The 110845-nt window shown below is 44.7% G+C and overlaps 1 protein-coding gene across 1 annotated transcript; it reads left to right on the forward strand.

Annotated features, from left to right (window-relative positions):
• The first annotated feature begins 3000 nt into the window (after positions 1-3000).
• LOC136941832 (contactin-1a-like) lies at positions 3001-63816 on the forward strand. Its single transcript, XM_067234452.1, is given in 25 exon segments — positions 3001-3128; positions 31865-31981; positions 34664-34702; positions 40476-40590; positions 41055-41230; positions 41692-41748; positions 41751-41786; positions 43201-43407; positions 44437-44536; positions 44807-44988; positions 47318-47442; positions 48243-48360; positions 48897-49044; positions 49962-50089; positions 50842-51014; positions 52167-52290; positions 55276-55434; positions 55628-55777; positions 56393-56463; positions 57262-57496; positions 58780-58883; positions 59381-59564; positions 59768-59886; positions 60053-60209; positions 61311-63816. Coding segments are annotated over 24 exon segments (3045 nt in total). The 5' UTR covers positions 3001-3128; positions 31865-31920; the 3' UTR covers positions 61388-63816.
• The last annotated feature ends 47029 nt before the right edge of the window (positions 63817-110845 follow it).

A 110845-nucleotide genomic window follows, 5' to 3' on the forward strand; every position in this document is an offset into this window, starting at 1 on the left:
AGCCAGTCATTCAGTCAGCTAGCCAGTCATACAGTCAATCACCCAGTCAGTCAGGCAACCAGCCAGCCAGTCAAACAGTCAGTCAACCAGCCAACCAGTATTGTAGAATCTAAAGTGTGTTCAAAGTAAACGAGAAAGAAGGTCCTTATGTCACTTGGCAGTTCAGCTACAGTACATCTTTTGGCATTCACCCCTGCTGCTTTCTATTTCTATTATGGTCATATCGGGGTGTATGCCGGAAAACCCCCCCCAGCCATCTGGTAGAGAATCACACAGTGCTGGTCTCAGAAAGCAGAGATGACTGGTGGGTGTCTCTTGGACACGTCTCTCATTTTGGGAAGAACACTGCCTTCTGTTCACTCAGAGCCCTGTTCAGCAGGGGAGAAACCTTTGGGCTGATTTCACGGATGTGCTCTCTGTATTTTTAGTAGTCAGAAAAAGGGGAACTATATTCCAAGAAAATCACATTTACTGTAAATGAGCCGAGATATTCTCAGAGAAAGAGGCTTCCCCCTATTGAATTGGAATTTTGGAAATACAGTAAAATGTTTTGCCAATTGCAGCATTCTCAATCGGCGAGAATGCTTACAAATACAGCAAATGTTCCGTAAACTCCCAGTTCTGATTTTGTTTCCTTGTCCAATTGCCTTTGGAATCTACATGTCATTGTCATATGGTTGTTTTTGCATTTGCCTTGACTGTCCTCTAGTGGTTATACAATAATCTTACTGATGAGCAGAGGTAACCAGACTGAATCCCAAAACCCATACAGTGAAACTACAACCTGCAGAAATGTTCATCGGAAACTCTGATACTGTAAATCGCACAGCAAATTACGGTAATTTGATTATGACAGATGCATAATACCCACATGTATCATGACCAATAAATAATCTATTACGTAGGATAACCTTTATACTGTATGTCAAGTGAAATAGTCAAAACTGCATTACCCATCCATTTCCTGTGGCTACAAATCCCACCGACACTAGCAGATCAACCTCCCTGTCAGGAAACAGTACAGTCCCATAAAGACCATGTTGTTTTCTCCTTTGTTGACATCCCCTGTCCCCTACATCAGGCACTTCCTGTAAGTGCCTTAGCTATTCATTTTCATTGCAGCAGAATCACATTATCTGTGTGTTCATTGGTGATCATTACCACCAAACAAGCAGCTGTCCTTTTCCCCTCTGCTCCCCACCCCCACGCCCCTCGTCCTCCTTTCCTCTCTCTTCCTCCACTCCCCTCTCCCTCTCCTCCACCATCGCCCCCCTCCCTCTTCTCATCCCAATCCTCAGAGGATCCTCAGTGTCGACACTATGTCTGCCATGACATCCATTATCCCTGCCCGCCTCCTTTCAGTCCAGCTCCCTGATTTACTGTGGGGTGGAAAAGTCTCCGTGGAGTGATATGTGGGAGGTTGCACTCCCCATTAAGTCTCCTTTATATTCTTAAATTGTTAGGCCTGGTTTTTGACCACACAGAATGAGGTTAACGACTAAGTGAACAACTTAAGAATTATTCTCATGAGAGGAAGTTGATGTTTAGAGTCAACCATCTTGATAATTGGAAATGTTTAGCAAGAAACACAACAGGGTCGCTAGACATTGGTGTTTTAAGGGTGATCAGAGGTTTTGAGCATCTGAGATGTGAGAGACTGGTCTTTTGTGTCTCTATGTAAATGTGGCCTTTTGCACAGACCTGAAAGGTGGGGGCATAATTGTTTATGATTGCTCTGTGACATTTCCATATGGCTAGCAAATGATGTGCCTGCCAACCACACAAACACAACCACACAACCAGACGACCAAACAACAACACGCACACAATCAGACAACCACACACTGAGCCATCTGAGGGTAGCTGCCCTTCTCCCAAAATGGACATCCACATATTGTTTACAATCCTGAAACGATGCCCCCCATTCCTCTGAGCCTGTCATTCTCCTCAGCATGTTTGTCTAGAGAGGGGACCATCTCCCCCAACACATAGAGGGAAAGGCATTCTAATACAGGGCCTCTCCCCCTACTATCATATCACCACTGGGTGGGAGATACATAAAGTGAGAGCGCTTTGTTCTGTGGATCTGACACTAATGCCCACTCTCTCCCCCTCGCTAAACCATGCCGTATGCAGTTCGGGATTATACTTCCCCCCACCACCATCACCTGCCCCCCTCTACACACCCCGGGTCTCATGTGGATTTGGAACGGGGAGGGAGATACTTTGGGCTGTGTCCCAGTGGGGATCACTGGGGCTAAATCACAACATACCCCCCCCCCCAACACTTCACCCCTCCTTCCTCTGTATGAGACTTCCCCCTCTCCTTTTCCCAAACCACAATACACAGGACTCTTGATCATCATTCAGTGTGCATAAAAGCACAAACCACCCAAACATATTTATCTTGGATTATAATCCAACATTAGCAAGAGTAACATTTCACTACACTGCCCTCATTTTGTTCTGCACTATCAAAAACCGAAAAAAAAAAAAAAAGAAAAGAATCTTATGAAGTGGCTTGTAGTTTGTTTTACGCAAGGTAAAGACCTAGGCTGTCTTTCTTCTAGGTTGAGGATTAATGAGTGGTATCTAAGTCATCTTTCCGGGTGCCTCGTTTGCCTCTATTCATCGTGATTTGTTACAATGTGACAATCTGCGTCACAAAATCACTGTCACCAAGGCCACTTTACCTTAGGGCATGGCAAAACGTTAACTCCAATCACATACACTGCCTTGAGCAACGTCATTGTCAAATTTGAATACCCTAATATCTCTAAACATCACTGCTCTCCTCTTACTGTAGGCAAGTGCTGCTACAGTATCATGCAGCATGCTGTAGTACTGTAGATCGTAACAACCACCACGCAGATATTTTCAAATGTGAGCCGCCGGTACTGGTTGACGTGAACGCATATTTTTTCTTGCCTGGATGCATGCTCAGTTACCCAATGGAAGCCGCGTTAGCGCCCCCCTAAATTGACAGTCATAGCCTTCCATCCAATCCAAGGATACAAGACTCAAACATCTCTGTCAGTCTCTTCCCCGCTCTTGAGCGCCCGGTGATGCGTTGCAGATCCAGGTGTGTGTCGTAAAGGTTACACAGAAGGACTGATTGCCGATTGCAGGTAAGGACACGAACAGCATGACATATGAGATATTTTCTCTTTGAAAATATATGAGCAGCATCTTGCAAAGCGAGAAAATCAGTGTTGTTTACAATAACTGCAAAGCACTGTATGTAGCCTACCGCAATGCAGATCTGGGAATGATTTTTGACAAGTTAAATGATTCTAATCGTATTGCATAATCTCAGGCAGTGTCCTACCGAGGCGAATACATTCATGAGAGAATTACAATGTGAACACATGCAAAACATTTTTCTAGATTACATTCCGGGAGGCAGCGCAATGCATCCGCAGATCTCTGAAGCACCATGCTACGTTATAAGATATAATTTCGCACCTGCGGCTATTATACCATCACAAGTAAGGCCATCACTAAAAACATCTAGCAAATTCGGTAAAAGATGTAAGCCTTCCCTGTATGCTTCCGATCACGAACCACTAAATGATGATGTTCTCTCTCGTGCTCCATTGGTTGAACACACGGATTGGCTACTGTACACAGACCTATTTCCTGCAAAATCTGATTACATCTCAGTTTAATCCAACGCATGGTTGGACATGGTTTAACTGTGGGCTGTCCTGTATGATGGAACTATAATACGCTGTAATGGCAAATCACGGGAACCAGGGAAACACCTCGTTCTGCCAGGCTCTCAGCTGAAGCCAGGGGCGCGTCCTGTTTGTTTCGCAAAATTATAGGTTCGTATAGGTTACCACAGGTTACATGTGCTTAATGAAACCCATTAATAATTTAGGCGGACTCACTATGCAGTGGTCATTTTTATTATTTTGCAGCTGTTGTGTCTCCAGTTTGTGCTATAGTACGTGCATTTATCTCTGCACAGGTGTTGGTGCTTATCAAAATCTTAACGAAACTGTTGCACATTCGTGCTTTCTGCAATACACTAAAGTTCTATAAAAACATTCGCCATATAATTTGCTGTGCCTACAGAACACAACAACTTCTCTCTTCATCAGCTTTTTTTCATGTTCTTATTCATTTCACGATTCACTGAGAATTGACCAAGAGCAGAAAGCCTGGCAACTGAAAGACCTATTTGTCAACATTGTGTCCTATCTAGGGAGCCTAATGTAGCCAGTCATAAATAAAGTATGAAATGTCATAGGAATTTTATGGGATGCCTGTCAGTTTAGGACCCTCACAACCCTTCTAAAGCTTGACTGTCCTATGGCCAACCTTGAGCTGTGCTACATAAAGTATGTCACTGGGGTTTATTTAGGTTCCTATGGATGGTCCCACAGGGAATCACAATTTACAGCAGGCCACCAGCTACCATCTGGTAATCAAGAACTGGACTCAGTTTGCAGATATTTTAATGTAAGTTGATTCCTCTCAGTGGTAGGTGTCACAGGGTCAGTGACTCAGTGTAGACAGGGTGGATGTATAAGGAACGCATTATATAACACTGTCACTGACTGGGCCTCTAGGACACTATCTGTCCTGGCCTGTATGTAGCATTACCATGATTCTGACTCTGAACATGGATTTCTGCTGCCTCACTGAGGTTGGAGTTCTCATGAAACAATGAAAAGACTCAATGGCAATTTTCACAAAATAAAAAACCTTTTTTGTTGCTTTGAATTTTCGTTGCTTTTATTTTTCAATCAAAGCTATTTATATGGTACAAATATAACTTTCCTCTCCCTGAATCTAGAGGTATTTACAGAAGCAGCCTTGTGATGATAAGCCATTGAACAGGACTGTTTTCTTAATTTGTCAGAATCGACAGTACAAAATAGACATTTTGTCCAGTGCAGCCAATCGATTTAGACATTGTGGCTTGATCCTGACAAAATATTACACATTACATTTTCTGTGATTAAATGGCTTAGTCCTAAAGCAGTGGTTTAGGAGAAATTGTAAAATTGTAGTCAGTGCCATTTAAGATTAAAGTTAATTTTCTTAGTCTTTTCCTTCAGAGATAAGATTTTGTCCCAAGATGTCCCTCCAAATCCAAGGCCTCCAGAGACCTGTTCCAGAGGGGGGCAAAGCATTAGCCGAAAGATAAGATATTTGTTGTTGATAATCAAGGTACCCTGTCTGGAGTGACTGTCAGCCATGGCATTTGGCAGCTGCAGGGGGTAGATTGTTAGGCAATGATTGTCTGGTCACGTGGAAAATACTTTCTATGGTATCCTCCTCCCCCTTCCCCCACATCCTAGACACACAAACACTTACGTATCTAATTTTACTGTAAGCGGAAGAACAAACAGCCTTTCCCCGCTGCCCCATCCTGTACTGCTGACAAACATGGGATCTCCTTGTCTTGATGGTGTCTTTAGATTGCTCAGCATTTTCAGAGACTGTGATCAATAGTGAGATCCACTAATGGTACGGAAACAGGAGACATTACGTTTTCAGTGTTTGCCCGCAGACATATTTCAGTGTTCGCCCTCCTCTACCCAACCCCCCCAACCCCCCCCCCCCCCCATACCCCCTCCCCCCACCCCCTCCCCCTACCGAGAGGGAGAAAGGACCTCAGTCCCCCACTGCCCTGTCAGGATGGGCAGTGCTGCAGGCCTGCTGCTCTCCCTCTGTGGACGTCTCCACTCACAGGAGAAGCATGGGACGCACAGATCATTCATTTTCTGTCCTCCTGAGTTAGATCAAATAGAACTGTGGGGCTTGATTCTCACTTCTGTTCCTGGGGCCAGTGTTGCCTACCTAGGTCAACTAATTACAATTGAACACTGTGTGTTGGTTGCCCATGGAGATTTGAAGTTATTTTTACATGATGATCAATTATTTGGGAACTTAGCTCCAGTGGGTGCATGCTGTATATGTTTGAAAAGTGTGTGTGTGTCTCCCTATTCATGAGAGCGTACGATGTGAGGCATCTTACCAGCAGCCCAAAATGTGTGTCCACCATCTGTAATCTCACAGTTCTGCTGGGTAGAAGTGTTTACAGAGATACAGAACACAACACAGGGTATATTATATGTTTATGGATAAATACAGGATCTATTTTAGTCTAATAATACAAATGTAAATGAAAATACCCACTGTTACATCATAAAGCTGTCCAAAACACCACATGCAATGTACTATACAACTGATAATTGTATGGATAGCTTTTTTTTTGAAGAAAAATATTTGTGGAATACACATCACAAGTTTACCGTAAAGATATGGTGTACCATATCTTGTTGGCATTGAAACTTTAAACTCCTCATTTTTCTTTATCAATCAGATCATGTTATCCAATAAAAGTGCTGAGTTTTCTCAGTTATTGAGATAGTCTATCCAAGTTGTCTATCTGCCAAAATGATGTCTCATTCAAAATCTGATTACTCTCAATCCATTAAGATAATGTGCATTAGACGACTGCTAGACGAGGAAATGGCCCCTATCGTCTATATCCCCTCCTCATAGGGTGAATACGATGACATTGATGGAGGTCAGATATGTTGGTTGCAGCTCCTGAACGTATGAGAAAGGTTGAGGTATATAATGATGATTTGGAGGTCTGTTGGAACCAACAGTGTTTGTACTGCTGTGGCGAAATTCTTGATCTTCCTCATTTCAGATGATAATTATAAGAGTTTAAAACTGGGTTGAATCTGACAAACCTTTCTATGATTTGTCTCTTGACTTCCTTTGTTAGATATTTTTAGGTTTTGCTACACAAAGGAAATCTTTTGGGAGATGTGCGTCTAATTTAGAAGTAGATTACAAACTGGTGCCCTTCACATGCTTGCTTGCTAAATCTAGATGAATTTGTCTGTCTGTCTCTGTCTCTCTGTCTTCTCTGTCTTCTCTGTCCTCTGTCCTCTCTCTCTCTCTCTCTCTCTCTCTCTCTCTCTCTCTCTCTCTCTCTCTCTCTCTCTCTCTCTCTCTCTCTCTCTCTCTCTCTCTCTCTCTCTCTCTCTCTCTGTCTGTGAATCAGATAATATTAGACAGTGACCGTGCAGGGACAGTGAACAAACATCTTTTTGTGGATCTACACCCACCCATTTCAAGCAAGGCCTGGATACTTTAAATTTTCCAATAGCCAATAACATTTGATTGCTATTGTCCAGTACTAAAGAGGATACACTATAATGATGATAAGAATAATAAGTGACAGCATGGATAGTTAACAAGGTCGAGGGGGAGATTTTCTAATTAGTCGGTCAATTCTAAGTGTCCAAATGTGGATGTGACATCTTAATTAAGATACTGCTTCTAGTGTCGGTTGACTTTACAGAGTGTCTTTCACAGTGGGATGAATTCACACATAGGATACTGAAACCATATAGTCTAAGGTCTAGTATCTGTTCTTGCCAGGAGAATGTGATCCAGGAGAAGGAAATCACTATTCAACATTGTCTTATAAAGATGTTGATAAAACTGTTTCGGAATTGAGTTTGTTGCGAGCATTCTTCCCTTAGAGCAGTGGATGGATTCCAGCTGATATGTTAGCTTCATGGCAACATTTTTGAAAAAATACGTTTCTAGATTTAGATGAAGGTTGCTTGATTACCTCAAAACCCAAAACATGGACGACTACTTTTCCCATGCTTTAAATTAGATTATTTTGGTGGTGTGTGTGTGTGTGTGTGGGGGGGGGGGGATCACTCAAGATAATTGTCCTGTTTGGTAAGGCCTTTCCTATACAAACAGTGATATCCCTCTAGTTGAAATATGCTAATAGATACAGACACCCTGCACACCAGAGTCAATATTTAACAGTCTCTCTCATATAAGACTGGTCATGTGACTCAGTACATGCCATGAAGATATCACTATTACATAATCAATGTCACCAAGGGACAGCCCTATTCATTATAAATATACATCCTGACTTCATCATATTTCTGTCCACATCATGAATTTCTTGATGGGTCCCATATATACAGCAATGTACCCTTTTAGTAAGTAAAGGTAACAACAGCGCGGCTGTGCTGAGATTCGTCCAATTAGTGGGACACCAGTCTTCCTGGTTGGTGCTTAACCAATCATGGGGCCTCTCTGAAAGGAAGGCCTGTTGCTATGGTGCCCGGAGCAGGGCAGGAGCACAACTACATCCAAGACAGCCTGTGCCAAAACGCAACAAGTTCCTCTTGCCTGACTAGCCATATACCGTGTCCTCCATTTTCAAATGATCTTGTTATTTTTTCTAATCTAGTGTTTCATTTCAGTGCAGGAAACCTACTCTGCCTAGCCAAGTCAAGTCTAAGGCGCCTGGTGGTAATGAAACACTGCCTCACTGCCAGTGTGATAACGTCTGAGTAATGAAGTATTTGGTAGTCGTCGTTCAGTGGAGGGGTGAATGGCAGAGGGGGTAAAGGTTCTCTGCACACTGATTAGAAGTGCCCTTGGAGATGCACACTCGCTAGCTCTACAGCTAAGTGACCTCTCGCCTTTTGGGGGAGGGTCTGTGTGCGGGTGTATGAACTGAAGGCTGATAGCCGCTCTAGCAGGGGAGCTGGGTAGTCGAAGGACTCCTGGAACGTGGAGGGAATACTGAGCAAGGTCGGACAACCAGCAGCAGCGCTCAAGGGAAGGCTCATTATACATTTAGGCCGTCCTGTTTTCCCTTTTCTCCGGATGGACAGCTAAATTGTTTGTGGATCAATAGTTTACCTTCCACCCGCTCCACAGAGAGAGCAAAGTGCATTTAGGCCCCGAAATCCCATTACTCTTGGCAGAGATGGGAAGCATAGCACTAACACTACTCTGGGTGATGGGCCTCACAAACTACCTACGCTATCCCCATTATTCAGTGTGGACGTATGTTTTCTTTCCAATGACTATGCACACCTCTCGTCAATTTCACATTGTGATATTTGATTCCCACCTGCTTTCTAAAAGGATTCGCAGCAAACATATCCTGTGATATGGCAGGATACAGGATAGCTATAATAGCCAGAAGTAATGTACGGTCATGGCCCTTCACCTTCTAATACAATAGTTTTGAAAGCTTCCAGTATAATTGCCCATCCCTGATCGGTCTGTCTAAGGAGAATCAATAGAGTCAGGGGCAGTTTGCATACTTCTACAGGCAAAGCATGTTTATTAAACTCATCTTGAATGATGCCAGTCAGGACCTGTTTGCCTATATTGATCTAGTTCATTCAAAAAAAGAAAATTCCCCTGAAATGACCCCTAATGGTTTACGAGTTGGGCTGTGAGGAACAGGGAGATAGACATGTGGAGGGTGGAGGGTAGATGGGGTGGAGGGTAGGTGGGGGTAAGGGGTGGTTGGGGGCTGGGGGCCGGGGGCGGCGGAGACGTTGTGTGCTGGCTGCTGGGTGCTGCTGCTTGTGCGTTTGTGTTAGGCTTGTCTCACTGCTGGCTGTTCCTGGTGTCCCTGGCCCATGGCAGCATCTCTCTTTGAGGAGCCCATTGATGTGGGAGCATTAGCATTCAATGTAGGCGAGTGCGACAAACAGGTCGGTTTCCCGTTTCACGCTACCCAGTTCTCCCCTGGATTCTCTCTAAAGGTCTGAGATGCATGCTCTCCTTGCATAACCAATAAGGCAGGGTGAAAGGAGTGTAAAGAAGCCTTGTGAAGCACTATAACACTCTCCTTAACATCCTCAGCAGCTTTTCAGTGTGGTCCTGAGCAACCGGCCAGGTCAGGCCAACAACAACACATTAGCTGGAGGGATTCTGTCACATCTGGGCCAAAAAACCCTGTGATGTCATCAAAGTGCGTCATATTTTATCCTGACTACCTGTCCTGTCAAATCCCTTTCGAAAAGCTACCTGAATGCACACGCCACATCTTTAATATGCCTGTCCTTTGTCACGACTACACATATCAATGCCTAATTAATCTGTGCTACCTCTTTTAGGATGTTTGACGGAGGTTGGTACAATGCTGTTCTCAAGTATTCATTACCATTTAATCTCACAGTGGAGCTTTTGGTGAGATTATCATGAATCTAGCACATTTAGGCCTATTCAGCCACAGTAAATACCCCATTTGTCCCCGTTTTTTACCGTGCTATTCTTCATAGTGATGAGTCAGACTTTTGTAGCCTACACCATAATTACATTTCACAGCCTGTTGTTTATTGAGATGCACATGGCTATTGTGGTCCGCTTTTGATGAGAGGCGAGTGAGGAAGAGAAGAGAGAGGATGTGAGAAGTGCAGGTACTAAATGGAGGAGATAATCTTCCTATCTCTCCAAAGTACCGTGCTCAGGAAACGCATTTTCAGGAAATGAGACGATAACGTCAGTGGATACGGGACCCAGAGTTCGACCTCAAGTAGACACCTGTCACGCCCCCACCATGCCTGAACCATACCTCATATCATTCCATAGACAGGAAACCCGGTAAATAGGATACATTTAAGTTTCATTCCAATTTAGGGGGAGCTGGGCATTCTCCCAACTGGTCCTGAAGGGGTGAAACATGGCTTGAGTGAGCCAGCTCCATCACAGACGAGATGAGAGCTGTGTAATGACAGTGAATGGAGGAGAAGGTTCTGGGAGGTGAGGTAGGCGGGGAGGGAGACAAGTCAATCCACCTTCATGCCCTACCCCTCTAACCCTCTGCCCCCCACACCTCACTCTAGCTATACACTGACTCTTATCTCCCACACACAGCTCCACTCTAGATGCACACACAGGGTCACAGTGTGTGGAGGAGAGACGGAGCTCAGGGCACCGAGTCACACACACAATGGAGAGAAAGAGTTCATGAAGGGAGAAATTGAGACGAAGAGAGGGATGGAGAGGAGGGGATGGGAGGGGAGAACATACTGTTCTTACGTCCAATGTGTGGCATTTCAATAACGAATAGAAAAGGCACATTGTGTGCTTCTAGTTGTTAAAATGACTAGAGACAGTTGTCTGTTTCTCTCTTCCCACATGCCTGCACGCCACGTAGTTAACAACTTCACACCACGTTGATACTGTAGCTTAATACTGTTGTCGCGTGAACATAGGAACATGTCTCTGTCCTCTCTGGCCCTCTCAATAAAATGGACGCCCAATTGCATCCGGAAGTAGGTAAAATAACTCACAGCTCTCCTAGAGCACTCAACTCAAAACATCAGTTTGAAGCATTATGTATGAAGCATCCCTTAACCTAGTTTTGTTCTATTTAAGCTGCAGGATGATGAAGATTGAACACACTGTCCAGTGTGTGGCACTCCACTGAGCCTGCGTAGCTTCTTTTTGGAGACAGAGCTATCCCCCCTCTGTCTGCCCACATTGCTCGACTTGCACAAACTAGAAGATTAACTGGTTATATAAAATGCTAATCTGGTAATCGGAATGGTAACGTCATCCCCTTCTCCATTCAATATGTTTTTAAAGAGGTGTTCCTCTGCACCAACATGAACTCAATTCGCAGTCTGTACAGAGGGAGTCAAAATATATCCTCTATGTACTTTCTGCCTTTAGTCTGAAGTCATACAGAAAGTGATGCAAGGACTGTCGTGTTTGCACAGTGTTTATCTCCTTTGGGATATTAACATCACTACACCAGTTCAGCATGACCCACGGCCATCTCAGTTCTGCTGATGGATTGTCTCTCATCGTCAGTCTGAGACTTGTAGTGGCAAGTCTGTTATGTACTTAGCTGTAGAAAATACAGAAACTACAAACCCTAAAACCCCTGAGGGGGTTTATAGTCCAGAGAGACTGGATGAGAGAAAGGTGACTTCCTGACTGAGATACATGGATATGAATGTTTCTGATACTTTACTTAAAAAAGGTTTCTCACTCACTTAAATCTAATTTAATACCGGTCAAGTTCAAACATTTAAACTCACTACAGGCTTTGTCTTGAGTCTATTGAAATGATTGAGGAGGACCTTATCAAAAGCCAAAATGGGTTTCTAGAAATAAATAAAATAAACTAGGCCAAACATGAAGTAAAATTCACAAACCTCTGCAAACCTCTACGGTCCACAGAATTCCACAGAGATACTTTTTCTGTTGCAGTATATATATTTATTTATCTGATTTTACAGGGTTTCTCCTCACCCTGGTCAGAATAATGATTATCATCAAGGGACTTCACTGGATTGGAGTTGGTTTAATTAATCATTAAAGTGGTTCAGTTGTAGTTGTATTATATGTAAACAACTCAGTGTGAGTCTGGTGCCTATTTAGGAACTACCATTAGCATTCCTCTCGCGCTCCGGTTTGCAGTGAAGCAGTGTCCCAGACAACTCTCTCTGCCTGCTCCTTTGATCAAAGACAGACATTTCGATTATATTATCCCTTCTCATTGCTTCATATCTGTTAATAATCTCTTGGGGTCTAAGAAAACTCAGAAAAGCAGCTGACATTGCTGATGTTACGTCTGCTTTGGAAAGCAAGTTAATCCATTCTTCAGACACGTATGTAAACTCAGAGCCCAGGACTGTTTAGTTGTGCCAGCTACTGGAGAAGGAGACTGGAGACAAGCTTGGGGCTGAGTGTTACAACGTTAACCCTCCTACATTGATGGTGATGACCGAAAGACTGTGCTAATGGCCGCAGTAGCGACCACCAAATTGAATGATTGTCATCTGCTCAGCGGTTTCAGCCACTGGCTTCAATCTGCTACAGGCCTTCGCCCTGCTCTCTCTTCCACATGCCCTCTCTCCCCCCTGCTCTCTCTTCCCCCTGCTCTCTCTCCCCCCTGCTCTCTCTTCCCCCTGCCCTCTCTCCCTACTGCTTTCTCTCCTCCCTGCTCTCTCTCCCTCCAACCTCTCTCCTCCCTGCTTTCTCACTCTCTCCTGGTTTCTCTCCTCCCTGCTATCTCTCCCTCCTGTCCTCTCTCCTCCCTGCTCTCTCTCCCTCCTGTCCTCTCTCCCCCCCTACTCTCTCCTCCCTGCTTTCACTCCCTGCTCTTTCTCCTCCACAATCTCTCTCCTCCCCTTCTCTCATTTCTGTTCTCGCTCCTCCCTGTTCTCTCTCCCCCTGCTCTCTCTTCTCCCTGCCCTCTCTACCCTGCGCTCTCTCTCCTCCTTGCTCTCTCTTCCTGCTCTCTCTCCTCCATAATCTCTCTCCTCCCTGTTTTCGCTCTCTCCTCCCTGTTTTCTCTCTCTCCTCCCTGTTCTATGTATGTGTGCTTCTGTGTGTATGCGAGTGCTTGTGTCGTTCTGAATGCTTCCGTGTGTATGCGAGCGCTTGTGTCGTTCTGAATGCTTTTGTGTGTATGTCCCTGTGCTTCTGTATGCAGGTGCTTGTGTATGTCTGAGTGCTTTTGTGTGTTTGTGTGTGTGTGTGTGTGTGTGTGTACGTTCTCAGACAGAGGGAGGAGATCAGGACAACCGGTGTCCCTACAGGTCCCCCCCGGGACTCACAATCTGGGGCAGGAAATCAAAAGGCGGGGCCAGATCCGGTTTGATCTGGTAAACTGGACAATTACATATCTAGACAGACGTAACAGACCCCTGAATCTGTTTACAGAGCAATCAGAACCAGACTGGACTGTTGTCCCTTACAAAAACCCTACTGTAAACTGATCAGTGCACCAAAATGCTTCAAGATCAATAGCACAATTCCAGCCAGCCCACCCAGAGTCACATGTACAGTATGTAATATCTAATGGTAAACATGAGTTATTGATTGAGTGATTGATTCAAGCTACGAGGGACTTTTCAGCTTATTTTACTCTGACAAACGTGTCGGACTCTCAATGCTTCAAGGTTTTTCGATTGGTCGACTGTTATCAGTCATCACAGTTGTGTCCACAAAGACATGCCTGTCCTCCTCCAATGAAACGTGGTCTTGTTTGCACCTCGAACTGTGCCAGTCACAGTCTAGCGTCGGCTAGCCTGCTATTTCCAAGGGCTATTATGTGCTATTGTGAGCAGGCTACAGTATGTATCTACAATCACTCTCCCATTTGTCTTAGCCTGCGAAGAGGCCAGTTAAAATCTCCACTCTAGTGCGAGTGGGCAAGAGCAGTCTGTCTCTCCAGTTGACTACCACTTCTACCACACACTCTGCGGCCTCTCTGCCTGATAACAAAGGGAAATCAGTAGAATACTGCAGAGATAATAGCGTTAGACCTGGGCTTGAATGACTTGAATGAAATGTACAGACAGTCCTTTCTGTAGCCTGATGCTTCAAGTGTCTCCCCGAAGAGCTCAACTGTGGCCATCACAGAGCGATGCTTCGGGTGAGTTTCTGCTTCTGTTGTTGGGGTTGAGGAAAAATGTCCAGGCGGGGGTGAGAGAGACCCAATCAGATGTGTTGTTATGTAGAGCACTGGAAGACATCAACAGATGACCTGAGTCCGGGCTCTGTCCTTGTTTGCTAATTAAGTGTCAGACCTATTTCTTTCCACTTGAGAAAAAAGCTCATATCCGAAACAGCCAAAAGGCCCTCAGAATTGAAAGTGTTTAATCTTTTCTGTGTGTGTGTATGTATGCAAATACGTGTATGTGTGTTAAGTGCGTCGTGACAGTCTTACTGAAGCAATATTGTACACACAGATATTTTTGGGACACCAATCCTGTACTGGACCCAATAATTCATATAATTAATACCACTCTAGGCTACTCGCACCGACCTCCAGAATTGTGTTTTTGACATATTTCCAGTTGTCCCATTGCATTTAGTGGCCAGCTTTACATTGTATGTGTTTTGTTCACCGAGCATGAACATTGGCCTATTTAATGTCTGCCTCCCATGCTTCTCAAGACTGCGTGGCTAACCACACATAGCAAGGCCCTGTGACCCATACCATAGAGGTTACTAACCCCATGAAAGGTGTTGCTATGCTACAACTAGCACACAGACAATTTTTTCACTGATTGGCCAGAACGCTTACATAGAGTTATGTGCTTTGCTTGATTATGCCAGTTTCCTGCCTGGAAAATGCATGTCATTGAATGTGCTTGACACAGATCAGTCAGTTGAAATCCAACAGTGACCTAATTTGAAATAACTCTCAGTAAAAGAAGAAGTGGACAGACCACAACACACTGTAGATACTCGACCTAATGACCCCTACTGTACATAGAACAGACACGGTATGCCCTCAACCATGCTGAAGGCCGATAGGGGGAAGGGATCTTCTAAGGATGTTGTTAAATATGCTGTAGTGGATGTAACATGTTGAATTCAGACTGATGGCCCCAGGATATCTCTTTTGTTGAGTCTTCTTGGGTCAGACATCCATGATACAGCCTTCCTTTATGCTCTCGTTTAAGCCTGCAGGCTTCAAAAAGCACAACATAATGTAAGTGGAGAACACACACACACACATACACACATACACACACACACAGCCCCAATAACCCCAACTCACCCCACCACACACACACACACACAGCCCGATAACCCCCAACCCACACTCTCTGAGGCTCACTGATGTGTGTAAGAACCCCTTGCTCTTTCCCTGTCTGTGGGGTCTTAAGATCCTCGACAGGACACCCTCCCAGCAGCACAGGATCCATGTGACCCTCAGCCAATCATGTGACTCCTCATTACTCCTGTTAGAGAGGGATCAATATGCAGCCACTGGCAACAGCGGTGCAGGCGTGCAGAGCAGACGTCTTCAACGTATTCATTAAATATGAAGAGTGGAAGGAGAGGAGAAGAGGAGAGGAGGGCTGGAGGAACGGAGGGGTAGAGGAGAGGAAAGCTGGAGGAGAGATGTGAGAAGATGGGAAAGAGTTTAGATGGACGGGAGGAAGAGTGGATGGAAGGAGGTGTTCTGAGTTTTAGCCGGTGCAGCTGCTGGTTGATAACTGCTTGGTGCTTCTGAGACTGGATGGCTCCTTGGCTGGATGGCTGCTGGTGCTTCCAGGGCTGGCTGGCTGGCTGGATGGATGGATGGCTGGATGGATGGCTGGATGGCTGGCTACTTGGCTGGCTGGTTATGTCTTTTGAACGGTGGTCATGACATGGAGAGTCCCTCCAGCTGAGGGGGAGGGATTTGGGGGAGCAGACAACCATAAAGCTTGATCATTCTCTACCCAGCAACACCCCCATCTCTCTCTCTCTCTTTCTCTCTCCCTCTCTCTCTCTTCCTGCCTCTGTCTCTCACCCCATCTCTCTCTCTCTCTCCCTCTCTCTGCCTGTCCGTCTCTCACTCCACCTCTCGTTCTTTATTTCTCTGTTTGTCTCTCTCTATTTCTCTGTCTGCCCCTGTCTCTATATCTACATTACTCTCTCTATGTCTGCCTCTCTCTCCCTTTCTCGCTCTGTCTCTTTATGTCTTTATCTCTCTCGTTCTCTTTCTCTCTTTCCCTCTTTCTTAATCCTGTGGTCCATAGATTTAGTATTTTTTTCTCTCCATAACAGTATCTGGTCCATCTATGCCTTCCCTCCTCTCGTGCTCTTTGCTCTTTCTAAATAATATCTTTCTCTGTGTCACACTCTGACACCCCCACCCCCTCTCTCCTCCCCTCCCCATCCCCCTCTGCCCTCCCCACCCCCTTCCATGACACTGAACAGCCTTTACCCTCCCTCCCCCTGTGTGTGAGGTCACAGATGGGGAACCCTGTGATTTGATGGCTGTTTTGTGTGTGCATGTGTGTGTGCGTGTGTGTGTGTGTGTGAGTGTGTGAGAGGCAGAGAGGAGACAGTCTGAGTGAGAGAGTGAAAGACGACAGGACTGTTCTGGCTGCTCTCCACGGCTAAAAGGCTAACAGGGCATAGAGGAAAGAGATACCAAGCCTGGTCCTGCCAGCCTGCTGCCAACACAACCATCCTTCTCCCACTGTGATAGTAGGAGCTGCATCCCTCTGGGGTGTGTGTGGGGGGGGAAAGGTAGGTAGCGTGTGTGTGTGTGTGGGGGTGGGGGGGAAATGTAGGTGGTGTGTGTGTGTGGCGGGGGAGTGATGTCGGTGGTGTGTGTGGCAAGGGGGCGCAATGTAAGTGATCTGTGTGTGTGTGTGTGTGTGTGTGTGTAGGAGGCAAGGTAGGTGGTGTGTGAGGTCTGTGTGTGAGTGCGTGCGAGAGTGTGGGAGGCAAGGTAGGTAGTGTGTGTGTGTGTGTGTGTGTGTGTGTATGTGTGGGAGGCAAGTTGATTTATGAGTGTGGTGTCTGGTGAGGTAGGATGAGAGAAGGCTGGTGGAGTAGGGAGGACAGTTGTCTAGATCCCCATCCCTGTCTTTTTGGGGGAATGAGGTGATACGTGTGTGGGTGAGTGTGTGTATAAGAGTTTGTACCGTACAGTGTGTGTGTGTGTGTGTTTGTACTGTGTGTGTTTTTGTGTGGGTTTGCGGTGTGTGCTGCAGCTCTAGTCTGCAGCCTTCAGGGCTCTGTGCTCTGCAGAGGGGATGTCTCATTACCAGGCTTTTAGAATGGACCTGCCTGTCTCAACACTGCAGTGCTGTGCCATACGTGAGAATGGATGAGCCTGCTCTGGTATTGGATGTGTGTGTTTGCCCTATTCTACATGTGTTCTGTGCTTATGTCTGAGCATTTGTTTTTTCTTCCTCAGTGTGTGCGTGTGTGTGTGCTTGTGTGGGGACTAGTAATTCAGTGTCTCTGTGTTGGTTTCCACTCCTGTATGTTTATGTGTGAATCATTCTTGACATGTTTGCATTGTATGTTCATGAGGCACTGATTACATTCCTCTGAATATGAAAGGAATGCTTCATGAAAGATTCATACTTTACTGTTTTTTGGGGTACGAATTACTAAGTTACACATCAATATGTTTTATTAATGTAAAGTACCAGTCTGTAGGGTTCAAATTGTGGGGTGTGGGGGTGCCGGTTGTGGGGTGGGGGTGGGACGATGTGGGGGTGGGACGCTTCATCCCCCATAAAAACACATTTTAGTTAAGTGGTTCCCACAAAATTGCAGTTTTTCATATGTAACATGATTAGGGCATTTTCAAGAATGAATATCAAGTAGGCTAATCTTAATTTATTGTTCAAAATGTTAAATTCCCAAACATATCAATTCATACATTAAAGAGTGGAAAATAAACAAATAAGGCATTATAGGGGACCCCCCCCCCCCAAGAGTCATTTGTCATTTTGCACCCTGATACAGTACTGTGCTCTCACTCCAACTTGCCCAGTCTGCTTCAAGGGAGCCTGACCAAACATCATGCTATGTAGGATTCACTGTTCACCCATGTATAGAACTGCTATCATACAAAACCACAGAACACGCATGCTTGAAGCTCAAGGTTTGAAATGTCAGTTGCGGACAGTATTTTTCCAGCTCAGAGGAGGCTGTGCCAGAGTAGCACCACATGAAGTGTTTCTTTGACCTTTGCGTAATGACTTTGTATGCATGACTAAAGTCAAGTTCTTTGATTAGGCTTGTGTACGTACAGCAGCGTGCAATTTCTTTCCCATGGGATGCCAAGATTTTCTCTCCTCCTCGAGACACTTGGTAAACATTCAGCACACAACAACCGCCTTCGTCTGATTTCTAGGTCAGGTTACCGTTTCCTAGATGGCCGACTTTCACTCAAGTAAACAAGTAAACTGAATAAGAGAGTGTACAAGTCGTTCTCTGGCTTTAAATACTATTTTATGTTTGTTTTGTTGATGATAAATGAGCTTTAGCCTCCAGGGTAAAGAATGTCTCATTGTATTCTGGGTAAAAGGGTTTTTTCCTTGTATAGTCAGTTGTTTATTTGAGTGAGTGATATTACTCAGACTACTATGAATGTTTTTTTTTTGTCTGGTCTTTCAAGCAACTGCTAATCCAATTATAGTATAGTCGCTACTTCTGCCTTCAGCAGACTCATTCAATAATGCACCAACCCAGTCTCTGGCACAGGAGTCTGACTTTCTGCTTTCACCCTACCTTCATTCACTGAAACCTCTCACGTTAGCATGGAAACAATAAACAAAAGCTGGACCATATTTGGTGCCCTTCTTCTGTCGTTAGGCATGTGATTGGTTGTTGAAGGGTGTATTGGGATTGTGTGCTGGGACAGATTGTCCTCACAAAAAGAGGCTTTGAAACCCCTTTGGTCCCAATGGTCAAATGTTGGTAATCAAGGGTCTTTTCACGTGTTTTTTGGCAGAATCTCAAGCCTCTTGTCTCCCTTTTTTACGATCCATAACAGCTACACAATTATCCTGGCTTGGGTTTGGCAGCTGTTCGTACACACTCTAAGTGTGGTTGTGGTTCTTTGGTTTGAGAAGGGCTTTGGAGAGCTGAGGCCTGATGGCAAGTCCACTGGGGGTTTAGTTTGTAGAAATCCATGTGAATATTGTTGACTCGCATTCACACATGGGACAATTATGCATCTACGAACACACAGCTAACATCAAAAACCCCACACAAGAGCACACTGGGGAAGTCAAGTCAGTGCAATAAGGATGGATTTAGCCTACTTACAAGCTTAGAGAGAGAAATACAATCAAGAGTAAGTGCGCAGATGAAGAAACAGTTCACGCTGTGTGGACCTCTAACCTCCCTCCTCCTAATTCTTTGTGGAGACAGTAGTAGTTCTTACTTCATAAGACAGAGACCTTTCACAGCATCAACATCCCAGAGCACATGTGGAGCTCTTCCTGTTTTACTGCTCCTTGTCTTCAAATGGAACAGAACGTAGCACAATCTTACAGGATACAAGAGGGTAGCAGTTAATAGGATACAACACCTTGCATGCTCTGCCCACTTCCGTTACATGTTAGACGTTACAATCTAACCTGTGTTGAAACCACCGTGTAGGGATGTACTGGTCAGAATGACGGAGAGATCAGACCAACAGCTCATTTCCCTCCATTTAGAGTGTTGTGTGTCTCGCATACTGTGGAAAGGAAATGATCCGCTTGTTGTGTGTCTGTCAGCGGAGAATAGTGCTAAGTCAGACGTCTGCAGGAAAGCACATGAAGATGATCTGAGAGAGAAAGCCAGAGAGAGAGAGACAGTGAAAAAGAGAGAGAAACAAACAATGAAAAAGAGACAGTGAAACAGAGAGACTGAGAGAGACAGACAGACAGACAGAGAGACAGACAGACAGACAGACAGACAGACAGAGAGAGAGACAGAAATACAGAGTAAAAGAGAGAGAGAGTAGAGTTGTGTAGGCAGACACAGCTCCGGTGCTTGGGCAGTACAGCATGTGTTTTGTATAGAAAGCAACTTCTGAGAGATTTGTGACATCTGTGGTTACTAGCAGGCCTGCTTTATGAATGGAGGAGTCAAGAGTGCACACAGTAGAGGGCGGAAAATGTCCACTTTGCACTTTCGTTCATTTCAATTCATTATTCAGTGTCAACTGATGGAGACTCTATCGAATTAAAAAGCCATAGTGGAAATTCTCTGGCAACACTCTACCTTATCTGGCAGTAGCTTAGATCATAGTTCACCACAAATGAGGCAGCTTCAGCTTGTTAGTTAGTGGCTTTGACTCTTGCTTACGTAATTGAAAACCCTGCAATTGTTATATCCTTTTTAAATGAGGAAGTGACAAAGATACTAACTTTAAAATCTATTTGAATGAATGAATGAATAGCCAGCTACTCCTGGAGCATACTGACATTGCCCGAGTTATCCGACAACCGTTGCCTCCCTCACTGTGTCTCGGCAGCTCCACATTGTCAGTGCAAACCCAGGTCCTGACAGACATTTTTTAAGGTTTCTGGAATGGGTTTGGATCAATTAAACTCCATTTCCCTCCGCTGAAAGTGTCGGTGGTGCATAAACGGCCCAGTAAGATGGATGGTGATGGGGCTTTCAGATACACAACATGGTGGCTAGGAGCCTGGCCCTTCTGCATGATCACACCCCATGGAATCCAATAATTCAAATCAATTCCCGACACTTTTTTGTTTCTTTCTGTCTCTAGTCTCCCAACACAAGGCAAGCTCACTTTTCACACTGATTAAGTCATTTGTCATGGTACCAGACTATGGCCACAATAGACCAATTGAATTAGCATATAATCTGTAGCTTTTTAGTGCACTAGAAAGACTCCAATCACAACAAAATCAGTTTTTGAGCAAACGTCTGCCATTCCTGCTTCACATCACACTGTGTCACCAGGCTGAAGCAACACTATAGAAAACATATATACTGGTTACTGACGTAGTACCTTCGCCGCTTGGGGTCATTTGAGAATAAACTTTCCCTGCACCTCAAAATCTCATTGATATTGAAGACCAGCCTTGAGTCTCACTGAAGAGGATGATGATGATGATAAGGCCAAGGACTTACTGAGAAGGTGTGCCTGTCATTAAACTGCATCCTTTCAAGGTCTGGCCAACTGCCAGGGTAGTGACATGTGCCTGTTGGTCTGAAAGTGTGTGCTTTTGTATAGTGTATGTTTGTGCGTCCGCAAGTGTGTGCCTAGTTGTACAAGTCTGTATGTATGTACAGTATGTGTGTGTGCGTGAGTGTATGTGGTGTGTGTGTGTGTGTGTGTGTGTGTGAGAGAGAGATGGTAGGGCTTAAGAGATTAGACCCGCCCCTGGCCGCGGCAGAGACAGACGACCCCTGGGTGGAGCGCTCTCTCTGCGGGAAGGATTCGTCTTCAATGCCCCGCCATTTGCATGGCTCCCCGTCCTGCTCAGGGAATTAGGCTTTTGTGTGCGCAAATCGAGGTGAGCTGTTCCATCCAGCACTGCTCATTTTTGAGACAGACAATGGAGCTCAGGATTTAGGACAGTTGGCAGTAACGAAGGAGACACGGCTCTCTAAGTAGCTAATTTGCTCACACACAACCACATGACACCACTGCTTCGCAGCAAGGTAAGAGGAACCTAGGACAGGTGTCGCATAGTTTTCGGTATCCGTGAGCTTTTCTGTGTCACCACATGCTATTGTACTTCAGTGGAATTCAGTTGAGCAGCGTGTATAACCCTCTCAAGGCCTAAAATGGATACTCTTGTCTTATTTTATGACGTTAAAGTGTTCCATTTGGTTTAAATTAATCTGTCGCCTAATGTTGGATTCATTTATTTAATCCAATAATGTGATAAATAGAGAAGGTACTGTGATTAATATTTTTTTTGTGTGTGATATATTTACTCAACCACTTTCCATTTCATTGTACAGGTTTACAGTTTTATTTCCAGAAATGTATTTGTACACATGCTTATTGTATAAAAAAAAGAAGTTTACTTGCATTTTTGTCTGCGGGCATTTTTGTCTGCATTTGACACATGGTGTCAAGTGTTGGTCTGTCAGCCAATAATTACAGTTACTTGTACTGGAGAGATCCTTAGTTATTAATGGGGGGTTGGGATGTGTAAGTACCAATGCTTGTTATTGCTCTCCAATAGAGAACACTTAGCTTGATATCTTCACAGGACAGATGTGCCATAAAGTAATTGAAAAGAGAGCTCTGTCCTTTCAGAGTATAGGCCTTTTATGACCTTTGCCTGTTACTCAATGAATCATGCTTGTGCTTGAAATGACACTCATTCTTCCATACTTCAATAAACACACGCTTTTGTGTGGGGGTGTATAGCATGTTAGGCAACTTGAATGTGTGACTATTGGATTGAAAGGTCATCTTGGTGAAACGTTATCACAGATTAACTCAGTGGAAATATATTCCATAAAAAAAACAATTTACTCCATGGCTGAGATTTGATAAAGCTGGTTCTGCAGCACTGTGAGGTTTGACAGCGTCATCCAATGGTAGCTTTATCAGTTAGAGACATCTTAAGTGAGCAAAGCCCTTTAGCTCATCCATAGGGTAATGCACCATAACAGAAATGTCCACAGCAGATATCGGTTTAAATCATCAACTCAAATCAGTCAGATCTGGACCATGAAACAGGTCTATTAAAAATAATACCAGCACATTCTTGGTGATTCACATCCACATAACTATAGGTTAACTAAGTGTCACTTTACCTTCTTTCATTAGTGAAAATGTGCTTTAAGTACTTTTTCTAAAAGATATGTCTCCCACCTACAGCCAAACCACTCACTTGCTGTAAATGTTGTTATGGGGTGGTAGTGATTAGTGCCACCATATATTAGCAATGTAATGAAAACTGTGACAGGTATGCCACATTCTCTCATGGCTTTTAGTGTTGATTTATCGTCCATGTACGATATCCTTAAACAACATTCAAAGTGTCTGCTGAGTTTCTGTTTATGTGATTCATTTGTTGGCCTACGGCCCGAACGCATGCACTGAATCAATGGTGCTATTGATATTCAGGTCAGTCAGGGGGCATACACTGCGTGACCCTAAAGAATTGTGTTGACTGGTGGGCCTGGATAAATGGCTTACATTAGCATGACAAGTGGCTGGTGAGAGTGACACAAAGAGCAATGCATGACTGGACTCTCCGCAACAGGATTACATCATGGATCCAGTCTTTATCAGCTGCATGGGGCACTGTCTGCTGTTCCTGACAGAACACTGAACGCTCTGGGGCAAACCATGCCTTAAGACACACACTTTCAATCATGTCTGATGGACATTCCCTTCATTAACCTTATCGTTATGAAGGTGTCAGTAAAGTCAATCATGTTCTACCATCCATAGTTCATCATTTACATTTAGTCATTTAGCAGACGCTCTTATCCAGAGCGACTTACAGTAAGTACAGGGACATTCCCCCGAGGCAAGTAGGGTGAAGTGCCTGATTACTAGACCAATTCCCTAACCGCTCAGCCACCTGACTCCCATATGATTTAAAGCTGTTACTTTAACAGGTGTTTCTGTTCTCCTCCACTCTTTTCCCTTGGTTCATGTCAAGCTATAGCTTTTTGATATTGTTCTGCTGTTGGTTCAGCAGGAAGGTGAGATTGTGGTATTCTGAGATTGTACACTTCAGTCCTTGAAACCCAGCCACCAAGCCATTATTGACAGAAACATTCTCTGCGAGTGTTTTTGTCTCCGGTAGTGAGTGGCTCGCTGGGAGCCACAGGGAGTCTAATCAAAGCTGGAAGGTTCTTTCTGCGTCTGAAGGTGTGGCTTGGCTGTTTTGTTTCCTGTCTAAAACAGTTGGGTGGCCTAGGTCTAGTTCTCCTCTGTAAAATCATTTTGTCTGCCCTCTGGGACGCCCAACCTGATGGCTGTCGGCACAAAGGAACACCTACCCAGGGCTCATGGAGCCATAGTAGGTTGGAAATAGAGTAGTATACCATGTTTCAATTCTGAGCAGATGTGTGTGAAGTGGCTGACCATATATTCCTTGGCTCATATTAGATGCATATATCAATGATTTGGGGATAAATTATTCATGGGAAGACTGGCTATAGCACTGCTTGTTACTCGTGCTACAACAATGATTCAGCATGAAGCTACAATTGGTGACTTGCTATAGCAAAACACTGTGAGGGAATTCTATAAGCATGATCCACCAGATTGTGAGATGAATTGATGAGGAATGCTTTAAGGCCAGACTGGTAATAACACCACAGTCTCAGGCTGGCTTGGAGGTTTACCAATCAGCATTTTTTCTTATTTCAATTCAATCAATATTTAGTCCCATTTATTATCCCAAATCATAAATCTTCCGTTTATTAGTAAATTATTGGAAAAGACAGTATTAGTCCAATTAAATTCCTTTCTTGAAGAAAATAACATCTTGGAAGTCTCTCAGTCAGGTTTCAGAAAATATCACAGTACTGAAACTGCTCTCACCAAAATAATTAGCGACCTCAGACTAAACTCTGATGCAAATAAAGTCTCTATCCTTATCCTGTTAGATCTCAGTGCAGCATTTGATACCATTGATCACGGCATCCTAATCAATAGACTGGAAAAGCTTATTGGGTTCACGGGATAGTGTATTGAACTGGATGAAATCATATATCAGAGGAAGGAAGTTTTATGTTAGTTTCGGAGACAATATGTCTAAGAAACATGAGAACTGCTTTGGGGGTTGTTCAAGGAAGCTGCTTAGGTCCATTACTTTTTTCTGTTTATATGTTACCACTCGGCAACATAATCAGAGAACATAAGATTTCCATAGCGGATGACACACAATTGTATATATCCGCTGAACCCAACAATGCAACAGCCATAAATTCCAACTGCAGCAATAAACAAATGGATGAATGATAACTTTCTTAAATTAAATGAACACAAAACTGAAGTCCTACTATGTGGCCCCAAATCCAAAAGAGACATGCTAACTAAGAATCTAGGAGGTTTAACCCGCTGGTTTAAACCATGATGTCTTGGTGTAGTCCTGGACTCAGATTTGAATTTAAACTCTCACATTAATAAAGTAACCAAAACAGATTTCTTTTACCTCAGGAATATAGCGACCATTCATAAACCAAAATGATGCAGAGAAGCTAATTCATGCTTTTATATCCAGCCGGCTGGACAACTGTAACGCACTTTCCGCTGGTCTTCCCCCAAAAAACACTGAAAGACTAATGCTCATTCAAAACTCAGCTAGATTATTAACCAAAACTATCAGGAGAGAACACATTCGTCCTGTCCTAGCTACTTTACACTGGCTCCCTGTTACATTCAGAATTGACAAGGTCCTTTTCCTCACATACTTCTCTAAACGGACAAGGACCTAGTTACATTGCTAGATAGTCCAGGCAAATTAACGTTTTACGACAGACTAATTGTAAAAAAAATATTTTTTCAGCATAGATCATTTCTATGAGGTGTCCAGAACAACATACTAAAAGTCCAAAGAAATCCTAGTTGTGGAAATATGTTTAATTCTCATCAATCCGAAATGTGTGCCAATAAGGCCAGGCAACATTACACCCCAATGGGGCTATTGTTCTCCTTTACTCCTATCAAAATGAAACGTTACACAATGAAACTACCCATGAAAAGTAAACATTTTTGTATTACAAGTTTCTTTGAAAATGAATTTTAATATGCAAATGAGCTATACACTAATCGAATATTCCCCAAATACACCCAAATACGCTTAATTTTTTCCTTTACTCCTACCACAATAAAACTCAACAGAGTAAAAGTATACATGAAAAGTAACTTCTTTTGTATTACAAGTTTCTTTTGAAATTAGATTGAATATGCACATGAGCTCCACACTTATTGAATATGTCCTAATTTGCATAGGCAGAAACACCATTCATATGTATGACAAATACATCGGCCCAATCTTCATCCAATCATCCTACTGCCAATGGGTGATGGCAGTGCTGCTTTTAGACAGGATTAGACATGGACTGACTTCATGCAGCGCTGCAGCCGGCTGCAGGCGGCTGACTTGAAACAGTGAATTCTGGTTTGACTTTTTGTCCGACTTGAGATGGCGCCTAGGCTAGGTCACTGTGACGTAGCCATCAAAGTATCGATTCGAGAACTGCCAGCTGTGTAGCCGAGCGCATTTTCTCAAGAGCAACTGCACGGGTTCTAATGACGACACAGCTATTTCATGATTGGCCAGACTCACACACGACAACTTTGACGCGTGTTTTGTAATTATTCTGATACCTTCAGTTTCGCCAAATCCGGACCAAACAGTTTAATTGAATTAAAATTGTGTTGAAGAAAGGGTTTTAGTCCGCCTCTTCACTAACGGAAAGACGAAGTTTAATAAAAATAAAGTAAAGTAAGCAAACAGCGCTTGATCTGCCATGACTGACGTCAACGCAGAAAACCACGAGAAGCTGGAATGTCCGACTTCACAGAGCCGTTTTCAACTCCTCCCCGACTGCAAGTCCATGTCGAACGCACCTGTTGTCTCAAACAGGCTTCATTGAGAGGTGAGTATCACGTGTCATCATGTGTCAAGAGTATGGAACGCCAATTGTGCCAAAACGTCTGAATTCTCGAGACGCGCGTGATAGTTACCGCTCAATGAAGCCCACAAACTTGCTAAAAAATGAGTAAACAAACGTCTTTGCAGAGCTTTTTTTCTCAGGGGAAAAGGCCCGCATAGAAGGAGAGAATCCGGATATTTTTTCAGAATAAAACATCTTTCAGACTCTGATAATCAATTAAAAGGAAATAATGTTATTATTATTTTTTCTGTGCGGCCCGGTACCAAATGACCCACGGACCGGTACCGGTCTGCGGACCAGTGGTTGGGGAACGCTGAGCTAGAACAATGCGATCATCAGAAGCAGTCATAAGAAGATTGGCGATGCAGCCTTTGTCAATTACGCCCCAAAACTATGGAAAACATTACCATAAATATTAGGGAATCAAATCAAATCAAATTTATTTGTATAGCCCTTTTTACACGCAAGCATGAGGTCTGAGCTTGGGTTTTGTTTAGTTTTCTTATATTTTGACATTTTTATTTATATTGGGAAACCACAAAGACTGTGGCTCGAGATACCCCAAAGACTGTGGCTCGAGATACCGCAAAGACTGCGGCCTGTGTTCAGAAGGGTTTTATTATTGCTTGTAGGCCTATTACTTAGATATCAGTGTTGGGGGTAATCAAATCTGATTACAGTAACACAGTAATGTAACGCATTACTGTTGATAACTTCAGTAATCGCATTACAGTTAGTAATACAAAAATGTGTCTTGCGTTACTTGCGTTACTTGCATTACTGCGATCTGCATATCGGGAGGAGAAAAAAATAATATCAAACTTCCCTTTACAGTAGGCTACGTGTGTTTGCTTAACACTCGTCAGTTGACTTAGCCCCAGAGTTCAGGAGGCGAAAAAAGAACGGCAGATCTGCCCTTCTTGTTTCGCCTCCTGAACTCGAGCCGCTTAGGACATCTTTTGAGGGATGGATGTATGCACATTACTTCGTATTAGTTGCGCGAAAGGACAAAAATGTAACTGCACAATGTACATTGTGCCCACGCCAAAAACACCTTTTCACCGCCGCGAACACAACCTCTAATCTGTCAAAGCATCTTCAATGGCAACATGCTAACTCATGACTATAGCATAGGATCCCCGAACCCTGAGTGACACTGACGCCGATAAAAGGTTGCCGTTGCCATTGTTGCCGACACCAGCCAAGCAGCCACGACTTGACTTTCAACATCAGCAGGTTACCAAAGCAGAGATAAACAGGCTTGTAGCAGCATACATAGTAGAGGAAATGTTGCCATTTAAAGTTTTAAGCATTATTTTATTTGGAGACATTTTGCTTACTGCCAGTTCTGTAGCCTTGTTGTTATGCTTGACAACTTTTAGGTTGATTCTCACAACTTTTTTTGTCAGCTTTGTGGTATTAAAAAGCATAAAAGAGAGATCTGTTCTCATTATAATAAGTATGAGTTGATTTGTGCATATATATTGTTATTTGGCAAGTGCATCTCAGGTGATGTCACTGAGTAATCCAAAAGTAATGTAACTAGTAGTGTAGTGAGTTTCAGCAGTGAGTAATCTAGTAAAGTAAAGCATAACTTTTTTTTAAGTAACTAGTATGTATAATCTATTACTTTTTTTGAGTAACTACCCCAACACTGCTTATAATATTGTTTTTATTGATGTTATGTAAAGCACCTTGAGCTGCAATTCTTGTATGAAATGTGCTATATAAATAAAGTCTTATTATTATTATCCCCCGGCAGCGTTGACAGATGAGACAGCAGGTTCAGTAAGGTAGGATATGATATTTGGCCGTCTCAAGTCATCAGCTTTTCAGTTTAATTTCCTATAATTATTCTCATTAACGTGAGACACACATTAATTAACACTCAAAAAAACAAACAAATGCACAGATCTGTAGGGAGCCTCAAGTGATCAAATAGTTCCTCCTTTTGTTCTGGAAGTACACACTACATACGTCTTCCTATGAGAAGGCACCCCGGTGACCTGTAGTGATTCTCACAGTTTTCCTGATTAAAAACCAAGCCAGTGTTAACCTCATCTTGGCTTTGTCCATCTGGATTAAGTCCAATCTGCTCTTAATCATTGGTGCTGGCGGTGTGGGTGGGCGCTGAAGAGAGGACAAGGAGGAGGAAGGAGAGATCAACATCCCCTCCATCCTGTTTGTGAGGTTTACCACTACTCTCTCTCCTTTCTTCCCCCCACCCCCCCGTTCCTCCTTGGCTTTGACCCGGGTGATAAGACATTACGACTCCAACTCTATTATGCAGCTGGGATCAGACCAAGCGTAGAAAAGGGTTTGGTGGGGGCTTCTCTCCTTTACTCTCCCTATGTGCTAGAATCATGCCCTAGCCCCCCTAGGGGGCTACCGTTCAACCATGCTTGGAGATATTGGTCACACAATGCTCAATCACATTGCACTCTTCTTTATATCTTCTTTATATATTTATCGATATAATTGTTTTTACATTGTATAGTAGAGGTTAGAATTATTTAGATACTGTCGTAATTGTTCTACATTTAATATTTTCTATGTCTTATATTTAACTCTTATTTGTTTACCGTATGCACCTTCCTGCCATAGTGAATTCCTTGTTTATGCAAACTTATAAAGCTGATTCTGATTCTCAAGTGCAGAGGTGAAAATGTATGTGTGATTTTAGCATCTTCTGATTTCACACAGCAAAAGGAAAAATGTCTGTAGAATATTTCAATTCTATATTTTTTGTTGATGTCAGACCTCAAGCAATTAAAATGGCTGTCCTGTGTCAGACTGTGGTAATTGATAGTGCGTTAGCGAGGGACTTTTTTTGAAGTCTGCTCTGCTGGTGATTGAGTGTGCTAATTGAGCGAGGAGCTCTTGTCATCTCATTCTGACTGGAAAATAGGAGAATTAACTGTGACATGTTAATATTGATTATTTGTGGCAGGGCTCTGTCTTTGGCCAGTCTGTTTTTATGTAAGATTAATGTATTCATTTAGCAGATGCTTTTATCCAAAGGGTTATCCTGAGCTACATACATGAGCTTCATACATGAGCTACAAAAAAACTATATTTTATTTGTAATCTTACAGTTAGTTACTGTATATGCCATGGAGATCTGATGTCTAAACTCTTCTCTTGACTAATAGGTCAACCTCCATGTCCTTCCACTAATCTACTAAGTGCCCCTATTAAGTGCATTCATGATTCATAACTTACAGTCATAATTCCTTCATAATAAATAAACCAGTTTCCTATTGAAGAGCACAGAGGAGAGAGTTTTGTCCTTGGGAGCTGTGTTTCATAAGACCACATAATTTTGCTTTCTTTAGCTGACCACTGTTTACAGCAATAATGCCATTCCAGGTTACAATTTAATGTTTGCATAGTTTTTCTTCACATGCACAAAAGGCCCCTTAGCACAACTGTTCCCTTAGAAAGGTGTTGCTAGGATACGGACAGCGTGCAGATGAAATCCCCTCTGTTTTACTGCTACATTATGTCTGTGTAAGCTTATCTCTCTGTTTCATCTCTCTCTCTCTTTCTCTCTCTCTCTCTCTCTCTCTCTCTCTCTCTCTCTCTCTTTCTGTCGATTATCACATGCCCATCTTTTGTTACAGTCAGTTCACTGTAATGACTTTCTGGTGATTACTGAGATTTCAATCCCGATGTCACACCTCACTGTGTCCGCTAATACCCCAGACTCTTACAATCAATATCAAGATCACACTGTTGTACCATTAAACTCAAACTTGACACTACAGTTTATTACTAATCCAACCTAACTTGTGAAAATCAATATCAAATTTGTTGTTGTTGATTGTTGCTTGATTTTTGCATTAACAGATACAGAATTTCCCATCTTTAAATTGAACTTGTTATGACACAGATTTGGACATTATACTTGATGGAGTCAGTCCAGGACTTGGCAAATGTCAACGAATTTTGGATACCCTGATGCCAGTACTGTGCATCACAACAACGCCAGTTATTTTCCAGTTGTACTGTTGGTGTAATCCATTAGCTATCGGCTAGAAGCCCCGGAGAGTCTGTGTAAGCCTGGTGAGTGACTGGTGATCAACATCATTACCTCCTGCTTGTCTCTCCCTACGGCTCTCCTCCCGAGAGACACACGGAGCTCCCTCCGCCCCATATCCCCCACCTCCCCTCCTCCCTCTCCTCCCCCTTCTACTCTCCTCCTCCCCTCCCCCGCCCGCTCCTTCTACAGACAAGTGTGCTTCACAAACAGCTGTTGCGTGCCATTTCCTCTTTCTCATCCTGCATCTGAGATGTCATGTTCAAGCCTGGCCTGGTCAGGTCTGGAGGGCAAGCAGCATTCAGCCACAGCCAATTCACTTAAATCTATTATACACAAACAGTGCCCTGGGTTGCTCATGACAACCGTTGACTTGTCAATCATTATGTGTCAACCTGTTAGTGGGAGCCAGTCCCATGGTGAGGTGCCTGGGAGGCTGACATGAGCACAGCGTCTGTCACTGCCGTGCTGCCTGCTCATGGATGCTATACTGTGAGTTGTGTGGCCAGGCACTCTCTCATGCAGTCTCCACATATTGGGTTTGAGTCAAGTACAGTACAGCATGTTTGGTATGTACGCTCTGTGTGGGAGAGCAGCTATTCTTGGTGTTGTATTGCAAGCGTTCACAGTCGAACCTGATGAACTCGGATTCTGCTTCCTTGTTGTTCAAGAAAACTGTAGATATTGTGAGCGAGAGGAGGTGAAAGGATACGTCTTGATTTGATGATTCTCTGATTGTGTGGTTGCTTTGTCTGCTGTAAAACATGCAGATCAGCTGTTCCTTCATTTCTCCGCTCCCTGATTCTGTTGCGACTCATTTGATGAGTCACAGGAGGCGTTACTGTGGTTCATCAAGTAGCTCACACGTCACTGTCACAACACCAACAGAATAGTAATTCGGGTCAAAATATTGATAATGCTCAAGGTTTTCAACTTTAGCTTTAAAAAGGTTGTAGCGTCCGTACATCCTCTTCTCGTAAGTACATTACATGGATGTTAATGCTCTTAGCAACTTAGCTAAATGAATCCAAAGGGCTCTTTTAGGATACAAATGAGCTTATGGTTCCATGTCTGGCATTACTTTATTTGTACTCTCTCTTTCCCTCCCTCCCTCTCTCTCGTCATTCTCTTTCTCTCTCTCTATCCCTCTCTTTCCCTCTGTCTCTCTCTGTATAGGGTCTCCTGCTGATGTTCCACTAGCTGTGGTTCTAAGCACAAGTAGACAGAGCACAATGCTGAACATCCCTGTTCACCTTCTGGGTCTGGGTCTGGCTCTAGCGCTCTCCTCCACGGGTGAGTACTCGGGTTGCTCAATAACAAAGATGTTTGTCAAAATACTTTTAATATTAACTCATGTTGGGTCAAAATAATCTCTCTTTTCTGGGCATCCAGTTGTAATTTTGAAACCAAAACAAGTTCAAATCCATAGGGTGATTTTTTTTCTTCTTTCGATTTTCATAAAATTCAATTGCCATATCCAAACTAAGTTTTGAAGGCTTGCAAAATGTTTTGATAGACTGAAAAAAATGAACACGTTAACATCATTGCTAAACAAACAGTTAGCAAACATTATTGTGTATTTGAGGTTTAGTTCTTCACAACTGCAGCACAGCAACTGCAGCACTCTTTTTACACATTTACAGAGTTTCAAATGTGTCACTGTTCTCCCAGTTTGTTTGTTTTCCAGATTTAAAGTCTGGTAAATAGTGATCTGAAAACTGCTGCTCATACTGTATGTTTACCCCCCCCCCCCCCCCCCCCCCAATTTTAACTTTATTACATTACATTTGCACTTTGACACAGCTGCGTCACTGTTGTGACCTTGCCTACCTTTTTGGAGTCTTGCGCAACATTAATTTTCAGCAAATAAAAACATTACGCAAGCCTTCCAATCTTATTTTAGATCTTGCGGAAGAACATTTTTTTTTTGATGGAAACCTTTCAAACTCGGTCTTTCCACCTTCCAAAGCTGCTTTTTGTGTTGCAAATCATGAGATTATGATATTCATCCCATGAAAATCCTTTCCATTTATTTTCTGTTGTGCTAAATTATGCCTGACTGCCATTTCAATGTCATTATGATGTTACCCAGCCAGGGCATTATTTTGCATGTCAGTTTTATTTTTTATGGACGAAGGGTTCCTATTTTTTGTCTTTCATCATTCCGTTTACATAGAACCTTATCACAGGATACTGCAGCAGTTTATGGTGATAACACACAAACCACCACTTGTACAGTGCTAAAACAGACCTGGCTGGGAAAAAAAACTCAAAACATGTTTTTTTTTTTGTCTTATGTGATCACCTCTCTCAGATTTGATTTCAACTGAACCGTAAAATGTGTGTTTGGACGGAGGATGTTTCTCTGGTTCCCAACGCAGCTCCTTTACGGATGGTGGAGATATAGTTTTGACACGAGGAAGTGTGTGAGTCACGACTGCCTCAACTTCACTGTAGGCAATGTCAAAAGAACATGGCCTGCCCAAAACATATCACACCCTCCTCTCCCCCTCCACCCCCCCCCCCAACCCCTTCTAACTCGCCTCTCCCCCCCCCCCCACCCTTCCACTCATCCCCTCACCCATCCACTCATTCCTCCACTCCTCAACCCCCCCCCCAAACACACACACCTCCTAATGCAGGGCTATGTATGGCTGCTCTTTCCTCAACTCAGCTGCCATCCGACCAACTAAAATGGAAAATGGAAATGGGTCGACCCCATAGCCAGGGGACACTGGCATCACATTTATGTTGAGGGCGTCAACCAACAAGGAGAGAGTCACATGGTTAATGTACCATTGTTACATAAACAGCATATTCAAGTAGGGGCGTCGGGCCAACATTTGGCATGTCCTGTTTTTGTTTGGTAAGAAATGATGACGACAGCTGCAATGGGTTGAGATATTTTTGTTCCTATGAGTACTATGGCTGTTCAACGCAACAATATGTGTGACGCTATATACTGATGCATCAAGTGATGAATCTCAATTTAGGATCAAAACCCAGTATCTCAAATCAGCTCTCTGCCTGCAGTACTAGGCTGCTGCCAGTGCTGTCATCCTATGGACAAACACTGGCCAAACAAATGTATGGAAGCATTAACAAAACATGTCAAAACTTACTGAAAACCTGATTCCCTTAGCTGGCAGTGCACAGTTGCCTAAACTTGCAGAGCAGTGCTGTACGTACGACACAGAGACACACAGATGAATGAGGACAGCAAAGGCTGACACGCAGGACAACATTATTTATGGAAACCCTGTATACAGATATGAACTTTTTGTAGTATTGCTGTGTTCACTTGCTGGTAGACATTGTATCCAATCATAAGACTTGTTGTTCCAAAATGATGTACACAATTACAAATAGTATAGAAAGTGCAGCAGAAGATCAAGGAGCAGAAGTGCTAATTTCTATCAGTATCTTGGTGGTCAGAGTCCAGGGAAAGTCTGTATTTACCAGCCACATCCCAAAGTAACCACCTCTCAGCTACCAGGCACAGAAGAGAACAAAGATAAAGCATACAGCAGTGCAAACTATAACACCTCAGTGAAAGGTTGTGTACTCAAGTTGTGTGAAGCTAGCTATTTTAGCTTAAATTCCAAACAATTAAAACCATAGTATCCCACCCCCTCCCTTCAAAGCCACTCCCACAAAACGATAGTAACGCGCATTGAGTGCAGGGGCAGAGTGCGCGCTGGTAGGTAGGTCAACTGATAGCCCGTCCAATCATTAGTCGTTTATTACAGTCTTGCAACGCCCACAGATGTCGGATTAATTTCAAATTACCGTCAAACCTTTATATGTATTGGTTGCTATCAAGATGTGAAGTTTATTTCGGCAAATATGACAAAAAGTGCTTCTCAACAAATTTGCCTATGCTGCCTTTAACCACAGTGCAACAGTACGATCACAGTTACAGGAGCTAGGTTGACTGTGCTGACATGCCTGTCTTGTTTTCTGTTTGTCTCCCAGCTGCATCCCTGTGTGGGGAGGGACCTGGCTTCTATGGAGGTAAGACATGCAGTCTGAATAACAACAACGCATTCATTTAGCAGAAGGTTTCATTCAAATCCACATACAGGGGGGGATTAAACCTGAGATCTCATGATTTGAAGACATGTGCTCTAACCACTGAGGTATACCCGGAGTCAGAGTCTCAAACCAAGAAGTGGAGTATCTGTCTCCCTGAACAGAGAGAGTTTAACGGAGGAGCAGTCGAACACGGACACTCTCGCAGCTCATATAGCGCGTTGCGGCATGCCTTACTGAACAAGACCTGAACACCTCAGCAATGTCGCTGGGGCACAGGGGGTCACCTGGCACGCGGCTCTGCTCCTGCATGGCTGTCTCGCGTGTGGGAGGTCACAGCCTTGAGGTGGAGGGGAAGCCGTGCATGATTTATAGTTGAGCTTCACGTCGTATTGAAATTAAGAGCTGGAGAGGGGCGGGGAGTGTGTGTGTGTGTGCAGAGTTGGGGGGTGGGGATTGTGTGTGTGTGTGGAGGGGGGGGGGGGGGCGCAGCTTCTTGTGCCTCTTCCACATTTGAGTCATTCATGAAGAATGGAGGGAATTTCCTCAGCATCTGGAAGGGTGAGCCAGCAGAGCACACAGGCTTCGCTGAGCTGGTGAAGAGCTCTTTGTTAGCCGCTTGGCCCTAGTGTGAGAGCAGCGAGTGGGGTTGAAAGAGAGATCAAAACTGACCAAAGCCTGTTTCTCACTCTGGGTCATGTAATGGATGAACTGCATGTGGACTTTTTATAGTTATTTTCCATTTGAAGACTGCTTGCCTTTCTGTGTCACAAACACATGCTTACACGCCTGCACATACACAACACAGATGGGGAAGTTGTATTCCATTTTTTTCCTGTTTTCCTCCTCCATCCTTGCCACATCGGTCCAGAAGACTAGAGAGTGTGCCAGGTTGTTCTTTCGACACTGTATATATATATAATAACTCTATCTCTAGCTCTCTCTCTCTCCCCATCCACTGACCTGGAAGGGTTCCCTTGCTTTAATTTAGCTATCCTGTATCTCATGCTCTCTGATCTGGTACACATACAATGCTGTAGACAAACAATGAAAGTGTGTCATGGCCGACTGGCCCACAGTGCCCACCCACCCTGCCATGCCATCCCCCCTCAGGGTGGTTGAGCCACAGGGTTATCTGGCTGTCAGCATGGCTCAGGAGTCTAGCATGGCTAGACTGACAGGATGGTCTTCTTTCAAGGTGTCTAGAGGACAGTCTTAATGAACGTGTCAGTGTGGAGGACCTGGTTCGTGTTTGCTGTAGCTATTCCTGGTCCTCTCACAGCAAGAGGAGAACAGATATGATTCATAGTTACTGTGAGTAATGCATATATGCGGTCAATACTGCATATGAAACTTCAATGGTAATTGTGGTCATTGTTTTTTTCCGAATGGTAGTGATATTATTGTACATGTGTTTTGTGTAGACTAGAGGAAATATAATGTATACTATAGCTGGTGTATGTTGTGGATGTTTTGTTTTCTACTGAAGGAAAGGAAATATATTGGAGGTTCATTCATGGATATATATATAAGGATGTTTTCAAGGGGAAGCTTGACCAGACAGGAGACCCTCCTCTCTAATTTACATTTAGCTTTTTCTCCGTCACAATAATTACCAGCCAGATGACAAACTCAGGAATTAACCAGAGCCACTTGTCACAACCAGGATTATTATTACCAGGATTGCTGAATTAGCTGCTTTCAGATGGATAATGATAGAGACTGTTGTTGAAATAACATCTATTATCAGACATCAAGCTGTAAAGCGTATTGAGATTGAAGCCCCAGTCACGTCTGTTGCTGGAAAACACACGTGCATTCTATAAACACACATTAACACACTCACACACTCACACACGCACACACACACACACACACTGACACGGCTGCAGAAGACCGGTTATGAGAAAGGTTGTCATGATGTTTGGACCGTTCATGCAGGGCTTCTTGATTTAGTCGTTCCTTCTGGGTGTAGGTGTACTTCTATGACTAGGGATTGTGTGTGTGTTTGTGTGTGTGTGCGGGGGGGGGGGGGGGGCTGTGTGGAGGATAGGGTACCCAATCCCTTCAACCAAGCCCGCTCTGGGTAGTGTACATACAGCAGACTGAATCACCACCAGGACACTGCACTGGCCCCTCATCTACCCCAGTCTCCAGCCCTTCATTCAGACTAACACTGTCCATCCCCAGTCATAACAGCTAACATAATTACATCCTGAGGTCTGGTGTAATAAGGTTAAACCACCAATGATACAGACTAAGCACAAGTAGTATAGCCTAAAGATGTTTGTCTCCACCATAGACTAACAGAGTTATGTCCTGTCAGACAGGCCTTTCCTCTGGCTGCTGTTTCCTGTCTCTATATGACTCTTCTGTTGGAGCTGTCACTCTCACACACAGTTGTTCTGCATGTATAGCTGCTGTATGTCTGTGGATGTTTTGTTTTCTATGGAAGGAAGTCAATTGGAGGTATCATACAGTAGCTGTGGCTTTTGCTCGGTGGTAAAGCATTTGACTGCTGATCAAGAGGTCACAGGTTCGAATCCCCCCTCAATGAAATGAAATTCAATGAAATGAATGAACAGCCATCAGAAATGTAGATGTGGATAATACATGGGATATGAGTGTGCTATACAAGTCTTATTAACATACATCCTTCTCAAACCATGCCATCTGCTACAAACCAATACATGAAGATAATTTTGTTTTGTTTTGTTTTATTTCTATTTTCGTATTTTTGGAGCCCAAAGGGTCCTTTTGTTGACTGTCTATCCAGTTTTATTTGTGATTTAGTTTGATAATGCATGACACGTCTTTTGTTTTGTTTTTTTGCTAATCCAGCCAGGAAGTATTTTGGCTATCTGCTCCAGTGTCAGCCATGTTGTACCCAAAGGCTGTGGTAATTATCACTGCAGAAGCTGGAGAAGCCTCAAGGATAAATATGTTCACTGTCCCACTTGGACAGTCACCAATTTGTATGTGTAAACAAATGAACATAAACACATCTGTCTCTCATGCAGCCTTGCTGGGACCCTGCTTTATCATGTACTGGATCTATTATGCATTCCAGACATTTGCAAAGGGACAAAATACACATAAATCAGAATATGATGGTTATATTACCCCCCCCCCCCCCCTCTAGTTCATTTAATGGATTGCAGTTTTAGTTTTGTATCGGAAGGAATAAATAGCAAGAAAAGTCATAGGACAAAAAAATGGAAACTGGAGCATAAAAAGGGTTGTTTTATAGTTTGAATTAATTATCCATTATCACAAAAATACATATTCACATCCAGAAAAATTATACCTAATACCTAGCTACTGAATAATTAATATTTCATTAGATGTTGATGCCAGGAAAGAAAGCAGGCTACTGGAATAGACGCCTGAACATTTAAAATTCAGATGAGACCAAAAGGCTCCGATTTTGTGTTCCAGTGTGACAATGTTGAATAGGTCCTGTGTTTCCTAATGAAGTCAGCCCAGAAGATGGGCTCTGTCTGCACACCCCAGAAAGAAGACCTCTGATTGGGTGTTTGTCTGTCTATGGGATGTGTGTGTTAGTCTGTGTATGCATGTGCCTGCGTGTTTTTGTGTGCGTGCGCGTGAGTGTGCGTTTGTGTGTGTGACTGCTGTGGACATGATTACTTTCTCCAAATTGTTTACCCTGCTTGGCTCGAGTCCCACAGTGCAGTGAGAGACAGGGAGAGTGGCAGACAGACAGACAGACAGACAATAAGAGGAGAGAGCCAGAGACTGGCCCCAGTTTACAGACATGGGTAGAGAGTGGAGTGTGAAGGAGAGAGACCCACAGAGGAGGGAGAGGGATGGGCACAGAGGCGTTTGGGAGAGGGGGCACACTGTGACAACAGGCATCTGATGCTGAGAGAGAGAGGAAGGCTAAGAGAAGGAGACAGAATAACAGAAGGAGAGAGAGAGAGAAGCAGAGATTAGAAAAATGGTGCAACATGAGACAGGACAGAAATAGAGAGAGAGAGAGAGAGAGAGAGAGAGAGATGGGGGCAGAGAGAGGGATAGAGAGGAGTAAGGAGAGCAGAAAAAGAGAGACATGGAAGAGACAATAAGAAAGGTGAGAGAGAGAAAGGGATGGAGCGAGAGAAAGGCAGGGAGAGTAATAGAATGAGAGGAAAGAGAGAGGGAAAGAGGAGTGTATCTCCAGGCACTGGGCTTCTGTGGCCTGTTTAACACTCCCCTCCACCATCTGTCACATCCAATACCAAACTGTGTACAGTATAGGACCAGTACTCATTCCACTGGGCTAGGCATGGCCTCTTGTTCCAACAATGCTCCATACGGTCACTGCTCCTGCACTCTCTCTCTTTATCTCTTTCTCTCTTTCTCTCTCTCTCTCTCTCTCTCTCTCTCTCTCTCTCTGCCTCTCTCTCTCTCTCTCTCTCTCTCTCTCTCTCTCTCTCTCTCTCTCTCTCTCTCTCTCTCTCTATTTCTGTATTCCACTTCCCCCCCTCTCTCTCTCGTGAACACTGTTACCCACTTAACGTGGCTACCATGCCCCATATGTGTCTGAGCGTGGCGTAGCTCTCTCAGGCATCAGTAGTTCTCGGTATCGGCATCCATGTTAGGCACTTACATATCCAGGGAACAGCACAGTGCCAGCTTCCTGTCTCTCAACAACCCTGTTGTCTTACGGCCTCGTGAAGTATCTCCTGTGAGCATCTGAAGTAGTCTTTGTGATGATTTCTGATGCTCTGGGAGGGGATCTTGAAAGCAGTGTATGCTTCTTGCAGGCAGGATATTGCAGAGAGCAGGGCCTTTTGTTCCTCCTGGGTTTCTAATGGTGGCAGACGGCATATCAATTTGACATTTTTAGGGGGTGGGTGGATTTCGGCTCCTTAGACAGACAATATAAGAGCAGGATATTACCATCTGAGAGAGTGCACTCAGTGGCATTGAGGTGTCAGCTGTACTCTGAGAGAAGCCTGAAGCCAGAATCCCCTTGCATCTGGACCTCCCCCCACACACACACACACAGACACAAACACGCCGTCTTTCGCTTTCTTTCTCTCTCTCTCTCTCTCTCTCTCTCTCTCTCTCTCTCTCCTCTCTCTCTGTCTCTCTCTCTCTTCCTCTCTCTCTCTCTCTCTCTCTCTCTCTCTCTCTCTCTCTCTCTCTCTCTCTCTCTCTCTTACTCACACACACACATACACACACACACACACATACTCACACAGGATCTGAGAGAATATTCTGCTCTCAGAAGCTGAGGAACATTTTGCCTCATTGGTTATTCATTGCCAGGCATTGTGGGTATGTCTTATTCATTTCAGTCCTGTGATGCCTGTCTTTTTTAATGACTAATTGAGGCTAATTATGATGGTGTGTTGGCGGTGTAAAAGGCAGTTCGAATTCAGCACTGCATTTTCATCAAGGAGAGCTCTCCGTGGATGCTGCACATTCTGATTGCTAGGCAGCTTGAGGATGATCGCATCTGAAGGGGTTACGATTATGCGAGGCGTATTGTTCGGTTCCAATTTAGGATATATGCGTTGGATAGTCACCTGAGACAGACAAAGTTGAGAGAGACATCGTCTTTGTTATCTTAATTATGAAGGAAATACCAGTGCTACTACGATCCAATCAGATCTCACAATGTGATGGCGTCGCGAGGAGACTAAACACCGAAAAGCTCCGTGGTTCTGTGAATAATCACCACCAGACAAAGTTGTTTACGTTTTCTGGTCAAATTGTTTGCGTGTGTGTGTGTGTTGTGTCGCAGGTCAGGGGCCGGTGTTTGAGGAGCAGCCTGTTGATACCATCTACCCCGAAGAGTCTCCTGAGGCCAAGATCACCATGAGCTGCCGCGCGCGAGCCAACCCACCTGCCACATACAAGTAACATATGCTCCCCCCCCCCCCCCCCCCACACACACACACACACATCCCCTTCACCCCCTGCTGTGCAAAGCATGGCACGGCCCGTCCCTCCTCTCTCGCCGTCCGTCCTTGTGCAGGGAGAGGAGCCTCCTGCTTAGGGCCAGGTCTGAAGGCTTTCACCTGACTGACCTCTAGCTCCATGGGAGACCTGTGTCTGAGCTGGTAGTGTGTGTGGCTAGGAGAGGTGTGTGCGGGAAGAAGTGGTGTGTGTGGTGTGTCTGGGTAATAGGTTTGAGTGTGTGTGTGTGTGTGTGCGCTCGCGTGTGTGTAGGAAGGCTGAGTCGTTCTGCGTGTGTGTGTGTGCTTGCGTGTTGCTCTGCAGTACTGTCGATGTCTGTTCTGCGGCAGGTCCTCTCACATTTGTGTCATCCTGACCCACATTTTCCAGTGAACCCTAACGCTCCAGACCCTGTTCTCCCCAGGTGGAGGCTGGACAGCTCTGACATCGACCTGGCCGAGGACAGCCACTACATCCTGGTGGGGGGCAACCTGGTCATCAGCAACCCCATCAAGATCAAGCACATTGGGAAGTACTCCTGCATGGCCAGCAACCAGTACGGCTCCATCATCAGCCGGGAGGCCTTGGTGCAGTTTGGATGTGAGTGACAGGAACGGAATCCAATCATCCTTATGAGTCAGATTGTAGTCATGCCTTCTTTAAGGGAATGGGCAGCCTGGTTGCCTTGTGAGTATGAGGAATGTGTTTGTTTGTTTGTGTGTGTGGGAGTGGGGGATTTGAATGATTTGAGCTCCACCATGGCTCTGCTGAAGAAGTGGTCCGCTATGGGGGATGACGGTGCTGCTTGTGCAGGGACTGGGTTTGGGTGTGTTCTGAACGAGGCGAGGAGAGCTGAGGGGAAATCTGGTATAAGTGAATGAAATGAGCGTGGACAAGCATGACAGTGGATTCTCTAAGCTTGTTAATGACACACAGATTCTCTCTCTCTCTCTCTCTCTCTCTCTCTCTCTCTCTCTCTCTCTCTCTCTCTCTCTCTCTCTCTCTCTCTCTCTCTCTCTCTCTCTCTCCTCTCTCTCTCTCTGTGTCTGTCTGTCCCACAGACCTGGATTTCTTCTCCTCTGAGGAGAGAGAGGCGGTGTACGTGAAGGAGGGCCAGGGGCCGTGTTGCTCTGTGCCCCCCCACCACACTATCCAGGTCAGTGCTGCTCCCCCCCCCCCACCACACTACCCAGGTCAGTGCTGCTCCCCCCCCACCACACTATCCAGGTCAGTGCTGCTCCCCCCCTCCACCACACTACCCAGGTCAGTGCTCCCCCCCCCACCACACTACCCAGGTCAGTGCTGCTCCACCACACTACCCAGGTCAGTGCTGCTCCCCCCCACCACACTACCCAGGTCAGTGCTGCTCCCCCCACCACACTACCCAGGTCAGTGCTCCTCCCCCCACCACACTACCCAGGTCAGTGCTGCTCCCCCCCTCCACCACACTACCCAGGTCAGTGCTGCTCCCCCCCACCACATTTTCCAGGTCAGTGCTGCTCCCCCCCCCCCACCACACTACCCAGGTCAGTGCTCCCCCCCCCCCACCACACTACCCAGGTCAGTGCTGCTCCCCCCCACCACACTACCCAGGTCAGTGCTGGGCCGGCCCCAGCTGCACCACCGCCCACCCTAACCGAACCGCTGGGCTAACACGTCCAACATACACCTCTGAGTGTTCGATGTAATGCAATGTCACATGCAGTTATCTTGAGAGATTAAACCCTGCCCCCTGCTGGTTATAGTGTATAAGTACGTAGACTCTGACAGGATTTGAGAGTAGAATGTTCTCATGTCGTAGCTCTGGGCCTGACTCCTAGTATTAGTGCCTGGATGCGCTCTCTCTTCTGTTGTTTATTATTCATCAGAAATCTGTTTTGACTAATCCCTCCATGTGTGAGTGTGAGAGGGTGGGTATGAATTGGAGTGTGTATGGGTGTCTTTATACAACTTGTGTGTGTCGTTAAACAGAATGTGTGTGTGTGTGTATTGGCCTCATTTACTCAGTTTTTCACTCTCTAGCTCATGTTATTTTTTCATCCTTAAACAAACCTCTTTATTAAAGCAGAGCTCCAGAGTATTCTACAGCTCCATTTCATCTTCATGGTTATGCTAATCTGTCTACCCAAACCATTGTGAAACCATGGTAACCTCTCCCTGCTGGCTAGCATTGCTGCTAGCGAGCTTGTCCTTGTACAGCGTCACCAGCCTGCATGACCGTCAAAACACATTATCAGCCCTAATCGTAAAGGTCGATGCTCGCTTGGGTAATGAAGCCGCAACACCAAACAAAGAATTCTCTATTTCCATTTCCATTTCATTTAAACTGAGCAGTTCCCCCCCCCCCCCGTCCTTCAACCACTTATTTCCAGCCAATCGCTTGGCACGGCTCCAGGTGGCACTCCGCCTCCCTTTTCTTAATTGACAGGTCCAGAGTTGTGTCCTTCTCTAACTGTCTCACTTTATCGCTCTCTCCCTCTCTGAACGTCTCTATCTATATGTCTGTCTATCTGTCTAACTGTCTGTCTACCTGTCTGTCTGTCTAACTGTCTGTCTGTCTGTCTATGCAGCTGAGCTGTCGTTTCGCTGGATGCTGAATGAGTTCCCCATCTTCATCCCCCTGGACAAGCGTCGCTTCGTGTCCCAGAGCACTGGGAACCTCTACATCTCCAAGGTCGAGTCCTCTGACAGCGGCAACTACTCCTGCTTCGTCTCCAGCCCCTCCATCGCCAAGAGCGTCTTCTCCAAGTTCATACCCCTCGTCCCGCTGGCCGAACGTTAGTGACGCTCATCCGTTCTGTTTGGTGTCTGTGTTTGGTGGATGTGCTCAGTGTGTTGATGGTTGTCATGAGCACACTGGATGTTTTACACAAAGGGCATTCCTGTTCTCTGCCCTTATTAAGGGTTAACATCTGGCCTATGATTCTGTAATATCACTCTAATATTAACTCTGTGGGACAGTGAAAGCTTCTGACCAGATAGCTTTACCTCTCTCTCACACACACACACTCGCACATACACACATATTCACACACACTCACACACACACCAGTGAGGGAAATTGTCTCTGAGATTCTGAGAGCATAATATTCTCTTACATCCTGTGTGCTACAATATCGCATGATATTGATGTTGATTCTTTGTACACTTACTAATACAAATACAAGTGACTCATCGCAGATGTACAGAAGGAAGTGACCTTGCTGGGTAACCATTCTTGAACCAGCAGATGTGCGGCATGGGACTTCTCTGGAAATAGTGGCCCCTACACCAGCTGCTGTAATTGTCTGAGTGTGGACAACCTGAAGGGTAGAAAACCTGAATTTCGGCAGCTTCGGATGTTTCTCAGTGGAGAGAATGTCACAAGCTGCAGTAACATGTTAGCTCCAGAAGCATGTGCGACGTGTGTTTGCAGGGCCGGAAGGTCATAGCTGTAGACTAGCTGTGAACACCCCAGGGCTCTCCCACTCTACCATATGCTTTCCTATGACTACTTCACCAGCACTGCCCTTTAGCTGGGATGTGGCCCATTTCTTAAAGCGGTTTGTTTTGGTTTGGTGTGTGTGTGTGTATGTTGCCACAAGCTATTATTATGTATACGCGTGTAAACAAGGGTGTGATTCACCATAGTTAAATCGACCTACCTCAGAGTAGCTTTCCCATCAAAGCACCTCTAACTAAATACAGCATCAGTCATTGCACAGAACTAACATGTTGTTGCCAGCCTAAGTAGTTTTCCCTCCAATGCGGGGGAGTTTGTTAAACAGGTGACTCACGTCCAGCCTCTCATCCCTCTCCTCTGCCAGGCTCAACGAGGAAGTACCCCGCGGACATCAAAGTCAAGTTCCCAGACACCTACGCACTAGTGGGCCAGAACATTACTCTGGAATGCTTCGCACTGGGAAAGTAAGTCTGGGCACAGCCCGTACATGACTGAATTGAAGTGTGCAAACTGGATGTAGCTGTCAGGGTGTTTGAGAAAAGGGGACATTTCAAAACTCAATATTCACACCCACACTTACCAATAATTGTATTTGTAGACTGTAGCTCTTAAGCACACAATGGGCCTTGAATATGTACTGTAATGTAAATATTTTCTTTTACGATGTGCCATCGGTGGGTAGTCGTAAACTGGTCTTTGTTGTAACCCCCCCACCTCCCTCGCCCACTCTCCAGCCCCATTCCTCTGATTCACTGGTCGAGGCTGGAAGGAGATTTGCCCCTCGATGCCAAGATGAGCATGGCCGGTGCTCATCTCCACCTGTACAACGTGCAGTATGAAGACGAGGGAACTTACGAGTGTCAGGCAGTCAACTCTAAAGGGAAGGACTGGCACAGGGCTCGTGTCTCTGTAGAGGGTAGGTGCACTACTGTATCTCCTATGCCAAGGCACTGCACCAGCCTCTATGAGCCTAAACCTGCCACAGATGCACTTTTGTTCCTGACATCTATTTGTGTGTACATTTACATTTATTCATTTAGCAGACGCTTTTATCCAAAGCGACTTCCAAGAGAGAGCTTACAAAGTGCATAGGTCACTGATCATAACAACAAGATAGCCAAAAAACATCGCGAGTTGCCAAAACATGAAGCACACATTGTGAACAACCAAAGTAAGTGCCAAAGGGAAGAACCATAAGAGCATGTAGTTAAACAAGTTACAATTAAACAACATGAACCGCTATAAGTGCAAGTGTACCTGTGGAAAAAAGCAAGCAACAGTAATAAAAACAATATATCACAGCGAGAACAACAATTTAAAACAGTTACCACTAACCACAAGAGCAACAAGTCTCTAAGCAAGAATCATTGTGATCCTTGAGGAAACTAACATCGGGTCAAGCGAACCATTCCTAAGTACCGTTGTACTCCCGGAACAAGTGCGTCTTGAGCCTTTTCTTGAAGGTGGAGAGACAGTCAGTATCTCTGATGGAGGTGGGGAGTTGATTCCACCACTGGGGGGCCAGACAGGAGAAGAGCTTGTGTTGGGACCGGGCGGTCTTGAGCGGTGGGACCACGTGTAAGGCTGCAGGAGAGACTTGATGTAGACGGGTGCAGTCCCGTTCACTGCTCGGAAGGTCAATACCAGGGTCTTGAATCTGATACGGGCCATGATAGGTAGCCAGTGGAGAGAGATGAGGAGCGGGGTAACATGGGAGCGTCTGGGTAGATTGTAGACCAGGCGGGCCGCTGCGTTCTGAATCCTCTGAAGAGGGCGGGTTGCACATGCTGGGAGACCAGCGTGCAGCGAGTTGCAATAATCCAACTTGGAGAGGACAAGTGCTTGGACTAGCAGCTGGGTGGAGTGCTCAGACAAGTATCTCCTGATCTTCCGGATGTTGTAGAGGGTGAATCTACACGACCGGGAGACCGCAGCAATGTGGGCCGTGAGGGAGAGCTCGTCGTCCATGGTAACCCCAAGGTTCCTGGCAGAGGATGAAGGGGTCACCGTCGCAGATCCCAGGGTGATTGAGAGATCGTGGGAGATGGAGGGTTTAGCCGGGATGATGAGAAGTTCTGTTTTGGCGATGATGCCCATCTCAGAAAGTCTGGCGAGCAGGATCTGGTGGTTGACCGTATCAAACGCTGCAGAAAGGTCCAGCAGAATGATGACGGATGACCTGGAAGCCGCTCTGGCAGACTGGAGGGCAGTGGTGACTGAAAGGAGGGCAGTCTCTGTGGAGTGGCCAGTCTTGAAGCCTGATTGGTTGGGGTCAAGCAGGTTGTTCTGAGAGAGAAAGTTAGACAGTTGGTTAGATACAGCACGTTCAATTGTTTTTGAAAGGAAGGGTAACAGTGATACCGGTCTGTAGTTCTGGTTAAGGGAGGGTTTTTTGAGTAGAGGGGTAACTCTAGCCTGTTTGAAGGCAGAGGGGAAGGTGCCAGAGGTAAGAGAGGAGTTTAGGACATGGAGAAGAAAAGTTATGATGGAGGGGGAGATGGTTTGAAAGAGAGGGGAGGGGATAGGATCAAGGGGACAGGAGGTGGGGCGATGAGAGAGAATGAGGTCAGAGATCTCTGCCTCAGACAGGGGAGAAAAAGTGTGTAGCATCTATGTCTCTCACTATCTGGAAATGCATAGACGTACTGTAATACTCGGATACTATTGTGATCACGCACTTCTTGGTACACTGAATTAATTGAGAACACCCTTTAGCACTCACTTGAGGCCGAATCAATCGATGCACGTTATAGGTACTGGCTCTGTGAGTCAATACTGAGATAACACTTCAAAGCACCCGACGTCATTTACATTTACATTACATTTAGTCATTTAGCAGATGCTCTTATCCAGAGCGACTTACAGTAAGTACAGGGACATTCCCCCCGAGGCAAGTAGGGTGAAGTACCTTGCCCAAGGACACAACGTCATTCGACACGGCCAGGAATCGAACTGGCAACCTTCAGATTACGATCCCGATTCCCTAACCGCTCAGCCACCTGACTCCATTTAGGCGAGAAGATCCCAAATCCAAGGCATTTGATATATTTTTGATCTACTGTACACTGAGGTTCTCTAGCCTGGAGTATCATGGATACATATTCTCAAGTCAACTCTCAAGTCACGCTGTGAACACCAATCAGTCGACGCATGCGTGTTGTTGAATGTTGATAAATAGCTGATCATGTATTGACCACGCATTGGGAAACGATGAGTTCTTGTCCCTCTGCCCTCTCCTCCCCCAGCGTTCCCAGAGTGGGTAGAGAGCATCAACAGCACGGAGCAGGAGATCAGGGGAGACTACACCATGTCCTGCCTGGCCAGCGGCAAGCCCAAACCCCACGTCCGCTGGCTCAAGAACGGAGACGCTGTAAGGCCGCCTCACCGCTCACACTCCCAACCGCTCCCTCAGATCCCATAGTGAATTTGAAAAGATCATTGTAAAGTATATATGTAAATCATTGATTTTTCCTTATATTTTTCCTTTCAATTTTTCAATGCCTTCTTTATTCTTTCAAAAAGAATGCACATACTATCATCGCAAGAGTTTGCCTACCACCAAACGACGACCGCTTAACGCCCACACCCACATGTCATGTAGGTCGCTCTTCTCAACACGGCCTAGTCAGGGACGTCTTAGTGACATCCTCACAAAGCATATAGGGCACTGGAAAAATTTACATATTCAGCAACCACTTTTATCCGAAGCACCTTAGAGTAAAGGGGAGAACTGAAAGCGTGACCTCCTGATTGGCCGTCAAATTCTCGACCACTGCTAAACCCTCTGCCTTCAAAGAGGGGTGCGAGTGTTGCGTAACTGTCACTGAGCATCTGGCCTCTGAAAAGGACCCTGGGGAGGAGAGTGCAGTAGTAGCAGTTACTATGACAGCGCGGTGAGGGGCTGTCTGATCTGAGCGTGCTTTGGTGCATCGTTAAATATTAATGAAGTGTTTGTCATGTCTGTTGAAGTTGTCGCACTGCTGAGGGATGTCCCTGTTGTTGTCTCCTGAAAGCTCAGGTGTTGTTATTGAAACCCTAAAATGCTTTCTAAGGAGATATTTGATTGAACACCCCCAAAAATTAAAACAACGCTACTGAAAATGATTTCACACAATACATATTTGTAGAATATACTTGCTTAAATACAAATACTTGCTTAATTCCTTACAGTATGACAAACATGAACTCAAGTTCAGTGGACTGATGTTCGATGACTCTGGGATGTACCAGTGCATAGCAGAGAACCGCCATGGAGTCATCTACGCCAACGCAGAGATGCGTGTGATCAGTGAGTCAAAGCGCACACTTAACCTTGATTGGCTGAGTCATTGTAGTCTGTGTGAGATGACTGACTGGACTAATGAAAACAGGAACTTGTCTGTTTTAGTTAAAGCTGACAACTTGCTTTCATAATTTAAGAACAAAAATAGTATGACCTTAATAATGGATTGTGCCCCTGAAATTGAGAATAGGAGAGAATACAGTAGCACTTTAGTTACAGTAGCAGAAGTACCAATGTTCAGGAGGTCAGTGGGAAATAAATAAATAAATGCAAAATACTGAATTAAATGTACATTATACCTCTACAATGTATAGAACAAAGTAGTGAAAATGCAATAGTTCTGCTTAGTACAATAAGTGCATACAGTATATGGCAACACAATGTTGTCAGTCAAGTTTTTTCAGAAACTCCATAGTTTGAGTTGAGAGGATGCATGGATCAATCTAATAGCATTTGGTATGACCTCCAGGTATTGAAGCAATGCCAGAGCTTTGTCTGACCCCTCCTGTGTCGTCGTCCCTCCCCCCCCGCCCCCCCTACAGCCTGCGCGCCCACATTTGAACACAGTCCAGTCCGGGGGACCCTGGCAGCCAAGAACGGACGTGTGGTGATGGAGTGTCGACCCAAGGCTGCTCCCAAGCCCGACTTCTCCTGGAGTAAAGGCACCGAGCTGCTCTCCAACAATACCAGGTCAGTCGGTCAGTCAATCAGCCAGTCAGCCAGACAGGCTCTACATACATAGACAGGCAGACAGACAGACAGGCAGACAGACAGATAGAACAGTTGGCTTGGACTTGTTTTTCCTCTGAGCTCCACTATCTGACTTACTCTTGCTCGCCTGTAATCTCTTTGATCCCTCTTCATGCGGACCTCTGGTGTTCACGTAATCTCATTAGTCATTTAGGTGTGCGGGGGCACTTGTAGGATGGAAACGGCACAGCACGGTACAGCATGTTAGCATAGCGTGCGTTGTTTGTGTATGGGTTTACTTTGTCGTATTCGTGCGTGTGTAGCTGACCTCCTGACCCTACTGTACTCAAACTCTTTAGCGTCACAGCGGTGATCCGTTTTTTAGTGAGGGAGTACTGGGAGGTTGTCTGCTTCCTGTCTCATGCAGACACTAAGCCAGCGCTGAAGCTCATCAGACAGGACAGGCTCTGGCAGGGTAAGCCCTGCCCTCCGCTCCTCACTGACAACACAGGGCTAATCAGCTAGCGCTTAGACCTCCGGGCACCCCAGGGGGCCCGCCACAGAGCAGGAGCTCTAGCTCAGTCCCATCCATGTGTCGGACCGCTCCAAACTCCCCGGGGCTGGCTGTGAGTGCAGGGGAAGGACTGGGGTCTAATGTGACCCAGGGAATGTCCTTTTTTTGCTGGGTTGTAAAGTTATGTGAGAATTTCAGACATTGACTTGGTTAAAGAGCATCGGTGAAAGGGCATTAGCTGGTGGAGTAGTAGTGACCTTGTAAGAGCTAGACTGTGATGGGGTCATTTCATTTTTAGTGCTGTGAAGTAATGCAACTGCAGTTACTGCATTTGGCTCTGTGTGTGCGTTGTTGATCGGAGCTGTTGTTTCTAAGTTGCTCTGCATTCCTTGTCATCTCCCAGGATCTTCCTCTGGGAGGACGGCAGTCTGGAGATCTTGAACGTCACCCGCTCCGATGAGGGCCGCTACACCTGTTTCGCTGAGAATGACCAAGGGAAGGCCAACAGCACGGGCTCTCTAACTATCACAGGCAAGAGAAAGCCACTCCTGTCGCTCCAGCCTTATACCCCTACCACCCTGACCCCCAGCCCTGCCCTGGGGCCGTTACTGTCAACCCTACCTGCCCCCAACCTCATACCCCTGCCACCCTGATGGCCCTATCAGATGAAACGACTCTCCAACCTCAAGGCCCTACAAGCTGTAGTTGACTCTAGATGAGCTTCTGACAAGGCCTTTGTTGATACTCAACCTTGTGAAGGATGATTAGGTTGTGTGTGATACGGAGGTTGAGAAGCATGCAGCCAAACTAGAATGATTGATACATATTTAAATTAGATTTGGTATTTTGTAGCATTAAAGCTACCCTTTTCCATTAATATGTTAATTTAGCTTTTATGAACTGTGTGTTGTCATAGTACAAAATATTATGGTGGTTAATGTGTTTTTCTTTTGGTGCTCATTGACAAAGTGTTGGCATTGAAAGAACATTTTAGCATCTTAGCAGATACTTTAGCTTTTATTGCCCCCTGCCGGTTAAGCATGGCAAATGCACCTCAACTACACCCTCCGAACACACAAGTAGATCTCACAGTGTTATTTCAAGTTCTCAGGGCCTCACACTCAAACTAACAGCATATGATTTGCTTGTACATGAATTTCATGGACCCAAGTAGAGAATTAGGTCCAACATTCAAAGCTGCTGAGATGATATTTGTACATTTTCGCAGATCCTGTTCTGCATCTCTGAACAATGCCCCCACCGGGCCTTTTTCTTCTCCCCAGATGCCACCAAGATCACCTTGGCGCCGTCCAATGCCGACGTGAAGGTGGGCGAGAGCACCAGCATGCAGTGTGCCGCGTCGCATGACACCTTGCTCGACATCACCTTCATCTGGTCCCTGGATGGCCTCGTCATCGACATGGACCGCGAGAGCGAGCACTATGAGCACAACCCGGTAGGAGAGAGAGATTTGGAAGGAGAGAGACAGGGAAGGGGAGAGAGGAAGAGAGAGAAAGAGAGCGAGAGAGAGAGAGAGAGAGAGAGAGAGAGAGGGGGGGGGGTGCAGAAACAGGGAAGGGGAGAGGGAGAGAGAGCAAAAGAGAGAGTAAGAGAGAGACAGCGAGGAGGGGGCAGTAACAGGGAAGGGGAGTGATAGAAAAAGAGAGGACCCATGACCTTGCAACAGGGGAAAAACTGACAATGTTTCTTGGTCTGGTCTGGTACACAGTACATACTCAGGAAAAACTGACCACAGAGCCTTGGAATGTTAAGTATACAATTCATCCTTTTTAGCCCAGATGAGTATAACTCATCTAGGATAAGTATCCATTTCCTGTGGGTCCCAGACTGGTGACTCTGGTGTCTAGTATATTAGCTGCAATTTCTGCTCACACATATTATCAATGACATGACCTACACCCTGCTTGCTCAGCCCAGCTGTGAGCCGTGGCTGACTTCTCATCTGTCAATCCACCCTGTGGACGTACTCCATAAACAGATGTTGATTGACGACCCTGCAAAAATATAGATTTTCCCCCTCATAAAACAACGTTGTTGTAAATGCCAGTGGATGTTATAAATGTCATATCTGAATGACCATGATTACTCATATACTCACATGAAAAGGGGTTAACGCAGACATTATTCAATATGCTCACTGGGGAGAATTTCACCGATGGGTTTGACCTTGGGCTTTCCAGCGTGCTGGGAGCGTGCTGCTCCACTGACAAACAGACGAACTGTCGATCTAATTAGGGGAAGGTCTGCTCGCCTCCCAGCCAAACTCCCTGCAGCTTCCCTAATCAGCTGCTCAGGGCCGACACCTCTGTGTTTCCTCGGCCGTGGTTTGCTTCTTTGTGGCTCGAGTCACTATCATGTTAAGACTTAGCTGGGTAATGCGTTTATTTTATTATTTTTAGTCGTAGAACGTCCCGATAATACAACTGACATTAAGTGTATTTAGCTCCCTGGTTTATTCGAACGGAAGTCTCAGTACCTCTGAAGGATGCTAGGTGCGGTTAGGTCCCTGGAAGGAGGGCGTGTGTGTCCTAACCGGATTTATGGGACCGAGGAGTGAAGAGGCTGTGTGTTGTCTTCCTCCTGTCAGAACGGTAGTTCCAGCGGAGAGCTGCTGATTAAGAACAGCCAGCTGAAGCATGCGGGACGGTACACATGCACCGCCCAAACCCCTGTGGATAACGTCACCGCATCAGCTGACCTGGTCGTGAGGGGTGAGTCACACAACACACAAGCATGCCCAAACACACGCGACGCACACGTACACGTAAACACACACATACAGATGCACACGAACACACACACGCAGACCTACATGCACAGGCAGACCCAAACAGACAGACCCACACACACACTCACACACACACACACACACACAATGTAGATAATCATACTGTAGCATGAAAGGGTGGTGAGCTGTAGATACAAAGTGAGAGGTAATTGATGACATTTTCCAAGGCTGTAATTTGTCTTAAATCTTTTACTCCATGCACCTTTATTGAACAGAAACCACTCTTATCCATGTGAAAGAGTGCAGTTATAGGGAAGGCTTGTAAATGTACAGGAAAACCATGCATAAAAGAATGAATTTACAAACCAGTTCTGAAGTGCCTTTTATTACACATGGAAAAAAAAATCTTACAATTCTTACTGTGTGGGTGTGGGTGCGCACGCTCACGTGTGTGCGACCGTGTCCATGTGTGTGTGTGTGTGAGTGTGTGTTGGGAGGAATAAATCATGCCAGAGTTGCCAGACCGTGGCTTTTTCTGCTGGCTAATCTGTCAACCCGGTGACTCCATCTGAGTCCTGGAGAAAAACACTGTGGGAGGAAATACTGTCTGTCCTGGAGGCCTGCCAACCACACCACATGATACTGTGTCCCACAGCCTCTCACCGGGCTGGGCTCCTGCACAAAACACCAGAGACCCAGAGCTGATGTCCTGAGGAAAGTTTAGGATTCTAGCTGGCTGGAGTTAATAATAATGAAAACGATACAGAGGCCTGCAGACTTTACTTTAGTACCGTACATTGTCTTAGACCTGCGTGTCTGTTAAAACGTGTTCAGTATCTCATAATTGTCGCTGTTAGGTAACCAGGCATGTAACTATGGAAGTATTGCCACTCCTTACTGGAAAGGTTATCCTTGGCAGCGGAGTAGCTGAGATTGGTTGTACTGTAGTTGCTCTAGATTTGTATATGTGATAACATGGTTCTCTTTGACACTCAAGGAGTTACAATGCTTTGAAATGGGAGGAGAACTGTTTCAGCTATAGATCAAAATGGAGTTTTTAGTGCCAACCCTTCTGTCATGATGCTTCCGCCCTGAAAAGTCGTTATTTTTAAACAATATGGTGACTTGGACAATGATGAGTCACAGATGAGAGAAGCAAGTGTGTATTACTGTACTGTGTGATTATGTGCTGACACCTTATCTGACAGAGACCCGTTGACTGTGTGACTCAGCTGGACGGCTACACACAGCTCACTCTCTCCTCATTCGGCGTGCAACTTTCATCACAACACGTTTGATTGAATTGCTTGTTGTTCGCCACGTCCTGTAAAGCGGACGTGTATGAACCGAGCACCAGCATGCCTTCCGTGTCTCCCGGGCGTGCTGCTGAAGGGGTCTTGCTACACCTCCCAGGTGACTCATGTGTTTTCACCCTCCGCTTCCTGAGGAGTGAAAGGCTAGCCTTCCAGCTCCCCTCCAGGCCCTCAAACAAGCCCTCTGTTACCTGACAAAGAGGCTCTTCAAATGGGACTAAGAGCTCCAGCAGTGATCCGGTCGTCAGTGATCCTTGTTGTGCCCTGGGTGTGCTTTCAGAACAGGTGCTGACAGACGGCCAGGTGAATACGCTGAGGCCAACTGTGACGTTTCCCAGGGTGGTTTTCAAAACACCTGTGTGATATGTGTGTGGAGTTTCCTACTGCCCACTCTACCATGCTATATGGAGCTACTTCCTGTGGAACACTAAATGACTGTAGCTTGCTGAAGGACTGAAACCCTGCAGGTTTCTTAATGGAGGGCCAACTGCCAGCGCTCACAGGAACAAAGATGAAAGACTTCCATTCGTCAATGCTGTGAGAAAGGAAGCGGATCTATTATGAAATATCAGTTCAACCAAAACATTGGCACTGCACCTGTATCGTAGTAGTTGCACAGAAATGCTTTAATAGGCTGTGTTTAATACTTTACCTCAGGAGATTACAGTATCTTAGTACTTTGGGTTGACAGGTTCATTCTTTGATTTGTAGCGGCAAAATCTGCTAGAGAGAGTGAATATGTTGATTGTTTCTAACACCTTTTAGAAAATCAAGGCCAAACTGTTAATCTTACCGCATGGTACAGGCTTTCCATGGCATGAATACCGAACCAGATTCAAACGCTACTCTGTCCTACATCACACACGTTCTCACAGAACCAGCAATGCTACCACCCTGAAATGAACAGATAAATTGTCCAGAATGTGCCAGTCACACAAGATTCAGTGGAGGAAAGGGGTGGCATTAAGGGTCTATTGGCTGTCTAATCGCCTTAGTTTTCTGGTCTGGGTTCTATGATGGGCATGAAAGACTAAACCCTGCCTGGTTTCCAGGGCTGTGTAAGGCTTCAGTTCGGTTAGCTAACTCTTTCAGTCTGGGTTTTTCCTTAGAGCCTTTAGACTGCTCTACAGGAATCCGAGGGTCCCAGGAGAACAGAGTTTAAAGAGCTTGCCCCGTTAGCCTTTGAGTTCATGTATGTTACTGACCCCTGAACCTGAACACGTCTTAACATGTCAGTCTGTCTCTGAATGTCTGTAAATGTAGCAATGGGTTTGGATGTGTCAAGACAGTTGATGTTAAGAGGTTCGACATGCTTCAGACAGCGGATGTTGTGTAGAATTAGCGTTGATTTTGAAGTTAGATTTTGGCAGCCACGGAATGTTGCCTAGAAATACCCCCCCACCCCATGCAAGTAAAAGAAGGAACACTGTAACTGCACCAACAAGTCAATGCACACTCACATTAATGTTGTGCCCAACTGTAAGTGACAGTCTCTCAAAATAGTGGCACAATACACGACTGTAACATCATCATTACTGAGTGCAAGTAGCCAAGACTGTCTTCCCTCTTCTCATTAATGCCCCCCCTCCCGATTTCCATTCTGCCCTCAACCCCCCTCACCACCCTCCCCCCCCCCCCCCCACCCCTCTCCCTAGGTCCTCCTGGCTCCCCAGGGGGGGTGCGTGTGTCTGACATCAAGGACAAGAGCGTGAGGGTGACATGGAGCCGGGGCACAGACAACCACAGCCCCATCTCCAAGTACACCATCCAGTGCCGAGACTCCCTCTTCCAGGACTGGAGAGTAGCCACCACATGTGAGCCCATAAAAGCACACATGCGCGTGCACGAACACGCGCACACACACATGCATACACACATCTGACAGGACTGTAGCGACTGTGTGGATGAACACAAACCATGATAAAGGGGAGCATATTCGTAGCTTTCGGATCTCTCACCTGCAACAGGATGCATGTTTATCAGCTACTTTCCCTCCACGCCCTGTAGCTCCTGCAGATGTGGAGGGAAACTCTGAGGAGGCCACTGTAGTGGATCTGTTCCCCTGGACGGAGTACGAGTTCAGGGTGATAGCCACCAACACCTTGGGGATAGGAGACCCCAGCCTCCATTCACCCAAGATCACCACCAAGGACGCTGGTAAGAACATGGAGCCTGACTCCCTTCTTGCAGTACAGCCCTAGGTACAGACATATGAATGTATGCCACTTACAGTCATATATTACCAAATTAATATTTAGAAATATAAGTATCAAGATTTTGACGATTCAGCTCTACCAATGTATATTGTACATGAGCAGTGTGTCTCCCAGTTCACCGTAAAACGTCCCTCAAAATAGTACATGAGTGATTCAGTTGTACAGTGAGATTCACTTATACAATTGAAATCCCAGACTCAGGGTTACCCTTGATAAAACAACATTCGCAGCCAAAGCACACTTTAAACAGAGCCATGCCGAGACAGGTGAAGAGAGCTGAGCTTGCCTAGCAGCAGGGAAGTGCTCTTGCCTTTTTGACTCTCAGTAGAAATGATCCCACATAAACATTACGGTGTTTCTCTTGGTCCTGGGGTGAACATGAATATTGGACTAGGCTGCTGTGTGTCAGTAGTAGTGCCATTGTATAATATGTGGTTTGGCATTGTTTGTGTGCAGTAGGTGGGAGGCAGGGTACTGTATAATATTTGGCTGGCCGTTGTTTGGGTGGACACTGTACATGTGACCTGAGAGGTTGGCGTCGGCTGTCTTGTTACAGTTCCTGTGGTGGCGCCCTCGGACATTGGAGGGGGCGGGAAGAACAGCAGGGAGCTGATCATCACTTGGACGGTAGGTCTGGACGCTTTTAATTCTGTCTCTGGGAAAAGAGATGTACTGAAAGAAAGATTTTTTTTTTCAGCCGAGAAGGACAATTTAGAGTGAGGAACAGGAGGGTCAAATTCAAGAGGCCACTGCAAATTTTACCCTTCTGTTCCTCACTCAAAATTGTCCTTTCAGAGCAGTATACTAATTACTCTCTTTGACACTATGCTGATAATTGTTTTTTTGTCTTCCTCACAAATGGAGCACCACCTCAGTTTGCCAGTGTATGTAAGGGTGAAGTAGAAACTGAAAACACTGTCAACTGCAATTGCATTCTGAATCTGTAGGTAATCTTTCGCTTATGGCCCTCACAAGCAGAAATTAGCAATACATCACAAAGACTATCCTCCATTTTGGCGGTACCCCTCCAAATCCTGTTGGAGCTAAGTCCCTGGGCAGACTGCCTTGTTTTTGGCGGAGACTTGGCATCATCGGTCCCAGAGCAGCTGGTAAATGATGCTCATGTGTTTATGGGTTAGCGGTCCTTGACGCACGTCTGCCCGACCACACATATGGTGTCAATCCAAAGCCAAGCACAGCAGATGAAGCCTGGACGGATAGAACACCTCGCTACATTAAAATGATGTGTCATAACTTCTGAGAAACATTCAGAAGGAATATCATAGTCATCATACAGTGGGGATGAGTGTAGCTCCGTGATAGAGGGTTGCAGGTTAAAATCCCCCTCTGTACGTTGCTTTGGATAAGAGTGAACTGTCCTGTTTTGTCTTCTGTTGTTGCCGGGGTTGTTCTGTCCATCCCCAGCCGGTGCAGCCGCAATACTACTACGGTAGCAACTTTGGCTACCTCATCGCCTTCAAGCCCTTCAATGAGAAAGTGTGGCGGAAGGTGACGGTAGCGGAACCCGAGGCCAAGGAATACGTCCATAGGGACTCGTTCATCCCACCCTCCACAGAGATTGAGGTCAAAGTCAAGGCTTTCAACAGCAAAGGAGAGGGGCCCTACAGCCTGACGGCTGTCATCTACTCTGCCCAGGATGGTGAGCCCAACTCCCACCCAGCACCCCGCATCTCCACCCAGCACCCTGCATCTCCACCCCTCTCCACCCAGCTCCTCCCATCTCAACCCCCCATCTCCTCCATCTCCCCTATCTCCACCCAGCACCACCCACCTGGCCAAACTTTCATCATAAGGTCCACCACATGTAAACTGACCTCCGCTCATTTGGGCATCGTCATCTTAAGCAGTCACTGGCACAGATAGATCAAAACTGTTCCCCCCGTGCTGTTCAACCCCTACTATTTCAATCTTTCAGTGTCAGTGCGTACAGACCAGGATACACTTAATAACCAGTCCACACTATGAATGTGAGGAATTTTAATTCCCCTTTGAATGTGCACCCTGCCCCCCCCCTCCCCCTCCCCCTTCCTCTCCCCCCTCCTCCCCTCGTCTCTCCCTGCCTCCCTAAGCCTTCAGCAGTGGGATTATCATGATCTACGTAGCGTGAACCAGAAAGATGGTAATTCACCCAAGGATGCAAAGCATTTAGCCTACATATTAACTTCCACTGACAGACAATCAAGATAAGAATGATCGTGCAGTCAGACTGGGGGGGGGGGGGGGGGGGTACCTGAGATAGGTTGCCATGGCAATGTTCTTTGGGAGTGTACAAAGTGTGCGTGTGTTTGTGATTATATGTATGTGTGTGATTTTGTGTGTTTCTGTTTGAGGGAGTGTGCTTGCGAGGTGAGTGTGTCAGTCGGAATGTGTGTCACAGTGCTTGTGTGTGTCTCCAACTTGAGTCCCAATGACGTGTGTGAAAGGTTGTTGGAACCTCTCCCAGTGAGGGGATTTAACATCAGAGGACAGCTCCTTGGAAAGGATACTGTGCACTCGTAACCCAATGACAGCTTGTGATGGAGAGAGGAAGAATGTGGGTTGGGAGACAGCTCTGCCACTGGACCTGCTCCATCCAGTGATTAATGCATGCTAACAGATGCCTTAGCAGGAAGGACGCTGAATTACCAGAGCCAGCCTCCTCGTAAACACGGAGAGATGTCAAAGATCCTGTACATTCACATTAATAACTCCATGAGTGAGAGGTAGGCCTGTAGATCCTGAGCTTGTTAGTTAAAAATAATTTATGCAAACCTAGGGCTGTAATGGACGGCTACACATTCATTATTGTCAGGGCTGTGTGGTCGCGATAGAAGCGATCCTGACAAGCGACGCAAACAACACCTGGCAGATGTAGAGGTACCTTCAAAGGTTCTTTTTTAGAAGTGTGACGTAACGTTCTCCACTGTGCCTCTTCTCCTCTAGCTCCGTCCGAAGCCCCCGTCAGAGTCGAGGGGAGAGCCTTGTCAGCCACAGACGCCATCGTTTGGTGGCTCCCCATATCACAGCAGGGTGTGGAGGGATACCAGGTCTGTACACACCCATGTTGAAGTACCTCCATTTCCATTTGACATTTGAATTAACTAGTGCACAGTGCCCGTGATGCAGTTGGTGCTTAAGATGTCAGTGAAACACACAAATACAGATAACTTGAACTATAGATAGGGCAGAGTGCCCGCGATGATGTTGGCGACACACAGATGTCTGGAATTATGGATAGATAGTGCAGTGCCTGTGATGCAGCTGGTGATGACAGTTCTTCTCAGTGGCTCAGCTTTGGTTATTTATATTTCTCAGATCACAATTTAAATTCTCTGTCATCTCTGTATTTGTTCAACCTCATCTATTCTAGTCACTTATGCACATCATAAAAGCAATAGATTTTTTTATTGCCAATGCTGTAGTACATTCATGCAAATTATAATGTAGCTTTCATTTGTCTGCTGTTTCCTACGTTACCAATTGCTTATGTTATGTTGATCAAAATGTGTTATATTGGTTCTCTGTTAAATCCCCCCCCCCCCAGGTGAAGTACTGGAGGAAGGAGGACAGTGAGACAGCTGAGAAGGTCCAGGTGACCAGCAGGGAGAACCAGACCAGGCTGGAGGACCTGAAGCCAGACTCCCACTACCTCATCGAGGTCCGGGCCTTCAACGCCGCTGGATTTGGGCCTCCCAGCCAACGCTGCCAGATCCATACCAAGAAAGCCCGTACGTCTGTGTCATACCTACAGCTGTGTAATCTGGGAATGTGTTTGATCATTTCTGTGGTGGAAAATAACATCTCTCCAAACCCTCGTCCATTTTTTTGCTTGTCATATCCAAGTTTAAAAAATGTGTTCTATTCAGTGATTTGTATAAATACTGTATAAATCTTTACTTTCAATAATTGCTTCCCTCCTTTGTTCGTACAGCTCCTAGTCGGCCTCCCAAAATCCTGGGTAAGAAGTTAGGCAAGAAAGGCACATCAGTGAACATAGCCTGGGAGCATGTGGAGCCACTGGCCAATGAATCAACAATAGATGGTTACAAGGTAGGGAAGGGGATATTACAATACCAACACACTGGCCTTCTAGTCACTTGAACTCAGCATTGTCAGTCTCTAGGAATATAACATTTGTGTCTGTCTGTCTGTCTTTTTGTGTGGTTTTGTGTGTGTGTGTGCGTGTGGTTGTATGTGTGTGTGTGTGTCTGTGTAGGTCCTGTACAGACAGGCGGGCCTCTCTACAGGGACTTTGTACACCACCCTCAAGAAGTACATAGACCTCCCAATGTACAAAGATGGTGACTATGTGGTGGAGGTCCGCGCTCACACTGAGGGAGGGGACGGGGCAGTTGCACAGGTCCGCATCGCAGGTACTGTACCCCGCCAGCCCAACTACTGTTCGTCTAGATGAACCATTGGAAAAACTTCATAACAGAATATGTCTATTTTGGGTGCTGTGTGTTGATGTGTGAGATAAACAACCTACAGATGTGTGTGCTTTGAAGCAATATTCTAAGGTCATATGTACAGTTCCGAATCAGGAGTCACACAATTAAAAGTCTATAGACGGAAAAGGTCCCTTACAGGAAATGTATTTCCTGCAAAATAATATAGTCAAGCTTTATAAAACTCCCACACAGCACTGCTCAGTCCATGCTGCCTCCATGCGTCCGTATGTTCTGTCAATCCCACAACAAGAAACTCCCTCTTGAAAAGTCGCTAATCCAAACCTAGGGCCGACATTTTGTGATTGCTCATTCCTGGGCTGTCACTAGATAGTGGGATTTTACCAGCTGTAAAGATGGAGGCGGGGGGAGTCGTTTGTCACTGTCAGGGGGCCCTTGGGCAGGGCCTGTCACTGAGACTTTCATAGCTCATATCTGAGGTAAAAGAAGGTGGTTAGGGGGGGTTGTATCCCACCATCCATGACTAAAACCTGGTGATGGCCCACTGGGTTTATCCCCTGACTGACTGACTGACCGGCTGTCCGTCTGGCTGGCTAGCTGGCTGTGGAGCTGGCTCTTAAGTCTCTGTAATTGATCTTGATGAGTAGGGGAAGCCCCACTGGTATCCCTTATCTGGGACTCCAGGCCCCTCCTGAAGGCTTCATCTTCCAGCCCCTGGGAATATGAGCTGTGGGGGGATTAAAAAAGCTTTTTTTGTGACCAATGGGAGCATTTAAGGTGATCTCCACAAGGATGGGATATGATAGTGGTAAGGTGATCTCACAACATGCCACTCCTCTGGAATCCCCTCTGATGGATGATGGTGCTTCACTCTATGGATATTATTCTTTACTGGGGGTCAATTCATGTGTAGGATCAACTCTGAGAAGTAGCTGTCTTGACAGATGGATGAGTGAGTGGTGTTTCTTTTTCATTGAGATTGTGTATAGTGTCTGTTGAAATTGTATGCATTCAGTGGATGTCCAAATTCCAACACAGATGTCTTTGTTTGTGTCTGTGTACCAGGTGGAGGTGCCATGGCTGCCCAGGGTCTAAGCCTGGCCTCCCTGCTCTTGGTAGCTCTCATCTGCTTGGGCCTCTGAATGTAGCGACATCTTTATCTGTCTTCACACCAGTGAAGGAGACTCTGTAAGGTTGGCGCCTATGAGGACTACAACTCTTTCCACAATCTTTGGTTACAATCTGCAGCCAAATGCCATATTCCTTTCTCTCCAAGGAATATGCTTGTGGAAAGGACGGAAAGCATAATTTGGAAAAGGACAAAGACATCCTGGATATTCTTTATTTAATACTGATAAAAATATCTTTGGACGAACATAAAAAGAGTTATTCCAACTTTTTCAATATGCCTTATGTAAACAGTTACACTTATCCTTTACAACTATATGACTTGTTCTTAAATAGTTGACGTACAGTATAAGTGTCGTCACTACGTTGAGTATGTCAATCACATACCTAACTGTTTCTGAAGTATGGCAGATATTCTTTGACCCTGAAGATATGGCTTCTAAGTATGTATTTTCATACGATGTGTGGTTACAATGAGGTTCTGAATATCAACTCTACAACACTGCATTCCATAGTATAAGCTAAGTAGAATGGTTGCGAAGGATAAGTGTACAAGTTTATGAACTTGTGTTTACGTGTTTTTTGCATTACGGTGGCTTTTCCTTGTCTTTTTTTCTTTTCAAAATGAAGCACACACCCCTAACTGTGGAGATACAGTGAAAGCAAATCTGTACTAAAGGTTTCTGACATACTCTCAGTTTTAGTATTGACCATTGTAGACTAAAGAGCCATTTCTGTCCTGCTAATATAATACATATGCAATAATTGATATGGGTTTGCTTTCTAATATACTATTAATGCTGTAAAATTTTTGTTAAGATGAACATGTATTTGATCCCCAGACCTCTCCAACTCATAACATGCTCTGTGTTAGATAATACAACGGTTTACAAGTGTTTGCATGTTGACTTGTTGTTAATTGGAAGAATAATTTGAGTGACAAAAAGAGACCATCCTCTACCATGAGTGATGGCCGTGTTTCTATAGCACCCGTATCCGTGTTTGTAAAGATGAATCTATCAATTACTTTGGAAACAAGAAATGAGCCTGGTAACATATCAGACCTGCAGTTTCCGACTGAGAGAAAACGTAAACCATGTGATGGTGGTGTGTGTTTGGTTTGCCTGTCACTCTGGGTACATTACATCCATAGGCTTCATGGTCGTGTGCTGTGAACATGGCTTTGCTGCAACGTTCGTCCAATGCTGTAGGAGTGCTCTGTGCTCATAACTAAACTGAGATGTGGACTATTTTCAACATCAGAGATACAGTTTCATGCAAACAAATGTGTTTCTTTAGTTTTTTGGACTGTATGCTTCCGACCCCTGGGACGTGGTGGTGCTTTTCTAAAGAATGTTGGCATTTCATTTAATCTCATCATTTAATCTTTTATTGTATTTAGTGTCTCAGTCTTGAGTATCACTATTTACTGTTTTATTAATCGTGCAATGTCTGACATACTTCAATGGCTAAAGTATATTTTTAACACAACCTGCCTAGCTCCTACAACAATAACCTTCATATGGTGTATCATTATCCAAAAAGCTGTACAAAACAAGATCGACAAGCTATCCATCCAATATCAGTGAATTCATCCAAAGCTCATTTGTTTTGTCTTTATGAACACAAGTTAAATGTGATCAGAGATATATAAGCATTATTAATTGGTGTCGTCTTTTTTCTTTTTTGGGGGAATAATATATGTCATGATCCGCCACTGGTTGGACAGTTAGAGGTTTATAATTCCCCCAAAAGTGGAAGGAAATGCTGCATTTTTTGATTGCTCCACAAAATACATCTGTGTGTGACTGATGCTCCTACATAGTGACTATATTAACATCCACCACAAAGTGCTTTTCCCAGTTTCCCCTCATGCGACAAATCATCGAAAGAGTTGCCAAATGCATGAATGCCTTGAACTTTGATATATCGTTGGAGACGGTTGCTATACATCATAACATGCATGCCATTGGAAATGAATGGTTCGGTTACCACTCCATTACATTGCATTGAGTCGACTCAACTCAAAACAGGCAAACTTGTCAGCTTATGGACCGCCTTTGTGGTATCAGACATCCATCCATCTATCCATCCTGAGTGACATCCCTTTACGTCAGAAACTGTGTAGAATGAAAGCCTACAGGAACATGTCTAAGAGCTGCCTCGTTAAGCCAGTCATGTCATGTATGTAAGTCTAAGGACGGAGCTTGTAGAGAGGAAAGCTAAACAGACTGTGGTTATCTCACTTAGTGGAGAAATGATCGTGAGGTCTCATGCATTAATATGGTCGGGGTTTGATGACATCAGTGGTGTTTGTGCGTCTGTCTGCAGAAACTCGGCACTACTGGTACTGAACATGAATCATACATGTTGAGAGGGATGACACTGGACTCTCTCTCATTGGCTGGACTTAAAAGGAACAATAAAAGTGTAGTTAACTATTCATGCAGGTGACTGGTGTATTTTTTTTCATATTGCTATATACATCTAAACCTACTATTTTCCTAAAAATGAAAGACTGGGCCAAGCCAGCTATGTTCGCTACATTTGAATCACAAAGCCTTCGCTGTTTTAAAAGGACCAAGCTGTGCTCTTTAAACATGATACTGCTTAAGTGAGCCAGAAATTGTGAGAAGGGAAAAAATTGTGAAAAAAATCTAGTTTTTAAAAAAGCAATGTGATCCCCTAGTGTTGGCTCATTCTCCTCCATGGGCCATGGCTGAGAGCTGGGGGCTGGGGGGTCGGGGGAGAGGGGAAGGCATCTTGAGAACTGCTGACGAGGGGACCTTAGGTAGGATATTAGGATTTACCTCAATGGAAAAAGAGTATGACTTTTTGTCCAATGTAACACAGTACTGTTCAAAAACAAGTGTTCTGAAAGTTTTTTTTACTATGGATAAAACATCAGATTGTGAAAACATCTAACTCTGAAATATTCAGACGCAGTGCTTCATTGCTATCAGGTGACAGGAGGAACCCTACATTATTTATTAGCTATCCATTATCAACAGCAAGTTCCCTCAAATGAATGGAAGCTATTGTGGTGAATCTGTTTGTGAATTTTGTATCTGTGTTATAGAAAGCTATCTTTTTCCAAAACGAGTGAAGAACAGAATACCAAAGATAATGTTTCAGTCTATCGACCTGATAACACCGACTCCCACAGAATATTTTTTCTACAAGAAACAGCTGTTTGAGTCCTACAGTGTCATGTGTCCAATAATGATTTTGTGGGGTTTTGTTAAACGGATCTAAAGCTCTGAAAAAAATTATGAGACCACTGCACCTTTTTCTTTCATAAAATCTTTTTTGAGAAGGACAATTCTGAGTGAGGAACAGAAGGGAAAAGGGAAAAATTTGCAGTGGCCTCTTAAATTTTACCCTTCTGTTCCTCACTCAAAATTGTCCTTCTCAGCTTTTTTTAAATGAAAGAAAAAGGTGCAGAGGTCAATTTTTCCAGAGCTGTATATGATATTTGTTTTTGGCTGAGGATTAGGATCTACATGAGATTCACTATTGACCCTCTTTATGCCTAGAGTTTCTAGAAAACATGTAGAATGTTCACTCTGTATGTTAATATTGTATGGTGTGGAGACACTGACCATGAAACAAGACAGATGGGTCCTGGAGGGATTTTTGTTTTCTTATGCAGGGAGACAGACAACCCTGTTCTATATAACAGATCAGTGAATGTGTTTCTCCAGACAGGTGGAACATCCCAGAGCATATCACTAGTGTCTTTGTAAACCGACACCAGCAACGTTCGCTGACATGTCAAACAACACAAAACACAGCAAGACTGATGTCTGCTGCATCTCTAACCCAATGTCGGACACAGAGAGACTTAATGACAGCTCTGAAATGAGACTCTCTCTCTCTATCTTTCTCTCTCTCTCTGCACTCTATCAAGCTGTATCAGACCATCACATGGGACCAGGTCATAGAATCAGGCTTCTTAAGTAAGAATCCATATTCATTGCTTAGATTTAGAGAGTGAACCAGGTGATGTTCCTATTCCAAGCCATAAAAAATAACATTTTATGAACGGTAATAATACATAATCAAACCTAGATAGTGCTTTGTTTATCACGGTTATCACATTTCTACTTCATGTCAATCAAGTCAAAATCTTACTCAAAGTGGTACACTACACATTCAAAGTGTTAACTAAAGGTCAGAGTAAAACTGAATCTGAGGGCTTGAGCGACTTCTAGTGGTGTGTCGTGAGATGATTGCAAATCAATATACATCTACGTTGTGAATAAATATATGATACGATAAAGATCATCAACCTCCTTTGAACTCGCGAGTGTTGTAATGGTTGACGAAGGATAATTTTCTCAAATGTGGCCGTGACGAAACTTTGAATTCTACATATGTGCAGGTTGGGCTGACTGAGAACTTCGAGTGGGAGGAGGAGGTGTGTTTGACTAAGCGTTTGCCACAAGCCTCCTTTCGCGAGGGACCGGGTGTGATTGATTTAGACATCTTATTGCGACAAAGGTGGTTTACACATATTGGGCAAACAATAGTAACACTTTGACAGTTTAAATAACTTTTGGAAGTTATATAGTTTGCCTACAAGTCATGTGCGCAGACTGCCCAAATCTGTGCAAGGACGACGAATGTGACACGGTTTTTAACTCAGTCGAGATGGATTCACCAATGAATGAAGACCAAAACTTAATCAAAAGAAACGTGGGTATATGTCAAAGAGGATGTGGGCTTCCATTGCCCCATGAAGACATCGCACAAGAAAACCATAGCTGTTTGGATGCGCTTCGTACGCTGAACGACGCGCTCCAGGAGAGAAGCGCATCTACGGAGCATGAATCCCGGATGGAGAGGCTCAGGTGGGGCCGGAGGGAACACGCTCTCCTGGCCCAAGTTTCATTCCTCCAGAGCGAAGCGCAGCTCGCTGCGCTAAAGTACCAGCGAAAACTACATCAGTATATGCTGAATATTAACCACATAGCCGAACAGGTTACAAAATACTACAAGGTGAGGCAGTGGCAGCGAAACATAAGTTATTGGACTCAATATGATGTTTTTAACTGAATCTCTTAAGTGACTGTCATCGGGTTTGATTTGCTGATGAGATGTAGATAAAATGAACAGTTAATGCCCCATGTAATGTACCTTTATTGCACCTTTGAGTCACTTCATTGATTCATGACAATATTACCCTGATTATCCAGAATGACTGTAGGGCATCTGGAAGCTGCCAGTCCCAGGTAACTGAGGAGGGCACATCAGGTGTGGATGCAAAGCCCCAGGGAAATGACAAAGTGTTACAGGTGAGACTTACAGTATTACTTTCATAATAACACCTCTCCTCACATCAGGTATTGTAAGAAAGATGCTGATGAAGCACATTCATATCAACCTCCAGTAGACTTATTTATCTGTACACTGTACATTTATCACATGTACAGTAGTCTATTGTTACACAGCTCACATTTCCTTGCCTCTCTATAGTTTCTGGCAGTTGGAAAATACTTTGGGAACATTGATGAAGCTCTATCCTATCCTCTGTAAAGTTTTGGAAATACTTTATTATTGTACTATATACTGTGAAAAATTCCTCGCTCAGGAAGTAGTTTAGACATGAACACATTTTCTGTGCCACCTTCCACAAACTTTTAGTCAGTATGATAAAAACCATTTGAAACTAAAAGCCCTTCCAATCTTCTGACTTTGTATTTGAATGATGGCAAGCCTGTCCCGAGAGGCGTAACTCCATCTTGGTGTTCACACCTTAGACCTCTCTGACAATGGGCTGGTCAGCGTATGTTATTACAAAATCCCAGAACAGTGACAGTGCATGACAGATTGTGGATCTTGTTTTGTTCTCAGTCCAAGTGAAACATGGTCCGATGAAGTGGTCCCCATGAGGTGGGTCACGTTGGGATCCCGTGTCACCCCATGTCATGTCTTGACCTATCACAGTGACAGATTTTTAGGCGTTGCTCTCCCTGGAGAAGCCTGAGGGCCAGCAAACAACCTGTCAGAATAAATCATTTGACCACTGGGAAAATCATTTGGTGCATTTCAATGCCCTCTACCCCTGTGAAGTAGCCTAAGGCGTCCTCAATAGTTGTTTTAAAATTATATTTCAAGGAAACATTCTTAACTAAGTTGTACCAAGTCCAGTAACTAATAAGTAGTATTGAGTAAATGTAGTCTAAATAGAACCATCTTCAATGGGCTACTGTTCCTACCATGTTTTCTCAGTTTGAGTGAGGATTTATTCACTCTGTGACTGGGAAGACAATGTGTAGTTTGGACAGAGTGTGAGAGTGGGTGGTGTTTAATAGCCCTAATGGCCCTTTAAAATATATTTAATTTGCCTACAGCATGCTGTGAGAGCGCTTAACTCACTTTTGATTAATAGAGGAAATTGTTTAGTCCGAGGTGGCTGCCAAGACTGGGCACTGACACAACTTCTATTTTAAGACTTCTCGAGGCTAAAGACGTGACTTGTATTTATTACTAAGTGCTTTCTTTTCCTGTCTCCATTTCTTTCTTTTGTTTCCTGAAGGACTTTTGCCAAAACCTTTGCTGTGTTGCAAACGTTTGCCTTGGTGTAAGCCTAAGCCTATTGTGGAAATGCAATTTTCTTTAGAACATAGTCATTTGTATTCCCACTCTGACAAAAGTGGATTGAGAGGCCAATTATCACATTATGAGCCGTCATATTTCAACATGGTGTCCTTTATCACTATATGGGGAAACAGTGGGTCCAATTGTAATGTTTGTAAGCTTTAATCTAATGGACTGTGAAGTTACTTCCTGGTTCAAGATGTACCCCCACCATGTATGCATGCCACTTATTGTCACCAGCTGACTGTTTGAAATCAAGCAGACAAAAGAGAAGACATTTTGTGGTGTTTTAAGTACCCCAAACACACCTCTGTAGTGATCACTCAAACACAGATAATCCCTCTCTTTGCACTGCACTGAAGAGAAAAGAGTGTGTTATTTTAAGGCTTTCTAAGCGTAGGCCAGCCAATCTTGCCCATGTGTGTGTTTGTGGGTGTGTGTGTGCTTGTGTGCATGTTAGTGTGTGTGTTTTCCAAGCACCTTGAGGTTTAAGATTCAACTCATAGTCTGCTCTCTGAAGCTGTCAGAATGGACTCAATGAGCAATTTTAATGCTGTCATGCTAGGCTGTGCTTTGGCGTTTACTGCAAACAACCACCAGCTATAGTCTATTGGCAAGAACCTAGTATAACTTGATTGTAGTTGCATAGTTTGTGAAGTAGTGTCCTTAAATTGTTTTATGGTGAATCAAATTGTATTCAATAAATCTATTAAAAAGTAATTGTTCTGTTGTTCTTAGTTAAAGTTGTTTTAGATAGTTAAAGAAAAGTTTCTATTTAGTTTTTATTTATTTCAAGGCCGTAATAATAATATATATTGGGGGGGGACATCCCCCCCAATACCCTCCTACCACCCTACTCTACGACAGGCAACCACGCACGCTGTCCGAAATGATCATAAAACATTTAATTTGTCCCCCCCAATGTTAACTCCATGGCTACGGCCTTGATTTACTTAGTAGCTAAAGCCCAGCGTGTATGTATATAGAACTATAATCGCATTTTGGAAATGCCAAACTGACAAACACCAAAAGCAATGTGGTTTTTGTCACCTGTCAGAGAGTGATGAAATACTAGTTCTTGGCTGTGGCAAACCTCACTGATAACCTCAGACAAATCAATGGAGAGATGGAAGGAAGGAGAGGAGGACGAAGCGGAGAGGTGGAGAGTACAGTATGAGAGTGCAGCATGTCATCAGGATTCAATCAGGGGAGACAGCAGGGAAAGCAGGCTATTTGTTCTGGGCCCTGAACTCTGAGATGACAAGAACAGATTGCGCCGTGACTTGAGAAAATAGAGATTTATGACCCCCACGTCAGCATTGGCTGATTTGATTTCTTGCACAGGAGCGAGTCTCCCAACAAGGCGGACTGCTGATAAACAATAAGGTTTTTCCACTCTCGCAAACTTTAGTGACGGTGGTGGGAAATAATTGAAAAATCGAATCTAGCTCCTCAGCTGAAGGCATATGGTATCAGAGAATGGTAACCCATGTGTACTGTAGCACTAAAACAGTCTCAGCATCTCAGTACTATTGAGACAGTATTGGGATCTATTCTCAGCCAGAATATGACCTAGGAGCCATCTTCACTCCACAGCTACCTAGTACACATACATCACAAGCATGTACTCATGACAGTAGATTACTTTTGTCAACTCAAGTATTGTATATGTGATCATAAGCTGCATGTGATTCTACACTTCTTAATGCATCCTAACACTCCCATACTGTGTCCTGCCTCACTTTGGATCTGGGAGTCTCCTGGGTGGGTGGAGCAGACAGAACAGCCCTTGTCGACAGCTCCAGTGTTGTGTGGAGGTGTAAATATGAGGTACTGTACCATGGTCCCCTGGCGGCGGTTTCTGTCTCAGGTTCAGCTCAGTTAGCCTGGTCAACAGTCCAAAGTGAACATGGCTGCTGTTTACTCAAGCTGTAGGTCGTGGGAGTGTCCTACTTCCTCTCTCATTTTACAAAGACACATTACTGATTCCTACTGAAGCAGCTTAAACAAACGTAAGCCTAGTTGATTTATATCTCCGTAAGCTCCTAAGGTTTTCGGTCTCTCTCGTACAGTTCGTTCTTCTTCAAAAATAGAAATATCTAAAAACGAAATATCAGCCATTTTGGTAAAAGATAAGGTATAAATTGGAAGGTCCTGTGTTTTATATAAACCTCAATTATTCATTGAGTATTTCCTCCAGTGTGAGTTTGGCTGAGGGTCTGAACCCTAGGCTCGTGGCCTTGTCATTAGTTAAGGAAGCAATTGAGATTTTGTGGAGTAGTTTGCGAGTTTGGACCACAGTGAGAGTGTATGATGGAGCTGGCAAAGTCTTTGGAGTCTACATGCCCACGACAACTGTGTTGTTGTTCTTGGCTGTGTGTGTGTGGGCCTATGTGTATGTGCATGGATGTGTGTATGTACAGTATGTAAGGAGGTTTCTGTGTAAATACTGTTTGTTTTCGGGTGTGTTTGTGTGTGCAGACTCTCCTGTCTTTCCATGTGTCTGTCCCATGTTGTTTTAGGCAGGAGGTGTGACAAAGGAAGCTATCCCACTGTGGCCACCAAGGTCGTAAAGAACAAGACTGTTGAATTTGACTAAAAAATGAAAAGAGTTATTTCAAGGTGTTGGTCGATTATTTTGTTTTCTTTGAAGTATAGTGAATCAGTGAATCAGAATCAGAATCATAGTTTAGATAAACCTCACAGTTTAATTCATACCAAACTTTATTTTCAGTTAGTCAGGTAATATCTGTTACCTCCCTCGGAGATAGAATACACATTGCTGAACGCTATACTCCAGATCTATTGATTGTCTAAAACAATGTTGTTGCTTTTCTGTATGTATGTACGTGTGTGTGTGTGTGTGTGTAGGCTGGTGTGTGTGTGTGTGTGTGTGTACAATATATGTGTGTGTGTATGTAAGCTGGTGTGTAAGCTTGTCTGCATCCTACAGTGTACATGCGCGTGTGTACAGTATGGGTGTGTGTGTGCCTGGCTGCTCATCGCTGGCCTTGGTCTGAGGTTCTGAGTGTGGTGACAGGATGCATCCATCATCCCCTCTCATCCTGCAGGAGAGAGACCTGACCTTCTCTGTGTTCACACCTTGACAGCCGGAGCCTTGAGGCTCCCACAGCCTCCCATTGAACCTCCCAGCGCACGGCCGCCATCTGGCAAAGAGGCTAGGGCTTTAGGGGCTTGGACAGGGTAAACATGAGGTCAGAGAGGCTGTGATGAGGTTTCCAGCTTATGCTTCGGGGTCATGTTTGTTGGATTTTCATTGGAGGGCCATTGACACCCCTTTTAAACGCTTAGACGCGCACACACACATACTGTACACACGCACACCCACTGTACACACACACACACACTCACAGATGGTTCAGATGATATGCTTTCGCCCTGCTCGTAACTGGTAGCACGAAAGGTTCTCGTGCAAACAAACGTTCATCTCCTTGTATCTCTGTGATGAATAGATGGCTCAGAAGTGACGTGGTTCACCAACCAAATGGTTGCGGTTGACTGTAAAAATCACCCCCTTTTGTTCCCAGTACTGGTTTCTTGGTTAGTCAGTGAAACAGCAGTTTTAACCCCTAAATCCAACTGAATTCTTTTACGGTCGAAATACATCTGGCCGAACGGCCAGCTGTTCCAGACTGATTACCATGGAAAGTCCTTATTCAGCACACAGACACAGACACACAGACACACACACTTACACATCAAGGCTCTCCCTTGCAGCGTATAATGAGTGTGTAATCAGGGTCTAAGTTGGAGTGTGGTGCTGAGTGCTGTGGAGTGATGCTGTCCTCTCCTACAAACCTCCAGCCAACATGGAGGAATACACAAAGAGCTGCTCCTCCCTGAAGTCTTCTCCGACGTCACTGACAGTAAGGCATGGCCATGTTGAAGATACTGTTCAACGTCAGGTCCCTTTGAATTTGCTGTCGGCTTATTTAGTTTAGAAACCAATCTGTTTCGAAACATCCCTGAATCATCATAGAGATTCTCATAGATGATTCGACCTCTCACAGTACCTCATCACAATCGTAACCCCCCCCCCCCCCCTACTCCCTTTCCTCTCCCCCCTACTCTCTCAAAACTCCAACAGTCTCCAAAGGCCTCTGAGTCTTAATACAAGCAATATCTTCCATCCACTCCAAACACTCCCTGCTGCACATCAAGCTCTCCAAACAGCCCTGAGACTGCCTGTGCACTGTTCAGACATGGGTATTAGACCTTAATTACATAGAGGTAAAGACTGCTTTAGAAGCACACACACTCACACTCTCTCTCAAACACACACGCACGCACGCACACACTCTCTCACTGTTTGTAGGTGTTGAGGAGTGGGATAAGGCTGTGTAATGTGCCAGGTGTACTGAGGGTATTCGGAGACATTGGCACTGCCACTGTGCTTCTGCCAGGAGCAGGTGGGACGAGGAGCACAGAGCAAGCTTTGAAGAGCTCACTTTGTGTCAAGGAGGGGCAAGGCTAACCCCTCTCTCTCTCATGGCTTTGACTTCAGAAGAGGATAACAACTGCACACATTGTTTGCACAGCCCACATGCAGCTAATCACACACACACATGCACAGATGCACACACAAAAGTTAACTTTTTTGGGGTTGGCTTTGAATTACTTTCTGGCACCATTTCAGAGGCCAACAGGTTCTGTCACCTGTACACTGACAGGAAGGGAAACGCTTTATGTTTGAAGATGCTAGGAAGACCTCAAGAGTGACATTAATTACTTTACAATTGTCATATGGTCGTCGCCACTTTATTATTCTTATTCTGAATTTCCCATTCAGTATCCTGTCCTCAGGATATTTTGTTTACCTTTTGAAGAATGAGACAAAAACAACCCACATTTATATTCACAAATTCAATTTCCTTCATACAATAAAAAAACAAAACAAGCATTGCATTTTACTTGAGATGTGTAGGCCTTGAACAGTAACGGTGTAGAAAGCTGTGCTGTTCCAGACTGTATCCTGGTGAGTCTGAGAAGGATTTCTCCGGAAATATTAGTCGAAGGAACTGATATGCCTGTACTAACTGACCTCAGAGGAAATTAGTATCAGCAAGAGTGTGTGTTTTCATTAAAGCTTAATAGAGATGCCATCACTCCACTCCTCCACTCCTTATCCACCCCATTCCCCCCAGTCTCTCCCTTTTCTTATTATGCTCTCTCTCTCTCTCTCTCTCTCTCTCTCTCTCCCTTTCTCTCCTTCTCTCCATCATAATCCTCCTTGTCGCAATGAGAAAAAAGGGAACACTGATGGAGTTGTTTTTAATTAGCTTTACTGACTCAATTGCACAGTCTAAAGATGAATATTCATTAGGTGTGAGGTGGATGGTTTCAATTAGACTCTTGTAGTGTTGGTCACATGACTTTCCTGGCAGAGTGCTTACATTTGATAGGCTTTCACTTTGTTCCATTTGGATAATGGGGTATTTGGGACTCCTGCCCCCAACACAGTAATTTGCAGATGTCTATATCGTCCAATGGCTGTGGAGGGTATAGCTCAGTGGTTAGAGCACTTGACTGCAGATTTAGAAGAGACAGGTTCAAATCTCTCTCTGTACTGTACGTTGCACTGGGTGGAAGTGTCTGCAAAATGAGAACACCATTACTGCATTGGTCTAAACAGTGTGAGTTTGTTGTGTGCATTTCAGTTAGTGTGCTTAAGCATGTGTTCTTCTCACCTGGTGGCACCCTTACGTCAGCCTTTCTCTGCTTCATTTCTTGTTAATCGACCTGCGCTGTGCAGTCAGATACAGATCTCTGTGTGCAAGGTGGTGTGTGTTTGTATGTGTGGGCATGCATGGTTTCTTATGTGCTGGTGTGTGTGCAGTATTATTTTGTAAGTATGTGTGTGTGTGTGTGTGTGTGTGTAGTGGCCTTCAACCCACTGTGAGCCCTGTAACCATTGAGAAGAATCCTAGACTGTTGGATCTCGCCACTAGCTTCCTGCTGAGTCAGCATACTCAGGTCACAGCACTCCTGTTGGGATTAGATCACCATTTTACTGTTGGGACTAGATAACAACATTAATGTTGGGACTAGGTCACAGTTAAGTCCAGTTTCCTCCACAACCCTTGTTTAGTCTTGATTCTACCTCCGCCCCCTTCAACACTTCAGCTTCCCCATGGCGAGAGCCTGCTGTTTATGAAAGTGTGTGTAATATGTTTTTCTATTAAGTAGGCCAACTATTTGTTAGGCTAATTTGCTGCACACTGAGCCAGCCACCCTGTAGTTACCGGTTTGATTGCGTTGAGTATTTTATTTGAGTGAAAGTTTAATTCTCACCAGCAGGTGACAGTACACACCTTCCGTGAGTTTATGGATCAGAAGGTAAAGATTTTGGCGGTTTGTTGGTTTGCTTCTGAAGAGGTTTGGTCCACATCTAGCTGTCGAGAAGGAGATCACACATTAGAATACCTGCATTATTTTGTAGTATTCAGCCCCGCTCCACATGTACCAATGGTGTACATTTGTCTCAATTTACACTTCAATGCCCAACACTTAGATCAAAGCCACGGTAGATTGCCTCCTTTTAATGAAATAGCCCTGCTCTTCACAAAACAAAAAAAACATGATAATGAAAACAACAAAATGGATAGACTATCCAGGATAGCTATGGAAATAAAATTTGGCAAATTTTCCCTCCCCAGTTCTGCAAGTGGAGGATGCCTTCCAGACATCAAAGGAGTGTATGTCAGAGCCGTGCCTTCTCTCTCCTCTCATCATCTTACCATCATGACTCATCACGGGTTCTCTACTTCTAAAGACATTTTATTCTCACACAGAAACCTGCAGAGCACTTCATGATATTGCCCATAAAGCCTACTCTATGGTCTTCCTCTGAAAAGTCCAAGAATAGCTGTTGCACTGTTACATGAATGGTGAGATTGATTTTTTATGGAAAACTGTTGCAAATGTGTCGATGTCGATATACATACATTTAACAGGTACCTTAGAATAGGTTTCCCTTGGGGAAAACTTCCATTCTATTGGTCTTCCTATTAGTCTGCTTCAGTGGTTGATTAACTTTTAATTGACTCTGTGTGTGTTCTCCTGAGGTAAGGATTCTAATGAATGCCAGGGAAGATCTGGGTCTGATTGTCTTCCCTCATCACTGAAAATGACCACTGAGTGCTGTTGGTGAACTGCAATCAATAGTCTGAACTATTGCTGGCTGAACACACACAGACCGCTGATGAGAGTGATGAGTGAGTGAGAAAGAGAGAGGGAGAGAACAAAATGGGAGAAATTAAAGAAAGGTAAAGTGTTTTTGTGTGTGTGAGTGGGGGGGGAGGGAGGTGGGGGAGGAAGTGGGCTTCACTTATGTCTCCCCGTAATTTTGGTGCAAGGTAATGTGTTGGCTTTCCTTTGGAAGTTTTTTCTCTCAACAAATTACCGAAATTACCTCCGCCCTGAGGAGATAGTCCTAAAATCAATGGTTCTTACCGATCTGTAGCCAAAGTGAGGAAGGGTCTCCTGTTGCTGGAAGACGCTTAAGTCCATATTGTTTCGGGGCTTTGTCTGTAATTGACTTGGCATATAGACTCAGGAATAACAAGAAGAAACATTCTTTTGTGCATATTTGTTTTTTGTTGACTCCGTAACATCATTGCCTGCAGTTCAATGATGCAGTCTGGGTGTCTGAACTGAGATTTGGGCTTTCAGTGTTCCTCAGTCCGCTCACAGTACATTTCTGTGAATTGACAGGTCTATTTGATACTCTTATCCAAAGATATTTGTTTGAGAAACAAATAGCTTTTTTTGTTGGAAGACTACACGGATCATCACTTTTGCAAGATCGTTCAAAAAGGGTTTCATATTTGTATTTTATTCCACTCGCTTCTTGTGTTGTAAAGGCCTTTGCCGCATACAGTAGAGTCGGTCCATCATCGCTGCGTAAATTTGCACACACCCAATAACATAAATTCGAACTATGGTTGCTTTGCACTCTCCATAATGCTCTGTTGGAACAGAGAAATTGGTAATCTTATGAATAATACAAGAGCCTCAGTGCTGGATGCCAACGTGGATGATGATAATAAAGCCAGGTTCTCATAGTGGCCCCACCAGGAGAGACAGAGAGCCTGGTACATTAGCCTCCCGCGCAGGGTGATAAATCACCCGATTCTTCTCCCCGGGTGGGTTGGTGGTCTCTAGCTTCCTTTAGGGATCCTCCAGGAGCTGTGCCATATGGGACGGCTGGGCATCGAGAGTGCCCTCCATCCTGAACGATCTGCCCCGTCTCCTGGGTGGCTTTTAATCGCTGCAAATAGGCAGCGATAACAAGAGGCTAGGTTCCCCATGCTCTCCTGCCACCAGGGCCTCGCCTTTGTTTCAACAACAAGGAATACGTCCAATTCTTCTCATAATTAGAGCTTCTACAGGTTTTTTTTGGGGGGAGTGTGTTTATTTTGGGAGAGAATGGGAGCTGGTGACATGTCGTCCTGTAGGTCTGCCTGGCAGGCTGTTGGGAAATACTTTGGATGGGAGGGGTCTCTGGCTAGCCTGTTTCCCTGTTCTTGATTGATGTTGTTGGGGCCAAAGCTTGAGGCTTGAGACTGTTATCTGAGCCTATCTCTGACCATCTTCATTTTCTCCCTGTCTTTTTCGCTCTCACACACTTTGTCCTCACTCTCTCTTTTTTTCCACCTCATTCTCCCTCACTCTCTCTTACTCAAACCGGTACTCTATTTATCTGTCGTTCTTTCTCTCCCTCACTGGATGATAATAGAGTGGATCACTTGCTGGCCCCTGTCACCGTGGCTGTGATGGATGCTTACTGTCTCAGCCAATTGCGAGCAATTTTTCATGCATTTCCATGCGTTTTCCGCACAGCCTTGTGGGGCCCCAAGGGGCAGCTTGCATTGTTGCCTGCAGGCGTCTGGTTGAGGGAGTGAGGATAACCCATTTCAACCCCAACTGCATCTTATCTGGAAACAGGCCGCTGGCAGCCTGTCTCACCTCCATCCCTCCCTCAGCTTTCAAGTATTCGGGGAAATCCCCCTATCATGGAGGATATTTTCTACCTTTCGCATCAATAATTCATCGGCAGGCTATTGACCTGTTGTTCGAGGGAAATCCTTCACTTCAAAAATCATCTGAACCACATGTGAAAGCCTGAGGAGTAGCCCGGTCTGTTATGATATCTCACTTGGTGTTGCAGGCTGTGGAATTTAGAAAGGTTTCTGGTGTTTTTGTCAGATATTCTAATTGGAAATACAAACGTCTGTGAATCACATGGTCAGGAAACGTGTCCCCCTTATTACACATCATGCGTCAAGCGGGCAGACAGTGCTTGTTAAAGCCGTGACGGGTCAAGGACAGATCATGCGATGGACGCAGTGTCGAGAAGCTAATGGTTTCACCATCGGTTCACGCTCCGAATGCTCCCGATATGGACTGTCGAAGGAGATGTAGCACAGTCCACAGACAGAGCACGGTACCATCACACCTTCTCCTACCCCCGACAAGGAGAGGGTCTTCCTCCTTTGTCCTTCTCCCAGAGGAGAAGCTTCAAAGCTTCTGGCCCAGCATGGGGTCAGAAACAGAGGCCACACGGCCCACAGTATCAGACAAAGGATTTATAAGGAAAAACTTTCTTATGTGGATTTACAAACATATTCTCAAGGACTACATGGCTCATGGACACTATTTCAATGACAGTAGTTGATGTGTTATAATGTGTGTTTTTCTCATTTACTTAGAACGTTGTTTAATTGAGGTTTGATTATAACTTCCCTTCAAGTATAGTTAAGTCAGCCAATCTTGATATCAAAATGATTGTACCATACTAACAACCATTACAACCATTTATGAATGTTGTATTGTTATATTCTGAAGTTTAAGCATTCCATGGACAGTTGAAAAATAACGGAACTCAACGAACCCTTGCTCGTCCATTGTTACCCCAAAGGCCTACCTGTCCCTCTCTACCCCTCTCCCACTCCCTCTCTCCCTCCCCCCTTCACACGCGCTCTACACAGCCATTGTGTTGCTCGCCCTCATTTGCATACAGCCACTGTACTACTCTGACTAACCCATAACTTATCTGGTATTTGTTCATTATAATTACATTCTCCTAAATAAATCATTGTGTATAATACTTGCGTATCACTCACGTTATCTGATCTGCTCTACTTTCATAGAATTCACTACTTAAGATTAGACTGATTATTACGAAGGCTATTATTTCAATATTATTCAATAAGGTTTCCTCTATCCCTTTAACAATAAGAGGTGGTGCCCCCAAGAACTACATACTTTATTATAAATTAAGTATTGCTAATCTTAAACGAGCAAACCCCGCTACAGAGACAAAGCCGGAATTCTCTGATGTCTCCATCCTGCACTCTGACTGACAATAGGATGAAAGTGGGAGGACGCCAATTCATTCACTTTTTATTGTCCGCTTCCATTTGTTTATGTTTATCTCTCTTTTAGGTGTCTTTGCCTCGCCAAACATTTGGAATAAAACTTCAGCAGCGGACAAATATTCTTCTGTAGACCTGGTGTCATAAATCATTAATGATTCATGAGCTACATAACCATGAGGGAGTGGGAGGGTACTGTGTCTGTCTGTGTCTGTGTGTGTGTGTGTGTGTGTGTGTGTGTGTGTGTGTGTGTGTGGGTGTCATTTTGTGTTGGGAGGTGTCAAGAGGGGACGGTAACGGAGTGACAGCCCTTCTCTCCACAGGTCGGTGTCTGACACTGGAAGAGGGGAGGGGTGTCGGTGTGTGTGTCCATTTATTAGCTATAGTTTTTGGGGAAAGACAAATGTATAAATAAGTTAATTAATAAATTAATCTCTCAAAAGTAAAAGAAAATGTAATAAATACAAATATATAGAGAGATAATTTGTTGAAACTAACTACAGAAGAGCGTCTGCACTGGCCATCCCCACTCTAAAGCTTTCAATCTCCAAAGCTGGGGAGGGGGGGTTGTGGTCACAGCAGTCTGGATTTGTCATCTGTTTCATGTGTCAAATGTCTGTCTCCTGATCTCATCACAGAACCACACATGTCCCTGCTGACCCTCACACACACACACGCTTACGCACAAACACACCACTCTTGATGAATAATTAAGAACACAGTCATGTTGATAAGAGACCCCAGAATGGTAGGTTAAGAGCCCCATACAGACTCAGATGCACTTTTTCTGTCTGCCACACATTCAACTTCCTGAATTATCACTTCAGACATACAGGATATTCGAAACTGTGTCTACAAGCAGCAGGACAATACATGTGACACTCACATGGGACGGTTGTCTTCTGTGGGCCAATTTTGAAGACCTGAATGACAGACATTATGGAATATGAAATTAATTATTTTCAACTGAAGCAGTTTAAGTAATCCATCATGCATCTATAGAGCATTTTTGTCTTTGGATCAATTGTTATTGTCTCTGGAGCTTCTCATTTTTCCCATAAAGAAAAAAGCCAGCTTTCAGACCTGAAAACTTAAATTGGATCATTTTATTAGTGACGCATAGCTGTGGTGTTGATGTGAAAAGAAATTGATTAACTATCACAGAGGTTACCAGCCACCGTAGTTGTAACACGTGTGTGTGTGATCATGTCTATATGTGTGTAATCGAAGGAGTGTTATCACTCCACTCAATACACTGAGAGCCATTAGAAGGCAGTCTTTTATGGCATGCTGTATTATGAATGTCTTGTGTGCGCAGTTTCATCAAAGGGTCATAAATATTGGCCTAGTCAGCAAACTTGGGTCATTAAGAGACATTTAAATGTAATTATTTATTGATGGCGCTCATGATTTACACTCACAGTTGCACTTGCAAGAATTTTATTTCAAAGATATGATGTGTGTTATCGGAAATACAACTAAACTGACATGATGATAGCACAGAGTTGGAGAGACGGCTGGAAATAAGTATGGCCTTCTGGATAAGCTGGAGCGAGGGAAGGGAGGGAGGTAGAAAAAATATGATCAATTTCTGTGATTCATGTAACTTTGCTTTTTACTTGAAACTACTAAGAATAAGGGAGAGCTGGAGAAAGAGTGAGAGAAAAAGGAAAATAAAGCAATAAAGACAGATCCTCAGAGCGAGAGAAGCAGAAATAGAGGGGAGAACGAGGTTTCTTTTTCTCCTATCACCACTGACGATATCAGCATGCTTATGACACCTAAATGAAACACATTTTAGTTCTCAGTCCTTGAAGAACTAATGATGTGTAAGTTCTTGAAAACACGCCACATTAGTAGCAAAGTATCCCTGCAGTAACTGTGCTTACAATCAAATTATTTCATGGGGCAAGTAACGTTTTACTGACCATTTTCAATGAAAGTTTGACTAGGGGCCAGTGATATTGCCCCGCTTGACATTTGCTGTGGCCAGGATGATGAAGCTGTTAAACCGACACATTTTATGAAAGACATTTTTGCTCACTTAAGGTTTTATTAGTCTACACAAAACCACCCAGCAGCGTCAGATGAGCCTCCCAACGGCTGGACCTCCAGAAATCATTAAGAATAAGGAGCCACCTAGGGGATAAATTAGACCATTTGTGGACCCAGTCCCTTATAAGAACCTGGCTCCTGCTGCAGCCAAAGCTCTCCCCTGACATTTCAGTTGTCGATGTGACTGTATGAACAAAGAGACACACTCTAGTTGGAACTGGCATTTCTTTAAGCCTCTGACAATCTATTGGACATGCAGTACATCATGATGTGCATTTGGATAGGTCGTTTAGAAAGTATATGTGGGGGTTGGTGTGTGTGTGTTTGAGATTCAGTCCCCAAGCTGTCAAACTACTCTCCCCAAATCTCCCAGCAAAACAGGTGCAAGCACTTGCCACTGAATCAATGTTAAAAACTGTCACTGTTGACTAAATCATATATTTTAGCGTTTCTGCATGGACAAATCTGTACTAAACCTAACAAACATGGCCCTAAATTGACATATTTCGAAAATACAGTACTTTGTTGTTTGTTGTGTAGTTTTTTGTATCAAGGAAGTTCATCAGGTCCACTCCTAATTCATGGAGACAGCTTCAGAATCTCAGCCCACACAGTGGAGGTCACACCCCAGGCAGGGAGATGGAGGAGTGATGCCTGGAGGAGAGGAGGCAGGGGTCTTGGAGAGGACAGGAGGCAGGGGATGTGGAGAGGACAGGAGGCAGGGGCTGTGGAGAGGAGGCAGGGGCTGTGGAGAGGAGAGGAGGCAGGGGCTGTGGAGAGGAGGCAGGGGCTGTGGAGAGGAGAGGAGGCAGGGGCTGTGGAGAGGAGGCAGGGGCTGTGGAGAGGACAGGAGCCAGGGGCTGTGGAGAGGAGAGGAGGCAAAGGCTGTGGAGAGGAGGCAGGGGCTGTGGAGAGGAGGCAGGGGCTGTGGAGAGGAGGCAGGGGCTGTGGAAAGGAGAAGAGGCAGGGGCTGTGGAGAGGAGAAGAGGCAGGGGCTGTGGAGAGGAGAAGAGGCAGGGGCTGTGGAGAGGAGAAGAGGCAGGGGCTGTGGAGAGGAGAAGAGGCAGGGGCTGTGGAGAGGATAACTGCTGCTGGATTTGAGATGTGGAGTGAGTGAAACACACATACCCATTCCTCCCTGCATCTCTCCAACCTCCGACTTGGCCAATATTCTATTCTCTTTGAACAGTTGGACATGTCTATAAACACGCAACCACTCCACATTTAATAGTCAAATCAGAGGCAATCCCAAACAGTAAGAGCAGCCCCTTATGTAGAAATAAACATGTCAAAATCAATGGGTTTGGGTTGTAAATTCTGGGCCATCCAGGACTGTCTAAAAGCCCAGTAGGAGGCTGGATAATCCCCACTGCCCTGAAAGGAGAAACAGTGTTTTGGGTTTATATCATGTGCTGTACAGGGGCCTTAAAGCCTTGCTAATGATAAACACACACACTCTCCATCTCACACAAGACACTTTCCCTCCCAGCACTGCACTTGAGTCATGGTGGTCATCAACAGTAGCGAGGCTAAGTCGATTTTTCGTGTCACGTCATACTTTTGCCGGCAGTGTGCTGTCATTACCAAGGTTAAATAAGCAATCAAATCAATCAAAAAAACATTTCTCAGCTAAAAGAAAGAAAACCTCCCATTTATAGGCCAGCCGTTTGTCACTCCAACAGCTCCCCATACAGTATGGAGCCATATCTTACACAAACAATTTCTTATCTGACATTAAGAATAGATGTATCTGACAGAGGGGCAGAGGATCGAGGGGGGTTCTAGGCTGATTACAGTGGGACACAGTGGGCTTGGCGAGCCTTGGAAGATAGGACAGGACCAGGGTGGAGAGACAGGCCCTATTTATCAGACAACGGGCTGGCAAGTCAGCCTATCACACTGCAGTGCCGGGTGACTGATGGTTCTGTCATGGACATGAAGACGTCCGAGGGGCCTGTCATTGCCAGTGGGCCCCTGGGGTCTTCGATGAGGACAGGAACTGATCAAAATCAATGGGTTTGGGTCGGCAAGGCGTGTCTCACCTTGATGTGTATTCTCTTGAAATTTTTAGGCCGAAGTTTGTAACAAAACCATTCTTTGCGACTGTTCGAAACACGGGAATAATTTAGACTCCATTGGCCTTTCCCATAAACTCACTCTTAAAAAAAAGAGCATTAAGAGTATCTTGAGATGATACATAATTGTGTATATTTTTTTACAATGTCCTCTTTACTCAGTTGTCTGGAAATAAAAGAATGCAAAATAATGCCCATGCTGTTATTCTTCTTCTTAATGACACTATCGATGACAGTGCCTGCCCATTCACCATCTGTAGAATATGTGGATCATTAGGTTACTCTGCCAGGTTTCTCATGTCATAAGTCTGCATAGAGAAGGAGCTGGTCTAATGCCTCATGTGGGATAGTCTTAATGCACTGCCTAATTGAGACGGATCTGTTTTTAATGACTGGCATTGCAGAATAGTCCAGCTCCTGTAATGTAATGCAGAAAGAGAGGGAGAGTAAGCGAGAGAGCACATCACTAATAAGGGGACTGCGGCCGAAGGTTACAGTTAAAGCTCATATTTGTATTTGATTTGGTTTTTGCGGCTGAGTCAGGGACAATTTTCTCTCCCTCTTAATGGGACTGAAGGTAATTGTGAGCCCTAATGGTGGCTCGCTCTCCCAGCTGCTGCAGGAACCCAGGGCTCTACTAATTTACAGACCCAGAGAAGGATAAGGGGGTCTTTAGCAGAAGAGGCATAGTTTGTGTCACCACCATCCCTACAGACATCCCTGGCTTTTAAATATACTTTCTCATGTATTTTTTTGCCCCCAAAGTCGAACGCTGTCACACTGTTATTAAAGATAATGGAAAGTTAAATCCTAAGTTAAATACCTGTCATTTTTCAGACGTACAGGCTTTGTTTTTATGAGATTACCGTAATTAATCCAGTTTGGTTTGATAATTTGTAATATTTGGTTTGATGGTATCCTTACCCGCATACACGTACAACCTCATTTTATAACTGGTCAATACCTCCCTCAGATGGAGAACCGTGTGAAAATCACACCAAATGGGTTTGTCAGGCACATTATGGCCACCAGCAGAGAAATGGTGGTCTGAACACATAGCAATGGAGTGACAGATTGTCCAGAGCTTCAAGTATGTTATTTGGCCTCTTGTATCAGAAGAGATGACTGTGTCACTCCCTCAGACCGTTAGATCCCTTGGCCCGGGGAATAGCCTTCAGTCAAACATTTATCTCTGCGACTGAGTCTGAATGCCAGTGCTGTGAGTCTTTGTTCGCTCTTAGTAGCTCTGATGGAATCCATTCCTTTTTGTTGTCCCCTGAAATCAATGGGGAAAATAGTTTGGCCATCCCTCTCCACCCTCTGCTTCCTCCATTCTGGAATCAAAGAAAATAGAGGGAGAACACAGGGCTGGGATTCACCTAGTTATTTCATAGGAGACCTTTCACCGCCTCATTACTGTAGATGAATGTGAGCAAACACTTCATTTCCAAGCCACCCTATCCGGTCCCTCCACCAAATCCTCTCTTCAATTAGCTCTGTTATCAGTAGTCGGGGGCTTAACCTGAAGATCGGGACCAGTCTGAGCCCAACATCATTAATACAGCAGCCCCGTTGCATTCTGGGATGTGCTACCAGCTCGTCAACAGACAGAAGTGACATGAGAAAGTCTGAGGTTATGTTTAAGACCTGATGCTATTAGTTTGAGGTCCTCTGGGAAATAACACTCGTTGCAATGGAAATGTCATTGGCTCAAGCTCATGTTTATGGATGCAGAGGACATTGCTGTGAAGGTCTGACACTGATACTGTCATAGGGAGTTATTACATGGAAGAGATGGCCAACTAACAAGCGTAACGTCCTGAGGATGGGGCCCGGGCAATGGGAGGTTATTTGTTTTTAAGGGGCCCCTGTGAATTGATGTACTGTATGTGCTTACCTTGGTAGTCTTGTGAAAAGCAAAATTGTGCAAGTTACTGCACATCCTTCTAAAATGACAAATTGGCTCTTTTTGTGCAAATGGAGTCATAAAAATGCTTTCCTTGTCGGCTAATGAGAATTTAAATGTCCCATAAAACACAGAAAATAAGATACCAAGGCTTTGTTACAGTTAAAAATGACCAGCCACTAAAAGGCAAGCACCTCTGTTTTTGAAGTTTAACACTAAACAAGTAAAGAAGCTCTTCCATCTTGTTAAATCTCTTATCGACCCAACATGCTCTCTTAGCTCCTGAGTGCCCTGACCTGTACACTAAACCCATTTGAGGGAGGGCACCTTTTGACCTCAGGCTTTCCTTTACCTCTATTTAGCTTGAGGGAACCACCTCACTGCTGCACGGTCCTACATGCTAGCAAGGCCAACCACAAACCTCTCTGCACCTCAAAGGAGCCAAACCCCAAACACCCAGAAGCCGGATGAGGATTAACCTTTCAGTATTTATGCAATATAAGACATACATATGTACAAAACCACACACACGCACACACACACACACACACACAGATAAATGGACTAAATGAGCTGTTTATCTATGCAGATAGCAGACTGAACATCCACTGTCCTCCGCCTGCCTGACTCTTCTGTAATTTCAGACCTCCTTCTCCTGAGTGGGTGGGAGGGTTCAGATGGCGGATCATCATTAGATAGGAGTTTGATTAGTTTGGGTTGCCATGGTGGAGACCAGACCTATCTGTGGAGATAACGGGCAGGGCTGGAGCGTACATGTGCTGGTGTGTGATGGGTGGGTGGTGTGGGAGGATGGGTGGGTGGGAAAGTCTTAAGATCTGGAGTTGATTGCTTTGGGTTGCCATGGTGGAGAGACTATTGATGTAACATGCGGTTGGTTTTCTCTTGGTGTAGGATGTTGTGAGAAGAGTTTAGGCAGATTCAAGGATGTGAACCATGAATTTCTGATGATGGAAAGTCATCTGCTGTAATAATAAGAGGCATCCTTCTGAAGCATTTTTACGATGTTATGATAGTGTTGTTTTTTTAAATTTGGTTTCTGTTGGATGCAGACCTTAGCTGTGACTGGATGGAAGAGTGAAACTCACTCAAGTAGAAACGTTTCTCTCTTTCTCCCTCTTTCTGTTCCCACTGGAATTCTCTCTCCTGTGTCTTTTCGTCCACATCCTTCTTACCTCGTCAATTTTTTGTTTACCTGTGGCGTTTCTCTCTCTGATTGTCTCTCCTTCTGGTTGGTGAGTGTGTTGATTGGTCTGCGGTTCTCTCCTGCGGATGTCTCAAGAGATTGGAAGGGGGGGGGGGGGTGGTTGGCACTGAGAATCCCCCCACCCCCTCCATCATTGTGTTACTGTGGTGTGCAATCAGAAAGTTGTAGTGACACCGACCCCGCCTACAGTATAATTAACTTGCACTCCCATTCATTACTGTGGTGCTTGCCAGCATGGCAGAGCGGTCAGCTGGATGCAGAGATGTGGATGTGTAGGAGAGTTCTGGAGGAAGAAATATAGTCTGTGTGTTTGGTAGGAGAGAGAGAGAGAGGTACGTTGCTTTGAATAAAAGCATCTGGTAAATGAATAAAATATAAAATATAATGTAATGTAGAGAGAGAGAACGAAACACAGAGAAACTGAGAGAAACAGACACACCGACAGAACAGAGAGACAGACAGAGGGAGAGAGTTGAGGATAAAGGAAAGTAGTGCAGCCTCAGTGGAGTGTGATAGCTAGACAGAAGAAGCCTACATGAGGGAGAGATAAAACAAGAGAATGATAGCGGGGTTGAGAGCGGAAATGGAGAGAGGGAGTTCTGGAGCCAGAGAGCGCGGGAGAAGGAAACACTCCGCACATCTCCCCGATAATCATTTTCCATCTCATTGATGTCCTCCGTGATAGTAGCAAACAGCACAAAATGCAGATGATTGCAGCGCTCTCCTGTCTCTCCCCAAAGGGATGGGGAGAGACATGTAATTAAGTGATATCACCGACAAATATATTACTGATGACATCAAATTCAGAGGCCTCATTTCCCCATCGCATGGAAAGGAGGACAGAGAAACATCTCCTTTCTTGTGATTTCCTTTTTTTCTGACTGACTGACACATAATCCTATCAGGACTAGTGATCTAGATTATCCAGTCAGGAGAGAACATTAGCATACTGGACAAAAACAATCCCTCCCCCATCCCTCCCTTCTCTGGAGTTAATTGAAGTTAATCAGAGGCTGGCTGGTGTTGCTGATCAACATGGTGGCGGTTTAGAGGGTGCAGTGGGTTTTGTTCACCAAGCACACCTTTAGGGTTCTTAATTAACTAGGCTGACATGTGCTCACACGCGGCCCGCCTCTTAATCTCACCCTGACAGTTAATTACAAGCTCAGGGAAGGGTCTGGTTCTTAGTGGTGCTACTCTATATAACGTAAGAGCCTAACAATTATGAATGGGGCTATACCATGTTGCAAGCCTGGGGATTGTCTGTTTCCAGATTGCTGGACAGTACAAGTGTCAAGTCTTGCTGTGAGGTTGTTTGCTAAATCTTCACTTGCTTGACTGCTTACTTCTGCTAACATCTTCTGCTAACATCTAGTGAAAATTATGATAAAATGGTGTAATTCTGTAGCAAAAAGTTCTTTTTGTTATTATCTTTCTTAGGTTAACCAATTCACTAGCATGTCCAACTGGACCCTTGTAGACACTAAACCTCCCTCTTGAGCTTAAGGGCTGTTGTTGTTGTTGTTGGATTCACGCTTGATAAACCTCATAGGCCAGGTTTTATCACTCCTCACTAGATCTGCAGGTCAGCAAAGGCTTAGCGTCAAATAGACCTAATGGTGCAAAAAATCAACATAAAACAGGTTCCATATGCAGCATGCGGCCGATGGCAGGTGTTTATGAGCCCTGGGGTTGAGATAGAGTAAATCACATGTTATAATCAGGGCCATTGCCATAGCCTGTGTTGAGATGAGTTATATGGTTCATATCGTTTGGCTGTCATTCCCCTCATACACGCACGCATGCACGCGCATGCACGCACACACACACACACACACACACATCCATTCACATACACACGCATACACACGTAGTAAAGCCACGACAAGCTATCAGTGGCGACCTTGCCACAGCATTGAGGTCCAGGTGGGGGTGATAGATACTCGCTCTCTGTGACAGGGAGACCTTTTTGTGTAAGAAAAGCCATATTGATTCATGAGTCAATAAATACGGACACAAGCGATTTCTCCTCCCACCCACTCACCCACCCCCACTCTCCCACCCACTCGCACCCACCCCTCCGCCTCATCCACCCACCCACCCTTTCGTCCCACCCACCCACCCACCCTTCCCTCCACCCCCTTTCCTTTTTTTAACTGCTTTTTTGTATGTTATATTTTGTCTGGTATGTAAATTGCACAGTGAAGTCAATGTCCTTATCAGTATATCGCCTGGTGCCAGGCCTGATGGAGGTAACAAAGAGGTGGATCAGTGGGAGGAGTGGAGGCTGCTGGCTCCCAGTGGTTGCACCTTATCGCAGGTCACACCATCAACATCTGCCAATCAGGCAGCTCTCAGGACATATTTTGTTGCCGTCTGTTTGTGTTGGAGCATAGACTACAGATGCATGGTGTTGTAGAACGTGGTTACAACTGCTGAAAACAATCTCTTATGGAATGTGGTACCGGTTGCTGGGTAGATATGCTGGGAGCTTTAGTAAAACATAGTTCCCAGATATACTATTGATTTCTAGCATTGCAATTTCCCATCATGTCATGGAATACGTTTCCAAAGCCATACATCACATTTTACATGTCCGGATTGTGACCTTTAGTCACTAACTTGATAACATTAGCTTTCACGTTGATTAGGATGGGATTCTATACCTAGTGCTTGCCCCAGCATGTTGCCCAATGTTGCTGGTTCTGCTGAAGTAAGGGGGCTTACAATAGAAGTCTGTAGCCTTCTGCCTTTTTTGCCAATGATATGGTGTCAAACTTTCAAACTAAACAGCTAACCTTAAAGCACTTGACTAAAACATGGCATGGAGATGAAGGCCAGTCCCACTGTAGCCTGAAAGTGGTTGAGATATATCACCGATGTCATAAGTGTCTAATGCACCAACCTGGTTCTGTCCATGTGTGTCCAGGCTCATTTGGAAGTGGAAATGCAATCGAGTTGACAGATATGGTGGCGCATAGGTCATTGATTTACAATGCCTTTATCAGGCTGGGAAGATGTAGTTGAGGATTGATTTTTTTGTCATAATCAGAGAACATATTGCATCTGCTGTAGGTCACCTTTTGGTTATTACCGCTGTGTATTTTAGTGTGTGTGTGTGTGTGTGTGTAAATGTGCATGTGTGTTTGTTAGTGTACTTCATGCAGAAATGGTATATGCAATTGGCAGGCTATGGAATTGCACTCAATTTTTCAGTGTCACTCTACAGTAAGAATACTAAAGTTAACACTTAAAGCTGTAAATTTCATTCAAGCTATGTTTCAATCTTATCAGTGGGCCAAATTAGAATCTAAAATAATTTTCCCATTTATCATAATGATATTACTTGACATTATCTTAAACAGTGACTTTAACTTTCTGTGACTTTGGTGCTTTAAAAAATCAAATTACAGCTTAACTCTTAACCCACCACGCAACAGGAAGCGTATCAAATCGCATTTGCGTTTGAAAAATGAGATGTGCCATCTTTTCAATTACGCCAAAGCATAAAGGGATTGGTAATCCCTCTCCCTTGCCACCAAAATCCGCTAATGAATTTGCTTATCCTCGAAGATACTGATGTGAAGCGCTTCCGCAAGAAGAAACAGACAATCCTCTTTTGTCCTTTCTATGCAATCGTGTCGGAATGTAATGGATGCAAATCTGTTCCCCGGTCAGAGTAAACACTGCGTCTGCCTGTCTGAAAACTCCTGCTGTTTGTAAACAGTACCAGTTGGGGCTCCAACGAGAGTTTCCATAAGGCCCCAGTGCAGGTGAGTGAGCCCAGCTGTGTGTGCACACTGCTAGGCCGGACCCAGAACGAACCGCCTTGGTCCTGGGAGCTCTCTTAGTCGGATGATGGATGGTGTATTAACGTAGTGGGTGAGACCCCTTTCTATTGTCAATGTGCATTACACAAATTAGGCTTTACAAATGTCCCGCCCTCTCCCCCTCCCACAAGAGGCTGTGGGCCACTCCGTCCCCGCAAATTCGCAAACTCTGCTAATAGCCTTCATTTGGCTTTGCGTGTTTGTGCACGTGTGTTTAATGATGGGTTATATTCCGATGAATCCAAAGATAGATTACATCACTGGGCATGGACATTGTAACAACCTCTACTCAGCCATCCTTACTGACAAATGAAACTTTCATTACCTTATCTGCTTCTCTTTCTTTCCTTCCTTCCTCTCTATCTCTTTCTTGTCTTTTTCTCTGATTTCCATAAGGCCTCCTACATTTATTTCGTCTGATCAGGGTGTGTAATAACCTCCTCGTAATCTAGTTGTTGGTCTGGTGAGTGGGCGACAGCCCTGGGTCTGGCCTGCGATGTGTAGGCGTTTGTGGTGTGTGTGCGTGGGATGTCTGTCTGGGACGTTTGGACACAGACACACAGACGCACACGCACAGAGACACACACACACAGACACCCTCACACACACACACATACACACACACATAGATACACGCAGAGGTGACACGGTCACCGTCATTAGACCTTCACAGGCATCTGCTTCATCCTGCTTTGTGATGTGATCCTTCACCTTCTACATGACAGTCGCCCATTTAGCCTTAAATTTATGCCGCCCATGCCCTTTATCAATGCATTCTGGGAAGGGGGGAGCGGATAGAGGGCGTCACACAACCTCCTAGCTTGATTTGTGTTACTGCTTTTACTCACCCAGACATTGTAATGACACGTTGGGCTTTTGAAATCCTCTGATGGATGGTCACATAATGCAGATTGTATGTGTGTATATTAGATTACATTAGAATACATTTGGGTGTATAAGGCCGTCTGGCCTGCTGCATCACCATGATACCAGCACTGGAATACTCTGTATCAATCCAATACCCAGTTCAACAAAGCAATCATCTTGATCTTTGACTGCAGTCAATCCTCATAAGGAGCAGCTGTGGGCTTATTGCATATGTTCCTCAGCATCTCCTCCAGACTCAGTGTCCCGTTGGTAGAGTTTGTGGGGTCACTTGGATTGGAACCCCACGGTGTGGGGGAATGTCCTTAGAGAGGTGAGAGGTCACTGCGGGGTTTCCGGGGTTGGTCTCTGATCCATCATCCTGGCCTCTCCACCTCCGTTGGCCTGTGGTTTAACAGCCTGCGGCGAAACGTCGGATGAAATGGTGCTGATGATGGGAGTGGTGTACTTACTGCTGTTTGGTGGGCTGTTTGCTCAGTGCCAAGGGGGTATTGTGCTTGGAAGTGTGTAAAATAAATGGATGTGCATGGATAGGTAAAAAAAGAAGTCATTATTGACTTATTGTAGCAGAATAAATAGAAGATTATCCCAGAAAACGATAACATACAGTACTGTTATGACTTATAAAGGTTACAGTATCATTTATAAAGTGGAAACATTCTGCGGTCATATCCATACTGTGCATGACAACTTAGCATCTCCTAGTGTGGTATTTATGTTCAGTTTGAAACAGGATGAGCTGGAACAGAGGATGAGGAGCAGGTGTGTGATGAAGAGTATCTGAGGATGCTTCTAAAGGAACAACCCCTCTGTCACCTCTGACCTCTCCAGACGACCCTGAACCCTGCCATGGGGTGGGTCCCTGACCGCTAACGGAGCGGAAGAGTTCCTAAAAACCATCTGGTCTCGACCTCTTACAGTCTCTCTTCATCACAACCCATGTCAGTCAATAGCCATGCATTTGTCATCTCTCCATTTCATCACAGATCAACCTCACAAGACAACAATCGCTTTGTTTCCACCTTAAAACCCCAATATCTCAATGATTGGCAGTCAGCTGACAAACATCAAGGACCGACTTTTAAATCAAGCAACAGATACAGGGTTGAAGGGGTTAATGAAAGGTAAATCTGGCTGTCTACCCCCTCTTCCTCGCCTGCTGCTCTGAAGAGCCCTCTTCACCTTCTTTGGCGGCAGAGAAAGTGAGAATTCAGAAAGGGGTTGGCCGGCGTTCCAGTCTAAAGCTGCCATTACCTGACACCTAGATAAATGATCCTATTGGAGGGTGTTATCAGAGCCAGCTGTGAGGGCTCAAGTATACATTATACATGGACTGTGATACTGTCACACAGGGGAGACACACACACACAGAAATAAACCCACACACACACACAAATACACACACACACGCAGACATACACACATGCTGCAAAGCAAACCCACTCAAACCTATTTTGCATATTAATTGATATGCACATATATAGTCTATAGTGTAATCACCCTTTATACAGACTCCAGATAGTTCTACATGTCCTCCATTTCTTTTACCCTTACTGTAAATATGACTTTATCCTGAAACCAAATATTTGCATGGGGGTGACATGAAGTCTCCATACTCTCATTGTGAAGGTGTTAAACATTTACTCTGTTCCTGCTCCTCTCCTCCTCCCCTCCTCCATACTCCTGTCTGAGTGCCCCCCATGGAGAGCTCTCAACCTCCAATCCTGTCACTAAAGTGTGGAGTGGAAAAATGGAAAGACGGATATTCAAATCAAAGCTCCCACTCTGTGAGTTGTATGGAAAGGGGGTGAAGTCGTTGAGCAAACCAAGCCACGCCACACGCAGTGAAGCCGCTACGGTTATCTGATCATGCAAAAGGAATTCACATGATTATGAACGCTTGTGACTTTAATGTTTGGGAATTCATTTGTGAGGAAAAAGAGTTGTGGCTCCGCTGTGTCAACAGACTGGTTTTTTATCACAGTACGTAAAGGAATGTAGATAGTCGTAATGGAATTGAATATGCTCATAGCTCTTCTTTATAGAGATAACAGGAGAACGCCCTGCAGGAACCCCGTCGGGTTTCGTATTTAATACTTTTCCGGTATCTGCTCTCTCTATCTAGCACTCGCTTGACCCTTTTGTGGTTAAACAGGCTTTGAGTGTGGTCTAACAGTTTTGGGACTAAGATCATTGGCTTTCAATAATGACCATAATTAATTTGATAGCACTCCGATGGGGATGTCTGACATCTGGGTTCTGACAATTTTCAACAGTGGAACTGGTTATCATTGGATATTTTACACACACAAAAGAACATTTACACACAAAGCGCTCTGCGAAGGTGAAACCGCTTTCTTCGCAGTAAATTTCAACCCATTCAGTCTAATCGTTCAACGGTGAAAGCAGTGCAGCAGACTGAAGAATAACATTCTTTAGTGAGAAATGTCACCAGAAAGGTGCTAAAGGATACGGGGGGTAAGGGGGACGGGACGGAGAACCTCATAGCCCTAGCAACAGCCTGATAAAGGTTGGCTATGAATACTGCATGTGTCATTTGAGTCGTTTATGGGTCTCTGAGCTGGCCAGACCACAGGTCGCGCATGGCTAGCCCACGGGGTCATGAGTAGTTTAAGGTAACCCAACGGTGAATGTTCCACATGGCCTGCCACCAGTGCACTCTCCTGTCTGCCTCAATTAACCGTTATTAACACTTCGATGGCTCGACCAATGAGATGTTGATGGTGTGGGTGGCGTTTAATGTCCTTCAGTATTTGACATTGCCTCCATACTGTACAGTCACATGTTCACTTTTAAAAGACAAAGTAGCTGCATCTCTTAGTTTGACCTAAACTGAGGTTAGGAGAGATTATTGTTTTGTAAAGACTGACGCTACATTAATGATTGGATTATATGTAATAAAATACAAAATAATCTCTTTTAATTTACTCTGGGATTGTTTCCTCAATCCCACTTCCTCTCCAAAGAGATTGTGGTACTTGAACAAAATTGGAATTGCTATTACAGTCCACCTGAAGTAAACATCTTTTATGAGACTTAAGGCTGCTGTCTGTCAGTAGGGAGAGTATAACATCACAAACAGCATAGCCCAGAGCAGTGTAGCATCATCTACAAGCAACAATGGCCCTTTAAAACAGGCCACATGCATCCGCAGTATGACCCTCAACATCTTTATTGCACCCACAAATATTATTTACAATGACAATATAGTCTGCCTTACACATTATCGATCTGGTGGTGTGACGGGGAGGAAACAAAATGGCTGCCCAGAGGACCCAATCACCTCGGAGAGTGACCAGGTGGAGGAAAATGACCTGGAATGGAACCCAACCTGTTATCATCTATATTAATCGGCTGAAAGCATGGCTGTTACCAGAGAACGCACATCTGTCCGCAGTGACTTATTGATGTCATAAGACTTGCAGGTCGGCCATGGCCAGCATGGTCCCGTGAACAACGTGTCACGTCAGGAGGGACAGGAGCAGCAGTTTGAAACCCCTCAACGAGTCTCAATCCTCTAATGCGCCAGGGAAATCCAATTTCACATAGCCGTAATTGAAATTTATTTTGTCACCAACAATGACGAGTCGGCATCGTTTATCGAGCTCTTTCGTGCCGAGGGATACATCTCGTCCCTCCATGCTAAAGCAGACTTAGCTCGTGTTAATAGATGAATAATCAAGAAGAATGTTTTTTTTTACATCTGGCTGTGAAGTCAGCGTTGAATTATTCTGTGTGTGTGTTTTCTAATCATCAGGACTGATGCAGGGTCTGTTGCGTCACAAACACTTTTCTATTACATTGAGTATGATTCAACGTTTTTATGTTCCTGGGGTCTGATGTACTATTTTAATATGATATTCATATTCATTATTTAAACATGAAATGTTGAGTTCTGTCAGTGTCATCTCAGCCCACACACAAGGGAGCCAAGACGCAAGCTTAATGTACTGTAATACAAACCTCCCAGTGTAGCCTGATACGTCAACATAACCCCGTCCACAGCTGCTCTGCAAAATCTCTACGGATCAGGACTGCGGTTTGCAAGAGGCAGGCGTAGGATTCCTCTTCATACCTCTCCACCAGGCTCAGAACACAGAGCATGAAGAGGTCCATTACCTCTGCCGTTCCCCCTCCTCACGACCTGCCTCAGATTTAGACCAGCAGTGCTGACATGGAGAATCAGTGCTCCCTGACCACGGTTCAACTCCCATTGTAACACGTGGTTCACCACTATCTGACTCACAGATTAATGAGTAAATGAATCAAATTCCAAGAGCACAGCCATTAAAGTGAAGTGATCAATCACATTAGGACGGAGGGGTTTCAGTAGGGTAATTATATATTCTAATATGGCCATTTCCCCTGCTTAATTGGATGGCTTCCTTGAAAAACACAACACGGGGGAACCTACTTATGAAATAATCTTTAGTATGCGTGTGTGTAACTGGTATTGGAGAGCATCTTATTAAAAACAGTTTTGCAGTTACACCTGCTGAACCTCAAGACAGTTCGAGCAAATGAACAAATCATCTCCACCGTTAATTGGAGATGATTCCGATCCCTCATTGACGCCATTCTGTCCAGAATACCCTCTCCTCCTCTCTACAAAAGTCACAGCGTCAGAGAGGCTGTGCATATTTGGTGAGGGATGGGGGAAGGGTGTAGCTTGATAGGCGTCTCTGTGATGTCTAACCCTCCAGGTGTTGTGGGAGCAGAAAGGGTGTTGCTATATTTACTCAGGCAATCATCTGGACCTCTCGTGTGAGCTCGTGGGTCCTTCAGAGACAGGGAGGTGCAGTATAATTTAACATGTCGGACAGGTCATCCTTCTGTGTGTTATGTTGCTTCTCCTTCCTGTTCATGGTGGGATGACCACAGAATGTCATTTAGGGGACATTAAAATGATTGTGTTTTTCGATAAAAACAGGTGAAAATGTGCTCTTCCTTTGTGTTTTGCCTGTGATTTTTGTGTGTTTGTGTGTGTGTGTGTGTGTGTGCTTGTAAGGCACTTTCACTGTAACATCTGGCACTGGTGCAATTGATGTGGTGAGCCCTCAGGCCTGTTTCATGGGTGATAGATGATACCTATCACCGCATGTCAGCAGGGACCAGCCAACAAGCCAGCTTCTGTAGGCAGTCAGTCAGCCAGCTAGCCAGTCAGTCAGCCAGCCAGCCAGCCAGCTAGGCAGTCATCCTACAAGCCAGCCAGCCTGTAACTTTGACCAGAGATCCAGAGGGAGGGATGGAGAGATGGAGGGAGAGATGACATAAAGGAGACCGAGGGAGGGATATAGGGATTGAGTGAGTGAGTTAGAGCCTCATGCGTTCGTCCTGAATAAACATGTTTGCATGTTTACATTAACGCTACTTTGCTGCTGTGCTGAAAGGACAGTGATTCATGTGGTACTAATGTCCAATATCACTCTACATATACAGTACCATGCTTTAATCACACACAAAAAACATGCTGCTTAGCCTATTACAGTATACATGTGCAGTATTTAGGCGCTACACTCTCCTATCTCAACAGCAAATCATTAGCAGGACAGTTTGTAGCTAAAGGGGTCCAACCAGGGTGGGTTGTGTGGTATGCAAACACTGAATCAACACTAGCGTGTATATGAATGAGGCCGCAAAATAAACAGTCATGTTCCAATGCCAAATGAGTTGTTTTATTGTTGTCCAGAAGCAAGGCTTTACTTGATCAGACAGTCACACAGGACTGCCAACCAGCTTATCTCCTTATTCTAGCCCATACAGAACCAGACAGCCATCGGTAATCGTAAATCCATCTATTGTCAATGAAGAGGATTGCCAATGCAGTGCAAACAGAGGAGAAGGCGATGTGTGGGTGACTGACAGATGGTCGCCATAAGGACAAAGACGAGGAGTCTTCCCTCTGTCCAAAGAACACAGGCAGGTTTTCTGTGTTCTATCTCTTGAAGGCAGAGACACAGACAGGTTGGGGGTGGCCCACACACACAAACACACACATTCATGGCGCACACGCCAAACACGCACAAAAAAACACACGCCAAACACACCCACACGGCGAACACACACACACGGCGAACACACACACACAAACTCTCCCACATTTTAATGGATTAACCAGGATGCCTGGGATGGGGCTTGACAAAGTGCCGGCTCAGGGCTGGTGTGGCTTTCCCTGTGCCTGATAATAATTGATGGATGACTGTGGTGTAAGACACTGACAGCCTGGTAGCCTGGCCTTTACCCTCTGCCAGTTCAGCCCTTACATGTGTGAAATAGCCAATTACTGCGACGCCTATTGAAAGTAATAGGCCAATGAGCAAATGGCTACTGTGGGACATTGAGGAGGGTGGAGGTGGTAGAGGACCAAGATAAAGTTGTGCCTTAAAGAGCGGCCGCTTCTCCCGGCCGGGCTCATGCTGTTGGGGGAGACGGAGAGCAGAGAGGGTTAGGGGTTTCCTGGCCCTTACCTTAGTGTCCTGTATTGACTTAAAGTTTATGATCCATGATACAATCATGTTATACAGGACTTCATTTACTGAAATAAATCTTCCTTTTAGAGGCTGTTAAATTGATAATGGAAACAGCAGCGGTCGTATATTCTTTGGGAAGTATTAAATACCATTTTTTCCCTGAGAATGGAAAGTACTAGGCGGAGTGGTGCTAATGCTAGCCAGCCAGAGGATATTGACAATACAATCCATCTCTATAAGGGACAGTGAAAAATTCCAATCTACTGCCAGGAATCACATTATCAGAAGTAATATATGACTGCATCTAAATATAAACTGTGATGTGGAGCCTGGCGAAAAAAGAGAAGGGAGTGGGATGGAGAGGGGGAGAGAGAGAGAGAGGTGGGGCGGAGAGAGAGAGCAATGGAGAGTGAGATAATTCTATTGGTAGGGTTGTGTAAAGCACACTGGACAAGGGAGGATATGAGGGCTGCTCTCTGTAATTGGACAGGTTATTTTTACACAATGTTGCCATCTGTGGCTGCTCACTGACATGTGCAACAAGATGTCTAACACAAATCCTTCTCCCTGTTTCTCACTCATTTACTCCTTCTCCCTTACTCACCCTCAGCTTTGAACTATCCTCTCTCTCTCTTACTGCCTCCCTCTCGCTCAGCTCCAGATTATTTTCCATTCGAAGACAAGGGAAATTACATGACTAATGTAGCGCAGTCTCTCATTTGAGAAGGAACATTGATTTGGCATAGATGTACCCACAGCAATCTTTTAGCCGTAATTCACTTTCTGGTAGAATTGTCCACCCTACCAATGTGTCTACTGGGTTTATTGTTATTTTTACAGTAATTCTGTAAAAACAATTAGTTGTATTTACAGAAATACGTTAATTATAAATGTTCCATAATAACGTTTTCTGATGAGGCTTCTGCTATGTTTCGATTCATTTTACATCTTTGATTCAAAATGTAATTCTTACTTCTACTGGAAAGACGTATCAGAATCATAACGGTGATCAGTCTGCATTTATAGTCTATACTGTGACAACGTTTTGAACCGGTCATGCGCAAGTTTTTCCCTTCATACTCTACACCATAGCAGAGTGAGGAGGCCTAACTGGATTCACCAGTGGACAGCCTAAAGTGATGAATGACCTGTGTTCTGAGTGGCAACCGCACCTGCCCATCACATTCATTCTCAGATATCGGCCTATCCATACATACAAAAGCTTCTGTTAAATCAATAAAATCGATACAATTTTTGAAATAAATCAAATGTAGTGTTCTGTATCCATAAGCAAAATTAAGTTTGCCTTTGCCTTCAGCATCAACAGTACAGTACAGTGAACAGGACTTATGCACCAGAGAGAAGTTCCATGTACAGTAACCTGTACGTGAAAGCATCATTCTTGGGATGAGTACAGGCTCTAAAACTCGGTCTGACCGAGCAACAAATTATAGGTGCCATAGTGAGAAACTGGACGTTTTCTAACCCATTTCATGAGTGATGGCAGTGACTGGGCTATGTTTTGTGTTTTTTCAGTCGTCATCTGGCAATATTGGGGTGTATATCTTTCACTAGGGCTGTGATTGACAAGGGCAATGGGGCCTGGTATTGGACTGTAAGGTGTGTGTGTGTATGTCTGTGCGTGTGTATGTGTGAGTGGAGAGAGAGAGAGCCAGAGTTGTGCTTTGTTCATTAGACAGGCTAGGGGAATGCCCCCCGCGACCCCTTGGTGACCCCACCAACACAATTACGCCTAGCGGCATGCTCCTGGTTATTGATGCCTTGCCCTGACGGGAGCAGCTGCCCAGGGTTACCTTCTCTCACACTAATGTGAGCTCTGGCCCAGGGTCACTGAGCTGTGTGGACACACGCCCAAACAGAGCACAGAGGAACTCTCACCCAGGGCACAGATGAATGGAGACAAACGGGATCGATCGGCTGTTAGAGGTTGATTGGAAATCGGATATGGATAGGTTTTCGAGTTTGCGAATTTTGGATACAGTTACGTATTGTGCTGAATTGTGTGAGGGAATGCTTTCCTGACAGACAGAAATAAAACATACTTTTTTCAACCCTGAAATATGAGCAAACAATCAACATTCCCTTTCTGAGGGGAGTTATTTAAAAGAAAGACATGTAAATTTGGACTTGTTTCGACCAAACACCTGGAACAGTGCTGCAGTTAGTACTCCAAACACCAGCTATGAGAGAGGATATGGGAGAGGCAGACTGCTGGAGGGGTGTTATTTCATGAATTTCATATTTTGGGGGCCATCCCTTTAGCTGCTGTAATTGTGTAGCAGTGTCTCGGCGCTGTGGCAGTTTCCTACTGTGTCCCGTTGCTGTGCTTGTGATGTAATAGCCTGGGCAAGCATTTGGAGCTGGCGAGCAAAAACCTGCTGGTTTTTGTTATCTCCTCATTTCAACCTCAGCAAGTTGGCAATAAGCCCACATTCAGCCTATCGATTTTCTCCACCTCCTCTTGTAAAATGAAACCTGAAATTGTTTTTTCCCCTTCCTCTCTCACTTTACAGGTTACAGCTTTCAACAAACTTTATATAGTGCCATGATTTATATAAATGCCCAGCTCCCCCGAGCTTCAAAAATAGAAAATACATTTTTTAACCGTACCCTTTCTGCCTGCTGCACAAACGTGTTGTTTACCAGGACATGAGTAGCAATATCATATATTTAGGTTCATATTCATGTAAATAACCACTTGCCCAAAATACAGTATTTCCAATATTCAGAACAGAATGTATGCTGACGATTTGTACATGCATGTACATATTTTATGCCTCTTAATCCTGAATCTTATTGTCTGAAGCAGATGGGTGGGGATTCCTGTTAAAGGCTACCTGGCCATGGGAAAGTGCTCCCTTCGTGTGATTACTAAATTGTGGCTAATTAGATCGATGGGTGGGTCATTGGCAAAGCTAAAGTCAAGGGAGGTGTTGAGTGTGGATGTGTGTTTGCCAGTCACAGTACGCCCACAGTAGATGGGCTTGTAGTGCCTGGTGATACAGAGCCATTAAGAGTTGTTGACAATGTCCAGACAAAAAGCACTGTGCTCAGCCTCAGCATCTCTGGCTTCCTCCCATGTATTCATGTTTTCAGTGGACACCCAGCCAGCACCACAACCCTCCGAGGACTTCCTGCTACCGTCAACTAAGGACATTAGAAAGCAACTTTGTCCACATAAAGGTGTTTCATAACACTTTGATATGACATCCCATGTTCATTGCAATATTCCATAGCAAGGTTCAGTAGCCTTTAAAATATACAGTGCATTCTGTACCTTAGAAATGAAAGACCTCATTGTAATATCTTGCTTTGTCCAAACAAGGACCATAACGGATGTTGAGTTTGCCCTTTAGTCTTCTTATCCCTACTAAACCAGGATTTGATTCAAGGTCAATAACTAGGTATGATGAATTTGAAACACAAGTCAATTCTTGCAGATCATCTTAATTTCTAGAGTCATTTATTTGTCAAGGTTAGAGGACTTTCAAGGTATATATTTATATATACATGAATAAGTCTCTTTGAAGATTGTTGTTTGTTCCTTGTTCCTTTGTGATATCACAAGTATTACATTGGTCCAGTCCAACCAATCACCAGTGAGAGTAATACTGTTTAGAGCTTCTGCAGAAAGACACACTGGCTGTTAGGCTAGCAGGGGGATGTAGAGAACGAAGATGAGATGAATGGTGTGTGTGATCCAAACTGAGCAGATTAGATCCATATCAGAGACGACATGCTCCGGATCTATCTACTTACACTATCAAACATCCTACTCTTATCTCAGTGGGATCCATGCGCCAGCAAGACACAGTCTGCTGCAAAACTACTCAGTCATCCTATTATCATTTGTAATGCAACTGCAAACAATGGATGGCAAATGGGGTTGTGTTTAAAAGACCGCGCTCAAAGAAACCAAGGACATTCCAGTGTATCTCGTTGAGTTTGCCCTCCGTGTGGGCTGGCTTGTGAGGCTTGTCCGTGGCAGGTCTCTGTCTGGGTCTTTCACGGGACATGGCTGACCCCTCTGCACTAGGGCTGGGCAATTAGTCCACAAAATGGCCGGCCGTAAATCTACTGAGGGCAAGGCTTGTCAGGGCCACCAAGAGGGGAGCTCCTCAAAGAGGAATTAAACACACAGCATTAACCACTAGCAGCTTTATGGTGACAGGACCAGCTGAGGGTGAGGGAGGTGGCACGGATGTAGATGTAATATGATTGGGTAACTATCCTGCCCTGGGTATTTTACTCTCAGGCCCGCCTTGTTTTGGTTGATGTTAAAATGGGATTGTGCTTACGAAGCAAAGACGAGGTTTGTTTCATAGGAAAATGTGTAGCTAAGCAAAAAAATACAGTGAAACAAATAGAATTCCATGTCCTCGGTAATTGGAACACACTTCTTTCTGCACTTGAGGGTGTGGTGAGTTATTCCACAAACCTGCATGGCAACTTTGATTAACCGAATGTTGGCTTCCGGAGGGAGATTTGACAGTGTGGACTGATGCTTTGCATTAGGTCTGAGTTTATTCATTGGAATATAATGTGGGGTATTCCTTCTATTTATTGGCCACAGGCTGACGTTTTAGATTTTGTTGTGCTATAAAAAGACTGTCTCCAACTTTCTTGTCAATCTACAGATCAAAAGAAAGCCTTGGGCACATGGAGATCGATTTAGGCTAAAGTGGGAAGCGAAGTACGGATGGGTGAGAATAGAGAGATGGTGAAGTTAACGGTACACTTTTTCTAAGCTTTTTGCCTCCATTGTTGAGAGAGTCCACAACAGAGGTGCTAACAATAGTCTGTTGTAAATAGCTGAGTTGAAAATGTTGAACCAAGGAAAACAAATACAGAATTGGTGTGGTAAGACTGTTGTTTCTGGGCATTCCTGGGCCACTTTATTCCACTTTGTGAATGGATTGTTGAATAACAAATTGCAATTCAAACGTCAAAAGTATGCCATTGGGTTGGACTGTCCCTTTAATGTACTTTAATGTCGGAATCTCCCCCATCTCACAGGCCTCTTGATGCCTCCTCAGCGTGGAGAGTGTGAAGGCCAGGGATTTCTCCAGCGTGTCTGCAGAGAGGGAGGTTGTGGGGGTTAGGGGAGGGGGGTCTGAGGTGCCTGACTGATAGTGTTGCCTCTTCTCTCATAACCATTGGCTGATTTGTGAATATTGCTCCCCTTTGGTTTAATCTGCCGTGTGCTGTGAGGCGGAAACCATTCCCAGAAGGCCGCTGGGGAGGCTGTTAATTCATCTCTTGTGTATTAACATTGTCTTGGCAGGGCGACCAGCCCCGACCTGCCTCTCACTGCACAGGGGAGCTAGCATGGCGGGCGTGGGGGGGGGAGGGGAGGGTGGGGGGGGGGGCTGACCTGCGCTGACCCAGAACCTTGACATGGACTCCATTTAAAGATGGGTTGAGGTGTCTGGGGGTTGGGGGTCTTGGGGCGGGGTGACTTTGATTTCTTGTATTGTTTTGTTTGTCCTCTGGACCTGAAGGACATCCATCCAGGACACGCTCCTATCCTTGGTGTCCAGCGCAAGGACACTCCTATCCTTGGTGTCCAGCATGATAGATCCTCAATGGGTCATCTTGCTAGGCAGGGCTGAGGCCACACTTGATGAGCTACGTGTTTGGTAAATCGTGCGGGTTGTTTGGCCAGACGAAAGGCACAGCAAAGTAGTCCTGGATGGGTGAGGAGGAAAAGGAGGAGGAGGAGGTGTAGGAGGTGAGGTCCATCTGGCCGCCCATGTGGGGATCAGTAAATCACATGTGGAAATATGTGTAATCTCTCTCGATGTCCTCTAGTGAGAAATATGGCTATACATACAATAAAATGTTGATGTTCATCTGCAGTTCTGTTTTGAGAGCATTGTCCTACTTTTATGTCATTGTTGAATTGTTTTATTCATTTACATATTTACATGGAATTACCTATTCAGGTAATGTGCGTGGCAAAATTTGTGAAAACGTAATTTCTCATCCAGTTGTTCTGTGTGACCAAGAGAAGTATGGGTAGGTACAGGACAGTAACTTAGAGCCGTTTCCTAGGGTGCCCCCCCGACCCCCCTCCGCCACCCCACAACACACACCCTACCCCAATCCCCTCCAGTGTACCCCATCCCTCTCCCCACTGTACCGCAATACCCTCCACCTTAAACTCCATCTACTGTACTAATCCTGGGCCCATTTCTTGCTGAATCTCAGCAAAAGAGTTACTTACATTACATTTACATTTAGTCATTTAGCAGACGCTCTTATCCAGAGCGACTTACAGTGAATACAGGGACATTCCCCCGAGGCAAGCAGGGTGAAGTGCCTTGCCCAAGGACACAACGTCAGTTTGCATGACCGGGAATCGAACTGGTAACCTTCGGATTACTAGCCCGATTCCCTCACCGCTCAGCCACCTGACTTATCATTGGCTCAGGCCAGAACGGTTACCATGGTGATGCCGGTGGGGCCGGGAAACCCATCAGAGACATCCTTGTGGACCCCAACACTCTATCATCTCACATTCAATAATTTGGTGTTGATAATAGCTGCAAAATCAATGGTTATCCCTGAGGGGGGAGCTGTGATGAGCAGAGACAGGAAGAAAGTGTCGGGGAGAGGTGGACTACCTCTCCTTATTTGTTTCTGTGTTTCTGTGTCTCAAATCAGAAGGAGGCTCCATGGAGGGGCTCCTTGTTTGATGTTCAGCAGTGACGTGTGGCCTGTAGTGGTTAGGCTCATGCTCCACTGGGACTGAACTGTTACCACATGAACACAGCCGACCTCACCTTCACACCGTGAAGTGTATCTGCAGCTCATGTAGTGCAAATAGGCATTTTGGGTTTGTTCATACTTAATAGGTGAGATTATATTAACTGTCTCCTGCCTCAAGATTGTGTTTGTATCGTTGATATACCTACATTTACATTTAGTCATTTAGCAGACGCTCTTATCCAGAGCGACTTACAGTAAGTACAAGGACATTCCGCCCGAGGCAAGTAGGGTGAAGTGTCTTGCCCAAGGACCTTCTGATTACTAGCCCGATTCTCTAACCGCTGAGCTACCTAGCAGAAGCTTTTATCCAAAGCGATGCACAAATAGTGCATATGTCCAGCAGAGGTACAGCAGGAAGATCAAGGATAGTGCGTAGTTGTAACAGTATTTTGGTGGTCAGGGTCAATAATGTATTATTTACATTGAAATGTAACCACATTTCAGCTACCAGGCACAGTAAACATTTAGTCATTTAGCAGACGCTCTTATCCAGAGCACTCGCTAAACAAAAAAAAAGATAGTCCAACAATAGCATCTCAATTATAGGAGCTAGCTAATTAATGTAAAGTGAACTAAAATAATCTTGTTTGTAGTGTGCATAATCACAAGCTATAGAGTACTAAAAAGTGCATGTACAGGACTGTGTATTAAGATTAAAGAATACATTTGGCTGGGATTGTTTTCCTTGTCTCACTGATAAGAGTGGGTAAAGAGAGTCTTTGCAATCAAACGTTTCAATGGTTTGCAAAATTGTCTGCCTGTGTGTCTTTTGTTTTGTGGGCATTCTTTCAAAAGTGTGTAGACCCAATGTTTGGACAGAATGTTTTTCATTCTGAACAGTGCAGAGAAAAAAAAAGATCCTCAGCAAATCAATTTGTTCACAGCACAAAAGACTGAAAGGGATGGCTGTTTGGTGTGTGTGTGTTGCTGTTGCATAGAGCCCCAATTAGCATTTAAAAGCACAGGGTCATTTGAACGCTCTTCCTCATTGACCACATTGTTGAGCAGCAATGTGGTTGTGTTCCGCAGGCATTGTTTCCAACTCTGTATCCCATCCAATGACTTTATTTTTTAATTCCACACATGGAGGAGCACACTTACTCCACAGGCTAACATCCACTTACGTATACATGCTTTCCACTCACTCACGCACACACATGCACTTAGATACGCACACATCCTGTGATTGTGGGCTGCTTCATTAGAGAGCCCTTGAGATACCGGGACATGTAGTTAAACATGAGTTGAAAAAAGCTTAATATACATACAAACACACAACACAATAAACGATGTTGCACCAGGACAGAAGTATCTGTTTTATCTCAGATCGAGACATAACCCATTTCACACTATCTGATTCTGGCTGTGCATGTGTCCCAGTGTCTGGAAACCTCTTCTTCTTCTTGATTTCTTTCCAGCGCAGTTGTTGGCTACTTTCGTTTTCTTATCAGGAGGAAAGGAAAATAGGATTCCTGCCTTCCGGGGACCATCATAATTTCCGAGTAATCTGCTTGTGCTGAAAAACAAACCAGCGATTCGTCCGCAACACTGTAATTCCACACATATCTGGGCTTGCTTTCATAAAAGGATGTCATCTAGGTGAGGGAGGTTTAAGTTTATCCCGGGGCAACTTTCTCTCTCCCACCTTACGTCGCCAAGAGCTAGTGAATGAAGGCTCAGGAAATGACTGTGTATGTCTATGCAGCAGGCCGTCTGGAGTTCTCGGAGGGGCATGATGAGCTATTCTATCACACGCCGCAAATTATAGAGAACACACCAGGAGCCACTGGAGAAACCGTCTCCACACAGATGGGGAGACGGCTAAATTGCCGAGCCGCTGCCAAAATCTGTCTGGACTGAACATTTCGGTTTTTTTCTTTGTTTCCTTTCTCTCTTATTATGTCTGTTGTCTAAGGAGACTTGAGGTAGGGGAGTTGGTTCACCTTGTCATTTGGTGGTCCTCACGGTCATACGCTTGGCAGTACTTTTCTGCTAATCACCACCTTCTCAAGCCTAAGTGGCTAAATTGAGAGAGAGAAATTCTCTATTGCAGAGTTTTGTACTTTGTACTATTGATTCTATTCCATGGATATATAACTTTTATGAGTCAATTCTGCCACTCGTGGCTTGGGTGATACAGAGAGCAGGGTTTCTAAATTGTTTCTCACCCAAGGTCAGTATGAAATGCCCCCATTGTTGAAATCCATCTAGGGAGCTATAGAGATGGCACATTCTTGCTTTTCCGTGTACTGTTGCCTACAAAATGAGAGCCAACCGGTTCACTCCATCTCATCTGAGCTGGCTGATTGGTTGTTGGCTTGAGTTGACCAAGTCGTGCACAAGAAGTGCTTCTTGGTTTTGAGATAACATACCAACACGGTGTTGCTATACTCAGACAAATTAAGGCCATACAATATGTGACCCATGTCACTGGACTTAAAATGGCACGTTTCTCCTTAACTCCAATGACATCAGGACAGAGGGACACTGTCACTGCTAGGTGGTGGCCTGTTATTCTCTAGGTGACATTGTCCTGAAAGGCCTTACGTAGAACATTCAGGTTCTCTATGTGCCCTGTAGTGCTAGTATCAGCATAACTCTGAATAGAAGGCAGTGGAATAGAAAGGCCTAAGTGCTTCACCTCTTCGCCCTCTGAGCTGATTGTCCTATAGATCTGCTTTTTCTCTTCGGGAGAAACAAAACTCTCTCTCTCACACACAATCTGAGGCATATTGACGGTATTGACTGCCACTCAGCCACCAGCGAGCAACGAGTGTGAAATCGATGGCACGCCTGTTGTACATGCTCTGTGTCCGCCTCTTGTTGTCAGTGAGACATTGCCACCTTGAGCGTCACAGTCCCATTGGTGGTTGACACCCTACCTTCCTGTCTGCTGTGTAGGCAAGTCTAGAGGGTTCATGGCCACGCTCCTATAGGAATCATGCAAAATGGAGACCTTATGGCCCATCCAATGCAGTGTGGCACAGATATAGGATTTTCACCCAGGCTACGCAAATGTAATAAGTTATTCACATCAGTATCAGTTTGTATTCCTGTAGATCAAGCTGCATTCTTACGCTTCAGTCAAGGAAAGAACATGAATCTGATGTCTGTTTGATATCAGACCCATTTCACTGAACCTTGTGTCTACAGTTTTGCCTACCATATTTTGCCATATTTTCAGCTTAAATAATAAAAAAATTATGACACTCTTGTATTGTGCTCTACACAGTCCTGGACATATGTATTTGCAACCATGTTCTTAATTGTAACGTTTTTGAAAATCGCTAGTTTGTCCCGCATTTCTCTGATTAGCCTTGAATGGACTCCATGCATGTCTACAGTTTTAATTAAACTCCATTAGCAGTGAATTTCAAACGAATTTCGGGTATACTTCAATACAAGTGCACTGATTTTCTGTTGTCTTTGGTGAGACAAGTTTAGTCAAAAGATAAATAAGAAAATAAGACAGTACCATTCCCAAAACAGTTTCAATTGTAATACTAATTAAAATATATAATTTGGTCAGCTCAGTAGCTGTTGTTTTATCATCCGCTGTTGTTGTGTTCGGAGCAAAAAATGATGTTAAGCCTGCCCGGCAGAACTAGCATTATACTTGTGCCGTTGCCTAGCTCGGGCATGCCGCTTTAAAGCCCCTTTCCCCCTACTACTCATGTCTATATCAATGCGACAAGGCACGATATTGATCTTTGCTGCTCTTAGTGGCAAAGTGGAGTTCTGAACTCCACGTAGGTTTGAAGGAGGTCTTTCGTTTTGGCATCTGAAAGCCTACGCAAGTGTTCAATTGTGACTGTGGGCAGAAAGGGTCAAAAAGGAGGACAAAAGGGCGAAAAGGAGGACACGCAACAGCGGTCCGGACAAAGGGCTGGAAAACCGGACTGTCCGGACGAAATCCGGACGTCTGGTCACCCTAATAACACTACTTGCTTTGGAGACATCGATATAAGTAACCGTAACCAAGTGTCGTCTCATTTCATAGGGCTATGTAGCCATTACCCCTCAGTTTCGAGACACAAGGGGTAGGGGTAAGACAGAGTATTGGGATTCGGCCTAAGACTCCAGAGTCGTCCAGGACCACCGTCTCAGAGACCCCTGGTGGGTGACAAATGTCAGGTCCCCTTGTCCCCCACAGGGCCATCCCAGATTAGATCTTCTCTACTCCACCCAGGGCCTTCTAACCCCCTGAATGACAAAGATCTGATTAGCTATGCTGAAGCAGAGGCCGGACAGGCAGACAAAGGCAGTGGAGGCGGAAGAAACCCAAACTGAATTTTGCTGCTGGTCTTGTTTGCAGACCCTTGACTTTACCTTGAGAGGGACTTGTCATTTTTCTTTCCTTATGGAGTCAGGGTAAGGGGTTAATGTTATCTGATCATCTTGTATGGCTTTGTAATCCTTTTTCTACACATGCCCAGAGGAGGGGCAGCTGCAGGCATGGCAGTCTCAGCTGGGTGAATGGGGTAATATGATGGTGGATGGGCCATGATTGGCCTGCATCAGATCACAAACAAAAAACACCACCCTAGGCTACAGCATAGACAGGCTTATGAACCTGTAACGTCTGTTAGACTTATAGTAATATCAAGCACACCCATACTGTGATGCACATCGTCATGACGCTCTCGGACCGTGACAAATAAGGGATTCCCCACGTGGGGTTCAAAGTTGAACGATTATTTATGTGTTTAACAAAGGCTGTCAGTGCAGGCTATGGGACGTGTCCATGTGTTTGATCAGTAGTGTAGGAAATGTGTGCGTGAAGCGTAGAATGTAGATGTGTTAAACAAACACAAATGCCCCCCCAAACCACAAAAAAAGGAAGATAACAAATGCGATCATGGGGAGTCCAAGTGGGGAAGAGAGAGAGACCGGCAGCTTCGACCTCATAACCATGAAAAGTTCCCACAAGTTCAACTTTTTCTTGTTTTGCGGTTCTTGAGGAGACTTATGGTCCCAGCCTACACACACACACACACACACACACGTGCACACAACAACTATCAATGGACCTCAACTCCTTGACAGCTGTGTGCATTTGAAGTCATTACCTTGTACCACAGGGTCACAGCGAGACCTCTAACATCGAGTCACGGCTAAATGTGGGGGAGATGAGGGGAGAGAAACACTGTCAGCCTCTCCCACCACCTTCCCTCCCTCTGTGTCTCTCTTTTTCTTCGTCTGTCTCACTTTTGTATTGGTTTCTCACTCCCTGTCTTTCTCCTTTTCTGTCTTTCTTTCTCTCTCTCTTATTCTTTCACACTCTATCCCTCTTTTCCTCTCTCTTGCTGTCGCTCTCTATCTTTATTTCTCTTTTTTTCTCTTTCTCTATTGATCTCTCTCTCTCATTCTCTCTATTCTCTCTATCTGTCTCGGAGGTGATGCAGGTCCACCCATGGTTGCTCTTTTGTGGTTTAAGTAGCCATGTTAGCACCCTGTCTGTGGACCAGCAATGGTCTGTACTCGACCATCAAACAGCCAGACATGTTACAGCTTAGTAACGCCTGACGTGTGTGCGTGTGCAGGAGTGTGTGTGTGTGTGAAGGCCATGGTGTGTACTTTCACTCTCTGCTTTGTTCACACTCCCACTGCCACTCCGAGTGTTACTGTAAAAGGAACATTTGGGCTCTGAAAAGGTCAATTGCTTACACATGTTCCAGACATGCTCCAAGAAAAACTCACTCAACATGGCTGCAATGTGTGCCAATGTGGGTTTCTACGCAGCCGAAAATGTGTTGCAAAAATTTAGGTCACCTCCTTTTTTCTGAAAGGAGATAGCCCCCTCCAGTCTTCAGAGTTAGCGGGTGACAAAGACCCAGCACAAGCCGAGCATGTCTGCCTGACGACGTATCCTTTGTATCTTATATTTTTCCCCTGACTTCACATGTCACTATCCCAACATGGCATCTCTAACGTGCACACGTTGCCACCGAGAGGAAGCAAAGGTTCGCTGTCTGATTTGCACTGTGTTTCATCCTCCCACAAATATGGAAGAACCAGGTGAACCCTGCCATGTTTGAGACGTGTGGATGACATGTTGGTGTGTGTGTGTGTGCGCGCGCTCTGATGATTTCTGTGTAGGCATGGGGTAAGTCCTCAGCGTGGGTTGTTTCCTTGAAGAGGCTCATTATCTGCTGACAAACAAGAGATGTGTGTCATATTTGAAACACTTACTGTAAACTCTAGCACGCACTGCTCTAACAGAGAGGCTTGTCAAGGAAGGTTGCTATTTATTCACATGGCATTACCTGTAGTCACATGTTTTTCATGGTTAGATACGACTACTTTCTAGAAATGTATATCAAGCTATCATTGCATTACCTTCTGAAGAGGTCTGTCGTTAACCACTGATCAATTACAAATAATTAAAGATGACAACTAATGATTACTTTATTAATCTTATACTGTTTTGAATGTTCTGAATAAACAATGTTTGATCTGTACCCTGCTATATTAGCTCATGAAAGCTACGTCAAGGCCATTTCTAGGAGTCTTATCTAAAGACTAAACAAAAGCTATCCAGCCCCTTGAATTCAAGCTTCTCCCTGTGCTTGCTAAAGCTATGTTGATTGTCACCCTCCTGATGTTTCTTGTGAGAGTAAAACCTCCCATATTGTGATACTATTTAACTGCCTTTCATTCCTGTATTCATGTCCAGTCCTCAGGGATGCTCAGCTTAAGTGGATCAGACACCTACACCTTACAGGTCTGTAATAAATACTTTGATTTAGTCTTAAACTTGTATTTGAGAATTGACTTCATAGACTTGGTACTTTCACAGCGATAGGGTAAAACAAGAGACTTCTTCACTTCCATTGAGATGATAGACATGCAACGAGACAAGACTGCAGGTTTGGTGCAGAAGGTTTGGCAACACGTCCCATTATGGTTATTTTCCTTCCTTGTGAACTACACTGGATTTCCCCACGGGATTAATAAAGTACCTATCTATCTATCTATCTACATAGTAATAGTAAAGCATTGTAGGTACGTAGATATTGATCTGACATTAAATATAATTAGTGTAAGTGAATTAGTGTAAGAGAATTAGTGTAAGTGTTAAATGTCACAAATGTCTTTCACAAAAGTGTTAGGAGGCCCAGTATGGGGGAGGGGTCTAAGGGGTAATTGTATGCAGTAAAGGGGCATTTAAAGTTTGTGTCACCAAAACAAGATCAATGTTAGCATCCACTTC

The sequence above is a fragment of the Osmerus mordax genome, chromosome 4 (genome assembly GCF_038355195.1).
Source record: "Osmerus mordax isolate fOsmMor3 chromosome 4, fOsmMor3.pri, whole genome shotgun sequence".
Taxonomy (NCBI): Eukaryota; Metazoa; Chordata; class Actinopteri; order Osmeriformes; family Osmeridae; genus Osmerus; species Osmerus mordax.